The sequence below is a fragment of the Haliotis rufescens genome, unplaced genomic scaffold (genome assembly GCF_023055435.1).
Source record: "Haliotis rufescens isolate VD_foot unplaced genomic scaffold, xgHalRufe1.0.p SCAF_15, whole genome shotgun sequence".
In the NCBI taxonomy this organism is placed as follows: domain Eukaryota; kingdom Metazoa; phylum Mollusca; class Gastropoda; order Lepetellida; family Haliotidae; genus Haliotis; species Haliotis rufescens.
The window spans coordinates 18,383,953-18,528,131 of NW_025963835.1; the positions used below are offsets into that span (position 1 = coordinate 18,383,953).

A 144,179-nucleotide genomic window follows, 5' to 3' on the forward strand; every position below is an offset into this window, starting at 1 on the left:
ATTGGTAGTAAGAGGCATCTCATTTGATGTTTGGTCAGGGTCGGTGGCTTGCTTTGTTGCATGTCGCGGATCATTGCTCATAATATCAATCACTGGATTGTCTTAAGTGTGAGTTATTTTTTTAAGGCTGATGTCATATATCTGGAATAATGCTGAGTGTGGCATTAAACACAAACAAACAAAGTATCTATCTTTTGCAACACTAATTTCTCTGGTTGGACACATAAGAAGGTGTCTGATACAAACTCCTGACTTAAAGCTGCAATGTTGTGTAAAGATGAATGCAGTACATGTAATTGTGAGATATGTATATATAGATATATCAAAGGTGAGTCTGTTGTAAGGCTGACTGGAGATGTAGTGTTAACTTACCCTGGTGTATATCAATGATGTATGATTACATGGAGAGTACAATCCAGTCCAGCTCTTCACTGGGTTTCCCCGGGATACAGGGTTTAATGGAAACACGGTAACACTGACAAATCAAAACAAGCCAAATCAGTGCCAAGTTTAACAGATGATTCAGCAGTCTTCTTCCAGGATTTGTTGTGAATTACCACAGTTATTATCTGGATCAGAGGCTGATATTCCGGTGACGATATTCCATCCCTACAGCAAATGTCAGTAAAAATTACCAATTGGAATTGAGATTATTCCTAAGTCATGTTATTATATCAAACTAATGTTATGGCACTGCAGAGGTGACTTATATTTTGCTAACAAGAGGACCAAGACACTTTGATGCATAGTTTTACGTTATTCCATGGAAGGAAATGTTAAATGCTAAAAACTAAAAACAAGTCACAGTTTTCGACCAAATAACTTTTTTCAAATTGGCCAGCCAAGGAATCCTAGATAAATCCCTGGCCTAGAAATATGCTTTGTTACATGGAGATTTATTTGAACCCATTCCCATTACTGGGGTCTTGTGCCAAGCAACTTTCATATGCAGTGCATAGCCATTAGGCGATGAAAGGTTGGAAATATGTCTCATCATTGTTCAAGGAGTTTTTTACGTGAAGTGAAGTCGTATGAAGTGTTTTTTGTTTAGTTTAGTCAATAATTTTGTGGGCTGTATATAGGTGTTAAAAATCTGGTTTTGATATTAGTTTTAACTGGAGAGTCACTTGCCTCTTGTTACTCTATATTGCTATCTATAATCAAAGTTTTTAGTACCCAGAATGAGAATCCAGATTCACAGTATTGATGTACTGGGTATATGAATCAGCATTGATTTTTGAAGGTTTCTGCAGGATTGCGTGATGTGTGTGATGGTATTATACGTCAGCAATATAAGGTAATTCAGTTCTTTTATAATAATAATAATAATAATAATAATAATAATAATAGATCTGTAAAGCACCTAATCTCCAACCAGTGTGGCTAAGGTGCTGCTATATACTATTACCCCGGTCAACTGATCAGTTTGCACTCGATATTCATTCACATCTCCCTGGAGAGTATACAACCCAAGTTGCGGTGATGTGCTAGAAGGTCAAGAGTAACATATACCATCTCTGCCCACAAAGATCAAGAAAAGGAGGCTGAAAGGAAGACTCGAGAAACTGGTGACCTGGTCAATTTGAAAATAGGCTTCTGATGGGAAACATTTTGTTCATGGCCTCATTCCTGTGTTCCGTTAGTATCACAAGTATGGTGATTGACTGTGTATGTATATTGAGCTTTACAGTTATTTATTGTCATGATTCATCACCTAATTCCAGCTTGCACCCCGACATATCCAACTTACTTGTGGCCATTTTTTCGTATTTTCTAAATAGTATTATCAATGTTTGTACTCGATTGAATGTTGCTTCTTTCCATGTCATATGTCAGTTTCCCGCTACCAGGCGATATTGTGAAAAACTATTGTATTATTACCATGTTCCAGTATATACCAAGATGTTTATTATATTCAAGCCCATATGACCTATATTAGATGGAAATATATATGTAACATGCACGAGGTTACATGTCACCTCCGAGTTGGAAATGCGAAGTAAATATTTAGCAAAGGTACAGTTTGTTTCTTCATCTTTTAACATACACAGTTGGCAAGGTATGATATTTTTACCTAACAAGTCACTAAATTTATCTCATATCTTCATATAAGGGGCATGTAATATGACATGATTCTCGTCTTCAAGAATGTTACATTCTATGCAGAAAGTGTAAGCATTACGTGACGTGCATATTGCTCTGCCAACATTTGTGTTCCAAGTGAGTTAAACCTGCGAAAATTGAAATTTAAGTAAGGATGTTATCTGTAATGGAAGTTATTTGAGTTAATTAAGACTCACATTCTAAAAGAGATTTAAAAGAGGTGTAAAATAGTATGTACCATGTTCTATTTATTACATGCCCTGCTCCAAAAAGAGCCCCTATTGTTTTGAAAATTAATCTCAAGTGTCCTTTGTTGAGAATAATGTAAGATATTTCCTTACCTTTAGTTTTTAGTACTGAATAAAGAATTTGGAAGCTTAGCCTTCTTGAAATGGTGTGTAATAGGTCTGAATCAACCACTTTAAAATCTAAACGTGTTTCTTATCCTGAGTGCTTAATAAGGAAGTTGGTAGATTACTGTGACACAGAATTTTGTACTTTTGTATCCAGTGGCAGGGGCAGTAGGGAAGCCTAGTGGTTAAAGCGTTCACTTGTCACGCCGAAGATCCGGGTTCGATTCCCGACATGGGTACATTGTGTGAAGCCTATTTCTGTTGTCCCCTCCCGTGATATTGCTGGAAAATTGCTAAAAGCGGCGTAAAACCATACTCACTCACTCACTCACTCCAGTGGCACAAATGGCTCATTTGTCTAAGGCACCACAGTTTGCTGTGTAGAGTTGCATCCGTCAGCTAGAAGCCTGCGATCATGGGTTCAAGTCACAGATTCACTCGGGGGGTCACCAATGTGGTCAATGTCTGAGACTTGAACCAGTTCAAGCATTCTTCCCACATCAAGCTGACATGATGTAACAGAAAAACTTGTCAAGGGCCCAACTCGCTGACTTTTTTATTCAAGTGCTGAGTGTGTCATTTTGAAAAGATGTTAGCTGTTGTGATGAAGATAAGGGTCTTGTGCTGAGAGATGTCTTCGAATTTCACTGTAAGGCAGTGAGTTGTGCCATTATCTGCTACTGGTGGGTTTGAATCCCTGATTATGATACTGATCTGTCAACAGCTCGTTGAAAGTGGTGTGAAGCATCTATGCCCTGATACATTATGATGTAACTAAAATACTATTCAAAACAGGGGCGTAGGGTAGTGGTTAAAGCATTCACTCGTCACGCCGAAGACCCGGGTTCGAATCCCGACATGGGTACAATGTGTGAAGCCCATTTCTGGTGTCCCCCCGCCGTGATATTGCTGGAATATTGCTAAAAACGGCGTAAAACCCAACTCACTCACTCACTTACTATTCAAAACAGAATCAAACCCTATCATTTGAGACTGGGAACTGCAGTGTTCTGATCAAATGCACCTAGATACCTTGCATGTCTAAGGTGCTGCAATGCCACGTGCACTGGTGCATCCCTTGCACATGCCTGATACCAAAGATCTTGGATGCGAATCTTGGTTCTCCCTGATTTTGTTTCCAGGTTTATCAGCACCATACCCATGCTCGTGGGTTTCACTCAAGTGTAAACTGTAAACGTGCAAGACCTGCATCACTTCAGGCTTTTCTTCCCACATAATAATGGGATACTGTTAAACTTCGCGTCCAAGATTATTGCACTTATATAGCGACGTGCATGCACGTGTGTGTGTGTGTGTGTGTGTGTGTGTGTGTGGATTGTACTAGTCCGGACTGTTGCCGATTTATAGTGCTAGCCCACTGAGATAACATGCCGAAGTTTAACATGAATACCCCACTCAGACACAGTATACTGACTCCGAGCCGACCAGTACTTGTTTTAGCCCCTTCATGCCGAGCGCCAGACAGGGTAAGAACAAGTACCATCTTTTAACGTCTTTTGGTATGACGCGGCCGGGGATCGAACCCTTCCGCTCTCCGGGCGGACGCTCGACCACTAGACCACGGCGGCGGTCTCCCTCATTCGTGAGAACTTGATGTGTGTATTAATGGATTGATTATTGACAGCGTCTGGTGAGTACATGTATTGCCAACTGTCCCTTTCAGAGGTCATATTCTCAGCTGATATTAATGATTTCTATTCCCCCCCCCCCCCCCCCCCCCCCACCGAATATTAAATGGCTGATCCCTCATACACTACTCCCTAGTGGGGTATTCCGAGTGGCAAGATGGAGACTGAATGAAACAAATTACTTGGAAAAGTTGTCATGAAAATATTACTCAGGTGCCATGGGACGAGCATTTCCGCTATTTTTCAAGTTCAAATGAATGTTAGTGAACATTTTATTAATTGTTTTGTAAAATTATTACATGTCTCAATGGTTGAGTAGTATGTCATGTGATGCAAAGAAACGGGAATACGTTATTCAAATGACTGTTGTCACAAAACATGCCAGATAATAAGTGTCAGTTTCTGCTTTTCAATATGATTGTCATTTTGTAAACTAAACAAATTTGTGTGTCAGAAGATTAAAAACAGGATTTCATTTTACAAAATGGCTATTTAATTTGGAAATTAGACATTAACGGCGTATCTGCCAATATGTATCAAGTCATGTATAGAGAGCATTGGCTTCCCACGTGATGGGGCTTTTTTGTTTTGCCCCCATGGCTACAGTTTGTGTTATCAGTTCTTTGTGTTCCCTACCTTTCAATAAATAGAGCTAAACAGGCATAAAACATTCTTACTTACTTATTTGTGTGTGTCTTCTCTTTTATAACGATTTATCTGTTATTATTATAACAACCTTCACTTTTTACTTGGGATTACCATTGTGATGATATCGCAATAGTTTTGACATTTATTGCGTTAATTGGGGCACGGGTGGCGCTTACGACATCGCAATTCACTATGCGAAGTTGCATACCTTTGGACATTCCAGAAACCTTTGGTCGTGGATAGGCATCCCGGTTCACCCCGATTATGTTTCTTGGTCTGTCAGCACCATAGACATGCTCGTGGGTTTCATAGTGGTAAACGTTTGAGACCTGCTTCACTTCGTGACACGCGGTGATATAACTGGAATGCTGTCAAAACGATGTTGAACCCAACTCTCTCACTAAAGCGGCTTTACTGCAAAAGTGCCACTGTTGTATTGTGACAGTACAAAGGTACGTGGGGCGGTCGGGTAGCCTAGTGGTTAAAGCGTTCGTTCATCACGGGGTTCGATTCCCGACATGGGTACATTGTGTGAAGCCCATTTCTGGTGTCCCCCGCCGTGATATTGCTGGAATATTGCCAAAAGCGGCGTAAAACCATACTCACTCACAAATGTACGTTTACCTTCCGATGTTTCCAATTCCCTGTGTTGGTTCAGCAAGATGTCAAGGCATGAGACAATAGACATTCCTTGTTTCCTTGAAATTGACCTGCCCTTCCCATTTCGCAAATAACAAGATACGGCCCCCAATGACACGGAAAATACCTTCTAGTTATTGATGTACAAATGTATGGTGTGGACTCTCCACCCAACAGGGGCACAGGTGGCCCAGTCGTCTAAGGCGCCGCGATTCGCTGTGCAGAGTTGCGTCCCTTGGGCACTCCAGAAACCTATGATTGTGGGTTCGAATCCCGGTTCGCCCCGATTATGTTTTTAGGTTTGTCTGCACCATACCCGTACTCGTGGGTTTCACCTAAGTGGTAAACGTCTGAGACCTGCATCACTTGGGGCTTTCCTCCCACATTAAGCTGACACGCCGCGATATAACTGGAATACTGTTAAAAGCGGCGTTAAACCCAACTCACTCACTTACTCCACCCAACAGAAGGTTACAACAGAGACCATCTTATGTGGTCCCTGGTTACAATAAATAATTTTGCATTGCAGGTGGTTGAGAGAAGCGTTTTTGACATTTTGTAACGTGGCGACCGGTATGACGTGCACAAGAAGCTTGCATGACACAAGTGGATCATAGTTTGCCCAGAACAATCAAGAGTAAAATAGAAAATAACTGCATGAGTCGATATTTGGCGATATGTCTGATGTAAAGGTCAGTAAAAATCCCATATTGGAATAAAAAATACCCGATCCAGGTTAAGATAGTTATAACCAATGTTATTGCTTTTTAGAGTTATATCCCTTAGCTATACCAGGATGAGCTAGTTGTGCGTTCGACGCCAAGATTCATCCAGATTATGCCTTTCCTCCAACATCCCTAACACTTGTGATATGACTGAAATATATTTTCTTTTGTTTCCAGTACATTTCGTTTTCAATCACAATGGTGATGATATGTATTGGACGTTTCAGAACTGGTCAATTTTACATAGATCGTAGTTAACAAGAAATGGAATATAGAGAAGTTGGTGCATTTTCTCATTTGTTTGGCTAGTAACTCTTGTTTATAATGACACGCCGTGATATGACCTGAATACTGAAAAAAGCCGCGTTAAACTCGACTTACTCTTGTTTCTAATATTTAACAGGGGTCGATGCACTGACCCTCACTCATTCATCTTCCGTATTAATGACTAATTGATGACATTATTCAAAAGGATTACATTGTGCAAACTATACTGCACTTCAGATAAGAATACCGAGATCAGACCTAATGTAACCCTTCTCAGAGACGATAATTTATATATCGAAATGTGAACCTGTGTTGACATGAAGCTTAAAAATTTCATTTTCATGAAAATGTTGAACACAACTATGTCTATGACATCAGTCCGTATCATTCAGTCCCGAATCAAATGTTGAGAGGTATATGAGAGGCATTGCAGGATTCAGTTTGCAGCATTGAATGACTTTCTGTTTCTTTATATTTTCTGAAAAACCTTTTGCCTATAGTATTGCTGCCTTCCACGTCAAAGGTCAAAACGAAAGAAGCACTTTGATTACTATTGAACAACCATTATTTAATTCTTTACAAAATGTATCACACCAGGTGGTGATATTTAGTTAATAGTGAACCTGGCACTATAGTATATGAAAGAATCTGATGGTCCTTAACTTCTTTTGGGTAGTATACCTGATAAGATTGCAAATTGAAAGAGTTGGCTAGATTTAGAAATGGCCGTTTGTTGAATTCCACTTCGTCACGGGATTGAAGTACACGTTGCAGCCATTTCAGTTTCTGGAAGACTTTGGTTGTTATAAACACAACTGATGATCACGTATTCATTTCTCAAACAAAAGCCATAAATGATATGACCTTTATAATTAGGAAATGGCAGTGTGTTGTCTGAATGAGTGTTGATGGGGCATGTTCAATGAGAAATGATTTTGACTTGAACTTGAACGCTCTCATAATATGTGAATATATCTGCACTTCGGTCACCTTATTTGTTGATCTGAGTTGACTGACCGGTTCCTGGTTATTTTATGTGCCAAAGAAAAATCAAAAGATGAGGTTGAATCTACTTTTGGCTTATTAAGCTACAGATTCCTGCAAGATGCACATCATCTACAAGTTGGATCACTTAGAAACATACTGGGCGGTCGGGTAGCCAAGTGGTTAAAGCATTCGCTCGTCACGCCGGCGACCCGGGTTCGATTCCCCACATGGGTATAATTTGTGAAGCCCATTTCTGGTGTCCCAAGTCGTGATATTGCTTGAATATTGCTAAAAGCGGCGAAAAACCATACTCACTAGAAGCATACTTTTGTCAGGCGAGCTACAGTGCTTGCGTCTTACCAGACATCTGAATAATGCATGTAGTTGCAAAATTGTTCTTAATCGTAATGTTCTGTTCTTAAAGAACTGGTCAATATTAACTGCAATCATGATAGTCATTACAAAAGTATATTTTGTCCCTGTGTGTTTGTAATGCTAACGGAAGTGCTGTATTTAATTTGTTACAACATACCGTTTTTGTGCACATTGAGTAATTGTCCAATAAACATGATCCTAAGAAAATGTTCTGTCATTACTTCATTTTTAGAAGCTTGTTGATAAACAGTACAACTCGCCCTCTTCGTCCCATGCTTTTGGTCAACTGGCTCTGTACGTGCTTTTGGGAAGGGTGTAACTTTTGTCTTGAACTGGCATTATTCGTGTGGCATCTTACGTTTACTCAGGACTGAGTGGCTAGTACATAAAACGTCTGCCCGGAGAGCGGGGCTTCGATCCACACCCGGAGTTTAAGGATGATACTTCTTGTTTAACTGCCTGGCGCTCGGCATTAAAGGATTAAAACAAGGACTGGTCGACTCGGAGACAGTATACTGTGTCTGAGTGGGGTATCCATGTTAAACTGCGGCATGATATTTCAGTGTTTGCACCGACTGCTGAAGGTGTTTTGGTCTGTCCCAATATCAAAGAAAGCCGTTGAACGCTTATTTGCCTCTGCGTTATCCTGACTGTAAATTTTCAACCCTGATTTTAAGATTAAACGTAATGCTGTCTTCCTTGTTAACGATGCGATCGTAAAATATACAACTGTTTCTGTCAACGGTGCGATCGTAAAATATACAACTGTTTCTGTTCAGTCCTTGTTTTATCCCCTTAATTCCGAGATAATAGGTATTCAGCAACCCATGCTTGCCGTGACAGGCGACTATGCTTGTCGTAAGAAGTGACTAATGGGATCGGGTGGTCAGGCTCGCTGACTTGGTTGCTACATGATTTCGTATCCCAATTGCGTAGATCGATGCTCATGTCAATCACTGGATTGTCTGGTCCAGACTCGATTATTTACAGACCGCCGTAATATAGCTGGCATATTGCTGTGTGCGGCGTTAAAGAACAAACAAATCATCAGTGAATGCTTTCTGCCTCTTCCGGGGGGACTCCGCCCTGGTTAGGATCCTAGCAGCATGTCCATGGGTTTAGTGAAAGTTATCAACTTCTTCGACCTGCGCCACTTTCGGTTTTCCTTTTACAAGCTGTCACGTCGTGATAAAACTGATCCTGTTCAAAGCAGAGTCGATTATCCGATTCCGACTAGATCTTGATCATGTGTGTATGAATCACTATCAAATAGTGATGATACTAGGAGTTCGAGAAACGATAAGCGTATCCTGCCCCACCGGTGCACCCGCTACAAACACATGCAAAGGCAAATTAATTGTTCACACGAAAAAACACACGGGAATATACGGTACAAGTGAAATTAGGGAATTGCTTTTTGAATGTCTGATCATGTTCATCTTGACTAATATGAAAACAAGGCATGTCGAACTACTACCCCTTGTGTAGAAATAGAGAAAAGCTGAACATACATCCGTGGAAAAAAACCATTTATTAATTATTATCTGTCATATATGTAGTTACAATACTGACAAATTAAAACAAACATAAAAAAGCTCACTCGACATTGACATATGTATTGAGAATGTGTAGAATCAAAACAAATGAAATGTAAAATGAAATAGAACACTAACATCCATGAAGACTTTCCCTTGGTATGTATCTACCGCAGCTCTACATCACGGCTGTACACATAATATGAAAAGCTTCGTCGCAAGTATTACAATTCCATTTGAAAATGTACCAGCTGCTTTCCTAATAAAACGAATTGTCACCATCACTTGGAACCACGTTATTTCAACATTTTAAGTGTTCACATATCTTGTTAATGTCTTGAAGTTACCTGGCCACATCTCTAAGATGTGTTTTTTATTCATAGAAAATAAAGGCAACTGATGATATGGTTACATCCAGACACAAACTTTACATTAAGATCAGAAGCGCAATTGGCCGGAGTAGCGTCTTTATAACAACAGTCTTAATGCTGACGTTGATTTTACAATTGATAAATATGAAATTAGCTTCTCCGCCCTTTTTCCGATACATTTGGCAGTGATATGCAAATTGGACAAGACACTTGACACAAAATATAACGCTGGTATGATGTTTAGGTGAAACTTTGGCGTTGTCGGAACAGTCATATAGAGCCGATAATGTGTTTATTTTCAGAATAGGTATTATACCTAATTTAATTTCTAAATAGAATATGCCCTTTTGATAAGAATAGTGACAGTCAGCCCTTCATAAAGCGTATGTAATTCAGGCAACAGTCAATTTGTGTTTCTGTCAACACAATTAAAACAGGAAGTAGTGTCCCACACATTTAGCTTTTCCGTCTTTCCGAAGAAATGTTACTTTAAGTAGACGTTTTAGTGGACTCGTTCATATATAAAAAGCGTGGCAATTGACCCGTAAACTGGCTGTGCTTATTAGACTTCTTCAAGATGGATCTGGAAAGAACAAAAGGACACAAAACGCGGAGACAAAATAATGTCTTATTACTTTACATTGTGGTGAAAGCTCTGAACTTATTTTCCTCAGGCGAATGAAAACACGAGACAGACCTTTGACACCGAACACAATTGCACAAAGAATTGGTACTATAGCTGGTAAAGTTCGTTTGGTCAGATGATGTGTTCAACCAATCTTCTTGTACTTCCGGGTACACGTCACTCCATTTCCGGTCATAGTCTGAAAGGGAACAAACACATATTGACCAAGGTGTCCATGACCAAGGTGTCCATGATCAAGGTGCCCATACATTTCAGAAACGGCTAGAATACGTTTTAGTTTTAGGAACTAAATTGGTCACGCACATACCATGTTTGTGACAACATTTGACTTAAATAATTGCACTTAAATCCATCATCCCAGTTGTCCTTGACCGTGCTGTAACTGAATAATTAAACACCATTGGCAAAGACGGAACTTGTTTATCGTACTCTTAAAAAATCGAGTTTGTAAATACACGACTCTAGACACATTGATTTAGCTTGAGACAAATGGCATCACGACATTTTAATGACATTGTCATTTTGTATACGCCATTTGTTTTATTTCATGGCCAAATTTGAAAAAGATTCTATTGGATAGTTTCCTGATAAACCAATCAACTTAATCGTCAATTTCGACCAGAATGGGTTATTAGGGACCAGTTCTGAGTGAATGAGTTAAAAAGAAATGACAGCATTATTTCAGCAATATAGCGCCGACCTGTTCTGACCCCCAGGTTTGACAATATACGTTCCTTTCGAAATGCTAAGTATTAACTTACCATGACCAGCTCGTCTCCGGCTACTGTCCTCACGTTCTTGGTCTCAAACCCATCACCCTTCTGTACCTCCACCAAGGTGCCGCCTTCCTCCGTGACAACAACCTGAAACAGCAATCAAATCATCTAGTCATCCGTGACCTCAACCTGAAACAATAGTCATATCATCTAGTCATCCGTGACCTCAACCTGAAACAGCAATCAAATAATCTAGTCATCCGTGACCTCAACCTGAAACAATAGTCATATCATCTAGTCATCCGTGACAACAACCTGAAACAGCAATCAAATCATCTAGTCATCCCTGACAACAACCTGAAACAGCAATCAAATCATCTAGTCATCCGTGACCTCAACCTGAAACAGCAATCAAATCATCTAGTCATCCGTGACCTCAACCTAAAACCATAGTCATGCATTCTAGTCATCCGTGACAACAACCTCAAATATCAATTAAATCATCTAGTCATCCGTGGCAACAGCTGAAACAGCAGACAAATCATCTTGTCATCCGCGACAACAACCTGAAACAGCTATCAAATCATCTAGCAATCTTTGACCTCAGCCACAAACATCAACCTTAGCTTCAAGTCCTCCGTGACAACAACCTGAAACAGCAATCAAATCATCTAGTCATCCGTGACCTCAACCTGAAACAATAGTCATATCATCTAGTCATCCGTGACATCAACCTCAATCATCAACCTAATCTTCCAGTCCTCCTTTACAACAACCTGAAACAGGAAATAATCTTCCAGTCATTCGTAACAACAACGTCAGAAATCAGTCAGATGCATTTCTACATGGCATACCCTAGGGGATATGAACTCATTATCTAGGAAGGGGTTACACTATTCTGAAAATGTGAAAGGCAAGTTGACCTTTCACTTTCCTACATTTAAAAATACAATTTCCCTGTATCTTATAATCCAACAGTTCCATTAATGTCTACGAAATGATACGATGTAATATTTACCTTTTCATTTAAAGAATGCACAGAATACTGGGTCGCGGTCAAGTAGCAGCGATGAACTGACTTGTGCCACCTGTAAATAATGCGGCTCACGGTCGTCGTACAATGATAAGTTTTTGTCCAGACTGTCCACTTATGTCGACCTTAATATTTGTCGCTCGCTGATCTACATGTACCCGTTCCACTGACGACAGAACTAGATGTCCCATGGGATATATCTATAGCCGAATACACCAAGTGATTCGAAATGATTCTGTCCATTAGCCTCGGTAAATTAAGGAGAGTTGTGTAGATAATTAATCTGCGTCTCGGCTGATGCCCCACATCACTCTGACACAGTGACATTTATTCGTTGTGCCGCCACCTTGATACATCTTCCCATCAGTCTGAATACCAATATCCAACACGGAAATTCATCTCACAGGACTTGTACGAACACTTCCTCAATGACTGACGCTACTCTGACACAACACAAAAATCAACCCAAACTCCATATACTCTAACCAAATAGGTCTTATAAACACAGAAAAAGATTGTATACGTTTTGTAAATCATCACATGTTTATGATGTCTTTTCAACCCTACCACGCGAAACCATTGAAATTGGCATTGCTCCAGTCTTAATGTTTTCAAACACGGTCTTGGAATTATTTTCGATTGGCACGAATGAAACGTCTTTGCCTAACCATGTGGTAATGGTGGTAGAACATTACCTTTGCCTGTCCACAAGAGAGGCATCGTCAATTACCAAGTGTGTTATAATATAAATACCCTGAACCCATTCGCTTCATGTCAGTCGTCTCTCGTGTTATTAACTAAGAACAAAATGTCTTCTGCACCAGTGTGTAATTTGATTCGACAGCTTGCTAGTTTTAGCAACTTGTCGTGTCTTTCGAATCGGACCTCTAACGAAACTATGGTGGCACAGGGTATTAAAGATAATGGAGCGAAGATAATACACACTCGATAATGGAGGATGTCAGAAAAGGGCAAAGACAAATCTAATCAGTAATGACGAAAAGGGTTGTGTGGATGTGTGTCTCATGTGTTTTACTTCTATACATACCTTCACTGGCCTGCCATCAAGAGTGGCTGTTGAAAATTCTTCACCCAGATTAAACGTGATCTCCTTCTCTCCGGCGCTGGTGATGGTCTTGAGGGTCCAGGAGGTGCCACTGTTGGAGAGATCCTGCACCAGCTTCGACCCTGCCGACAGAGCACTCTTAGCCTTTTCGATGTTCTCGGGGGTCACACCTGAAATGAGTGAGTGAGTGAGTGTATTAGCACTGATGTAATGATCTTAATTGAATGAGTGAGTTGGGTTTAACGCCGCTTTTAACAGTATTCCAGTTATATCACGGCGTGTCAGCTTAATGTGGGAGGAAAGCCCGAGGTGATGCAGGTCTTAAGCGTTTACCACTTCTGTGAAACTGACAAACCTAGAAACATAAATTGGGGCGAACCGGGATTCGAACCCACAATCATAGGTTTCTGGCGTGTCCAAGGGACGCAACTCTGCACAGCGAATCGCGGCGCCCTAGACGACTGGGCCACTCGTGCCCCCTGTAATGATCTTAAACCTTACGCTAATTATATACTTCTTAGTGACTGAGTGTAGTATATAACAGTCTGACGTACTTTGTCTTAGAAGGGAACTATCATTTCGGTTTATAGGCATGCTACAAATAAATTAATTTTAATGAGCCATTCAATCATATTCTTTCACTCCCATCTGACTCATACATATGCGCCCATTCTAACCTTAATGCGCACAACACGTGATATTGCGCCCATTCTAACCTTAATGCGCACAGCACGCGATATTGTGCGTCTGGTAAATCCCAGTACATAAATAATGTATTTGTGTACCTCAACAACGAGAAGCAGAGCCTAATTATTTCATGAGAAATACGACACAGCATCACAGAACATGTTAAAAAAGCTTCAATGCAAACATACAAACCTGATGTTTATACACTGATATATCTTAAATGTCTTAATAAATTAAACAGATGCTAATATAATCATCTATTATGATGATTGCGTAAATTGTGTGGATCGATGCTCATGATATTAATCACTGGATTGTCTGGTCCAGAGTCGATTATTTACAGACTGCTGTCATTTAGCTGGAATATTGCTGAGTGCGGCGTTAAACAACAAACCAGCCAAACATACTTCAACTCAATACGCCATATCATATCTCACTGTCCTTATTACTTATATACAACTCTACTTTTGGGGGTGGTCGGGTAGCCTAGTGGTTAAAGCGTTCGCTCGACACGCCGAAGACCCGGGTTCGAATCCTGACATAGGTACAATGTGTGAAGCCCATTTCTGGTGTCCCCCGCCGTGATATTGCTGGAATATTGCTAAAAGCGCGTAAAACAATACTCACTCACTCATTTGATTGGGATATTTTTCATATTAAAAATGTTATCCATGATACACAAACATGATTTTTCACGATATTTCAAGTGCACATTTAGACAGAAGGACATATCTGATTACGCCTCACAAAAGACGAGTAGAGGTGAGGTGAAATTGGGTTTAACGTCGCGTCCAAGATTATTGCACTTATATAGCGACGTGCATGCACGTGTATGTGTGTGTGTGGCTGCTTGTACTAGTCCGGACTGATGCCGATTTATAGTGCTAGCTCACTGAGATACCATGCCGCAGTTTAACATGAATACCTCACTCAGACACAGTATACTGACTCCGAGCCGACCAGTCCTTGTTTTAGCCCCTTAATGCCGAGCGCCAGACAGGGTAACAACAAGTACAATCTTTTAACGTCTTTTTGTATGACGCGGCCCGGGATCGAACCCTGGACCTTCCGCTCTCCGGGCGGACGCTCTACCACTAGACCACGGAGGCGGTCAAAGGCGAGTAGAATATAACTTTCAGTTCGGTAGCCCCGCAATGCCACGGATGTTTACACTGAAGTAAAGAGGTAGACACGAGCGGGACGGGATCACCAAGGCTGTGTTTAACACATTAAGTATTATCATGCACAGCATACGACGTATTTACGTTACGTATTCAGTTCTCCCACTGATGGTGTAAATGGGTTTAGCGCTTGATGTACATGTATCAGCCGAGCGATGCCCGGTCACAAACACACAGAACAAAGTCACCCCACCCGTCCTGGCGTCTGTGTCAGAATTTAACATGCAACTTGTCTGGCAATAGGAATCTGAGTTATATGGGATTTCTTCATTATATCCAGTCAAAATAGCTCTGGCATTAAAAATCAATCCAACGCTTGTCTGATGTATTCCATATGTACCCACCCTTGTCTAAACATTCTTCCACGGAGAATGCCATAGAATGACGTTATTCTGCCGTACTCACAGCACGAATTTGCAGACTTGTGTAGAGCGATTGTATATTTATGCATAGGCATACAACCCTATAGAATGCCATGTTTTAATTTTATTTATTTAAATTATGTTATTTGATAAACCTAGACAAAATTGTCATTCGTTATTTAGGTAATAAGAACTAAGTATGTATTTATTGGTTGTTGAAGTTGCTAGTCAACGCCCTTAAACTAAACAGACACGGTGATAGAAAATAAGGCCACAGGATTATTAAACTGTTTCGGTTGAAACGACCTTGTTTCATTAAATAATGAGGATAAATATAATAAATTTACCTTTCACAAAATGAATGTCAGTAAGTAGATATTATATTGGACTGAGTGAGTATTGTTTTACCAAACTGTCATATATTCCGGTTCTATAACGACAGCGAGTAAACAATTGAGTCTGGATCCGGCAGACTGATGGTTGACAGCATGAGCAATGACCCAGGTCACCATAACACACAATCGGCCAGGTCACACAGTGTAACCTTTAGAATTGTATGTTTGTTGTTTAACGCGGCACCAAGCAATAATCAAACTATATGTCGGCGGTCTGTAAATAAACGAGTCTGGACCAGACAATCCAGTGATTGACATCATGAGCATCGATCAACGCAATTAGGATACGATTACATGCATCAACCAAGTCAGCAAACCTGACCACCCGATCTTTGTGGCCTCTTACGGCAAGCACGGGTTGCTGAAGACCTATTCTGGGTCGTAACCATAGGTGGAACATGTGACACACATTCAGTACTGAGGACGTATTCTACTTATGGGGTTATAATTAAAGTATTAAGAAAGGCAGAGACCCTTTAGGTAGTCATTTACAGATCACATTCCCCTCAATACATGACTAGAACATTGAAAACAATTGCAAATGAAAGCGATGGCGATTCGGACAAACAAATAAGTATTTTTTCGTATTATACATGCAAAAACATGGGCGTCATGGACAAGCGTATCTTTCATCAGTAGATAGTGCCAACGTGTCTGTATGTTGGGTTGTTTTGTTAAAGGTCTAAATACAAATGCTTGAGGTGTTATCTAGACAGAATGTTTTTGCCGACTGATCGATGTTAGAATATTGTTTTTGTATTCTCATTCGAGAACTGAGGTTTTATGTTTTTCAACCCTACTTCAAGTGCGAAGGCTTGAAGCTTTGAATTTTGTTTACAAAATATGATATCGCATCAGACAGAAAGCCTAACGGTTCTTTCCTTGTTATAAACAGAATGATATCTCAACGGAGTGGGTGTATTGCTCTTCAAAAGAGCTGGAATCTGTCTGTATCATTGCATGAAAAAACAGACACATGCATCCCGGAATTGAAGGGAAATTAAGCAATCTGAACGTGGAACAGTTCTTTGAAGTTTAGAAGACTCGGAAATTGGGACATCAGCGTACATTAGGGTAAAGCCTCGCGATGCTAGGCAGTGACGAGGGGTGAAACTAGCTACAACAGAATACAGGCAGGTCAACAGAGAGAAACCTCGCACACTCGTAGTCTTTTCTGTTTGCAGCCTTCAGGATATGCCGTGCATCTTGTAGAATCTGCGGTGTACTCTTGAAAACATGGGTCAAAATTATCTCTATCTTTTAATAAGTAAATAAATATATTTCTGAAAAAAACATGTTACTGAAACTTACATTCAAATATGTTTATATACGATGTATGAATTTATTCTAGTGACTGCGTTTCTCTGAATCTCCTGGACACTTGTAGCCACATCTGGATGTACATACTGACATCATACATTCTACATCCCGATCCCAGGGTAATTTCCTTAATGGTAGACGTGCCGAATGTAAATAGTCAGATGAACTCCTATCAGGGTGTTTACATAAGCACTTTTCTCCACTCACGGCGGCTACTATCGGTAGACCAGGGCATGTAAGGTACATTGATTTGTGGGTGAAGGTTTCAATGAAGAACGTTTCTTTCTTGTTAGAAGGGGCACAGCTTGCCCAGTCGTCTAAGACCACCACCCCCTCCCCAAATTTGCTGTGCAGAGCTGCTCTTGGGCACGCCAGAAACTAATGGTCGTGGGTTCGAATCAGGTTTGTCAGCACCATACCCGTGCTCGTAGGTTTCACCGAGGTGGTAAACGTCTGATACCTGCATCACTTCAGGCTTCCTCCCACATCAAGCTGCCCCGCCGTGATATAACAGGAATGGTGTTAATATTGTTCAGCGGCGTTAAAGTCACCCACTCACTCACTGACATATCCTTAATTTACCGTACATGTTTATATGAGAAACATACCTTCAAATAAGGGAGGACATATCGAAACCCACAGTGAATGTTAATGTCAAACACTGTTGTAATTAATCAACTGGGATTATTCCACAGCAAAGTCTCCCGTGATAAGCTGATCAGTGGTGCTTCACAATGTTGTGAGTGAGTTCTCAATCGATACAATTCATTTCCCCCACGAACCACATCATACTAAGTGGTCATAACTTCTGATGACAATCCGGGGTTATTAGATTATTGTCTAATTTACAAAATCTCATTCTAGGTCAAAAGTAGGATTTCAGTACAAATCAAATCTTTAATATGATGTGAGTGAGTCACTATGGTTTTACGCCGCATTTAGCAGCAGTCCAGAAATATAACGACGAGTGACACCAGAAATGGGCTTCACAGTTTTCTCATGAGCGGAATTATCGAACCCAAGTCTTTGGCGTGACGAGCAAACACTTTAACCAATAGGCTACACCACGGCGCGTAATGTGATACGTAAATCACTCACAGCCAAATGTCTAAAAATGATGTTATTCAGTATACAGAAGCAATGCTTACATTATCAGTTTTCGCGAACACCTGTTATGATCACTATTAGAGAGTGATTCATAAAGACGTGCTTATGAAATAGTCGGAATCGTACATTAGAGTCTGCTTTTAGCCGAGATTTCTTATGATTATGGAAAGGGCTCTGTAACACTGCTATAGATTGGCATACAATCTTAGTAATTGTCTTAATGGCTTATTATTATTGCATTTGATTGTCAGTCACTGAGAGAGGTTAAACGACCCGCTGGTGTACTGTGTAATCTTAGGCACGATGTGATGACCACCCGGGTCACAGCCGTGAGTCGTTCATACCAACACATGGATAGAGAAATCTGCATTATGTATCAACGTAATCCAACATTGATGACGCCAGGTGTTCACGAAACGGGCGCTTACAAGAATAGCAACGTTTCGTCAAACAGCCGCATGCTGTAGTGTTTGAAATTAAGGGGTGGGGGAAAGTCCTTGGGTTATGCTCCTATAATTGCCCCCCCACCCCCATTCCCTTAATTTCAAACACTGTGTTGTAACATTTGCTAACAAAGAGAATATAATGTCTGTTCGTAAGTGAAAAGTGTTTCATATTTCTAAATCTAGCATGAAATGACGTGTCATCAACTTAATGTAAACTGCATACCACATCCAGATGTAACGGGGACATCTAGGATCCATCCAATCGTAGAATTTACTGATGTTTTCGAACAAAGGACATAGTAAAGATACAAAGGGAAGTGCCTGAGCCTATTGACTTTTAAGAAACTCACCGTGTGCCCTCATGCATGCACGTGTTAATGATTTATTATTTAACGGTGATCGATGCAGGCTGCCACAGAAATAGTCCCACGGCACCAATCAAACCATTGTCAGTTCTAGCGATCTATTCCCATCGTGTCAATCAAATCATTGTCAATATCATGTTCAATTTTACTCAAGCCGTACTGATTCGGAGTTTATAACATGGCTTGGTGTGAGATAATCCCAGCGGGATAGCGTCAATATATTCAATATTAATCCAGAACCGGTCTTTACAATCAGCGAACAATGCCGAGTCTCCAGTGACTCGGAACTTTCCGAAATAAGATGCGGATTCACATCATTACCGACTTGTTTAAACTGGAATGATTTCAAACCTGAGTCACACACGTTTACAGCTAGTATGAGTAGTCAAGAAATGTAGACACGTCTTTACTTGGTTTACTAAAGAGTTAGCTGTGCAAACTGTATAGATGGCAATATATGTATTTAAGAAATAAACGAGTGGGAATGGTTTATCGTACAATAAAACACTGCAGGGAGAATAAACCGTAAGGGTGCAGTGCCCACTGCCTGCTGCGCCCCCTCATGGTTTATTCTCCCTGCAGTGTGTTATTGTACGATAAACCACTCCCACTCGTCCTGTATGTCTTATGTGAGATACCAACATTATGTACAATCTCTTTATAGGATGTTGATTAAATGTACAAGATTTAAAAATATTCACCCAAATTTTAATAATGATGACTTTCTGAACGGAATCTGACCTAAATCATGATGATAACTGAGCATGATAATTATGCTTGTGGCTATGAGCTATATATCAGTAGCATCTTAAGAAAATGTGAGAAAGAGTTCTTATTAAGTATGAAAGGTACTGGAGGATATTATGAATCTGGTTGACTAAACGAACTATAACAGTATATCATTGTTTTTCCGTCAGTATAACAATGAACAGTTTGTAAAGAATACCTACGTAACAAAATGTCTGAAATATATTTTTAAAATACATTTTTATGCAAATTCCTCATTCCAATACGAAATTTAATAGTGCATTTCAATATGCCAAGAAATCCATTTACTTTCATATCATATGGAACATTTCAAATGTGTTATCTACTTAGGAAATAACTGATACTGCAAATATGTAATTCATAAATCATGATGATAATGGGTACATGGGTACAATGTGTGAAGCCCATTTCTGGTGTCCCCCGCCGTGATATTGCTGGAATATTTCTCAAAGCGGCGTAAAACCATACCCACTCACTAAACTAAAGGGGAGGTAACTCAAGTGTATCATGCATTCCGTCTTTAGCTCGGTAAAAAAACTGCTACAACCCTGTATATTGATCAGACCACTTCACTTAACAACACCCAGGAAAAGAATTCAAAGACCATGCATTGCCTGGTACGGAACCGCACCCAATGCCACTCGTTATCAAATACCTTGTACTTGTTTCTTTGTCTGTTGTCAAATACTGCATCAACCTTCGTTATGGATCGTGCATTTGAGGACGAGTTGGACACAGGGCGATGCGTGCAAGTCAAATGGGGGAATTAATAACTACGATAAGAAGAGGAACTAAGAATTGAAGGGCTTTTTCACATCGGATTAAATTTAATGTCACACTTAACAACCTGAGGTTTATTTAAGCAGTTAATGCGCTCACACATAATAACATCTACTTAAGAAACTAAACTCAATAATCATCCAATTTCATCAGCGTGAAAAACTCTGTAGTTGTCCATATACATCAATAATCATTCCTATCACCTACAATAAACTACGGTTATTACGAACTCAAAGGGACCACTTATTTTAGTTCGTTTTAACCGTAGTTCGTTATAAGCATATATACATCATATATACACTACAAAATAAGTTCGTTATATCGGTCAGTTCGTTTTAAGCGTGTTCGTTATAACCCTAGTTTACTGTACTTATTTCTGGGTACAAAACTTGCAAGAACACACACCGCGCTTTATTTGCATTCAAGCATTTAAATATCTCATAGTCCGATAAGAAAACGTCGTTTCAATGTTAATGAAATGTAAAAGAGCCTAAACTACAAGAGTTTCGGAACAACTGATTTACAATCGACTGTCTCCATTCGATGAAAGAAGACAGAGCTAACATAATTGCCGAGTTCTATTGATCATATCCCACTACATTCATTTAGGGGCTCAAACTGAGGGCCTTGTCATATTACACAAGGCTGGTAGTGAGTGGATTACCATGTTTACACATTAGAAACCATGTTATTAGCTAATGGACCTGGGGAAGAGATGAAATTAGTATAGGAGAACGAGATAATTATTTTGACTTCTTGACCACTGAAGACAACTTGCATGTATTGTTCCCCCTAATGAACGTCATGGTCTTCAGAAGCTGGAAAAGGAGGTGATTGTTTTGAAATTGCTGAAGTTTAAGACACGTCGTTGTTGTCTAATAAAAGCGACATAACTGTTTCCATATTCATAAGAAATCTTTGCCCAAAACAGAGTCAATTGTAAACAAAACTAGAGTATAAAGGGATCGGAAAAAGAGAACAATTTAGATAAATAGTCACAATATCTAGTAGTAGTGGTGTAAAGATAAAATTTAATTTCATCCTATCAAAGTTAAACTTTAACTCACTAGTTTAGACTACATGTAGAGTAAACTGCGGTTATAACGAACTGGCGGATATAACGAACTGTTTTTGTCTCGACCATTTGCTGTATATATGCTGTAGATATGTTTATAACGAACTATGGTAATAACGAACTAAATTACTGGTCTCTCTGAGTTCGTTATAACCGTAGTTTACTGTATTTAAGTTTTCTCACAGAGAGTAGACTTCTGGCATTGAAACATGTCACTATCAGGTGTTGTTGTAGCCATGTATCAGTTCCTGCCTTTTTCAACTCATACGATTTATTGTAATACAATCTCATTGTTTGTTGAATAACTTACACAGCGCAAGACTGTAGATAGGCTAACACAAGAGGCCATATTAATGGTCTCTGCTAACACTTACATATTGAAAATATATAATTTCAATAGAAACCAGCAACATTTACATTTAAAGTGAAAAGGAGAAAAGACGACTTGCTTCATTTAGGGGCATAGCATTACATTTCATTTAGGGCTGAGGGGAAGGGGAAATAATATGGTTCAGGGAGTGTGATACAATTTTGACTGCAGACAACAGAGTTCCATTTTCAAAGCGACGTACTTTATTAAGCCAATAAGGGGCGGTGGGTTAGCATAGACTCGAAAGATTTGCTCGCCACGTTGAAAGTCAAATGTTCTGTTCCCCTCGTGGTTACGTGTGAAATCCATTCTAAGTGTCCCAAATTGTGATATGGCTGTAATATTCCTAATAGCCTCGTGTAACAATACCCACTAAATAAAACAGTAATGTTATCAGATCACCATGGCATTGTGATACTATAAATACCTATTCAGGTAGGTAAGTGAAGTTCTTATTCACGTTCAACGTCAAGAAGCACAATATCTGTCATGGACCGAGTTCGTATCATTCCGGATCAAGCCTCCTTGCGGTTTACGGAAACACGCGAACCATGAGACCAGTATACCGTAGTCGCTTTGAGCGGGTTGAGTATGTCGTAAATATGCGATATTGTGCTGCAACTGAACGGAAACTGTTTTAAATAACTAATTGGTGTTACTGTATGCCGGGATCATGTCTCAGGATGACGCAGCAACGTGAACACACTCGTAGAAAAGGACGGAGATTAATTTATACATAACTGATGAGTTAGCCCGTCTAAGCGGAACTAGATATAACCTAATAGGGTAATTGGAAACAGTGCTAAATCAGATAGGAATTCTCAAATAATGAAACTGATTCGGTAGCAGAAAAAACGGCTATCTATAAACCATGCAAATCATGTGATCTCATTCCGCAAGGGAAATCTAAACAGAAGTTATAATTCTAATTGCTTTGGTTAGTTTTCCAAATGGCTCTCCAACTAGATATATGGTGAAAAGTGTGATTAAGCCATAAACTGGTGTGAACAGATGAGCCTTGATACACGATAACGACTCTCCCAAACTGTTTCCCCGGGGCGATCGGTATCTCCCCGACCCACTTCGGAATGTGATGTCGTAAAAAGCAGAACTCTCCAAGGAGTTTTTACAATCCTGTTTTGCCTAATATGAGTAGTCACTGAATTTCACAAACGTTTGAATACGACTAAAAAACTGGACAAAACAGCTTGCATTACATATGTTTCAAAGCAATCACAACTTGGAATTAGAATTTCGAAAGATCTTTCTTGATTTTATGATAAATGATTACATATATCAAACAGACTGTCTCAAACTACCGAATCCAATGCTGTAAACCAAAGATTCCAGATCTGTGCAAGGAATTCTTTCAATTCCTGGAATTAAGGCTATTTTCGAATAGAAGGTTTTAAATGACTCGACGATTCATGTCATTACTTTGCATGTTTTGAGTGTTTTGCCCTCTCGCGGAGGTAATCAATACAGATGTGACAGGATAGTTGTTTTACTGAAAGACATGTCCACACAGCGGTTTCACTCCACCTCCTGACATAAGTAGTTACAAAATATATCAAATATTAAATGAGCAATGTGAGAAAGAGTATAGAAACAAGAACAGAATCTATCGAATATTAAATGAGCAATGTGAGAAAGAGCATAGAAACAAGAACAGAATCTCTGCAAATGGATGGTGGTCATGCATGGCGAGATATTTCAATCCATCAGCTCGACCAAGTGTTTTGGCATTCAGATTGTTTATATGACTTGACAAGCTAAAGGTTGTCATCACAATAGTTGACTGTGGCGAAAAACATGCTATTACTCACTCACTGTCCTCAGACCAATGACTAACCATTGCAGGACAACATGTTACATATATCGCAATGACAGGAGCATATTGATGCCATCTGTATGGATACATATTTACATAGATTAATGAACTTTGGTCAGTGCGTGTAAAAATAAAGTTTTTTCCTGTCGTCTTGCAGTTGTCCATCAAACATTTAAGATACAATTTGTATACTGCGGGAAGGACCGGGGAAATAAACTCCGGCGCTGTTGTTACTGTACTGGAGAAGGATACAGTTATTTGCCATTTCTGTATCTCTATAATATTTTGAATCAATATCATACAGACAAGGGTGTATCTAATATTATTAATTCTTCGTTGATTTGTGTTTTCGGCTCCTGAGAGTATATTTGTTTAACCACGTGCTGTCCCAACCACCGGAAATGACATGACTAGAAGGGGATCTCTTCTAGAATGGGGCAGCAAGCAGTAAATCGCTTTTTTTGCGGCTCAAACAAATTAATTTCGACGTGCTGCGTTAATTAGAGTTGATTGTCTTGTAACATCAGGATCAACTGTTTCACTGTTGACGCGCTGCGCTGTGTGCGGAGACCTTTTGACAATCGTAAATCCAATACTTTAGCATAGGCTTGCGACAGTCGTAGCACAAATATAGCTTTGTGGGCTAAAGTAGGTGAAACATTCCTTTTAGTTTACCAACTAACAAGTGAGACAGCCTCATAAAATACAGAATGTGTTATCATGAAGAAATAAAGTTTACCGCCCCGCAGATTAACAGCTTCTAATTTCACTCTCATCTGGCATGTACTGCTTTTTTCACAAGTAAATAGACACTCTAGTAATCTCGTAGCACGGTGTATCACTACCATTCCGCAGAGATAACATCGTGGTTGAAAATTTAACGCCTTAAAAGGTTTAGCTGATGTTACCGTACCATAAACACTTTTCAAATATCGAGTACATATTGCCAATATGTGTGCACTGATATTTCAGTTGAGCTAAATCTCGAATATAAGCTGATAGTTGTGTTTAGTTACTGAATTCATAATTGAGCTAATACAAACCGTTAAGTGGGCACCAATACTTCAGGTACTAAGGGGGGCACGAGTGGCCCAGTCGTCTAAAGCGCCGCGATTCGCTGTGCAGAGTTGTATCCCTTGGGCACGCCAGAAACCTATGATTGTGGGTTCGAATCCCGGTTCGCCCCGATTATGTTTCTAGGTTTATCAGCACCATGCCCGTGCTCGTGGGTTTCACCAAAGTGGTAAACGTCTGAAACCTGCATCACTTCGGGCTTTCCTCCCACATTAAGCTGACACGCCGCGATATAACTGGAATACTGTTAAAAGCGGTGTTAAACCCAACTCACTCCCTCACTCAGGTACTTAGAGTAATCATATGAAGGTTGGTTCACTGTTCCTTTACTCTCTACAGCAAATATGTGAACAACGATGGCTGGACTTTCAATGTTACAATGTCTACAGGTTATAAATTGTTGACCATCTCTATCCGTTCCAATCCCCATCCGACTGAGTCATCATGGCTATCTGAAGTGTAGTGTTCCTACACGCTTCTAGTGACTTCTTAATAATTTAAATCGTCCCTTTAAATCCAAAATACAGGGTGTACTACTGTTAATGAAAACTGGGCGTTGTCAAGGAACATTCTATTGAAACATCATCAGATATAATCATTAACAATCCTACAAAGTATCCATGATGCGTGACATCAGGTGTATATTAGGTAATGATTTTAGTTTTGCGCCATATCCGATCCTAGGTCTCCAACAGAAACACCATCAAGTGATAAGTGTTTGTTGTTTGACGCCGCACTCAGCAATATTCCTACTATACGACTAAGATCATAAGAAACCGATATGGACAGGCGTGTCCACCATCCTAAATGGAAGCCTAGTTTTATAATCTAGTGGGCACGGTTGCCTCGGGGAGATGTATTACTTTATGTCAATTCATGTGTTGCAAGAAATCATGACACGCATCGAATACCATTACAAAAGGATTGCTTCGCATATGGAAAAAGAAGATATAATATCTTACACACAAAACTGAGATACATGTGCAGTCAATTGAATTATGATTTATATAGAATTGGTATAAAAGATCACCCGAACTGTACATGTTTAAATACATGTGAAAATGCATATCATTATCTCATGGAATGTACATTGTTTAGTCATCAGCGTGAAATTGATTAACAGCCTTAAAAATATTGTTAATAACATACCTGTTGATGTACACCTACTGTTATACGGCAATGCAGATCACGTTGTTACAGAAAATGAAGCTATATTTAAGGCAGTACAACATTATATATGTACAACTAAACGATTTGTGTAAAGAACTGTTTATTTAACAATGTATCTCTCCCCTTCTCTCTCTCTCTCTCAACATTTTATGTCTCTTCTATAGTGTTGTATGCATATATATTGAATTTGAAATTGTGAAATTTTGTAAATACCAGGGAGAGGGCAACCTAAGTTGGAAGAACTTGTCCCCCAATCCCGTTCACTTCTTGTGAATAAATATGATTAAATCAAAGGATTTAAATAAGAGCACACTGACTTCATACTGTAGACTATATAGTACATACAGCCTACTGAACCTCATTTGGTAGACATTACAAACTAAAGCACATTTACAGATAAACTACATTATTCATTCGAATTTTCCATACTATCCATCTGAACAAAAAGCACTGTAGACTAATAAATTTAAACGGAGATCATCAAAATATCGTTTTCAATGCACACCTACATCTGGTGGGATGAATGGAGGCGTTCAAATAATACATATTCGACCCAATAAGCACCCATGCCCCAATAAGCGCCCCCCCCCCCCCCCCTTTTCCCGAATGCCCCAGTAAGATTTACTCACCTGTTTTTTACATACGGTCAAGAATCTTTTGTAGTCGGTTAATGAGGAGATGTTCACCAGTAAAATGTAAGTAACAGTTTATCTCTAGCCCCCCAGCAACAGAAGAATATCGATAGGCTTACTGATGAATTTACGCCAATTTGACTCTGAATTTGTCCCAATAAGCGGCCACCCCTTCTGTCTTTATTTTAAGCGCCCTGGGCGCTTATTGGGTCGAATACGGTAAGTGCAATAATCTTGGACACGACGTTCAACCCAAATTCACCTCACCTCACCTCACTTACAATAGCACTTGGTTGTTACCTGGAGAAGCTTCTAACACTGCACTTACATAGCACGACATGGTCTTTCCTTGTTCATGGCTTGTCAGTTATCAGAGGGGACATCATGTTACTTATTTCAGCATCCTCAGTTACTTGTGAATCACTGCTGATTTTGTAAGGTATGTCATGATGTTCATTGGCATGGATGGTCCTGTTGTCTAAAATTCTGCATTTCACTGTGCAGCGTTGCATCCCTTAGACACACCCGGAACCTACGATCATTAAAAAAAAGCACCGTAGACTAATAAATTTTGCCAAATGTAAACGGAGATAATCAAAACATCGTTTTCAATGCACACCTACATCTGGTGGGATGAATGGAGGCGTGTAAATAATACATATATATGTGTTGGGTGCAGTGTGTCTGTGGGCGGCTGTGCCTCTAACTCACTATAAGTGATTAAACTGATCACAGTGAATCACAAGTTGTTCCGCTAAACACGCGAATACGCTGCATACAGACACGACATCAACAACCTTAGGTAAAACAGGTGGCGGGAGTGTTGTTTACCAAGAAACATGATTCGTAGAGTAAAATGTCAGATTTATTTAGCTTCCGAAACACGTTTTTGATAGAAACCCACACGGACGAATCTTCCTCGGTAAATGAACCAATATTTGGCAGATATTTATCTGCCACACGTCCACAACGTAACAGAAATTGTGGATTTATTTTGGAGAAGGCTGCTGTTTCCTACTGTAACTGAGCGTTAACACTCAATCAAGTAAACATTTTAAACGGACAGACAACGAATAACTGTAATTGTAATTGTGGATTTTATTGTGAGAAGAGTGCTCTTACATTTAGACAACGAACGCTAACCCTCAAAGTTGTGAGTGAGTATGGTTTTACGCCGTTTTTAGCAATATTCCAGCAATATCACGGCGGGGGACAACAGAAATGGGCTTCACACATTGAACCCTATCGGGAATCGAACCCGGGTCTTCGGCGTGACGCGCGAACGCTTTAACCACTAGGCTTCTGTGTGATGCACGTATTCACTGGCGTAGGTGTATAGAGGGCGAGCATTAACTTTCGAATTCTCTCTGCCGTGGAAACACTTGATAATACAGTATGGAAATATTATCACATTAGGGCATATAAAATATGTTTTCCCCACAGCGTGTAATACTTCTGTTATGTATTAAATTAATTAAAAAGATAATTAAGTTATTTGTTTTAATTTAAAATAATTTTTTTTTCATATTTAATATCTCCAATCAAGGCAATGAATGTTGTCGGAGTCAAAATACATAGCTTGCAACTCCACTCTCTTCCAGAAAGTCTGGCATGTGGTTTCCATAAACGTCTTCAATTGTATAAGCCAGAAACCGAGTCACGGGTAAAAAAACTGCCAACCTTGCAAGCCAGCACATGTCAAAGGTGGAGTTCGTGCATGCAACTGCGTACAACAGCACTGTATTTGTTCTCAGGCGGACACATGGCAACACTGATTATGTTCAAACATCCATCGAGTATTAAAGTATCCATGACAATCAAACAGGTGATATTATATTGTTATCTCTTGTACGAACAGGTGCTGCGTCAGCTTATCCATGCCAGATTTTTGATACACCAGCACTAGACGAAAGCGTGTTTAACGCCACGTCATCAACTACTGGCCTTCCAGTGAAAAATAGATGAAAATGTGTTTAAAAAGATGGGAATGAGTATGCAATTTGTTGAAATTGCACAAAACGAAAAAAGGCAATATACATCGAATTCGCACAGAAAAAGACCATAACTGAAATATACATCGAGTTTAGACACAAAACTATTTGAGTGTGTCTTGGCCGTCGCATGGCAGTACAGCTGTGCGGCGTCAGGCAACAAACAAACACTTACTTTTTTATGAAAAGTGTGCGAGTGTTGGGTGCTACCAGTAGAGCAGGACATGATTACCCTTTTCGCGAACACCTGGTGTTCACTTATCCATTCATATCATTACCACTGTTATTTTGCCATTTACGCCCAATGGAATCTGTTTCGAGGTTATTTGCTCGTGTTGACGTAATAAGATAAACAAAATTGAACAAGCACACGGTTGTCTCAGAACGGACGCAAATAATAGTATACTGTGAAAACTCTTTACATACATTGTGCACATTTCTGTCATTTGCACATATCTTAGATTTGTTCATTGGTAGGTCTGGACCACAAGCTACTGATACAAGGTTGTTATGTTCGGGCGTATGTCTCAGCCATGTGATGTATTAACGACATGGGTGGACAAGGATATGCAACCACATATGATCGACAAATGATGATACTGTCTCCAGAGGCTTAGCTACAAACGTATTATGGTGACTAACAGACTCCCCTTTACAAGGCAACTACAGAATCAATGTGTATGAACCAAGACGTAAATATAGACGGGTAGAGTATCGAATTATTTGACATTTAAAAAATACAATGATGGCGCCATCATCAGCATAGCTAAATAAATAGATATTATCTTGCTAGGTTTTTTCCCGAGAACTCGGTATCTGGAAGGTTTGTTCAAGATTTGGGAAAAACTTTACTTCTAAAACACATGGGCGTTTCCAGCGGTAATTGTCAAGAGGGTGGGGTTTCCGGATTGACGAGGTCGGGACTATCGCGGTGTCACTGTATATCCGATGTGTCACAAGACAATAGTAATTAAAACATTTCTTACGTTGAACCTGCATTCAAACAACTAGATGTACACAACATATTCACAAAGTTCCGAGCTTGACACCCCTGATCCCGATAACTCAATCTTAAAACCGACACAACGGCACCGTGTCCTGCGATAAAACAAGCTATAAACGACTTCTTACACAAAAATATTAGCTCTACCCCCGACCACATGGCGTGCTGGTTGAACAGATGTTGAGTGAAGTATTGAGGGCGCAGGCTGGCGCTTTACCGTTGCATTTCTCTGTGCCGTTTGTTCAAGCCACCGGCATAAATCACTAATTACCCGGAATGACCTAATCAGCGAGATCAATGTGTTACTGGCACATAATACGACATTAAGCTGGGGGCATGTCTGAAAACCCATTAACAAACCATGAGGCTGGGGTGAACAGTTGTATCTTGGCACGATGGTATTTTTTTAATTTATAGTTACACCACATGTGTAAAAGGTCTTGATTAAATTCTGATTAGAAATCGTCTCTGAACCTTTGACACAATGATTAGAAATCGTCTCCGAGCTTTTGATGATTTGATTTTACGTTCAAAATTGTGTTGATAATCATGCATGTTTTCAATATTTGCTTTTATGCTTCGTCAGAACAGTAAACTTGCAAGGCATTTTCAGCAACGCACACCAGAATAGGCTTAAAAGACTCTACTTGCTCTTCGACCGTGACCCATTATGACCGGACGATCGAATTAGTCCCGAGTTGTACACTCAGGCATGACTTAAGCATTCTTCTGGAGAGGTTGGGCTACTGACTTGTTCTTATATACCATTATCTACAGCATTAATTATGTATTACACATTCGTGCATCGTTTTATTCTTCTGAGAGGTTTGGCGACAGAGCTGCGCTGTTCTACAATACCATTACGAACAGCATTAATTATACATTGTACTTTGAAACATCGTTTCATTGTGAAATGACTGCAACTGTCACGTCGAGATATCGATAAACGACCTAAGTATATTTTCTCTCGGTTTTAAACTAATCTGATATAGTTTGTTATATCGGAACGCATATAGAAGCAAATAAAATTGTGAATAGGAACTGTTCTGTTTCAGAATGTCTTCAAACATTGGATGTTTTGATGCGCATAACCATATTTAAAGTCAACATCCTGATAATTACATACATTCAGTCATACCTGATTGATGCGAAACATCAAACGATATAAAATATATATGATAAAAATAACTCTTTAAATCTAATAAATCCCAATAACATCACAATATCTAGTTGATATTTTCGTAAATTACATTTGAGAAAATATATATGTGTTGTATATTGTAATTGTTGAAAAGGTCCTTCGTTCGATCTGACAAGTGTTTCCCATATTTCAAACAATCTGCTGACATACCAATCCGTGCAAGTGTATGAACACATCAAACAAAGTTTAATCAAACTCACCGATGGCTTTCATATATTCAGCAAATCCATCGCTGCTAGACAGCTCCCAACGTCCAACGCATCCCGCCATGATAGCTACACACAGACACTGAAACTTGCTCGCCAATAACTTTCCACTGTGTCGTCTGCTCTTATCGGCACGTGCCAGTGATCATCAGACTCTCGTGCACTCTATATATAGTCTATCGGGTCACGTGATATCAGCTACTTCCGTTAATCGGAATCAAGAATTATGAGAAAGGTGGGGCACAGCATTGTCAATTGGATTCTAACATGAATGCTGTTTGTTGCTTGACAAAACTTGTTTGGCATTACTGGCTCAGTGCTTGTAGTGTTTTTGCGGTATTGGATTACTGCGAAATGTCACTGTTTCGTACATTGAGAAACGTGTTACTGTGAATGAAAGAATGTAGTAAATGTTATTATTTGCGTTCTCAACCAGCGATTCTGACCGCCCGATCCCGTTAGTCGCCTCTTACGACAAGCGCCTTTTAAGGCAAGCATTGGTGGCTGCAGACCAATTGTAACCTGGGGCTGTCGGGTAGCCTAGTGGTTAAAGCGTTCGCTCGACAGGCCGAAGACCCGGGTTCGATACCCGACATGGGTACAATGTGTGAAGCCCATTTCTGGTGTCCCCCGCCGTGATATTGCTGGAATATTTCTAAAAGCGGCGTAAAACCATACTCACTCTCTCACTCCAATTGTAACCTGGATCTTCACGGGTCAGTATTTTAGTTATGTTATAAAAGTATACTACTCAATTTATGACAGGTATAATCAACTATCAAAAGTGGAGTGGTATTCGTTATCTGTGAACATGGTTATAGTTGGTAGTATAAAATGAATTTTGCATAAAATGATGTCAACGTGTGCAGATAGGAACCTACTAAGCCCCCGTTCATCATTTGGGAGGGGCGGTCGGGTAGCCCAGTGGTTAAAGCGTTTGCTCGTCACGCCGAAGACCCGGGTTCGATTCCCGACATGGGTACTTGGTGTGAAGCCGATTTCTGGTGTCCCCCACCGTGATATTGCTGGAATATTGCTAAAAGCGGCGTAAAACCATACCCACTCACACATTATTGGAGATGAATTCGCCAACTCCCTTGACATGCCGTGATATTACTGGAACACAGTTCACAAGCGCTCGAAACCAAACTCACCCCCTTTCTCAATGAGACAGTATGAAGACAAAGAAATTACTCCACCATTTCATCCATATTGAGAATCGAACACTGGTTTTCTGTCGAACGACTGCGGGTACCCCTACGAATTCGAGGAAGGACACATCCAAGGTGCAACCAACAATGTGCAACCAACATATACACAGAGGAAGGCATTTCTGAGCTTGTTCTACGTCCTGCTAGCCAACCGACACTTTCACAACTGGGCTACGTCACCGTCATATATGTACTGGAGAAAATACTGAATAGTCTGTAATTTGTAGGGGGCACGGGTGGCCCTGTCGTCTAAGGCGCCACGATTCGCTGTGCAGAGTTGCGTCCCTTGGGCACGCCAGAAACCTATGATTGTGGGTTCGAATCCTGGTTCGCCCCGATTATGTTTCTAGGTTTGTCAGCACCATACCCGTGCTCGTGGGTTTCACCGAAGTGGTAAACGTCTGAGACCTGCATCACTTCGGGCTTTCCTCCCAAATTAGGCTGACACGCCGTGATATAACTGGAATACTGTTAAAAGCGGCGTTAAACCCAACTCACTCACTCACTCACTGAAATTTGTATTGTATGAGTGGCAGGTGCTATCGGTGGAACAGGGTATGCTTACCCATTTCGCGAAAAATGGTGATACTGATTTTACGTGATTCATTTATTTAATTTTCATCACTATTTTGCCTTGAATCTGTTTCGGCAGATAATCGAGACTGGTCTTTCTCTGGTGTTGACGTTTAGAATTTACAATATAACGAGGATGTGTACCTAAATTGACGTATCTACTTATTTGTGATTTCTGAAATTAAAATCAAGTCGGTTCAAGTATGAAATGTTGAAAATATATGAGGCTATAATTTTCTTTAAACATATAGTTAATCTATAGTCATGCATGCGCTATTAATATACTTAAAAGAACTATTGCCAGTTGAATCATATACTGATCATGCATTGCATGACATTAACTATCGTGATATGAAAGAATCAGGTGATACTTAACTTTTTTTAGAAGTATATACTTACACTGGCAAGAGCACTTTTAAGATCATCATTGCCTTGACTAAAGTTTTAATAATAGCTCTGACAAGGTAAAAATAAGATTCTAATGCCATTTTACAAGCAAAAGACAACTATCCTTGACGAATTAACGCATATTTCACACATAATTGAAAGCACATCTATGTCGTATCTCGTTCGAGATTCTCGTTCGTACCTATACATCAAAGAGGGATGTTCTGTACTTGATTACACACGCACCAGCGACCTTGCGGGGGGTCTGTCAAGTCCGTTTTTGCCGAAATAAACAAGTGCGTGTTTCTTTATCCACGAGGTGTATCTTATTTGTACATTAAGTGCTTTCGTTGCCACAGGTGTAAACTGATCCTTTTCCCATTCACCGTGCCGACAGGTTGAACCAGCTCTGTTCCCCAGAGGTAGAGAGTCATGTTAACTTATATTGTTCCGAGACTTAAAAGAGGCCCCTGCCCCGCGATGTGGTACCCTGGTTTTGGTATCTACGGTGAAATTAATTAAATTCGTCCTGTTTTGCAAATAAGTTTGACAAAATTGTATACAAAGTATATTATTGTATTATCTACTTTTGACGGCTTATAGGGGTGTGTGTGTTGGGGGGGGGGGGGGGGGGGGGGGGGGCGTGCGCGTGTAGGCGTGTTTGGTGTGTTTGGTGTGTGTGTGTGTGTGTGTGTGTGTGTGTATGTGGAGAGGGGAAGGGGCTGGGCTTATTGGTCTGATGCCCAGTTAATGCACTTTGTTAAATTGAGACTCCCCGTGTTTTGGCTATTCATCGGTACATTTGACATTTGACAATGAGTATGCAATTATGCAGAGTATCAAGTCATGATTGGGTCATCATCATCATCATCATCATCATCACCTAGACCTAGACTAGACATTGACTCCAGACTGCGGTGTATAGTCCTTACATCTGTTGTCGTTTATGTATGCCTTCAAAATGAGTCCTTGAGTGAATGAGTGAGTGGGTTTGGGTTGACGCCGCTTTGAACAGTGTTCCAGTTATATCGAGAAACTGAAGTACGTTTGTAACTCTGTCGAAATGTCTATATCTCAGCTTAGCGTGTATTTTTCCGTAATCGTGAATAGATGAACAGATGTCAGTTTATTCTCGCAGCAAGACGACACCATCGGCTGAAGAAACGCGTTGGCGGTGTGCAGTTGGGAGAGATTGTAATAAATTATGTTATCTGTTCAGGAGATTACTCTTGTTAGTATAACAGATTCAATTGCATATGTATGTAAATATACACTCAATGAAATAGCAACACGGTAATGTCCAGGTAAATATAGGAATATGGCTATTTACAGATCATGTTTTATCATTTACTGAACCTTACGTTCATCACTGTATATACATAGAACAGTGTTTGAATCACCAGAACCACTGTCTGTACTACTCTAAACACTGTCTGCACTACTCTAAGCACTTTCTGCACTAATCTAAACACTGTCTGCGTATGTACGGCTACGTCTGGCCTTACCTGAGATACAGAGACAAAAACTGCCAATTACTCTTCACGTTTGAATAACTACTTATAATAAAGGAGGACCCTGGAAGACCCACAAATTTAGGCTGGAGACTTAAGACTCCTGTTAGCATGCTCAACGTACATGGCGGTTGTAGAATGTTTCCAGGGCCATTTGCACAGTGACCTTGACCCGGGACGGACACTTCCGGTGAGGTACCTGATCTGATCCCAGACACTTCCGGTAAGGTACCTGAACTGACCCCCAGACACTTCCGGTAAGGTACCTGAACTGACCCAAAACTCTTCCGTTAAGGTAGGGCAGCTCATCCGTTTCACGAATACCTAGAGTCTTAATTGTTCAATGAAATTAGTTTTTTTCAAATTTACTGTTTACATTTGCAGTTCGGACGGTGGCTTAGTGCTTAATGCGGTCACACCTCACTGCGATGGCCCTGGTTCTATTCCCCACACGGATACAATTTGTGAAGACCTATTTTCTGCCCCCCCCTCCGAGCTATGGTTGAAATATTGCTAAAGGCGGTGTAAAACAACACTCACTCATTTGTTCTACCAATTATTATAAAAAGAATAACACATTTTGAAGTACGAACTGTACGAGTTATACATCAAACACTACACTTTTTGTGAAGTAAGTTCACTTTGACGCCGCCGTGGATAATCGAGACTGTGTATTCTCTAGCTTGGACGCGACGTTAAACCCAATTTCACCTCACCTCACTATTCTCTAGCGTTGACGTTTTATAATTAGAACACTATTCCAATTATATCATGGCATGTCAGCTTGATACAGGGAAAAGCCTGAAGTGATGCAGGAAAAGATGTTTACCACTTGGGCACGGGCATGGGTATAGTGCCGACAAACCAAGAATCACATTTAAGGCCAATCTGGGATTCGAACCCACGTCTGGGCCACCAGTGAAACCTCTCTCAATGAAACATAAAACCTGCTCCTGAACAGCACATCTCGTATCGATTTGTAAATTACACATTTTACACAATTGTCTCGAATCTTTGACCACAGGATTCTGGCACAACTAAGGGACGCCACTCTGCACAACAAAGTACCACTTCATCTCCAAATGCATCTGATTCTGACACAACTTGGTCTCCATCCCATACCACGAGCTCATCCGCCTCTCTTGAATTACATACATGCTTACTCATGCTCATGGCTGTAAGGTGTGGGTGTTTATAGACAAGTTGAGCTCTATTTTCACGCATACAGAGACGATAGAGAATGGCAAACGCTATGATGAAAGCATCCATGTGTTGACCACGTGTGTCTTGAAGTAAGATCCGCGTTCTCAGCTGGGAGGGCGGTCATTCACATATATTGCATTGTTTGAATTGACATTGGGAAATGCTTTCTTGTTCATCTTATAATGTCACGATACCTTTGGAGAAATAACTGGGGCATGTATATACGCACCAAGAACACAGCATGTAGACACGGGGAACTGCTAACTTGTACATCAGGATGTCACGATACCTTTGGAGAAATAACTGGGGTATTTATATACGCACCAAGAACACAGCATGTAGACACGGGGAACTGCTAACTTGTACATCATAATGTCATAATACCTTTGGAGAAATAACTGGGAAATGTATATACGCACCGAGAACATATCATGTAGACATGGGGAAGTGCTGTCTTGTACAAGTTCTTAAGGTATGTCATCTATATTTGAAATGTGACGATACAAGAGTACGTGTATGTTTCACGCATGAATGGGGATTTTTTTATCCATATGTTACAGCCATACTGTGGGATCAGTCATTTCGTGAAATGACTAAAACTTTCATTCTTTTCGTGAAATGACTAGTAGGTGTAGTCAATTAATGAGGGCGGTGGGGTAGCCTAGTGGTTAAAGCCTTTGCTCGTCACGCCGGAGTCCCGTGTTCCGTTCCCCACATGAGCACCATGTGTGAAGCCAATTTGGGGTGTCCTCCGCCATGATATTGCTGGTATTTTGCTAAAAGCGGCGTAAAGCTATACTCACTATTCACCCTTTGCATGAAATGACGTTTTAAAATTTGAATCGCCATAAAACGCCATACGCCATAAAACTTGAGTATATTTAAAGCATACACTACTCAAAAAGTTAAGGGCCACCAGATGTTTTCATATTACTAATAGTTAATTGACATTGACATCTTGCATTCATTATATTAGTGAGTGAGTATGGTTTTACGCCGCTTTTAGCAATATTCAAGAACTATCACGGCGGGGGACACCAGAAATGGGCTTCACACGTTGTACCCATGTCGGGAATCGAACCCGGGTCTTCGGCGTGACGAGCGAACGCCTTAACCACTAGGCTACCCGACAGCCCCTTCATTATATGAAGACCCTGTCCTTCTGGGGGTGTTATAATAGGCTATGTATTGTGCATATTTCCACACCACTTAGGGGCATGCTCAAAGCACCGGCCACTGGATCAACTCAAGCTTGTACATCCAAGCTGCCTGTTTGGTGCTAGAAGGTTAACAACCACATTGCCATCTCATCCTACCGGGTACCCATTCGCTGCTGGGTGAACAGAGAATAGTTTGGACATAGTCAATTGCCCAAGGAGACGCCACATGTGTTACATGTGCTTTAGTGTGGGACAGGAGCGAATCCCTAGAAACTCACAGGAGCCAAGCTGCCGAACATGGTCACCCATCCAAGGACTCTCCGCGACCGACATTGCTTAACTTTACGCTGTGCGCATGACCACGTTCCACCACGTGTTACATATAATACTACAACCGCATTAAGACACTTCCGCAATATATAACACAGAGTCATCTATCCTGTAGTTGACCCACCGATGTGAATGACACGGCGGCAAACATCACCAATATGTCAGCGTGTAACTGGAGCCAGCGAAACACTTACAAGTAGATGCGTGACCTTCACAAATGGGTATCTGGCAATTAATATCGTCTCCAATGACAAGTAAACGCTACTTGGGAGTGATTACTAGTGATTTGATACCTCTGTTATTAACATAATTTGTTCGGAGGTTCATGTATGTCTAACGGGGTAAAGTTAAACAGGCAAAGGGAGATAAGTTACTGTTAATGTGGTAAAACATTGATGACTAGCAGAACATGATATACATTACGTATTGCATAAGCAGAACATGATATACCTAAGATATTGCATGAACAGAATACGATTCACGTAACATATTGAAGATTAGCAGAATATGATAAACGTAACATATTGAAGATTAGCAGAATATGATAAACGTAACATACTGCATTAGGACAATGATATACGCAACATCTTGGAGAATAGCAGACTACGATATACGTAACATATTGAAGATTAGCAGAACATGATATACTTCACATATTGAAGATAAGCAGAATATGATAAACGTAACATACTGCATTAGGACAATGATATACGCAACATCTTGGAGAATAGCAGACTACGATATACGTAACATATTGAAGATTAGCAGAACATGATATACTTCACATATTGAAGATTAGCAGAATACGAAATACGTAACATGAAAGATAAGCAGATTATGATATACGTAACATACTGCATTCGCGGAACATGATATACATAACATATTGCATGAACAGAAAATGATAAACGTAACATATTGAGGATTAGCAGAATGTGATAAACCTAACATATTGAGGATTAGCAGAAAATGATAAACGTAAAATATTGAAGATTAGCAGAATATGATAAAAGTAGCATATTATATTAGCAGAACATACTATTAAAAGCTGACAGTAGGAGGTTTGATGTTACTTTTCTGATTTGTGTGTAATTTGTTAAATGGGGGTAATCTGTGGACATTGAAACAGATGTCCAAGGCAATGTACCACTAATTCAATTTATGGTTCACCCGATTCTTTTATATTACTATAGTTAATCTGCCATTTCGTGACAGATTAACTATGGTAATATGAAAGAGTATCGGTGCCATGACAGAATAGTGAGTGAGTAAGTTGGGTTTAACGCTGCTTTAAACAGTATTGCAGTTATATCACGGCGTGTCAGCTTAATGTGGGAGGAAAGCCCGAAGTGATGCAGGTCTCAGACGTTTACCACTTCGGTGAAACCCACAAGCATGCGTATGGTGCTGACCAACCTAGAAACATAATCGGGGCGAATCATAGGTTTCATTCGTCACCACTCGCCCCTTTCCGTAACCTGTAAGAAGACTCCTCCCCCTCTCGATGAATGTTATGTGCGAAAATACGACAAACCAATCAGAATGCACGTATGATTTCAAGTTCTTCGTCAAAGAATCCCTCAGAAATAATTTTGATTTTACATATGTCTTGCATCTAAAAATATACCAAGGACACTGTTAAATGTGTTCAATCATACTGTAAAATTCCGCACGTCCCAATGCGTTTTAAATTCATCTGAAATATATATAACATATGGGGAAAATGTGTGAACCATTACGCAACGAATTGACAATTGTTTTAGGTATGCCGTTTGCGCTAAGACGGAACCCGGTCGCAAAAATGGCCATGAGAGGGGCACGAGTCGCTATTCGGCTTGTCCCGGAATAACACGAGTTGGTCACGAATACATAGGATTCTGGCGTGCCCAAGGGACGCAACTCTGCACAGCGAATCGCGGCGCCTCAGACAACTGGGCCACCCGTGCCCCTTATTGTATATGAAGGTATTGACCCTTCACAGTCGCAATACAAGCTCCATAGTTCATTTGTGAGTTGAGTTCAATGTCGCTTTGAACAGTACTTCAGTTTTATCACGGCGTGTCAGTTTGCTTTGGTCTACGACATGGATTTCACCTGTATTAGTTTGGCAGCCGCCTCTATATGATACTCCTGCGAGAGGCAGAAATCATGCTTTCTGGGGTTCTGATAGCACCAAATAGAAAAGTAGACATGATATAAATACAAAAAAAGCTGAATATTTTCTACGTTCTGCGTTATCTAAGAATTTTGATGAAATTCATCACCAGCTTTACCAATGTCATCACGGGGGCAGTCAAAATTAGGTATTTTATCAGACATATTTTTTGTCACTGATGCGGCAGATTTGTAAATGCCATCACATGTCTACCATTAAACATTCCACAGACTTTACATGCCCTTGTGGAATATCAGAACATTGTTACAATTACCAATGGGTGGCGATGAAGGGTTAAGGATCGGAAACAATTTACATAACATAACACAACTGAAACCATTATAGATATTTCTTGCAGATACACGTCTCATTAGCGAATTGAATGATGCCCTAAAATAGAAGCACGGTAATTTGCAAGACTACTTTAGCTGAAAGCGACATGAATCATTTGGAAACAGTGCGTATTATGTCATAGACTCGTTAATAATCCTTTCCATCCCGGTTTGTATAAAACAGCATCCTATTATTTACGAATTTGGATAATTCTCAGAGTGGAAGAAGAATTAAAGTGATACTCCCATTCTGGTGGATATACCGTCTGCCCGGTGAGCGAAAGTCAGGGGGTCGGTTCCCCGCCGCGTCATACCAAAAGAGGTGAGGTGAAATGGGGTTTAACGTCGCGTCCAAGATTATTGTACTTATATAGCGACGTGCATGTACGTGTGTGTATTTGTGTGTGTGTTTGTACTAGTCCTGACTGATGTCGATTTATAGTGCTAGCTCACTGAGATACCATGCCGCAGTTTAACATGAATACCCCACTCAGACACAGTATACTCCGAGCCGACCAGTCCTTGTTTTAGCCCCTTAATGCCGAGCGCCAGACAGGGTAACAACAAGTACCATCTTTTAACGTCTTTTGGTATGACGCGGCCGGGGATCGAACCCCGGACCTTCTGCTCTCCGGGCGGACGCTCTTCCACTAGACCACGGAGCCGGTCATACCAAAAGATGGTATAAGGTGGTACTTGTTGTTTCCCAGCCATGCGCTCGGCATAAGGGGATGAAACAAGGACTGGTTGGCTCGGAGTCAGTATACTGTGTATGAGTGGGGTGTCCATGTTAAACTGCGGCATGGTATCTCAGTCCGCTGTCACTATAAAGCCGGCATCAGTGTGGACTAGTACAAGCAGACACACGCACACACAAATGCACACGCACGAACGTGCATGCACGTCGCTATATAATTGCATCAATCTCGAACGCGACGTAAAACCCGGCCGGTTTTGAACAGCGAATAATTTATGTTCCTATAATGGCCGCCACATTTGGTTACAAGCCTACATCGGGAAAGTCCCTGTTTGAATTCAGGGTCAGAAAAAATCTCCAACACAACCTGGCCGTTAGAGACGACTTAATGGACCGGGCTGTCAGATTCGTGGACTTGGTTGATTTCAGGTCATCGTACCCCCACGACTAGACCGTTGTTCATAATATCAATCACTGGTTTATCTGGTCAACTCGACTATTTACATTATCATAAAGCTGATTAAAGCGGCCTTAAACAGCAAACAGGAGAGCGTACCGGAATGTGAGTGAGTGAGTGAGTGAGTTGTGTTTAACGCCGCTTTTAACAGTATTCCAGTTATATCGCGGCGTGTCAGCTGAATATGGGAGGAAAGCCCAAAATGATTAGGCTCTCAGACGTTTACCACTTCGGTGAAACCCACGAGCACGGGTATGGTGCGTACAAACCTAGAAACATAATCGGTTCGAACCGGGATTCGAACCCACAATCATAGGTTTCTGGCGTACCCAAGGAACGCAACTCGGCACAGCGAGATTTTTACTACCAGACATATGCGTATTATACATGCTTTAGTAAAACCTGGGGGAGTAAAGTCCCTCGAGGGGAGAAAGGGTCTCCAGTGCCTCCTACTTGTCCTATGAACCGAAGAATAAGGATTTAGTGGTGACAATCTGAAGCCATAATGCCCGGACGGCCAATGTGTTGTTGGCCAGGACATGCTTGGCTTGTGTTATCACTGATTTGTACAATATTTTCACCTATGTTGCCTTTTCGCCCAAAGGAACTCGTTTCAGCAGAGATGGGTTACTCTTTGGTGACGTTTAATATTGCTGCTCATGCTATCAATTACTGGCTTTCTGAACCAAGACGCTATTGTCAACAGGATGTCGTGATAGAGCTGGATAGAGTTGCGGTTCTTGGACACGCCTTTAAAATGGTTTTCTGATCTGCAGACGTGCAGTTGATAATCTTTATTTTATCGCCAACTGGCTCACCTCAAAGTCTGGTTTATGCGGAAGTAAACATAAGCATGACACGTCAACGCTAGAGATTAACCAGTCTCGATTATCTACCGAAACAGATTCTGTTGGGTTGAACGTCAAAATACAGTAAAGTACGGTTATAACGAACACGCTTTTAACGAACTGACGGATATAACGAACTTCCTTTTTGGTCCCGACTACTTGCTGTAGTCATGCTGTATATGCATTCGTGACCAACTCGTGTTATTTAGGGACAAGCCGAATAGCGACTCGTGCCCCTCTCGTGGCCATTTTTGCGACCGGGTTCCGTCTTAGCGCAAGCAAACGGGCATACCTAAAACAATTGTCAACTCGTTGCGTTATGGTTCACATATATTTCCCCATATATTATGTATATGTCTTGGGTATATTTTTAGATGCAAGACATATGTAAAAGCAAAAAATATATCTGAGGGATTCTTTGACGAAGCACTTGGAATCATACGCGCATTCTGATTGGTTTGTCGTATTTTCGCACATAACATTCATCGAGAGGGGGGCGAGTCTTCTTGCAGGTTACGGAAAGGGGCGAGTGGTGACGAATGGCTGTATATGTAATTATAACGAACTACGGTTATAACGAACTACAATTAGTAGTCCCTTTGAGTTTGTTATAACCGTAGTTTACTGTAGTGGTGAAAATTATATAAATGGGTCACTGAAAATCAGTGATGACACCAGGTAAACACGCTTCGAATATCATCATTTCTTGATTACTTAAGTAATCGAATATTGATCAAGTGGTTCGATTACGTTGTGTACAGTGCATGTCAGTTTCATTCACTATTCAAGAAATATTTAATTATGTTGACAGAAACGTATCGTGGAAATTAAATCACACGGGCTTTAATTTTTTATATATTTTAGAATGGGAAACATAATTCTATACTCGATAAATTACTGACATCAAAAAGAGGGAAGGAAAATGGTTGACTCATATTAAATAATCGAATATTGATCGAGTAGTTCGATTAACGTTGTGAACAGTGCATGTCATTTTTATGTACTGGTTAGGAAGTGTTTAAAATATTGACACGTGGAAATTAAATCAAACGGCTTCAAAAAACATTCATTATAGATGGGAAACGTGTACTCGATGAATTTCTTACATCATAAGGAATTTAGGAATAGCGTTGACGATAACGTTAGCATGACCTTGACTTTGCGACCTTGCGACCTTGCGACCTTGCGACTTCGGTTAATTAAGAGTATCGTGTAAATGCACTGTTCTCAATTATGCATGCTTCTGTAATGCAGGGGCGTTACGTCATATCCCATCCCCAGTGGTATCGCTTGCATCGCGTGCATCCATTGGCCCCTGTTCAACATTCCCCTCTGAAGAGCATCAGTATGGCAATGACACAACGGTACCTTGGCTTACAGGTCATAATCAGTGAGGTCATAAGTATCATAGGTTGCTCTATAAATATAATATAACACAGTGGCGAGAATATTGGTAACTATGCAATAATGTGCTAATCATTAATATAGTTTTCGAAAATATACAATTATAAATATTTCATGAAAACAAAATGAAATATATCTGTAATCAATAATACTCACGAAAATGACAATCAAAATCGTCCATTTAAAAAGTGTGCTCAAAACCATGTCATGTTGATTTGGTAGGAAAATTGAAATTCAAAAGAAAACAATTCAAATGATATAATAAAAAAATCAATAAGAATGTCAACACATCAATCATAAATTGTGGGGTACCATTTAACCATCAATTTACAAATTGCAGCTTTATTGATTTCCCAGTTATCGTATATAAGGAGACGTTGCTACATCAACAATGAAACAGACAACATCTTAAACTCGAAGTCCGAGGTACCATTGGAACTTCATCGTGATACCTGTTGTTCGAGAAGATTGGGATTCTGATTCAGTCCATTGTGACAATATGAAGTCTGCCTGGCCCATAAATTTATCTCGTCTTCAACGACATTTTCAGTAAATCGAAGTTCTAGATATGGAGGTTTCACCACTTCTTTCTGTATTTTTGCCGATTGTGATGGTGATGATTGTTTTCAATATATAAATGTATATTTCTAGTATTGTTAACCCTATTGAAAACAATATATCTGTATGCGCCTGTACTTTATGATCAATGCTTTGCAGGAGAAACTGATATATTTTATTGAATCGCAGCCAACGTAAGTCCCAGGAGCAACAACGTTATCAAGCGTCAGTAATACAGCCTCCAACAACACACACATCGAGGCTACGTGTAAACCAAAGCGAGGCTTGGCACGTGCAGTCCGTGAGTATTATTGGACATGTTAACCCAAATCAATTCCCCAGCTTTAGATCTCAATAACGCATTGATTACATAGCAAGTTAATGCAATAAAGTCTGATATTGTGTGCAAATAACGAACTTGGGTGAATGATCTGCCACAGAAGTAATATTTTCTGTTGAGAGATTATCCATGTAACAGGAATTTTATTGAGTGTCGACTGGGATACTGTCTGTGTGTGAGGTATGTTCAGGCGGCAGGCTGTTGGTGGATACACCAAGTACAAAGCTGAATCTGGGAATCGGTGATAAAGCCTAGTTAATATCAAAAGCTGGCAATTAGATGTCACTGTCTTTGTCATATGATAGCTCAAGCAGATTTTCTTGTATTGATTAAGTGTAATTTCAGTGAGTGGATTCAACGCCTTTCTAAACATTATTTCAGTCAAATCACAGCCAGCTTCGATTCACTCCACACTCAAACCTAGTCGACATGCCGTCTACCTTTTTATCACCTATTTTACACAACCGACCAACATTAATAGATTCAAAGCAGAAACAATCACGTTTGACATTTAGAAGGCTGACTTTTTTTCACAATTATTCCATATACTGATTGCAGGGTGAAAACCACCACCATTTACAAATTGATGGCTCTCCGCGATCGAAACCTCAGAGGACACACGCGTTGATGTTGCCATTGACCTTCGCTCCAAATATACTACCCAAAAGAGGTCGAAGACACCCGGACGGCCTCCGTGGTCTAATGGTAGAGCGTCCGCCCGGAGAGCGGAAGGTCCGGGGTTCGATCCCCAGCCGCGCCATACCAAAAGACGTTAAAAGATGGTACTTGTTGTTAACCTGTCTGGCGCTCGGCATTAAGGGGCTAAAACAAGGACTGGTCGGCTCGGTGTCAGTATACTGTGTCTGAGTGGGGTATTCATGTTAAACTGCGGCATGGTATCTCAGTGTGCTTGCACTATAAATCGGCATCAGTCCGGTCTAGTACAAGAAGCTACACACACATACACATGCATGCACGTCGCTATATAAGTTCAATAATCTTGGACGCGACGTTAAATCCCACTTCACCGCACCTCGAAGACACCCGATATTTCAAATAGTTAATCTGCCATGGTTAGCGGGTATTGCAACATAAAGCCTTGCAAAAGTGGGTGTTTTTTAAAAAACTTGTTTTGAGTACCTCACTCATAAAATATCTTGTCTTCATTCTTTTGAGTAGTATATTTATCAGTGTGTACTATTGTTTATCTTTTGTGTAACACCACACTCGCATTATTCCAGCTATATGACAAAAGTCTGCAAATAAACGAGCCTGGGCCAGACAATCCAGTGATTGATGCCATGATCATCGAGCTACGCATTTTGGATACGATGACGTATCATCAGTGATAACAAAACTGATGGAATCTGCTGGAAAACAAAGGGTAGATCCACGAATACACATTGGCCACACTTGTGGTCTTCAGACACTTCACTGGACCCCACGTGCAACGTGAGGAGGATACGGGTATTAAGTGAAGAAAACATGAGAAAAACAAACCCACAAACTGATTTAACGCAGGCACATTAATGGATGACTATTACCGTTAAACATTGAAGCAATCGAGTCTGGATAAGACAATCCAATGATTGACAGCATGACCATCGATTCACGCAACTGGGATACGATGACATGCATCAACCAAGTCAGCGAGCCTGACCACCCAATCCCGTTAGTAACCTCTTACGACAAGCATAGTCGCTTTTTACTTGCTCAAGACCAATTTTAACGGGTCGAGTGAGTGAGTGAGTATGGTTTTACGCCGCGTGAAATGCGTTGTACCCATGTCGGGAATCGAACCCGGGTCTTCGGCGTGACGAGCGGACGCTTTAACCACTAGGCTACCCGACCGCCCCTCTAACGGGGCGAAGAAAAGGTTAATAGGATATAAAACCGGCAATTCTTTTGTGTCTAATGTGTCTGCATTTTATCAGTTGATCGTTTTGGGAGGACATCGCAGTTGGAGACATCCAAACTCTTATACAACAATTCACGGTAACGACCTTTTTACAGCTAATTCCTGGAGTAATTAACGTGTTTCTATGGTGATGTAAGATAAAAAAAAGATATCCTAGTGATACCGACGTGATGTTCAGAATGTAAATAGCTCTATTAAGACCATCATTTACATACAACTGGGAGGGATGAAAGTTACAAACCCCACCAGCTCTGGGAGACTGTGGCGCTTCAACTGTCAGACCGCCTCCGTGGTCTAGTGGTAGAGCGTCCGCCTGGAGAGCGGAAGGTCCAGGGTTCAATCCCCGGCCGCGTCACATCAGAAGGCGTTAAAAGATGGTACTTGTTGTTACCCTGTCTTGCGCTCGGCATTAAGGGGCTAAAACAAGGACTGGTCGGAGTCTGTATACTGTGTTTGAGTGGGGTATTCATGTTAAACTGCGGCATGGTATCTCAATGAGCTGGCACTATAAATCGGCATCAGTCCGGAATAATACAAGCAGCCACACACGCACACACACACGTGCATGCACGTCGCTATATAAGTGTAATAATCTTGGACGCGACGTTTAACCCAATTTCATCTCACCTCACCTTCAACTGTCAACAGGCCCTCGCATTGGCAATTAAGAACGAAATGATTGTGTTGGGCTTAACTAAAAAAAACATCAACGCCAGAAAATAACCAATCACGATTATCCCACGAAACAGATTCCATTGGGTGTAAAAGGCAAAACTGAAAGTAATGCTGAAAGTAATGTGAGTAGGACACTGGAACATAGATGATCCGGGGTAGAGTAGGTCTTCAGCAACCCATGCTTGCCGTAAAAGGCGCCTATGCTTGTCGGAAGAGGTGACTAACGGGATCGGGTGGTCAGGCTCACTGACTTGGTTCATGCATGTCATCGTATCCCAATTGCGTGGATCGATGCTCGTGATGTCACATAGACTCGATCATTTACAGACCGCCGTCATATAGCTGGAATATTGCCGAGTGCGGCGTTAAACAAACAAAGATAGATGACACCAGGTGTTCGAGAAAATGGACAGCATGTCCTGTCCTACCGGTATGACCCACCACTCACACGACTTTCAAAGAAAGAATAAACGCCGCTTTGAATTACATTTCAGTCATATTATTAGTTGTAGAAGTAGCTACGAGGGATATATGTGGATATATGCGTCCTGCATTAGGTTTATACCAGGAGCCGAAGGTATATAACCACATAAACCCCTTGTGATACCGCTACAATGAATTTATATTGCCGACATGTTTCAATTTGCAATTGTAAATGAATTAAAACAAATTGAAAATTGATAGAAAAAAGCTACGTATGCTGTGTCACGTGACATTCATTGACTCTAAAAACATGCAGGTTTTTGCTTCGTAACAGGATGCAAGAAATTTATACTCCGTTTACAATTCCGCGTGTAGCCTGGCTATGGCGGACATGTACACTTTCCCTCAAGCTATTTAACTGCCGGGCGAAGGAAGGTATACACTCATGTTTGATCGTAGCTATAATGAAACAAACAAGAAATGGTTATTTGATGGTGATGTATTTAATGCGGGTACCATATGAGTGGGTGAGTGAGTGAGTGAGTTGGGTTTTACGCCGCTTTTAACAGTATTCCAGTTATATCGCGGCGTGTCAGCTTAATGTGGGAGGAAAGCCCGAAGTGATGCAGGTCTCAGACGTTTACCACTTCGGTGAAACCCACGAGCACGGGTGTGGTGCTGACAAACCTAGAAACATAATCGGGGCGAACCGGGATTCGAACCCACAACCATAGGTTTCTGGCGTGCCCAAGGGACGCAACTCTGCGCAGCGAATCGCGACGCCTTAGACGATGTACCATATCAGATCAACCTGGTAATGTTTCCATAACGTTTGTGATATTTTGGACAAATCAAATTATCAAGTGTATACTTTCTTTTGCCCGGTTGTGTAGTTGTGCCAGAGGTTGGTCATCACATAAACACGTTCGTTTTGTTTGTTATTTATTTTTTTATTTTAATTTGCTTCTGAGTTTGAATCTGTCTATTTTCAGGATAAAAAGGGAAAGAAAAAACAAACTCCATACTTGGTAATAAGCTACAAACGTTAATTTGCCTAGCCTAGTTATTGATGGAGAGATGGAGACAATGGACCAACACAGTCTGGCGTGGAGGGTGTCTGTTATATCGCTTGATGAATCGTCAAGCATTTCAAGCAGCGTCCGCATGTTTGCTGAAGACCAGATAGTCGCATTAAGGCGATTATCATCAATAACAGTGTACACACTGCATGACAATAGCCCGGTAGGCGGATATGAGATAATAGCAATGACGAGGCTGAAGTGGGTGGCATTTTAGGATGGCTAGGACATTTTCAAACAAGAAGAATTTATGATGTAATTTGTAACGTAAGAGAATATATCATCAAGATAAATGGTGCACTTTAAGATATATTTTTAGGAAACGTGGCTGTGGTCTATGTGTTTCCAATTGTCTGATGAGAGTTGCGTCCCTTGAGTGTACCAGGATCTGCTGATTATGAGTTCTGGGTTCAAACTAATGATATTAAAGCCATAAACTCGTGGGTTTATAAAGCGACAGCAGCAACAACAGCACTCCCGGACAGTCACCATTCACTGAATATATGGGATAAGGGCTTCCATTAATGAATATATATTAGGAATCGAACCTTGGTGTCTAAAAAGAACACACGCACTGACCGGTGTGCTTACCTTGCACGTAGCGCAGCCTGTGTGTGTGTGTGGTATGTCTGATCTTCTAGTTTTCATCACATCATCGAAATACGATCAGAGACGCTTGGGAATACTCTATACTCGGATCCCCCTCGCGAGCTATTTATTTAGCTAGGGATCCCCGGTGGTTACAGGCTTCTTGGTAAAACAAGCGTTAACATATGCTGAGAGAACGTTCACATTCTGATCAAACAGGCCAGTTTACACGCCTTCGACTGTCGCGTACGATGAGAGGCTAGTGCATACCTAGCTGATATTTGATTGCGTTTTAATCGTTTGTTAGGTTTGTTAGGGAGAAATGAATCGCAAGGTGCATGTACGTGGGTGCATTATCTGAGGGGACTGAAGATCGCAGGTGCAAACTGTGTTTGTGAATACGTAAGTTGTTTTGAAAGCTATTAGGTATAATCAAGTAGGTATATTGTTTATAGCTACCAAAGAATACCACAGAAACGGAATACTGGAGAATATTTCTGTAGGCTTTTGCAGATAGTGACGCACGATATTTAACTACTGTACATCTGTAATGCTTGGTGCAAGCTCGACTGTCCCTATGGTCTAGTGTGTAGAGCGTCTGTCCTTGGTTCGATCCCCGGTATCTTTGCAAGCTCGACTGTCCCTATGGTCTAGTGTGTAGAGCGTCTGTCCTTGGTTCGATCCCCGGTATCTTTGCAAGCTCGACTGTCCCTATGGTCTAGTGTGTAGAGCGTCTGTCCTTGGTTCGATCCCCGGTATCTTTGCAAGCTCGACTGTCCCCATGGACTAGTGTGTAGAGCGTCTGTCCTTGGTTCGATCCCCGGTATCTTTGTAAGCTCGACTGTCCCTATGGTCTGGTGTGTAGAGCGTCTGTGCTTGGCTCGATCCCCGGTATCGTCACACCAAAAGACGTTAAAAGATGGTACCTGTTGTTACTGAGCCTTTCGCTCGGCGTTATGGGGATAAAACAAGGACTGGCCGACTCGGAGTTAGTATAATGTGTCTTAGTGGGATATTCATGTTAAACTGCGGCATGATATCTAAGTGAGCGAGCACTATAAATCGGCATCAGTCCGGACTAGTACAAGCAGCCAGACAAACACACACACGTTCATGCACGTCGCTATATAACTAATAATCTTGGACGCGACGTTAAACCCCATTTCACCTCACCTCATCTTAGTGGGGTGTTCATGTTAAACTGCGGCATGGTATCTCAGTGGGTTGGCACTATAAAGGCGACATTAGTCTGGACTAGTACAAACAGACCACTAAGGGGATAAAACAAGGACTGGTCAGCTCTGAGTGGGGTTTCCATGTTAAAAGTATGGTATGGGATCTCAGTGGGCTAGCACAATAAAACCGCCATTAGTCGTAAGAGCCGGCGCAATAGGGAATCGGATGGTAACCGTGAGTGACAGTGTTGAGTGTTTGTCACCTGACGGCCTAGATCGCTGCCGATGTGATCAAATAGTGAGGGCATGTTGTTTTAGGCTGCGCCAGTAATATTCCGGCTCTTGATTTACCCAAGTAAACCAAGGATTGATAGCATGAACAATATTCCACACAATGAGTACCATGGCAATGACAAGCGATTAGCTTGGTCACACAATGGAAGCATTAGATCATTACTTTAGTTCGTTGTCGTAGACAAAACACCATCACCCGACTACCATGACAGCAAACTGACACGCCGTGATAAAACAGAAGTAGTGTTCAAAGCGACATTGAACTCAACTCACTCATGCACTATGCAGCTTGTATTGCGACAGGGTCAGAACCTTCATATACAATAAGGGGTTACAGGTGGCCCAGTTGTCTGAGGCGAAGCGATTCGCTGTGCAGAGTTGCGTCCCTTGGGCAAACAGAAACCTATGATTGTGGTTTCGAATCCCGGTTCGCCCCGATTATGTTTCTAGGTTTGTCAGCACCATGCCCGTGCTCGTGGGTTTCACCGAAGTGGTAAACGTCTGAGACCTGCATTACTTCAGGCTTTCCTCCCTCATTAAGCTGACACGCCGTGATATAACTGGAAAAATGTTAAAAGCGGCGTTAAAACCAAATTCACTCACTCACTCACTCACTCATATACAATAAAGACAGAACAGTGTAATAAAATTGACGTTAACGTTAAACGTGGTATCATTCGAACGGACTCAAGACAAGATAGACGTATGGTGGCGAATGTGTCCAAGGTTTATTAATAGAATCGATGATGTATAAGAACATTTTTATCTCAAACTTTGAAACCTTTCCTCAGTAAAGCGTGCCTCACGAGTCACGTGCAACAGTGTCATTGTTTAGCATAAGTGAAAGGAACATGTGTTTGGCAGGTGTCCGACGTACAGTTAAATCACCCACCCTACAGCCCAGACTTAGCCCCCAGTGACTATTTCCTGTTCCGGAAAAGGAAATCTGCCCTACGTGGAAGACGCTTCCAGGTTGACGACGATATAAAGGCTTCCACAGAGGCGTGGTTAGAGGCCCAACCTGCGGATTTCTATAAAAGTGGTATTAAAAGATTGAAGGACAAATGGAATAAGTGTATTGAGATGTATGGAGATTATATTGAAAAGTAAAAGTGCAAAAGATATTTTGCGACTTGGTCTTATATTGAAGTTGCAAATCTTATTGAACGCCCCTCGTCTGTGCTGAATTATTGACGTAATCGCATGGACCCTGTTGCTGTTGGTCAAACATTATAGCCCATTTATGAATATTCAAGAGATGCCAAATCAGTTATAATTTCAAAATGTTTTGGCATTTTTTTCAAAGGAAACATTGCATTTAATATTTATTCAGCCTATCACATAATAAGTGGTACATTGCAGTGTAATCTGTTGTTAAACATGATTGTAACTGTACTACATTGTTTATTTTGAGATTCAGTAGAAGTTCATTGCATCGTATTTGAACAATGAGTAGTTGTCAGGAATGCGGGTACTATTTAATGTCAGCAGTGGCGAGGAAGTTATTATATTTTGATGCTCGAATTATCTTTAAGCTTCCGGAATAGTATGAATGGATGTCAAGTGTGATAGAAAAATGTTGAATATTCTGTGATGTTCTGGCGACACCGGACTGGTCTGACACTGTGTAGAAAGTGCAGGAAGCTGGTTAGATTATATAAGTGGAGCGGGCATCTCATCTCTCATTTCATCTGACATTACATCAAGACCAGCTTTCCTATGAACATCACGTTTCACCCTCGTGTTCAGCCTTGGCCTGTCTCGGAAGCTTGACCACTGTTGCGGCGAATTGATTATTATTCTTGTCATTGTCATTTCAACTCCTCTAACATTTTATACTGCCATTGAATATTGTACTACCACTCTATTGTGTACTGCCATTGTTAATGCTGTGCACTAATTTGTTTTGATTTGAAAACCTAAATAAGTTTGTAATACAATTGTTGATTGTATACCATTTGTTGGTTGTTTGTTGGTTTCACACTAAATTCCTTTACCTACATATTTCTGTGTTAACATATTGTTTCAATTTGGGAATCGACTCGTATCATAAGTCATAATCAATAATCCTCCATATTGACAGTAAGCGAATATCAAATCTAGATTTGTCCCCAAACCTTCCAGCAAGACAAACATAATTTATCAAACTGAAAGAAATTGTTCTGGTTTGTGAAACACTCGCAATTGATACAACTGTACCTGGAGTTATGGAGTTGAAATGAACTGTCTCTAGGGACATATTTGTGGTCGTCACCCGTCTGTGACTTCATTTATAAAACAAACACACAGTGGAATATCAGACAACGATATCGATATTAGTTGTCACTTTGTTTAACTAGAGAAGAAATCATTTAATGATATCGAACTCTACTGCCATTTTTTATACCTTCAGTGCTGAATAGTTTGAATCTTGTTCCAGTCAAACAATCAAACACTTAAACAGTCAAACAGAAACGGCTTAGCCGGAACAAAGCACGGCGAAAATCGAACATTCATTGTCGGAGCTGCATCGCCTGTCCAATTGATGGCGATGGAGAGATAAAAAGGTATTTCTATTCTGTACATGTTTGTGTCATTGCGTTGTGTGTTCCCATTTCAGATTAAGAAGGGGGCACAGGTGGCCCACTCGTCTAAGGCGCCGTGATTCGATGTGTAGAGTCGCGTCTCTTTGGCACGCCAGAAACCTATGATTGTGGGTTCGAATCCCGGTTCATACCCGTGCTCGTGGGTTTCACCGAAGTGGTAAACGTCTGAGACCTGTATCACTTCGGACTTTCCTCCCACATTAAGCTGACACGCCGTGATATAACTGTAATACTGTTAAAAGCGGCGTTAAACCAAACTCACTCACTCACTTCACCCCGTCTCGTCTTTCCCTTTTACACCATGAGGGTCAACTGCGAAATGAACTCTTCCACATCTTTTTCAATGAAACGCATCAACATCTTTCTGTAGGAACTAGGCAATCGCAATAAAGTGCTCAAAATATTTATTAGAAATTATGTATTGTGGATTTACGAAGTCCCCTGCCCCCCCCCCCCCCCCCCCCCCCTCTCTCTCTCTCTCTCTCTCTCTCCATCTCTCTCTCAAATCAGAGACCACGGTGCCTGTGCCTACGTCCTCAGTGCTCAGTGTGTGTCACAAGTTCCACCTAATGGCTACGACCCGTGAAGATCCGGGAGAGAATAGTTCTTCAACCCATGCCTCCCCTAAAAGATGACTATGCCTGTAGTAAGAGGCGTTTGGGATCGGGTGGTCAGGCCTGCTGATTTGGTTTATGCATGTCATCGTATCCCAATTGCGTAGATGGATGCTAATGATGTCAATCACTGGATTGTGTGGTCCAGACTCGATTATTTACAAACCGCCGTCATATAGCTGGAATATTGCTGAATGCGGCATTAAACAAACAAACACATACCAAAGGGACCAGAATAACGGTGTTTCGATGAAGCAGAATTTAGTCACTAGGAAGTCGCTGTACATTAAGGGGAATTAGCAACAGCTTGAATTGTTTCACTAACCCGTTAACCCTCCTGCTGCCATCGTCAGATGAGAACCATTCCAAGTCCAAGTCAATGAGGTCATAAACTTAGAACGCACTAAACCAATCATCCTAATGAGATCACGATTAGTATCATTGATTAGACACAGTAGGGTTGGACCAGGACAGCAGGTTTGGAAGTTACTGTTTATTTATGTCTGGATCGATGACTCATTAATTCTATTGAAATGACATTGTCAGAATTGACAGTCAGTTGAAGGCCACGTATATTCCTAATAAGAAGTTAAAGAACACTCCATTCTTTCATATTGCTTTTATTGATCTGTCATGGCATGACAGACTTACTACAGTAATGAAAGAATCAGGTGTTCTTTAACTTCTTTTCATGGCTTCACAGGTGGACAATAGTCATATGAACAAGTGCGGTGTTCTTTAACTTATTTTCATGGCTTCACAGGTGGACAATAGTAATTTGAACAAGTGCGGTGTCCTTTAACTTATTTTCATGGCTTCACAGGTGGACAATAGTAATTTGAACAAGTGCGGCGTTCTTTAACTTCTTTTCATGGCTTCACAGGTGGACAATAGTCATATGAACAAGTGCGGCGTTCTTTAACTTCTTTTCATGGCTTCACAGGTGGACAATAGTCATATGAACAAGTGCGGTGTTCTTTAACTTCTTTTCATGGCTTCACAGGTGGACAATAGTAATATGAACAAGTGCGGTGTTCTTTAACTTCTTTTCATGGCTTCACAGGTGGACAATAGTAATTTGAACAAGTGCGGTGTTCTTTAACTTCTTTTCATGGCTTCACAGGTGGACAATAGTCATATGAACAAGTGCGGTGTTCTTTAACTTCTTTTCATGGCTTCACAGGTGGACAATAGTAATTTGAACAAGTGCGGTGTTCTTTAACTTCTTTTCATGGCTTCACAGGTGGACAATAGTCATATGAACAAGTGCGGTGTTCTTTAACTTATTTTCATGGCTTCACAGATGGACAATAGTCATATGAACAAGTGCGGTGTTCTTTAACTTCTTTTCATGGCTTCACAGGTGGACAATAGTAATTTGAACAAGTGCGGTGTTCTCTAACTTCTTTTCATGGCTTCACAGGTGGACAATAGTCATATGAACAAGTGCGGTGTTCTTTAACTTCTTTTCATGGCTTCACAGGTGGACAATAGTAATTTGAACAAGTGCGGCGTTCTTTAACTTCTTTTCATGGCTTCACAGATGGACAATAGTAATATGAACAAGTGCGGTGTTCTTTAACTTCTTTTCATGGCTTCACAGGTGGACAATAGTAATTTGAACAAGTGCGGCGTTCTTTAACTTCTTTTCATGGCTTCACAGGTGGACAATAGTCATATGAACAAGTGCGGTGTTCTTTAACTTCTTTTCATGGCTTCACAGGTGGACAATAGTCATATGAACAAGTGCGGTGTTCTTTAACTTCTTTTCATGGCTTCACAGGTGGACAATAGTAATTTGAACAAGTGCGGTGTTCTTTAACTTATTTTCATGGCTTCACAGGTGGACAATAGTCATATGAACAAGTGCGGTGTTCTTTAACTTCTTTTCATGGCTTCACAGGTGGACAATAGTAATTTGAACAAGTGCGGTGTTCTTTAACTTATTTTCATGGCTTCACAGGTGGACAATAGTGATTTGAACAAGTGCGGTGTTCTTTAACTTCTTTTCATGGCTTCACAGATGGACAATAGTAATATGAAAGAGGCCTCATAGGCTTCTGGCGTGCCCAAGGGACGCAACTCTGCACGGAGAATTCCGGCGCCTTAGACGGCTCGGCCGGCCGTGCCCCCGATGAGAGAAAGACCCAGCAAGGTGCCTGTTGTCAGGAAGACATGTTGAGTAAATCGTCAACTGGACGCAATCCTGACGGATGATGTTAAAGTCTAGGGATAATTCTTAACCAGCAAATGGGAACACACAACGCAGTGACACAAACATGTATAGAATAGAATTACCTTTTTTAATCTCTCCTTCATCATCAATTGGACAGGCGATGCAGCTCCGACACTTTCGTCGTTTCTGTTTGACTGTTTGATTGTTCGACTGTTTGAGCGTTTGATTGTTTGACTGTTTGAACGTTTGACTGTTTGAGCGTTTGATTGTTTGACTGCAGTGTATGCTCTTCTTACTATCTATACTCGTCTTGCCCGGACAGTTTTTCATCCTGTATATTCCACCGACCTGAACTTGAATTTGTTACAAGAACTCGCAGCTAGCTACGTAATACACAGTAAATGTGATTATGTTTCTGTGATTCAATTAGCTGCAGTGTAGCAAATGCCATGCGACACACTTATAAAATATTTTCTTATCTGATATTATCTGTAAACGGAAAATCCGGAATTATGAGGGTCGTAGACTTTTAGCCTGTACAGCTTGTGCGTGGGTGAGAGGGTTGGGTTTTAACGCCGCTTTCAACAGTATTCCAGTTATATCACGGCTGTGTCATTCATTGACTCTAAAAACATGCAGGTTTTTGCTTCGTAACAGGATGCAAGAAATGTATACTCCGTTTACAATTCCGCGTGCAGCCTGGCTATGGCGGACATGTACACTTTCCCTCAAGCTATTTAACTGCTGGGCGAAGGAAGGTATACACTCATGTTTGATGGTAGCTATAATTAAACAAACAAGAAATGGTTATTTGATGGTGATGTATTTAATACGGGTACCATATGAATGAGTGAGCGAGTGAGTGAGTGAGTGAGTGAGTGAGTGAGTGAGTGAGTGAGTTGGGTTTTACGCCGCTTTTAACAGTATTCCAGTTATATCGCGGCGTGTCAGCTTAATGTGGGAGGAATTCCCCAAGTGATGCATGTCTCAGACGTTTACCACTTCGGTGAAACCCACGAGCACGGGTATGGTGCTGACAAACCTCGAAACATAATCGGGGCGAACCGGGATTCGAACCCACAACCATAGGTTTCTGGCGTGCCCAAGGGACGCAACTCTGCACACCTAGAAACATAACCAGGATGAGTCTGACAACTGAGGGCCGGACGCCGTGAGACTTTTAAGTCAACGTATCTTCTAATAACGACCTACACATGTTGGTCAGTGCCTGATATGGTTCCCTGGACCAGATTGAGAGAACAAGACTGGGAAGACTACCAAGACGTATCATTAATAGGTTGTCTTTAAAAGGTTGTGTCTAGTTTCGGAATCACGTTGCATAGAATTATCGTGGGGTGATTGAAAGGTCACCATTGATCTTTCATGAATGCCTGGTAAATTAGCCATAGGAGATCGGCGTATTAGAGGAGATAATAAATATGTGTGGTTTGATGACTATTGGGATTTTTCCTTATTAAGGATACGCTTGATCGACAGTTCACATCAATACGTCAATACGTGGAAATGAAATGCCTTTGACTTGTCTCAAACATTTCATTTCATTTTGTAATTATTTTACCCGATTGACAATTCTATATGTAAAGTATATAACTGTTATTCTATTGTCTTCGAGTTTGTCATTTTTTAAATCATAAATCATCAACGCCAGACAATAACCAGTCTCGATTATCCACTGTAACAGATTCTTTTGGCGTAAAAGGCAAAATAGCGGTGAAACTTAAATTAATGGATCACTGAAAATCGGTGATGACATTATGTGTTCTCGAAAAACATTTTATATAACTTTGATGGGTATCGGTCACACATTCACCAATGAATTTAGGAATGCTACCTTTAAATATAAATGACAAATAGTCGTCGATAAAACGATCGAACGATACCAAACATAAATCATTAACATGTGTTTATGAATCACCATCAAATAGGTGTTCGTGAAAACCGGCGGCGATAACAAGTGTTCGCGTCATCGGTGGCCCCAAACACAAACACATGCAAAGGCAAGTTAGTTGTTCCTTCAAACAGCTCCTTCAATTTGCTCCTTCGCCGAATAATAGGAAAGCACGTAATTGAATTTCAACACTTTCATCCTATCTTTGATAGGGTTATTATCGTCCGTTTTATGTGACATATGATGAAGTTACGTTCACTCGAACTCTATTGTCTCGACATGCCGTTTAAGACGCTGACCGGTATGACAATTATCATCACTTTTGTCTGATACCGATATGTCGAACGTCGGATAACACGAATAAAGTCTATATCCCACGGGACCTAAATTAAACCTCCTGTTTTTCACCCTTGGATAATTAAATGATGATTAAACACCCCTTGATGTCTGAGCAATGAAATCGACGAAACACATTGAGTGTAGGCCAGACTAAATTAATTATTTGATTTTAAACTCCACACTTTTCACAAGCAATTAGCCCACCTTACACCATTGTATTGTCCCTCTGCATGAATTTTACATGTATTCTCTTCTAGCTGTAGTACACTGCCGGGCAAAAGAAAGTATACACTCATGTTTGATATTGACTAAAATAAACCAAACAATAAATGCCTATTCGATAGGGATGTTTTTGATAAGGATATCATAGCAGTGTTTTCGACCTTAAGTTTGTAGTGTTTCGGCGACTGTTTTCAGCCTAGTAATGTTTTGCTCTTTGGTCACATACATTTTTATGTGTATTCTATACAGTAAACTACGGTTATAACGAACTCAAAGGGACTACTAATTTTAGTTCGTTACAACCGTAGTTCGTTATAAGCATATATACATCATAACTACAGCAAATAGTCGGGACCAAAAAGTAAGTTCGTTATATCCGTCAGTTCGTTATAAGCGTGTTCGTTATAACCGTAGTTTACTGTACTTTGCCCGGTAGTTTAGATATAATACTCCGTGTATCTGTTCCTATCAAACATTCGTGCTTTATGTGAACCGCATCCGTCGTTATTATACAAAGATGCCTTTGAAACAGTTTGATTGATAAATTCCTCCCTCATCCCATTTGGAAATCCATAAAAATCCATCTGTGATGATGCAGTGTGGCCTTTGTTGAGATGTGTCACCAATAGTGCCGTTAAAAGCATCTCTTTCAGAGCCAACCGTAATGAATAATGCGCGCAACTGAAAGTGACACTCTCATTATGTGGCTCATAACCAACATAAAACCTTTCACAATGTTCATCATCAGCAACATGTGAGTCATTTAAGCCATAATGTGGGAACGCTTAATGTTTATGTGCGATCAATAGTTTTTGGTTTTGCCCGGTAAAACATTATGTAATTGTAAATGCTTTAAATCAAGATTGTTCAGATTTTAACGGAAGATCTTCCCTTGCATAAACATAAACTGGATCCACTGTTGGTACACGACACAAGCTTTCCGCTTTAATGGAATCTATACTAGATTTGGTTTTAGCTGCGCATGCGTAACGTCCTTATTATGGATACCGAGTTATCGTTGGATGCATTTTTACAAGTTCTGAAAAGTGAACGTTCCTACGCTAACAGAGTTGTGTCCCTTAGTCGTGCCAGGATCCACTGATCTCAGTTGCAAATCCAAGGTTCGTTCTTGTAAGGATCCTTTGTCAACACCGCACCCGTGTGTCGGGGGTTTCACCAAAGTCGTAAACGTCAAAGATCTCTATCACCTCCGACCTTCCTCCCAGATGAAGCTGACACGCCATGATGTAACTAAAATACTGTTCCACGCGGCGTTAAAACCAACTCGCACTCTTTCCTGCAATGAGCTGCCTCGTATATACGTGGCTGACATGCATGGGGAAATATACATTGTATAGATGTTATAGTCCTTATATTTAAGTCTCACGACTGCCTCCGTGGTCTAGAGGATAGAGCGTCTACCTCGGGAGCGAAAGAGAAGTGGTTCGTTAAATGATTGTATTAATTGTTACCCTGCCTGGAACTCGGCATTAAGGGGATAAAACAAGGACTGGTCGGTTCGTAGTCAGTATACTGTGTGGGGAATACAATGTTAAACTGCGTATCCCAGTGGGTTGGCACTAGTCAAGACTAGTACAAGTACACACACACACACACACACACACACACACGCACGCACGCACGCACGCACGCACGCACGCACGCACGCACGCACGCACACGCAAGCACACGCAAGCAGACACTCACGCAAGCACACACACAAACGCACGCGCACACACACACACACACACAAACACTCATGCACGCACGCACACACACACGCGGATGCACACACACGCGCACACCTCGCTATTAAAAAGGCAATAATATTGCACGCGACTATAAACCCCATTTTTATCTCACCTCACCTCATTCTATTTGAAAAAATACGCAGAACCAACTATTAATTAGATGTTCGGCTTCTCCCCAGACCCCCGTCAGAGCTATATTTCTCTCTGAGTAAACGCGCTCGTAAAATCAATCTAACTGTCTTTGAGACGAGAGCTAATGTGTTCGTGCGCCGCTGAAACACAGGGGTGCAGGTTTCTGTTAATTTCATTTCACAAAATGTTGTTATGGGAACTACGTTCAGCTATTAACACCACGCCTAACACCAGATAGGCGTATGGATTACAGATTGGCGTGTTGACGATTTCAGACCTCGCGTGGTTCATTGTGGTTATTTTTGCATCATTCTTAATGTCATTGCACTTCTTCATCACCTCGTTATGAGTGAGTGAGTATAGTTTTATGCCGCTTTTAGCCGTATTCCAGCAATATCACGACGGGGGACACTAGCAATTGGCTTCACACATTGTACCCATGTGGTGAATTCCTCGAGACGATCGAACGCTTTAACCACTTGGCTACCCAAGCGTCCCTCACCTCACTGTAGGAAGGTGGGGTAGCCTGGTGTTAACCGTAGACCCAAGTTCGATTCTCCGCGGCTATATATATACTGTGTTGAAAACCCAATCGTGATGCCTTTCGCCGTCAACTGATCAAATAATTGTAAGAATGGGTAAAACATGTCATCTCTTCCCGGAAATGCCAAAAATGATTGTTCTCAGGTTTTGCCCAAATCCTCCATTGGACATGATGGATCTTCCGGGGCCCAAAAATTTTGCCTGGCGTCTTCTCTTTGAAGAAATATATTGTATAGCTTGATGCGCTGACAAAAAAGAAGTCAAAGTCGGGGGTCGATGACTGTCGGCAAGGCGATTCATTGTAATCATCTCACCCCCATTTGATAATTAGTCGTCTCTTTGTAAATATATTTTTAGAATAGGTCGCCTTTTACGACAAATATAGGTAGGTAGCCATGTGGACCATGTGTGTGTGTGTGTGTGTGTGTGTGTGTGAGAGAGAGAGTGTGAGTGTGTTAGTGTGAGTGAGAGAGAGAGAGAGTGTGAGTGTGTTAGTGTGAGTGTGTGTGTGTGTGTGTATGTGTGACTGTGTGTGTGTGAGAGGTGAGAGTTAGTGAGTGTGTGTGCGAGTGTGTGTGTGCGAGTGTGTGTGTGTGTGTGTGTGTGTGAGAGTAAGTGTGTGCGTGTGTGTATGTTTTTGTATGTGTACGTCGTTAAAAATGTGTTAAGATCCAAAACACAAACCGAAACACGTTCCTTGTCCAATAATTTTGACATGTTGAGGTCTAAACATGTCAACAATTGTGTTTAACTGTGTTTAAAATGTAAATGTTTACGCGTGTTTAAATCCTTGAAAGTCTGTTTAAATTCTAAACATGTTTAAACGTTTTTAAATTCTGAACATGTTTACGTGATGGGGATGCTTTGTTAAGTTGCGTTTTTAGCTAGTATGTGTTTTGGTCCTAAACGTGTTTAGATAGAACACACCCAATGTGTATTCTGTATAGGATTTAAACTCATTCCTAAACATGTTTAGATCTAAACATGCCTTGAATGTGTTTTACATTCTAAACACAGTTTTACAGTGTCAGTGCATGCGTACGTGTAGCTCAAACATTCGAATTAGACTGCAGGTTTATCAAGACACATGATGGCTTATCTCAAATTTCCAAAAGATCTGTAGATCTGGAAACCGTGTTGCTAGATTGTATTAACTCTCGAAAGAACGCTTGGTGCTTACGATAATATGCGATTTTTCTTATCACGTGCAGCGTGCAAACATGAAAGTAGCACTGACTGATTAACCTTTATCTTGACATATGTCTCTATACACATGTACTTACCTACCTTTTCGGAGTGAACTCAGAAGAAACTCATAATACATTAACGATAGAGAGAACTATTTACTGTAAATCTTGAAATTAAAGCGGGCGTGAAGAGACTGCGAGTGGTCTTTGCTCGCATTAACTAAACGTCGCATTTACGAGTGAACTAATTACCCTTTCTTAAATCTTTCACATGCATATGTACAACGCATCATGACGCGGGGGCACGGGTGGCCCAGTCGTCTAATGCGCCGCGATTCGCTGTGCAGAGTTGCGTCCCTTGGGCACGCATGAAACCTATGATTGTGGGTTCGAATCCCGGTTCGCCCCGATTATGTTTCTAGGTTTTTCAGCACCATACCCGTGCTCGTGGGTTTCACCGAAGTGGTAAACGTCTGAGACCTGCATCACTTCGGGCTTTCCTCTCACATTAAGCTGACACGCCGTGATATAACTGGAATACTGTTAAAAGCGGCGTTAAACTCAACTCACTCACTCACTCGCATCATGACGCATAGCTAGTGTTTTGTTTGCTTGTTGTTTATCACCGCACTCACCAGTATGGCGGAGGTCGGTAAATAATCGAGTCTGGACCAGACACTCCAGTGGTTGACATCATGAGCATCGACCCACACAATGTGGATACGATTACAAGCATCCAAGTTGCGTAGATCGATGCTCATGTTGTCAATCACTGATGTGCCTGTTCCAGACGCGATTATTTACAGACCACCGCCATATAGCATGAATACTGTGCCCCGTTAAACAACGAGAAAACCCCAAGAAAAACCACTCTCTCACTACGTTAGAGCACAGGATTAACAAAAGGCGGATAAGGATAAGGATAAGGACCTAGCCTATTGCCTACTGCCTATGTACATCCACGGTCTCGACGTTATAACGTCATATTTGTAACTGAGATACGACAATCAGTGTATTCGTGGACTAAAAAACTGCAGGGCAAAATAAAGTATACACTTTACCTAAACGTTATTAAAAACGACCCCAGGCTGAAAACAGTCGTCGAAACACTCCAAACTTAAGGTCCAAAACACAACTATGATACCCGTGTCAAATACATCACCATCGAATAACCATTTCTTGTTTGTGTCATTTTTGTGTCATGGATGCATACTTTCTTTTGCCCGGTAGTTTAGATTGAGAAGTATTGATATAAAAAAACGTCAACGTCTGAGAATACATCAGTCTCGAATATCTGCCGAAACACGTCAACGTCAACAAAAACGTCTTGAATATCTGCCGAAACACGTCAACGTCAACAAAAACGTCTTGAATATCTGCCGAAACACATCAACGTCAACAAAAACGTCTTGAATATCTGCCGAAACAGATTCCAGTAGGCGTAAGGGCAAGAAAGGGGTGGAAATAATATAAATAGAATATTGAAACTCAGTGTTGAATGTTGATGAAACACATGGAATTCTAGATGGAATGAGCGTTTAAGGATTTATGATACTGTAGTCATCTATATCAAGGTAGAGTCACAACGGATAGATGTCACTGTGTCAGAGTGATGTGGGGAATCATCCGAGATGCAGATTAATTATCTGCACAACTCTCCTTAATTTCCCCGAGGCTGATGAATACAATCACAGACGTACGTCATCGGATATATAGATGTCAATGTTTCGACTATTAGGCTTTCCCAACATCATCACATCAAATGACCATTCCTTGAGCTAGACTTAAGCATATGGTGGATCTAGAAGCTTTCTATTTCATATTAAGAATCATATGTAACCGATATAATGATACAAGCCACTTGTCATCCTAAAATATGTAGATATGCCAATATGTATATGTAAGTGTGAAGAAGATAATAAATGAAACCACAAACATTATTTTGATCACCTGTAGTGGTATAGATTGGGATTTAATCCCACATTAATCTGACAGGTAATCAGCTTTTCAAAACAGCATTAGGTAAGGTGAGGTGAAATGGGGTTTAACGTCGCGTCCAAGATTATTGCACTTATATAGCGACGTGCATGTACGTGTGTGTGTTTGTGTGGCTTCTTGTACTAGTCCGGACTGATGCCGATTTACAGTGCTAGCTCACTGAGATACCATGCCGCAGTTTAACATGAATACTCCACTCAGACACAGTATACTGACTCCGAGCCGACCAGTCCTTGTTTTAGCCCCTTCATGCCGAGCGCCGGACAGGGTAACAACAAGTACCATCTTTTAACGTCTTTTGGTATGACGCGGCCGGGGATCGAACCCCGGACCTTCCGCTCTCCGGGCGGACGCTCTACCACTAGACCACGGAGGCGGTCCAAAACAGCATTAACTGAACTCACTCACACCTTAAAGAACTTTAACGTGTCTGCTTGCCCCGACAGAATGATGTTGATGCGAGTTCTTGAAAAAGAAGCAGAAAATGTAAATTGAGTGCTCTAGCAGTTGAACCTCATCATTTATAAATATATAGATAGTACTTTGCTTAATTTCTAGATAATGACATTGATGCATGTTCTTGTGGGAAATCTAAATTGAGTGCATTTTGCAGTGGAACCTTATGATACATAGATGTTCAGTTGTGGAAATTGCCCCGTAGTGGTCAGCGTGGTCCTGCACCATGACTGTGGATTATGTTTATTTTATGAAAATAAATCCTCTAGAAACTCATACAAAAGCAAGTCTAGCCAGCTCTAGCTAGCTCTATTACACAGTCTATGAAATCAGCATAGGGAAATTTATATATATATTTTTAGAGTCACGAAGGATATTGTGTAATATAACATTTCATAGACTAAATGTTAACGATGGTCTGCGATACTGGGCCGTGTTTTCGTAAATAATGGCACCAATAGATTAATTACATGGTGAGACCTAAACTACAGTAAACTACGGTTATAACGAACACGCTTATAACGAACTAACGGATATAACGAACTAACTTTTTAGTCCCGACTATATGCTGTAGTTATGCTGTATATATGCTTATAACGAATTACGGTTATAACGAACTAAAATAAGTAGTCCCTTTGAGTTCGTTATAGCCGTAGTTTACTGTATTTCACAATGTTCAGTGCAACCCTTTCAACTGCACAGTTAATTATGAGCTCAGTATCCGGGATAAGAGACAGCAAACCCAGCCAATGTATCAGAGTATCAGACACCCCGACACTGAGAAGGTCCGGGATCTGCATCAACCAGGCGTGTGTGACCTCATCTTGTACTCCACACCGATGAAGTGATAAGGTTTTACCGGATCAAAGTGCATGACCCTCAATGAACGCTGGAACAGTTCTCGCGTTATCAGCCAATGAATACACGGGAGATACAGGTGCAAACTGTACCAGCCCGTTTAGGGAAGTGTGGTATGTTAAACCAGTTAAAAGATAAAAGATACTTTTAACAGTATTCGGCCAGTTATACCATGACATGTGAGAGGAAAGCCCGAAGTGATGCAGGTCTCAGACGCTGAACACTTTGTTGAAACACATAAGGACGGGCATGCTGCTGAAAAACCTAGAAACATAATCCGGGCGAACCGGGATTCGAACCAACAGTCATAGATATCTGACGTCCCGAACTGACGCAGCTCTGCACAGCGAATATGTATGCCCCCTCAATACATGAAACATCTTGAAACAAGAACAACAGTTTTGGAGTTTATGGCAAAATCAGCTTGGTAAAACACTTCTTACGTTTGCGATCAGAAGAAATCCTTTTCAGTAAATTATTACTCACAGAACAAACATTAATTAAAGCACGTCTTATTTAATTTCTAAATAATAAATATAACCTAATCATTTTGTAGGCTGTCGTGTGTGGTCTTTCATTTCTCATACTCTGTGAACAATTTTTCTAAAGAAAGCTGTCAAACGTTTTTGTACGGATTGCACGTGCATGGGTGATAAGGTGATCACACCTGGAATACAGTCTGTTGACATCTGCTTGAGCTTCTTGTAATCATGTCATTATGTGTTATAAATTGCAGCCCTTCTGTCACGTGACGTGCTGTCAATTTACCGATTTCAGTGAAAATTATCATTTTATCAACTGTGTGGTTAATAAATGCGAGACCATTATATTTCATATCATATGCTGAACAGGTACACACAAGAGGGATATGGTTTGAAGAGAAACCATACAGACACACATACACACAGACACACACACACAGAGACACATACCGAGACACACCCACCCATATATATACGTATACGAGGGGCGTGGTTAGAGGGCCAATCTGGGCCAATCTGCGGATTTCTATAAAAGTGGAATTAAAAGCTTGAAGGACAAATGGAATAAGTGTATTGAGGTGAATGGAGAATATATTGAAAAATAAAAGTGCAAAAGATCCATCAGTTCGTTTTAAGCGTGTTCGTTATAAACGTAGTTTACTGTTTATATACATAAAATCAATGTTATTATTATCATATATATAGTTTATGAATTATACATTCTGGACGATTTCACTGTTGTAGAGTCTTCAGTTACATATCGTCAAGAGGCTGGTGTGTAGCCTTGTGGTTAAAGCGTTCGCCCGTCACGACGTAGACTCGGGTTCGATTTCCTACATTTGTACAATGTATAAAACCCATTTCTGGTGTCCCCCGTCGTGATGTTGCTTGATTATTGCTAAAAGCGGCGTAAAACCACGTTCTCTCACTCCCTCACATATCCTTAGACTATTACACATGCGGTAATCTATGCGTCTAACAGCGGTTAATTGTGCCATTGTCCATCACGTCAATTACGTAGAAGTATGACATTTATAACCTTAATCAACTATCCCCTGGGTCGTGTAGGTATCTCATCCATATGTCCAAGGCAACGCCCGTGTCTCTTCGCCTGTCCATTGTTGTTCATTACTATTTATATGTTTGCATCTATACTGTTAGTCAGTCTGGTATTCCAATTGCATCTGTATGTACAGCCGCGAGTAGGATTTTATTGAGTTGGAATCTCCGCTCGACATATTTCTATAAGCAATTGTATTTGTATGTTTAACAACCGACTCACCTTATTCTTCGTCTTCAATCTGACCTGATTCCCCCGCCGACATTCACGTTGACAAAACACCCAAAGCTAAGACCTCAAACGTGCCGACTAATATGCTTACAAGAACTTATACATACTTTGCCTGTTTAGATTATCAACTAAATTGTTGCCAAATACAAATGCGGCCTTTATGAAATACAATGTACACAAGATTATTCCAATATTTAATAGTGCCATAGTATTGTTCGTTTCATTGTTATGTTTTAAATTGTTATCAAAGTAATAAGTTTACTCACCGACAGCAACCATGTACTCCTCGAACTTATCACTGTAGAATATTTCCCATTTCCCGGCACAATTCGCCATTGTAAAGAAGATCCAGCGTGCACTGTTCAATCCTGATCTGTGATGCCAACGGTTTTATTGGGAGATGGAGACTGAATATATTTATAGTAACCTCATCTGGAGGCAGGTTGCACGTGACACGTGCTGAGATCGTCTGGGAGTCAAATTATAGGGCGTTAGAGAGATCGTCCCACATCGCCCATAGCGGCGTTCACTCAGCACTCAAGGTCAGGTGTATTAACCATTGGATTTAATCAGCGCATCTCGTGGTATGAATGTTCAACATTGGAGATCTAGACAAATGTGTCTTCAAATAGTGTGTGTGTGTGTGTGTGTGTGTGCGTGCGCGTGCGTGCGTGCGTGTATGTGTGTGTGTGTGTGCGCGTGCGTGCGTGCGTGCGTGTATGTGTGTGTGTGTGAGTGTGTGTGAGTGTGTGTGTGAGTGAGAGAGTGTGTGTGTGTGTGTGTGTGAGTGTGTGTGTGCGTGCGTGCGTGTGTGTGTGTGTGTGTGTGTGTGCGCGCGCGTGCGTGTGTGTGTGTATGTGTGTGTGTGTGTGTGTGTGTGTGTGTGTGTGTGTGTGAGAGAGACAAGACATAAATGGCAAGGATGAACGCAAGAGTTATTGTTTTGTCATATATCGGCGAGGGTATCAATAATGTACGACACGGGACACATGGTGTCAGTGTATCGAATCTGACATCCTGTTCGAACATTTCCTGTCCATCCTTAAATAGACTGAGGGGCAAAAGAAAGTATACCGAGTTTTTGTAATGGAAAAAGGAACTGTCTCTATGTTTGATTACGTCTATTTGACCATCACTCATTCCTGCAACAGTTTGTAGAAAGTAATATGTGGCTGGGTAATTTTGTGTAAAAATAATTTGGTTCATTGAAGCCTGGAGTAAGAAATGAATTTGCAACTACATGACCCATAACATGTTTGAAACGTTTTAAATTTGTGCCGAAAAAATATGTAAAGTGAGTGAGTGCGTGAGTATGGTTTTACGCCGCTTTTAGCAATATTCCAGCAATATCACGGCGGGGGACACCAGAAATGGGCTTCACACATTGTACCCATGTCGGGAATCGAACCCGGGTCTTCGGCGTGACGTGCGAACGCTTTAACCACTAGGCTACCCGACCGCCCCTTATATGTAAACATACCCATCAGCAGTTGTGTATTATGCGATTTATTTTTTGAAAATAATTTAAAATAAATCCCCATAGCGCTCCCCTTGGTGTGTCTGCGACAAAATGACGTTTTGTCTGACTGTCTATTGTGAATTGGCACCCAGCTAGTATATAGTGAGACATAAACAACGTACAGTACATCCCATTTCGGCCGCACAGTTAACTTTAACAGCCAGCCAGTATAACAATATTTGAATAAATGAGTCTTCAAACAAAGAGGGGCGGTCGGGTAGCCTAGTGGTTAAAGCGTTCGCTCGTCACGCCGAAGACCCGGGTTCGATTCCCGACATGGGTACAATGTGTGAAGCACATTTCTGGTGTCCCCCGCCGTGATATTGCTGGAATATTGCTAAAAGCGGCGTAAAACCATAATCACTCACTTCAAACAAAGAGGGTGATATTATAAAATAACAGATGAATACAAACATACAATGAGGTATTTAGTTATGGTAATGAATAAACAAGTTTTTTGTTTTTGTTTGTTGTTCAACTCCGCACTCAGCAATATTCAAGCTATTTGACGGCAGTAAATAATCAAGTCTGGACGAGACAATCCAGTGATTGACAGCATGCGTATCGATCCACGCAATAGGGATACGGTGACATGTATCAACCAAGTCAGCGAGCACCCGATCCCGTTAGTCGCCTCCTACGATAAGCATAGTCGCTCTTTACGGCAAGCAAAGGTTGCTGAAGGCCTATTCTACCCCGGATCTTCGCGTGGCAATGGATAGAAAGTAAAAGGAGGACGAGGTGTAACATGACAATCAACTGAACATAATGGCGGTGTATAGTGCACAAAAAGAAGAAAGACGACAAGGGCGTCTAGTAAAAAATAAACGTCAATATATGGATCATGTCCCCCATGATCGGCCAAACATTCGCTTTTGCGGCGTGACATGGTCCTAATCAGTCTCCCAATGACACTCAGTCTTGTCTTGACACTCCCAATGAGGTTGTCTTGTCAACCCCTCTTGCAGAGCTTTGCCTACTTCGCTTGGCCCATTTCACCGAAAGAAGCGGCTGACCTTTGACGTCGGTGTATACGTTTTCCGATCACGCCCCAGACGTGCACTATGGGGTAAGGTCAGGGCTCGTGGCTGTTCCATTGCATTCTAGTGGTGTTTGCAGCTGGAGGTACTCGGTTACCTGCGAGCGGTTGGCCCGAGCGGTATTGTCTTAAAAGACAAAACGTGGACCAGCATGACGCACAAACGGCATATTGGTGCCGGTATATTGTCTCGGTAGTACTGTCCATGGTCAATATGCAGTTGCGTTCTGTGATCTCGCCTCATATCATTACAGCCCCACCCTCCAAAATCTGTCATGTTGGGTTACGTTGACGTTCGCATGACGTTCATTAGGCGTGAATCTGGTCATATCTGAGTGAGTGAGTTGGGTTTAACGCCGCTTTTAACAGTATTCCGGTTATATCGCGGCGTGTCAGCTTAATGTGGGAGGAATGCCTGAAGTGATGCAGGTCTCCGACGTTTACCACATCGGTGAAACCCACTAGCACGGGTATGGTGCTGACAAACCTAGAAACATAATTGGGGCGAATCGGGATTCGAACCCACAATCATAAGTTTCCGGCGTGCCCAAGGGACGCAACTCTGCACAGCGAATCGCGGCGCCTTAGACGAGTGGGCCAACCGTGCCCCGTGGTCATATCTGAAAACATTGTACGAGACCATCTGTCATTCCCCTAGGTCTACAACAACCTATGCTTGACGTAACATACGCATATGCTTGACGTAAGAGCCGACTAACAGGATTGGGTGGTCAGACTCGCTGACTTGGTTGATGTATGTCATCGTATCTCAATTACGTAGATGGATGCTCATGATGTCAATTACTGATCTGTCTTGTCTAGACTCGATTATTTACAGACCGACGTCATATAGCTGGAATATTGCTTAGTGCTGCGTGAAACAACATCAAACAAACAAAACGCTCCAGACATCGTTGGCTGTAGTGCGTCGACTTGTTAACGGTGGTACAAGACGTGGACGCCGATCACGTTGTAGACGACGCATTCCCAATATAGAGAGCTTAACTGTTACTGCGGACACTGAAAATCATTCGTCTCAGAGCCATTTGACAACCTCTTACAGAAGTGTCAAAATCAAGAATGACCCCCTGTTCACATGCACGGAGGAATTTCATGGCCCACGTGCAATGTGGGGCGTTATGTTTTAATTGTAAAACCGTTCTCTGGCAGTCATTTTTCAAACCTGATCTTTTTTCGGATAAATGATCATAACATCTTTATTTCATGATTCCCTACTTTGTTGGGGGAGTATACATAAATACATATAGAGAGCAGACGGAGCGAATGACGCTCTGCAAAGTCTTATCTCCTATCTGCACCATCTTATTATCGTCATGCTTCTCCATCGACATATGTTCCCCAGTATTTCCCTATGCAAATTACAGAACCTGCTTCCAGATCTCGACCCATGCCGGTTATGGGAGGACGCGAACAGTGCACTGATAGACAGCGGGGCCCGAGGGAGAATAGATAGCAGTATCAATGGTTGTCTAGACGTGTCACATGTGTTCTCCCCACGTATGAGAAGAGAAGACCGAATTTCATGGACTATTATCATTTCCTGATAAATAGCATCATAGTTCGCATAACGAAGGATAACGAGAGCAACACGATTCCACCTTTGATGTGTTCGCGATCGTTATGTTCTGAAAGTTTTTATGCACCAGGTGACATAAGTCATCATTGTGTACACAGACAGACGAACGTCGAAATATCCAACTGAACGAATGATGGAAAAAGGAGTGACTGAGGGATGATTGTTTTATGAAGCTATGAATTTAGGGAGAGGGTATGATGGTTAATGAGAAGATGTGATAATCCAATAGAAGGAGGAAAGATCTGAGGGAACAGTGCATGAAGGGCCGGGATGAGGGGTTGAGACAGGGCGTGATGGTCAGGATTTGAAGGCAGAAGTACTGTACAAGGGGGAGGGGTGCGTGTTTAAAGGAGGGAGTGATGGTCAAGAGAAGGAATTATGGTTTAAGGGAAGGTGTGATGGTCCAGGGGAGAGATGATGGCTTAAGGGTAAGGTGTGATGGTCAAGAGGGAGAGATGATGATTTATGGGAACATGTGATGGTCCTCGGGTGGGATGATGGTTTAAGGGAAGGTGTGATGGTCCTCGGGTGGGATGATGGTTTAAGGGAAGGTGTGATGGTTCTCGGGTGGGATGATGGTTTAAGTGAAGGTGTGATGGTCCAGGGGAGAGATGATGGTTTAAGGGAAGGTGTGTTTGTCCTGGGGTGGGATGATGATTTATGGGAACATGTGATGGTTCTCGGGTGGGATGATGGTTTAAGGGAAGGTATGATGGTCCTCGGGTGGGTCATACATAATAAATACATTTAGACTAGATACAAACCTGCCAAGAAAGGAAGTTAAATAACTAGGCTTATCACAGAAATAGATATAAAACAAGTATTTGACCATAAAAAGGATTACACTATACACAACAATACATAATGAAAACGGGTTACAGATCGCCAGAAACTGAAGGTAGATCACCACACTAGGGACCATAGGGACGTACAGTATCTTTGCTACCTGCATCGGCCCCAGCAGGATTTACACCATCCCTTCAAGTGTTTGCGATTATTGAAAACAAATAGCCTAACATTGAAACAACATATATTCTACGATTGAAAACGTGATAGTTTTAAATTCACTTTAAAAGATATGGAACTTATGTAACCTCTCAGGGGCACAACATTTTTACAGTATCTTAACCTCCTTCGAGGATACAGCCACAAACAATCTCAGTTTGTAATCTACCAAATTTAAAACGACATACTTTTACTAAACATATTAATAAAAAAATCAAACAATTCTATACCCTTTACAAAAATCAATAATTAAACGAGAATTAATCCTATTAAAAATATCCTTAATAGATGATGATTTGAAATACTGATCCCTTTTAATGGAAAAATTAACACAGTCAAGTAGGACATGCTTGACGGTGATTCTTTCATCACTGAATGGAGGATCTTCACCTTTCAATAAATACTGTAGCGGGAATGGCCAATACGACATCGTCGCATTATGACCTCCCTAACCTGGACTGACAAGCCAAGTAGGTGTAACCGATAGTTGGTTTAATTTCATGTAACCTATTGAACCTGCTTGGGCGTCCAACTTCTTTTGCACAAGATCTTTGATGTAACATCTAATTACACGTTTATGATTACTGTATGGGACAAGAGGTGGTGTCACAGACTTGTTGAGTGCTGCCTTTTGCAGCAGTATCGACCATTTTGTTAGCAATGATTCCAACATGGTAAATAACAAAAAAAGATGTCTTATTGACCAGTAGCAAGATCATTAAAACGTCATTAATTTCGAGGAAAAGAGGATGCTTACATGACATATTTTTGATAGCCTGAAGGCACGAAAGAGAATCTGAACAAATTATGAACTGATTATGTCTAGACTGGTTATTGATATATTTTGGACTGGCATTTGCTTCGACTGTGAAAATGGAACATTTACCTGGTAATCTTGAAGATATTGTTCTGGATCCAATGACAGTAACACCAGCAACTGCACCACCATCTTTGGATCTATCTGAAAATATAGATTTTGTAAGTGTCATATTTGTTTCTTAATTGATTGTATTCTAATAGGTAAATTGATTGGTTTGTTTCTGATTTCTTTAATTTAGTTGATGTAAGGTCAGCCTCTGACTTTAACATTTGCCTAGAAGGTGGTGACAAAAACTGGATTGTAGCTATATCTTGAAGGTTAATTTTAGCAGCGGAAATGACAGCTTTGATTCTTATTCCAAGTGGCGGAAAAAGAGATGATTTCTAATTGTGAATATATTCGTAAAGAGTCAAAAGCTGGATTTGATTAATCAGAATATAATTTAGTGATGTATTGTAAGGACAATTCCATACGGCGTTGTTTAAGGGAAGCTCATCCGCCTCCACATCCAGACACTGAATTTCGAAAGGCTCCAAACCAAGGCCTTAGGCCTTGATAATGTAGAGAATTTAATTTTAGTAAATTACTTTTACATGCTCCACAGACGATGGAGCCATAATCAAGTTTTGAACGGATCGGGGATCTGTACAAGTTGTCTGATCACCTCCCCACTTCGCATTAGATACTTTTCTCAACAAATCGAGTGCCTTCTGGCAATTGGCTTTAAGGTACTTAATTTGCGGTAAGAAAGACAAATGGCTATCGAAAATAAGTCCCAAGAACTTGGCATCCTTTACAACTTTGTTAGGGGTGCCATTCAAAAATAGTTCAGGGTCATTAGTGGCTTATACTTTCTGCAGAAATGTATATAATTTGTTTTTGATTTAGAAACTGTTGAAACCGTCCACGAAACGTGATGCATCAACTGAATCACTTAAAATCAATTATATATTTAGTAATGTGACAGACAAAATACTGCCTTGTTGGACACCCCGATCCTGATTATAATGGTCAGACAGGGTGAAACCCACTCGGACTTGAAATTGTCTGTCTGTTTAAAACGGTGATATAAAATGAGGTAAACGACCCTCAAACCAAAATCATGTTAATCTCTTTAGATGCCATGCTTCCAGGTAGTATCACAGGCTTTCTCAAGATCAAAGATATTTCATACTTCGTGTTATTTGTTCACTATAGCATTTTTAACAAAGGAATTTAGTCGTACTAAATGATCAATAGTTCTTTTCGTTTTATGAAAACTACATTGGATATTTGTAATAAGATTATTGGTTTCCAAATACCACACTCATCTATTATTTACCATTCGTTTCATGGTTTTGCGCACGCAACTGATTAACGAGATAGGTTGGTAATTTGAGGAATCTGTATGATCCTGCCACGGTTTTGGAATGGGGACTACAATGGCATTATGCCACGAAGGATGAATATTCCCTGGCGTCCGTATTATTCATATACTTATCTAAAAGTGTCTCAACACACGATTCAGGCAAATGCTTCGATACCTGATAATGGATATTACCCTCGCTTGCTGCAGTATCACACCAGCTTGCTCAGGAGCAGTATGAAGCTCATATAATGAAAGTACTTCGTTGTAATCTTCACCATCATCAAATAATTTTTTTTCTTTCCCTTTTGTTTCCGATAGTTTTGAAACTCAGGAACATATTTGACAATGAAGAATGTTTGGCTTGAGTTTCGCTAGTAATTTTAACATTACTCAGGTTATGAACTGTAGGATGTCGGCGAAAATATTTTCCTGCATTCTTCCTACACTCTCTTGCTTGTTTGCATTCGGTATTAAACCCTCGTTTACGAATATAAGGATTTGCAGAGGACTTAGGAATTGTTTGGTCAGCAATACCATTAAGTTGACTCGAAAACAACTGGATGGGATCTGGTACATTCCTGAAATTAGGGACAGTAGGGAAGCGGTCACTTCCACAAAGGCCACCATGTACAGAGCGTTCAAATTTCTTGTAAACGTTTGACTATGTGAGGGACAGATCTAGGGAAAAATATGCTCCAGTAGTAGGATGTAACTTGGTGCTTGAATCGTCGTGGAATACACATAAAGTATTATCAGAAATAAAATCTTCAATAACTTTCCCCTTATTGTTTGTACTTGCACTTCCCAATAGAGAGTTATGCCCATTGAAATCGCCCATGATGATCTATGTGGATTCATACAGTTTGCACACCGGTTTTTCGATTCATACGTCAATAAACCGAAGAAAATACACTCAGTCCTTAAAGGTAATTCGGATAGCAACAGCTTGAAGATAAGTATTTAGATGAGCAGCACTTGGAAGGACGTCCTCTCTAAAACAATATCGTACAGCCTTCTGTCCCTTTGGTGAGGTGAGGTGAAATGGGGTTTAACGTCGCGTCTAAGATTATTGCACTTATATAGCGACGTGCATGCACGTGTGTGTGTGTCTGCTTGTACTAGTCCGGACTGATGCCAATTTATAGTGCTAGCTCACTGAGATACCATGCCTCAGTTTAACATGAATACCCCACTCAGACACAGTAAACTGACTCCGAGCCGACCAGTCCTTGTTTTACTCCCTTAATGCCGAGCGCCAGACAGGGTAACAACAAGTACCATCTTTTAACGTCTTTTGGTATGGCGCGGCCGGGGATCGAACCCCAGACCTTCCGCTCTCCGGGCGAACGCTCTACCACTAGACCACGGAGGCGGTCTCGGTCCCTTTACCACACGGAGGAGAAAATGAATGGAAGGAACTGTACCGACGCAAATCATAGTTGTCGGTCTGTTTCAGATATCTCTCCCGCAGACATATTTCTGACGGCTTAAAATCTTGTGTTAATAAATGTAATTCATTAAACTTGATTTCGAGACATCTGCAATTCTTTGAATTAATGGATTACTAATGTTCAGGTTGTAGGTGCACGAACATGAGATCTATTTCTCCCATTGCGCTGCGTTTAGCTTCTGTTCCGCCCATGGGGATTAGGAGAGACATCCGTGTCCTTCAGAGTTTGAAATCGATTGTATATCTGTAGGGTCAGGGTGGGCATTTTGTACACTATTTGAAGTTTTTGAACAATCAAATTACCTTTCGTTGGCAACTATCAAATCAGGGGATAGTTTAGGTTCCGGTTCTGGCGCCGATGCTAATGTTGGCGACATGCTGATGCAATTTGAGTTGACACAGCTTCTGATGTTGATATATCATCTGTTTGTGAAGATGGACTGTACTGTACAAAGGAATAGCATTCAACAGACATGGCTGGTTTAGAAGGTATGAGTGTCACAGCTGCTGAGTAGGACACAGATGTGGTTGGAGAGACAGAAGCCATGACCAAACGCTTTGCTTCTGGGAAGGTGAAGTTTCATGTTTCATTTGTACAATCTGAAGTTGACGTTTAAACTTTGGACATGACTTCGTGGGAGCAACATGGCCACCAGTGCAGTTTGCAAAATGAGGACTTTTTGTACATTTAGAATGTGTATTGTGGCCATCTTCTCCACTTTGATGACATATCTTGCGATGGTTGTATGAATGTGCACCGTGTCCGAACAACTGAGTGATTGAGTGAGTGAGTATTGTTTTACGCCGCTTTTTGCAATATTCCAGCAATATCACGGCGGGGGACACCAGAAATGGGCTTCACACATTGTACCCATGTCGGGAATCGAACCCGGGTCTTCGGCGTGACGAGCGATCGCTTTAACCACTAGGCTACCCGACCGCCCCTCCGAACTACTGACGTTTGTAACATGGAAGTGTTTGGAATGTACATGAATCCACTTGGATGTTAAAATATCGTCCTTTTATATTTGTTGGACGAGTTGGCGTTGAAAATGTCATGAGATAAGTGTTTAAATTTTGTGCGGCGAAATCAAACTGAAAATGAGTAGAAAATAAATGTTTGGTAGGTTGTAAGGCTGCAGATTGTTTTGCAGTTGTACATTCACCAGCAGAATCCCGATCTATTTCTTTGGACACCCTGGACATATAAAGTACCCTACAGATGGCAAATGGTTTCAGTTTCAAAGGTACACCATCAGTGGAGGAAACCATTGAAAATCTAGACCAACTGATAGAAAACATTTTTGGTATTCTGAGGAATCATCTGATGCACGCTTTTGCTTTTGTTTTTGTTTGTGCCATTTTGAAGTTTCTAAATGGTTCACCATCCCAGCTCCCCACCCACCAGAGAGTGTCATAGGGACAATGCTTATAAGCCAGTGGATCTCCAACTGGCACCACCAAGGATACTGGAATGGTATACTCAAGCAGACGAAATGGTTAACCATCCCACCTCCCTATCCACCAGGGTGTGTAATAGGGACAATGCTATAAGCAGGTGGATCTCCAACTGGCACCACCAAGGATACTGGAATGGTATACTCAGTCAGACGAAATGGTTAACCATCCCACCTCCCTATCCACCAGGGTGTGTAATAGGGACAATGCTATAAGCAGGTGGATCTCCAACTGGCACCACCAAGGATACTGAAATGGTATACTCAAGCAGACGAAATGGTTAACCATCCCAGCTCCCTATCCACCAGGGTGTGTAATAGGGACAATGCTATACGCCAGTGGATCTCCAACTGGCACCACCAAGGATACTGGAATGGTATACTCAAGCAGACGAATTCAGTAGATATTAATTAGTCCACCAGACTGGCCCATGAGCCACCGCCTTCTGGGTTTACGACCTGAGGCATGTGAAACGTTTCACAATCAAAATTCAAGATTTTTTACATACAAAATAGGGCCAAGACCTAAAAGTAAAAGTCAAATTAGAATTCATACAATTAATGCACAGTGCTCGACATGACCAGCCGATTGATAGGATCGGGCCCATCCTACTACACGTGTAGCCGAAGTAAGGGTCTATTGGGCAAAGGAATGGAACTCCTGGAACCAGTGCCCTCAACCACCATTCCCCGCCGACACAGGGACACAACCCACGGCAAACAGATTGCCCAATTTAGGCGACCAACAATGGGGTTCTGGGGACTCATTCTACACCGGGTCCTCGTGGGGTCAAGAGAGAAGTCATGATTCAAGAGAGAAGTGAGGATTCAGGAGGGAAGTGAGGATTCAAAGGAGAGGGGGGGGGGGGGGGTGATACAAGATGGAAGTGATGATTCAGGAGGGAAGTGATGATTCAAAGGGGGGGGGGGGGGGGAGGTGATACAAGAGGGAAGTGAGGATTAAGGAGGGGAGTGAGGATTCAAAGGGGGGGGGGGGGGTGATACAAGAGGGAAGTGATGATTAAGGAGGGGAGTGAGGATTCAAAGGGGGGGGGGGGGGGGTGATACAAGAGGGAAGTGAGGATTAAGGAGGGGAGTGAGGATTCAAAGGGGGGTGATACAAGAGGGAAGTGATGATTCAGGGGGAAGTGAGGATTCAAAGGTGGGGGAGGTGATACAAGAGGGAAGTGAGGATTCAGGGGGAAGTGAGGATTCAAAGGTGGGGGAGGTGATACAAGAGGGAAGTGAGGATTCAGGGGGAAGTGAGGATTCAAAGGTGGGGGAGGTGATACAAGAGGGAAGTGAGGATTCAAAGGGTGGGTTGATGATTCAAGGTCAGAAGTGATGATTCATTTCATGTGGGATGTGACAATGTTACTCCACATGGAGGAGTCAAAGCCCATGCGGGCGTTATAACGTAGGTTTAGTACATAATGAGAAGGAAGGAATTTGTTGTATCTACAATAATTAAAATACACTTTGTCCTCAAAGGTTTTATTATTTACATGTCAATGAATTCATGACGAATGGTATACAGTTGAAATATACATACAAAACAAGATTGTAGTGTGTCATAAAGCAGCAACGAAACAAACAAAAATATATTTTTCTACAACATTTCAATTTGAGGTTAAATGAAACATGCTATGAAAGAAAGACGACTAAGCATGTTATTTTTATTTCTAAAACGGCTCCAATATAGACCATGTCTTCAATGTGAGGTAGGGCGGTCGGGTAGCCTAGTGGTTAAAGCGTTCGCTCGTCAGGCCGTAGACCCGGGTTCGATTCCCGATATGGGTACAATATGTGAAGCCCATTTCTGGTTTCCCTCGCCGTGATATTGCTGGAATATTGCGTAAAGCGGCGTAAAACCATACCCACACACTCACTCCATGTGAGGTGACGACCAGTTCAAGACATATGATTACACATTTTGAATATGGGAACACAAAAACAGGAACACCCAAAACACGTTTTAGCACCGTATGATCAGGAAAAGGTTACCAAGATTACAACTTGGAATTGAGCTGTTCACGTGTTCATCATTATACCAACATTTACTAAATATAATACCCTCAGTGAAGTGATCGTTTAATGTTTCAGGATTCTTTAACTTGGGTTCGTGTCTGCTACAAACGCATTCACGCATCACGTCAAATAAATTATCTACGTGTTGTCTGAATGAGTGTTGATGAGGCATGTTCAATGAGAAATGGTTTTGACTTGAACTGTCTTTACGCTTTTATAATATGTGAATATATCTGCACTTCGGCCACCTTATTTGTTGACCTGAGTTGACTGAACGGTTCCTGGTTATGTGCCAAAGAAAAATCAAAGATTAGGTTGAATCTACTTTTGGCTTATTAAGCTACAGATTCCTGCAAGATGCACATCATCTACAAGTTGGATCACTTAGAAGCATACTTGGCGGTCGGGCAGCCTCGTGGTTAAAGCGTTCGCTCGTCACGCCGTACATGGGTACACTGTGTATCTCCAACGTGATATCGCTGGAATATTGCCAAGAGCGGCGTAAAATGTTTAAACATAACCACTCACACACTCACTCAGTCTCCGTTGTCTATCTAGTGTAAGCAAGTAAATGACATAGAAAAAGCGATTAAATTTCACATATGGCGATAAACACAATCTATGAACACAATATTGAAAAAGGCACCTGGCCGTGATTTTTTCTCTCTATTTATGCCTGTTGTAACCAGCTTCAGCGGAAGCCCCATATAGCAACAGTCACCATAACAACCGTTGCTAGGAAAGATGACATGTGACCGGGAGAGGAACTCTGGCTCAGGAATGCTGCGCATTCGTCTGAAAACAAAGGACATATCTTTCTTATTTCTGTCTTCATTTCTATCACTATGAATGCTTTGTTTTATGATTTCGTTTAAACAAGGAAATAATGAGACTTTATCACACCATTTCTACTGAAATGTATGGTATTTTTTTTGAGGCTGTATCACGTATAACCGTTTGCAATGTCACGGTTTTAGGGAAATGCCTTATTGCCATACGATGATGAGTTATTCGTGTGATATCTGCTGACAAACCTAGAAACATAATAGGCGAATCTGGGATTTGGTCCCATGACCATTGGTTTCTGGCACATCAAAGGGACGCAACTCTGCACACCAAATTACGACGCCTCAGACGGCTTGGCCACCTATGCTCAAGACACAGCTGTTACGCAAAGCCAATCAAACATCTGATCAGTTGTTCACAGCCAGGAAGATCCCCCCAGGCGTGGTACGATCTCACTTAGGCAGCGGCCATTTTATTGTCGATCACCTCCCAAAACTAGTGGTAGAGCGTCTTACTGGAGAGTGGAAGGTCGAGGGTTCGATCCCTGACCACGTCATACCAAAGACGTTAAAAACGTTTCGCTGCTTGGCTTGGGGTATTCGTGCTCAACTGCGGCATGGTATCTCAGTGGACTAGCACTATAAAATCGCAATTAGTCCGGACCAGCGCGCGCGCACGCACGCACGCACGCACACACACACACACACACACTCTCGGATGGAAGGTCAATGCAATTCGATTCTGTCGCACAGGGACATGATAGTAACGATGCTGACGACATTTGCGCTTAAAGGTTATGTTAAGTGTGAGTTTCTCACCAACTGGCGTGCAGACTTTACACGACAGGGGACATTCATCTCTGAAGAAAACACCAAGTCCGTCCCTCTCACAGTAGCCATTGGCGGCGAACAGAGGACAGCCTTCGTCGTAATCCATACACGATCCCGAGGGGGCTAAAACATAGTCATTGACGTCAGTCGGGAAAGTGGAAGGTCACTTTTCTGTTTGTTGTTTAACGCCTTACTCAGCAATATTCCAGCTATGTGACGGTGGTCTGTAAATATTAGAGTCTGGACCAAACAATCCAGTGATTGACTTCACGAGCATCGATCCACGCATGTTGGATACGATGATATGCATCAACCAGGTCAGCGAACCTGACCACCGACCCCGTTAATCGCTTGATACGACAAGCTATGGTTTGCTAAAGACCAATTCTAACCCGGATTTTCACGGGTGGAAGGTCAATGCAATTTGATTCTGTCCGCGTTGAAATATTGTTGTGCTGTTCTGTGGTTTGTTGTGTGTGGTATGGACGTGGTATGTGGTATGTGGTACAGTATCTGGTTCACAGTATCGTATGTGCATATGGTGTAGAATATGGTATTATTTGTGGTATATAGTATAGTTTATGAAATAGTATGTGGTGTAATATTTGGTTTGTGGTAGATAGCACATGTATTGTATGTGGTATGTAACATGTGATATACTCTGTAATGTGTGGTACATACTGTGTCATTGACGTGGTATTGCATGACGTTTGGCAACGTGCTTTACGTTACGTTGATTGGCGTTGCCTTGCGTGGAGTATTGTGGTGTGGTGTGGTGTGGTGTGGTGTGGTGTGGTGTGGTATGGTGTGGTGTGGTGTGGTGTGGTGTGGTGTGGTGTGGTTTGGTTTGGTTTGGTTTGGTGCGGCATGATTGAGTTTGTGTCTTCACTAGATTTATGACCTAAGCTATTCTTATTTTGTGCATTGACTAAGTATCCATGAACATAGCACTTACTATATGGGAGACTGATCAACAACAAAAATAAATATCACAATTACTTGAGAATTACTCACTTGTACTGCAGAGGTCACACGTTTTCCTGCAGAAGACGCTCATTCTAGCCGTGTCGTTCTTACACAAACCGTTGGCCTTGTGTTCAGCGCATCCGCTACGCACATCCATGCAGTCAGGCCCTGAAACATACACACGGACATCTGTGAACGCGACCAGTGGAACATCGCATCGTATTTAGACGAGCCATTCTGCTCATCATCTGTTAATTTAACACGGATATAACCTGTTTTAGTTAATTATATAACACTACGGCATAATTGGTATCATGTGAATTTGATGAGTGTTTGTCATAGGCCTATTTCAGGGACACAATAAAGATTGAAGGTGAAGTGAAGTGGGGTGGAGTGTATGGGGTTAAACGTCATTCCAAGATTACTGCATGTGTATAACTACGTGCACGGCATGTGTGTGTCTGCTTGTACTAGTCCAGGCTAAAGCCGGTTTTATAGTGTCACCCCACTGAGATACCATGCTGCAGTTTAACATGGATGCCCCACTTAGACACAGGGGGCACGGGTGGCCCAGTCGTCTAAGGCGCCGCGATTCGCTGTGCAGAGTTGCGTCCCTTGAGCACGCCAGAAACCTAGGATTGTGGGTTCGAATCCCGGTTCGCCCCGATTATGTTTCTAGGTTTGTCAGCACCATACCCCTGCTCGTGGGTTTCACCTAACTGGTCAACGTCTGAGACCTGTATCACTTCGGCCTTTCCTCCCAGATTAAGCTAACACGCCGTGATAAACTCAACTCACTCACTTAGACACAGTATACCAGTCCTTGTTTTATCCCCTTACTGCCGAGCGCTAGACAGGGTAACAAGTACAATATTTCAATGTCTTTTGGGATGACGCGGCCGGGGATCGAACAACCGACCCTTCATTCTATCCATAAGGCCATGTATGTGGTCCAAAGGATTTAATTTGAAAATGTATTTGCATATTTCTATGACCCTGTGTAATCAAATCTATTTCTTGTGTAGAACCCCAGTCCCAGTGTATCGCTGTTTTATAATTTATCCCTATATACCTGACAATAACACTTTATTAGGATCATGTATTCACCTGGTGGAACACCTTCTGTTGTGGATGTTGCGGACGTTGTTGTTGGTGTTGTTGGAGTTGTTGGCCTGGTGGTAGCTATCGGTGAATTCCCACATGGGACAACAGGACTCGTCCTGACCGGCCCTGGACAATAACACTTGCAGTCCTTGCCCTGGAACCCCTCGCCAGGACAAGTCTTTCTTCCGCAGCCCACTAGAAAAATAAACATTATTTACTCCTTATTGTACAACTTCCCTTAATAAAAGCGACAAGCGATTCCGTCCATATCAAGAGCATGTGTTAATGAATCGTTATCAATAGCGATGATACTAGATGTTCGTCAAAAGGTGTATCCTGCCCCACCTGTCCCGCAACAAACCCCGTGAAGATCCGGGTTAGAACAGGTCTTCAGCAACCTATGTTTGTCGTAAGAGCCGACTATGCTTGTCGTAAGAGGTGACTAACGGGAACGGGCGGACAGGCTCGCTGACTTGGTTGATGCATGTCATCGTATCCCAATTGCATGGATCGATTCTCATGATATCAATCACTTGATTGTCTGGTCCAGACTCGATTATTTACAGACAGCCATCGTGTAGCTGGAATATTGCCTTCTACGACAAGCATGACTTGCTGAAGACCCTGTTAAACTGAAGCATGGTAGTCCGAACTAGAACGCACGCACGCACGCACGCACACACGCAAGCACGCACGCACGCGATATATACTAGAAAAAAACGCACGCACGCACGCACGCGATATATACTAGAAAAAAACGCACGCACGCACGCACGAACGCGATATATAATAGAAAAAAACGCACGCACGCACGCACACACACACACACACGCACACGCACACACACACACACACACTGACATCTACACAGAGAGACACACATGCATACATAGACACACACATGTGAGGGATTGAACAATGTTCTATTTAGCCACACAAAACCAAAAACTCACTTATGCCTGAACAGTTGTACATGAGATTCGCCAGCTTGATGTCGCGGAAACTCAAACCAACCCGCTGCCCTAGTCGGCTTTGATCTTCGGGGTTACGCGTTACAATGGTGCCGGGTCCGAAAGTCTGAAATACATATGACGGTTCATGATTGAACAATATACAAATGCATAAACAAGTCCCGACCCCTGTAAACAAAAATCCAAACGTGTTCCCCTGATGTGATGGTTTAAGCCACCTTGAGCAATATCACGTGAAGGAACCTGGGAATAGGCTCGACACGCTATACCCTTATAGGCAATCGAACCCAGGTCTACAGCGTGACGAGCAAACGCTTTAATCACAAGCCATAAGGACCTTATTTCGAGATCACAGTCACGGTAAGACCTCACACAATAGGGCCACGCATACCCTTGGGCATTTTTTACCAAGTTTACGTTATGATTAAAAAAACATTTATTCATTTTAAAAAATGAACTTTGCTGACCCCATTTTTGTGTTGTGTATCAATTAACTGATGCCCTGAGGAAGTATATTTAAAACAACAATCGGTAATTCCACTTTACTTACAGACTCAAAAAACAAATTAACTGTGATCATGTTTAAAATGGACCCCACATAATTTTCTAATTTGAAAATATCACTGGATAAAAATAATTTACAATCTTTGCTTTCGATTTCACAAGTCATAATTTAAATTCTGGTGATTTTCTTTTTCCATCACAGGCAACAGCAATGATGTGTTCACGGTTTATTGCATGATTTATCAAAATGTAAAGTGATTTCGAGAAAACAATTTATAAAACCAGAAACTGATCGAAACAACGGAACAAAACTCAAAGTAGCGAGAAAATAATTGAAAATACGAAAATATAATCGAAGTATCGAGAATAAATTCGAAATGTAGAACAAAATAAACAAAAAATTGAAATAAAAGAAATTACATGTATGCTACCACAGTGGCACCGTGTAAAGGCTTTCGTGGGACCCGACTCTTATAAAGATCGTGGTATTGTCATCGTAAGTTGATACCTACGTTTCCAGAGTAGTGCATGATGCTGTCGTAATCATACTCGACACCGCGGTCGTTGACGAGCGCCTGTGCCACTTTTCCAAACTGTGACCTCCAGTTGACGGGGATTTGGTCGAAATTGATGGTAACGAAATCATCCCTGTCGGGTCTCGCCTGCTCGTGGAACCATCCAATCGCATGGCCGAATTCGTGCACGACTATACCTTTCTGAATAAAAAAACAAGACAGATGAGACAAGTACGACTACACGTGGTGCAAATTAACTGGACCAGGCAAGCCAGTGGTTGATAGAGTGAGCATCCGTTAAAGTGACGAAGAAAGCAGGCGATAGCTGAGAGTGAAAATGGGTGATTGGTAGATTATGTGTCATCGTACCCAGACGGAGGAATAGTTGCTCATATTATTAAACTCTGGATTGCCTTGTCCATATTCGATTTAAATACAGGCCTCTATGGTACAGTTATACCCGGATATAAGCTTGCTATGGTATAATAGTGAGCCCCCGTCTTCCTCCTCCCCACACACACCCTCAGACAGACTGGCAGACAGACAGACACAGACACACACCCTCAGACAGACAGGCAGACACACACACACACAGAGACAGACACACACAGACAGGCAGACAGACTGACAGACAGACACAGACCCTCAGACAGACAGGCAGACAGACAGACACAGACACACACCCTCAGACAGACTGGCAGACAGACAGACACAGACACACACCCTCAGACAGACAGGCAGACAGACACACACACAGAGACAGACACACACAGACCCTCAGACAGGCAGGAAGACAGACAGATAGACACACACAGAGAGACAGACACACTTATACAAACAGACACACACAAACACAGACACACACAGGCACACAGACACACACCCTCAGACAGACAGGAAGACAGACAGACACACACTTAGACAGACAGACAGACAAACAGACAGACAGACACACAGATAGACAGACACACTTATACATACAGATACACACACAAACACAGACACACATACAGACACAGACATAGACATACACATACACACACACAGCAACACTTATGCATACAGACACACACACACAAACACACAGACTGACATACACACAGACAGAGAGACGCACATACACACATAGACGCACATATACACACAGACACAGAAACAAAAAAACACACATACACACACACACACACACACACACAGAGACTCACAGACACAGACATGCACAGACGCACATATACACAGAGACAGAGAGAGACACGCACACACACAGACACACGCTTACCCTACGACAGTTGGGTGCCAAGGCCAGGTCTTGAATTCCTCCCGTTCTCCCTAGCCTGGAGTAGCATCTGTGTTCAGAAAAAGAAAAAGATTATGTTTTCACTGTTTTTCAGTGACTCTTTTATTAGACTGTATTGACACTAGGAAGACGATAAATACTCCAGCGCCTTAGCAGACGCTCAGAACAGTCGCACCATCACCTGGACCTTGTATTACTGAACTCGACTTACCCCCCGCCGTTGCGGACACGAATACGACTAGGTTGTGTACTGCTTCTCTTGAACTTAAGACAAGTATAGTTCTCCCATTCCGCTAGAGCTTCAGCTATTACCGCACGGTCCGCGTCAGCTGAAAACGAAAGCGTAACTAGAACTGACAGTGTGCGTTGGAATATCATCCAACAAAACACAATAAAATAAACGCTCAGTTCCGTTCTATTTTCAACATGTTTTGTGACACACCACTGACAAAAATGATGCCCGATGCTATTCCCTATTTTGACTTTTACCATATGTTCCTGGTTTTTTTTCAGGTGAACAATTGACTTGCATTTGCAAGTGTGTGTGACGGGTGCCACCGGTGGGACAGGATACGGCCACTTAATCGCAAACACATTGTAGTCCCGAGCCTAATATATAACACTCAGTCTCTCAATGAGGTAAGAAAAGTGTAAGTAAGGGTCTGATTTCAGTCCAACTGATAGTTTGTTGCAAAATTACGACATCAATTATTCGCTGTTTGATGTTTGATGACCTCACGGTTTGATGACGTCACAAGTGACGCCATTGAAATTTATAAATATTTTCAATATCTGACATTCTCTTGCTGTAGAGTTACAAGTTGGTTGGTTGGTTGGTTGGTTTGTTGTTTAACGCCGCACAGCAATATTCCAGCTATATGACGGCGGTCTGTAAATAATCGAGTCTGGACCAGACAATCCAGTGATTGATATCATGAGCATCAATCCACGCAATTGGGATCGATGACATGCATCAACCAAGTCAGCGAGCCTGACCACCCGATCCCGTTAGTCGCCTTTTACGACAAGCATAGTCACCTTTTGAGTTACAAGTATATCCCCTAGCAGAGCATTAATTGGCTCTACTGATAGATTAGACTACTTCAAGGCTAGGTAGATACCGAAAAGCGGACTATTGAGGAATATCGGGTTATATAACTCACAGAAATCAGCATCTTCGATGTCATAGTAGACGTTACAGTTTTCCCAGAGCTGTCGGTCACTGGAGGTAGCTTTCCTCCTGACTCGGGATCTTTTATTCCTGAAATAACAATACGCGAAAAAAAGAAATATGAATCATATTTCCTTCGTTAATGTCAGCGTCTAGTTTCACAGATAAAAGAAAACTATATATTACACCATCTGGACCCAATGTGTGCTTTCTGAACAATACAGGTAGAAGTTTGATGATCCGTGCAAAAATGTTATATTTGCTAAAATGATCTTGGGAATCACAAGTATCAGTGTTTCTTAATAAGGTGTACTACTACTACTACTACTACTACTACTACTACTACTACTACTACTACTGCTTCTACTGATACTACTACTACTACTACTACTACTACTAGTAGTAATTGTGAACTCATGTAGGAAAATATACGCCGGTCTAGTGAATAGAGCGTCTGCCCGAGGAGCGGAATATCGGGGTTTAATTCCCGGTCGCGTCATACCAAAATAAGGTATAAGAGGGTACTTGTTGTTACCCTGCCTGTCGTTAGGCATAAATGAGATTAAAGAGGACTGGTCGGCACTTAGTCAGTGAACTCCCTTAGGAAAGTAGACCGCCTCCCTAATCTAGTGAATAGAGCGTCTGTCCGGAGAGCGGAAGGTTGGGGGTTCGATTTCCGGTCGCGTCATACCAAAATACCAAAAGAGGGTACTTGTTGTTACCCTGCCTTGCCTGTCGCTCGGTATTAAGGAGATAAAAGAGGAATGGTCAATACACTGTGTCTGAAAGGGGTATCAATTTTAAACTTCGGTATGGTACACTCAGACACAGTGTACTGACTCCGAGCTGACGCGTACTTGTTTTAGCCCTTAATGCCGAACGCAGGGTAACAACAAGTACCATCTTTTAACTTCTTTTGGTAGAACGCGGGCGGGCATCGAACCCCGACCTTCCGCTCTCCGGGAAGATGCTCTACCACTAGACCACTGAGGCGGCCCCACTCCTATCATATATTGGAAAGACGAGTGATCACAATTGTTTATAACACAATCAACCACTGCACTTTATGTAACAATCAGGCCATTGGTGATGTATTTCATTTTGTATTTTAATTAATTTTAATTCCATCTGACAGCTGTTGGTACTATTAAATTCCCCTGTCCTTCCATCAATGTATAAACGTATCCCTTTTTATCCTAGCTTTTACAATCGAAATATCACATCTTAATGAAGAAACATTTAAAAAATAAAATAAATATGCTGTTCTGTTCTGTTCTGTTCTGAAAATATGTACTTGTCGACCGCCTCCGTGGTCTAGTGGTAGAGCGTCCGCCCGGAGAGCGGAAGGTCCGGGGTTCGATGCCCGGCCGCGTCATACCATAGGACGTTAAAAGATGGTACTTGTTGTTACCCTGTCTGGCGCTCGGAGTCAGTATACTGTGTCTGAGTGGGGTATTCATGTTAAACATGGTATCAGTGGGCTAGCACTATAAATCGGTATCAGTCCTGACTAGTACAAGCAGCCACACACACACACACACACACACACACACACACGCTATAGAAGTGCAATAATCTTAAACGCGACGTTAAACCCCACTTCACCTCACCTATGAACTTGTCGCTTTGCGAAATATTTCGTTCAGTTGATAGTGTGGAGTAAAATCTAACAAAATCTTGAGCAGTGAATTACTCTGTGCGTTCAGGCTCGCTTTCCGCGTCATGTTGCCCGACCCAGCGTACTGCCTGTGCTCCCTGTTGTAGATATCCCTATGCGTAATGTGCCATTATTTCAGTTTCGGCCATTTCCTGGCTCAATATACCAGCTTTTCGCCAGCTCATGGCACATTCGTCTCTACTCTCCAATTCCGGTAAACAGCAAGAGCGAGTGAGTGAGTTGGGTTTAACGCCGCTTTTAACAGTATTCCAGTTATATCACGGCGTGTCAGCTTAATGTGGGAGGAAAGCCCGAGGTGATACAGGTCTCAGGCGTTTACCATTTTGGTGAAACCCACGAGCACGGGTATGGTGCTGACAAACCTAGAAACATAATCCGGATGAACTGGGATTCGAATCCACAATCATAGGTTTCTGTCGAGTGGGCCACCCGTGCTCCCGTAAACAGCAAGAAGACTCGCCCCACATCAGAAAGCGCGTATACCAACCTATATATACACGTACGTGTACTTTATCAACTAATCCCTCCTAGATATATCAGTATCTATAAATATAGCACAGTGACAGTCTCAATTGCGTCTCTGTACTTAATAACAAGTGGTTGTGAATGAGCTATATTACGAAACGACTGATGTAACCTCACAAAGCAAAGGCGGATGCAGCATATCAAGATTCCTATTTATTAGCAATGTCTCCATGTGAGAAGGCGGAAGCAAGTTGATAAAATGGCTCGGCAGGGGCAGGAGTCACCGTTCGGCTTGTCCCGGAATGACACGAGGGATCACGAATCATAACGACAGATACTGACGCCATCATTCGTGATACGGCTATCTCGGAACACCCTAGCAACCCTCTGGACGGTGGGGTAGCCTAGTGGTTAAAGAGTGCGCTTGTTATGCCAAATACCTAGGTTCCATTCTCCACATGGGTACAGTGTGTGAATCCCGCCGTGATATTGCTGGAATAGTTCTAAAAGCGGTATAAAACCGCACTCATTCACTCACAAATGTGGCCTCGTGCCTCCCTAAGCTTTACCCGGAAGGAAAGGGGAGAATATAGTGCCCTTTATGTCAGATAGTGCCAAATTGTCTGGAGTGAATATTTGTATTCACAATCTGTACATAACATTGACATCAGCTCCCCAGAATTTAATTTCAAGTGGAAGTTTAAGGACGATGGGTGTGTTTAGGCGTAATTCTTCCGATGAGCATTGTTGACAGTGGTTCGATGAATCTAGACTGGCTCCAGGCTCATAGTTTGCTGTTTAAGTGACAAGACCGGCAGGTTAGCCACCATGCACGAGAACAGCCTGTGGCCGGTATTACTTTGTGTGAACTGCCATGTCACTGAAGACGGCAAACAAGGAAAATAGATGGTTGGTTGGTTTGTTGTTTAATGCCGCACTCAGCAATATTCCAGCAATATGACGGCGGTCTGTAGACAATCCAGTGATTGATATCATGAGCATCACGCAATTGGGATCGATGACATGCATCAACCAAGTCCGCGAGCCTGACCACCTAGTCGCCTCTTACGACAAGCATAGTCATGGGTTGCTGAAGACCTATTCTACCCCGGTTCTTCACGAGTCCGTCCATCCTTGGTATACCTACCCGTATTTTGCCAGTTCCTTCAGTGTTAGGAGAATATCCAACTCCACCATCACCATCATCTCCCCGTCGCCCATGTCGTGAATCAGATCAAACATTTCATCTAAAAGGGAATTTGTTTTTTTATTAAATGTTATCACGGCAAACAGCGGGCATACCAATTTACCCTACATTTCCATCGGAAGATGTTTATTTGTGTCATAGGCTTGTCACATACCAGTGATTTAAGGACAACAGTTTGAAGTAATTCATTGTATGTTAAATGTTAAGTTTCTGAACAAATTAATGACAAAAGTAAGTGTTCCTTTAATATGACACAAGTCAAATTATATTTACATTTAAATTTGTTGTTGCAAAAAGTTGCATTAAAAGCCAAACGATAAGCACGTTCAGACGCCATAACCAACGGATCTCCAGTATCACAGATACACACACATACATACACATACACATACATACACACACATACACACAGACACACAAACACACACACATATACACACACATACATACAAACACATACACATACATACATATACACACACATACACATACATACACACACATACGCATACACACACATACATACACATACACACATGCAAACACACATACACATACACACATACATACACATGCATACACACATACACATACATACACATACACATGCACAAACATACATACATACATACATACATACATACATACATACATACATACATACATACATACATACATACATATACACGCACATACACAGACACATACTCACACATACACATACATACACACATACACACATAGACACACACACACACACACACACACACACACACACACACACACACACACACACACACACACACACACACACACACACACACACACACACACACACACACACACCCTTGTTGGTTGTGATAACCGGAAGAAGAGAGGCTTGTGGCGTTGCCTCCTCCACAAGTCCGTGCCTCCTCTAACGCTACAATGTTTCCGGTTTACTTCCGACGGACGAGGATCAAAGGTCAGCCCAGCTGTCCGCATTGACACTAAACGCTCTCCTAAGGTCATGCCGTCACAATGACTTAAATGCACACTCATGTACGTCCAACTCATTGTGCACAATGACAAACTACTACAATGACACAGCCAGAAAGGATACATGTGAAACTACCAACGATTTCAGGATATGCAGGATATTTCGTGAACACCCGACGTCATCACTGATTTGCATTTATTTCTTTATTTCTTCATATCTTTCCCCCCACTATTTTGTCTCTTACGCCTAATGGATCAGTTTCAGTGGATAATCGAGACCGGTTATTCTTTGGCGTTGACGTTAAATATTTATATCACACTTTGCTTACAGTGCTACGGTGTGTGTGTGTGTGTGTGTGTGTGTGTGTGTGTGTGTGTGTGTGTGTATGTGTCTCTGTCTGTGTGTGTCTGTGTGTCTGTGTATGTGTGTGTATGTGTCTGTGTATGTGCGTGTATATGTATGTATGTATGTATGTATGTATGTATGTATGTATGTATGTATGTATGTATGTATGTATGTATGTATGTATGTACGTACGTACGTACGTACGTACGTATGTATGTATGTATGTATGTATGTATGTATGTATGTATGTATGTATGTATGTATGTGTGTTTGTATGTGTGAGTGTATGTTTGTGCATGTGTATGTGTATGTATGTGTATGTGTGTATGCATGTGTATGTATGTGTGTATGCATATGTGTATGTGTGTGTATGTGTATGTGTATGTATGTGTATGTGTGTGTATGTATGTGTATGTATGTTTATGTGTATATGTGTGTATGTGTATGTATGCGTGTGTATGTGTATGTGTGTGTATGTGTGTGTATTTGTATGTGTATGTATGTGTGTGTAAGTATGTGTGTATGTGTATATGTGTATATGAATAGGTCCATAGGTTTTACTATTATGAAGCACAGTGGACTGTGAGGTCAATGAGAGAATCCTGTGTAAGCTGTGTGTAGCGGGACGTGGAGTCATCCCACAGATGACATCCTCACCTTGTCAGCTTGCTGACGGGGTTAACCTCTTTGGTCATGTGGACAAGGCGTCCGACCTCTGATCAGAAGGTCCGTGGTTCGAATCCCATCACGGGACTCGGAAATGTCATTGCCGCTACATGTGGTTAACTATTTAAGGATTGAATGCTGTCATCGAGCTGACTTTCCAAGTGCCGTGGAATTACAGAAAGAGGCTTACATTACTGTCATTACATTATTCACGTCAAGGGATTTTACTCGTACATGTATTAGTTAAAACATGTGCTGAAAGAGAATTACAGAGATGTTTTTACGTCACATGGGTGTAGGTGTTCCAGTCGTCGGTATCGATCGATGGCTTCCTTTGATTTGAAAGTTTCCTTTGATTTGAACATTGAGATAAAGCAGTGAGAATGTCTCAACCTTTGACTAAAGAAAAGTCGTTTATGGCTGTTGAACCTATCAATTTTAATCACATGTGATATACAAGTAGTAACTAGGATTTAATTTTTTGGCTTCAGTATTTTTGATTGTTGTTTAACGCCGTACTCAGCAATATTCCAGCTATGTGACGACGCCCTAAAAATAATCGAGTGGGTTGCTGAAGATCAATTCTCACCCGGATATTGACGAGTTTTTGTGCTTATGTTTTGGCTTCAGAATGGAACAACATTATATGTTAAATTCTTTCCCTCTTTTCACGTGTGAAATGCATTAAACAGTCATCAGTCGGTAGCTGCATGGTAATAGCTATTGTTTTCATCTCTGTCAAACACAGAGTGATGTTAGCAAAGTTGGTTGGTTGGTTGCTTTGTTGTTTAACGCCGCACTCAGCAATATTCCAGCTATATGACGGCGGTCTGTAAATAATCGAGTCTGGACCAGACAGTCCAGTGATTGACATCATGAGCATCGATCCACGCAATTTGGATCAATGGCATGCATCAACCAAGTCAGCGAGCCTGACCACCCAATCCCGTTAGTCGCCTTTTACGACAAGCATAGTCGCCTTTTATGGCAAGGATGGGTTGCTGAAGACCTATTCTACCCCGGATCTTCACGGGTCTGTTAGCAAAGACTCTACTCACGTGAAACAGCTGACTCCATGATGATTTCGTCGATAGTCTTGCCATCGTTATCAGCTGGTGCTGCATCACATGCCTGAAGACGAAGCGGAAATACAAATTAAGTCTAGCAAACGAAAAAAATATGTTGTCGTTAATCCATTTGAGAAACATACCGACCTGTTGTATAACTTGACACCACACATATGTATTCAGTACACATGGATCGTTAAATGATGTATGATACACATATGATATACATATGCCCCCACCACATACACACACACGCACACACACGGACACATACACACAACCCCTCTGTCTCACACACACGGACACACACGGACACATACACACAACCCCTCTGTCTCACACACAAGGACACACACACAAAACCCCTCTGTCTCACACACACGGACACATACACACAACCCCTCTGTCTCACACACACGGACACATACACAAAACCCCTCTGTCTCACACACACGTAAACATACACACAACCCCTCTGTCTCACACACACGGACACATACACACAACCCCTCTGTCTCACACACACGGACACATACACAAAACCCCTCTGTCTCACACACACGTACACATACACACAACCACTGTCTCCCACACACGTACACATTCACACAACCACTCTGTCTCACACACACGGACACACACGGACACATACACACAACCCTTCTGTCGCACACACACACGGACACACACACACGTTCACATACACACAATCCCTCTGTCTCACACACACACGGACACACACATACACATACACACAACCCCTCTCTCACACACACACGGACACACACGTACACATACACACAACCCCTCTCTCACACACACACGGACACACACGTACATATACACACAACCCCTCTGTCTCACACACACGGACACACACGTACACATACACACAGCCCCTCTCTCGCACACACGGACACACACGTACACATACACACAACCCATCTGTCTCTCTCACACACACGTACACACACGTACACATACACACAACCCATCTGTCTCTCTCACACACACGTACACACGCGTACACATACACACAACCCCTCTGTCTCACACACGGACACACACGTACACATACACACAACCCCTCTGTCACACACACAGACACACACGTACACATACACACAACCCCTCTGTCACACACACGGACACATGAAATATATTGTTAAATGATACCGTATTGTCCAAACTGTAACTAACACGTCCCCCTATTCCGTTGTTTGGGGGTAAATATGAGATACGCCCTCAATATACTTTCATTTCAATGAATCAATAGACATAACTGTTTTCTCTTTTTCTGTTTGAGGTGTGCATTCACAACTCAAACATTGCACATGTTTATTCGTCATCCAGCTCTATCAGTGCAGGTTTCAACACAATACAAACAAAGAATGTATACTATTTACAATTAGTTTACTAATCCAATGTAAATAATGCAGCAATGCAGTCTTCTCTCTCTCTCTCTCTCTCTCTCTCTCTCTCTCTCTCTCTCTCTCTCTCTCTCTCTCTCTCTGTGTATGTGTGTGTATGTATGTGTATGTGTGTATATATGTATATGTGTGTATGTGTGTGTGTTGAATATGCTACCTGTGTATTTGTATTTTGTTAATCTGGGTATGGACCCAATATTATGTGTACTTAGAAACCAACCATTTCATACTCCACGGGTGGGTGGGGAGGTGGATTTTATCGGAAAAGGTCATTTGTCCCAGAAAAAGTCTTGAAAAAATGTGTGCTACAAGCTGTTTTAAATAAAAGACATTGTCTGCCACAAAATCACATTGTTGCAACATGTTTTCTTAACAAAATCAAGTTCAATTCACAAAATATCGGTTTTTTGCAGCTGTAGCTGAGAAATATCTAATATCCAGACAAAATACCAGCCCTCCACACACACACCCCCCCCCTCCTTACTCCAGACACACACACACACACAACCCCCGCACCCCGCACCCAGAATATCCAATGGTCGGTCATTTAAGGGAATGAACACACAATATTTCTAAATGACATTGTGTGTTCATAGCTTTCGGCCATGGGAGCCGTGCCATTTTACGCTTGTCATAGGGGTACACAAAGTACGTGATCTAGACTACCAGATGTCGGACTTTCATTTTGTTGAAGCCTCGGTGGCTGTGTGGGTGTTAGATCGCTGACTTTGTGAGCTGGCAATTTGGTGCCTCACTCTGGCAGTGTGCGTCCGAATCCCGGACGGGACTCAACCCCCCAAAAGTACGAGAATCTGCACTTTACTCAGAAAGTGTTATCCAAAATATCGCATGTGTTACACTTACGGGAAGTTGAGGAGTTGTTTAACCAAGTCGCCACGTGGTTTGGTGTGTTCACAATCAGCAAATGGATGATGTCCATGTGATCATAATTATAAATAATTTAACAATTTCTGTTATCAATAAATGCGTTTGATCACTTTTATCTTCACCATTAGGTACAACACTTAAACATCTGGCGCTACAGTAAGATAAAAATACATTCAGAAATACATATAGTTTAATGGTGTTTCTGAGCCCAGTTTTCATATGTTGAAACTGAAATCCAATACGCCGAAGCATCGAGTCAGTTCATTTGTCATAAATAAATCATGATTGTGCACAAAAGTGTAGCTCACCTTTCTAATCCTAAAGGAACGAAAAAGGAAATAGTCTTACCCGATACGATACAAGCACCAGCAGAATAGCCACAATCTTCATTTATCACTACATGCGTATGATCACACTTACTTTTGCCTTGGGTACGATATACTTAAACATCTGACGCTACGGTCATGTCCCATTAGTCATACGCCCATTTGTCATACTCCCAATAGTTATACAGCAAATGAGGGGTTAGTTAAAACAACAATAGGCATATACCCTTTGGTCAAAATGGATTAGTCCACTAATTAGAAAGCTTGGGATTAGTTTAAATAAATACCTATGATATTTTAGGAACAAGTAAAGGATTCATCTCAAACTATTTACTGTTCTTAACTGAGTTAAAAAAACACAAACTAGTACATAAAAGTGTCTATGTTTTAGACTCTAGCATATCACTCTTGTTATCATGGCAGGATTGATTGAAGTGGAATGTGTTGCTTCTAGGCGATGTACAGCATCATCCCTGGCTCTGTTACCGGAAGCTGACGTCCAAGATGCCTGGGTCGACGCCATGGACGATACGCCAGAACTAGAGAGTTCAGAGAGTTAATGATTATATTGTTACAACTTGGGTTGATGATGATGCTAGATTCCCTATCCCTCTATGGAATCACTACCGAAACATTGGACCTCGCACGAACAATAATCTGGAAGGCTTCCACTGCCGACTAAACAAGTCTCTGCCACATCATCATCCAGACATTTATCGTTTTGTTGAACTTATCAAGCAGATTGAGAAGTCTGAATCTGCCAAGATGCGTCAAATTGACTTTGGTGCTGCTCCCCAAGGCAGAAAGCGTTTCAGTTTCTGGATGCTGCTGATTACCTGTATCCAACTGACCACTTAATGTGAAACTGCAAACTCAAAATGTTAACTTACAGTGATTACTTAACGTGATTATTTATGTATATATGTCATATAAGATTATAGGTCATTGATGATGATATGTGCTATCTTGAATATATATGCTATGCTGAGGAGCATTTAAAGACTATTAAAAGTATTAAAAGTTGTAATTTTGTGTTTCTTGGATCATTCCGCTTTAATTGTGGGTATTTACCACTCTAATTCTTTATTCATGTACATGTGTAGGCCAGCGGCCCATGGTACAATATTTGGTCCATCATAAACATTTATAGGCTTAGTGTTTGGAGTCTAACATTCATAGCATGGTATATAAAAGTTGCAACATTTCTAATTACAGTTTCATTGTTTACCGCCATAAGCATATTGAATTTAGCAAGAGTAGGATGTACAAAATACTTCTGTGGTAAATACTGAAGACGAAGTTCATCATAAGAGTTACAAATTAATAAAAAATGATATTCATTCTCGACATATCTTTGGTTGCAACTATTGCACAATCTCTGCTCTCGTGGAGTATTAACGTATCTACCAGTCTCAATATGGAGAGTATGGGAGCTACAGCGAAACTGGGCTAGTGCAACACGAAATTTGTTGATAGTGATAGCAGACAAATACAACTCTAGACTGAATGAATTTTTGAAAAGTGTATAATGGAACATTTTAGAACTATTTGCTAAAGACCAATGCCAGTCCTGTTCGTAAGCAAATTTTAACCGATCTTCACATTCGGAAATAAATGATTCGGGGCAAATAACATATTGGTTCTCCCATATATATCCAAATCCAAGGCTGTATAAAAGAGTTTTGACTTTTGTAGCCCAATTAGTTTTACCATGTGTGGCTAGCTGAAATAACATATCATAACTTTTCTTAGGATATCGTGAATTTGGTAGGGACATAAGTTTACACCAATATTTTATACAGCGTTTATACGCAGAAATGTACAGTGGGTATCTTCCACACTCTCCTCGCACAACATGATTGGGAGTAGACGTTTTAACACCTAGCAGACGTTTACAAGCAAGTACATGGATACTTTCTATTTCTTTGCAGTTTTCAAAACTCCATATTTCAGCCCCATATAACATAATTGGAGCAATTTTAGTATCGAATATTTTAAAAAATAGTTTCAGTGGAATAGGTTTAAGTGATGAAAGGGATTTTAGAACCGAGAACAATACCCGTTTAGCCTGTAATGAAGCATTGTAAGTATGTTTCGACCATGATAAATTCTTTGAAAATACAACTCCCAAATATTTGTACGATGATACACATTCCAACTGACAACCAGTGAAATACCATTTCTCAGATCTAGAAAGTACACCACCATTCTTAAAAACTACTATTTTCGACTTATCAAGATTTACATTTAGGGAATAATTCTGGCAATAGTGTTCGAGTACATCGATGCGTTTTTGGAGGCCATATACAGTATCTGATATAAGAATTACATCATCAGCAAAGAGTAGCAGGAATAGTTGAATTATGTCTGGATGGAGCTGGATTCCGGGTTCACAGTTAGCCTCAATTTCAACAGCTAGATCATTGATAAACAATGAAAACAAAAACGGGCTCAGTACACAGCCTTGACGGACACCCAAGTCACAATCGAATACATCTGAGAAGTTATTGTTAAACTTTACACAGGAACGTACAGTCGTATATATGGATTGTATACATTTAAACATTTTAGGTGACACACCACTGTTATTCAAAACTATCCATAGTAGCATGCGATGTGTTAGTTCCCTATATTACCTGTCTGTTTAACGTTATATTTGATTCCGCTTATTTTCCGATTTCCTGGTCGACTGGCCAAATTGTACCATTACACAAGAAAGGGGATACTAATACACCCGATAACTACCGAGGGATTACAGTATTAAGTATTTTTAGCAAGTTATATATTTCTGTTCTAAATAGAAGGTTGCAGTCTTGGTGTGATGCCTATGATAAAGTTGTGGAGTCGCAAGCAGGATTTCGTTGTGGCTATTCCACAATTGATAATATGTTTATTTTACAGTCAGTTATACAGCGTTATCTGGGGAAGAAGCGAGGTAAACTATATGCTTTATTTGTAGACTTCTCCAAAGCGTTCGACTCTATAAACAGATCAATTGTGGGTATTACAAAGGTAGTTGTTGGTGCAGTCAACCATACCATATGTTGTTTTAACCCGTATGACTAATGGGCCGTATGACTAATGGGAGGACACCGACGCTACAGTAAGACAACAGCTAGGAGGTGCGAGGTCACCACATCCTTAATGACTATCTCTGTACCTGGTACATCCTGGGGTTCCGGTGTAGCGTTTAACACTTGGCGGTCATTTTGTTAAAGATGGATAATATAGCGAAGAAAACACGATGTTCCTTGAGATTTAGGATGCTTGTAAATGTTTTCACAAACGGACTGATATTCAGTATTAGCAAATACAGATATATTCTTGTCATATAGCCGTCAACGAAATTAATCCTTCAATAGAAAAGGCATTTCTTATGACCGGTGTTGATGAAATAAGACTGAACGTTGCATGCAGATGGATGAATATCAGATACACCTACAATCAACTGTAAGGTTGGATGAAAAAGTTATATACTAAAGCCAAGACATATAGACGTATCAAAACTTGAAACACTAACGACCAGACATCTGGACGTACCAAAACCTGACATACTGACGCTCAATAATACAGATGTGTCAAAACCTGATATATTAACTTTCAACCCCAAAAACGAACCAAACCTCGGTATATGAGGACTACCAACCATATGGATGTATGAAAACCTGATACACTGACGCCCAACAACATGGGTGTATCTGATGTATCGAAACCAGTTATGTGAACATCTGATACGTAAATGTATATGATAACGTAAAACCATGCATACGGGTGTTTCAAAGCCTGTTGCCAAATAATGTGACATTGTATCCGCACCAACTTCATATACTTGATTACAAAAAGAGACACAGCAGATATACTTGATTACAAACGGAGACACAACATATATACATGATTACAAACGGAGACACAACAGATATACTTGATTACAAACGGAGACACAGCAGATATACTTGATTACAAACGGAGACACAACAGATATACTTGATTACAAACGGAGACACAGCAGATATACTTGATTACAAACGGAGACACAACAGACATACTTGATTACAAACGGAGACACAAGAGACATACTTGATTACAAACGGAGACACAACAGACATACTTGATAACAAACGGAGACACAACAGACATACTTGATTACAAACGGAGACACAACAGACATACTTGATTACAAACGGAGACACAACAGACATACTTGATAACAAACGGAGACACAACATATATACTTGATTACAAACGGAGACACAACAGATATACTTGATTACAAACGGAGACACAACAGACATACTTGATAACAAACGGAGACACAACAGATATACTTGATTACAAACGGAGACACAACAGACATACTTGATAACAAACGGAGACACAACGGATATACTTGATTACAAACGAAGAACAGATGTATTTGATTACAAAATGAGACACAACGTATATACTTGATTACAAACGGAGACACAACAGATATACTTAATTACAAACGGAGACACAACAGACATACTTGATTACAAACGGAGACACAACAGACATACTTGATTACAAACGGAAACAACAGATATACTTGATTACAAACGGAGACACAACAGATATACTTGATTACAAACGGAGACACAACAGACATACTTGATTACAAACGGATACACAACAGATATACTTGATTACAAACGGAGACACAACAGACATACTTGTTAAAAAACGGAGACACAACAGACATACTTGATAACAAACGGAGACACAACAGATATACTTGATTACAAACGGAGACACAACAGATATACTTGATAACAAACGGAGACACAACAGATATACTTGATAACAAACGGAGACACAACAGATATACTTGATTACAAACGGAGACACAACAGATATACTTGATTACAAACGGAGACACAACAGACATACTTGATAACAAACGGAGACACAACAGATATACTTGATTACAAACGGAGACACAACAGATATACTTGATTACAAACGGAGACACAACAGATATACTTGATTACAAACGGAGACACAACATATATGCTTGATTACAAACGGAGACACAACAGACATACTTGATTACAAACGGAGACACAACGGACATACTTGATTACAAACGGAGACACAACGGATATACTTGATTACAAACGGAGACACAACAGATATACTTGATTACAAACGGAGACACAACAGATATACTTGATTACAAACGGAGACACAACAGACATACTTGATTACAAACGGAGACACAACAGATATACTTGATTACAAACGGAGACACAACAGACATACTTGATAACAAACGGAGACACAACAGACATACTTGATAACAAACGGAGACACAACAGATATACTTGATTACAAACGGAGACACAACAGACATACTTGATAACAAACGGAGACACAACAGATATACTTGATAACAAACGGAGACACAACAGATATACTTGATTACAAACGGAGACACAACAGATATACTTGATTACAAACGGAGACACAACAGACAAACTTGATTACAAACGGAGACACAAGAGACATACTTGATTACAAACGGAGACACAACAGACATACTTGATTACAAACGGAGACACAACAAATATACTTGATAACAAACGGAGACACAACAGATATACTTGATTACAAACGGAGACACAACAGATATACTTGATAACAAACGGAGACACAACATATATACTTGATTACAAACGGAGACACAACAGATATACTTGATTACAAACGGAGACACAACAGATATACTTGATTACAAACGGAGACACGTTCTTATCTATGCCACAACAGAACATAAGACGCGAACAGAGCCCAGGCAAGGGAGAAACAACTAAATTAAGATTCACAAGTCATATTTGGATGTATTCAACCCGGCCCTTATAAACACACGACCCTGTCATATGCAAACTTTATACCAGTGCACACAGATTGGTGAATATTTAAATATATAGTGTAACGAATAATTTATCTCACAAGAACAGTCGATTATATCTTCCAAGTATAAATCAAAATACATAAAAAAGGCATCAGAAATATATAGTTTAATAATGTTTGTGTGCCCAGTTTTCAAATGTTGCAACTTAAATCCATTACGCTGAAACAACGAGTCAATTTAATTGTCATAAATAATGAATGATTTTACACAACAGTGTAGCTCACTTTTCTAATCCCAAAGGAGCCGAAAAGGAAATATTCTTACCCGATAAGATAAAAACACAAGAAGAATAGCCACAATCTTCATTTTCAATCCTTCCTTGCAATCGCTGTACATGTGCGTCTGAACCCTGGCTCAGACTAACTGCTGTCAGTTTATATGTATCGTTAATAACTACTCCGTGTATCTTCTCATGGAAATTACTTCCCTGTACTAAATATGTTATGGTGAAACATTTCCTGTGAAGTATGAGTGCGTATAGTTGTCACACTTATTACTCTATATAGGCAGATGTGTGATTCACAATCACTGTTGATATTGCGTTCGATTGATATGTGTCACATGTTCCTCCGGATAGACGATGACGCACTGTAGCGACTGGGTAGTGTTATATGCAATCCTCGACATTCATTCCAGTTAAATCACGTTTACATAAAAAACGACGTTAATATTTTTTACTTGATTACAAACGGAGACACAACAGACATACTTACATACATACAACAGAACATAAGACGCGAACAGAGCCCAGGCAAGGGAGAAACAACTAAAAATTAAGATTCACAAGTCATATTTGGATGTATTCAACCCGGCCCTTATATACACACGACCCTGTCATATGCAAACTTTATACCAGTGCACACAAATTAGTGAATGTGTAAATATATAGTGTAACGAATAATTTATCTCATAAGAACAATCGATTATATCTTCCAAGTATAAATAAAAATCAATAAAAAAATCATCAGAAATATATAGTTTAATAATGTTTGTGTGCCCAGTTTTCAAATGTTGCAACTGAAATCCAATACGCTGAAACAACGAGTCAATTTAATTGTCATAAATAATGAATGATTTTACACAACAGTGTAGCTCACTTTTCTAATCCCAAAGGAGCCGAAAAGGAAATATTTTTACCCGATAAGATAAAAACACAAGAAGTATAGCCACAATCTTCATTTTCAATCCTTCCTTGCAATCGCTGTACATGTGCGTCTTAACCCTGGCTCAGACTAACTGCTGTCAGTTTATATGTATCGTGAATAACTACTCCGTGTATCTTCTCATGGAAATTACTTCCCTGTACTAAATATGTTATGGTGAAACATTTCCTGTGAAGTATGAGTGCGTATAGTTGTCCCATTTATTACTCTATATAGGCAGATGTGTGATTCACAATCACTGTTGATATTGCGTTCGATTGATATGTGTCACATGTTCCTCCGGATAGACGATGACGCACTGTAGCGACTGGGTAGTGTTATATGCAATCCTCGACATTCATTCCAGTTAAATCACGTTTACATAAAAAACGACGTTAATATTTTTTGCGTCATGGAGATATAAAGATAAAACTCGGTGAGCACACAGCGCCAATGCTGGTACGTTAACGTTATTTACGTTTATGCATGTGTCTCTATACACCCAAGTCAGTTCCTATAAATAAATAAGTCATCTTTAAATACTTCACAGTGAGCTTAATTAATCGGTATCACACACGCACGCACGCACGCACGCACAAAAGAAAAAGAAGGGAAATCAGTGACATCGTTCAGTGCAATAATGAAACCCAATCGCGCCTATTCTATTATCTGTGAATCACGAATCAGTAGTCCGCTACTGGGTTAGGCCGAACATTTTCCTGCTTTTGAGGACGGAAGGTTATGGTTAGTAAAGCCATGGAAAAATCTCTTGCAATTCATGTCACTGATAGAACTAAGGGAGCTGGGTATGGTGAATGTTTGTTTGTTTATGTGATTTTGATTTGGTAGATTATTGTGTTTTTAGATGCGTTTTATTAGTTCCGTTTTGATTATGAATACGCCTAAGGCCTTGAAGTTTTCTAGTTTATTTTGTGGGTTTAGTATTGCTTCTAGAGTGAGAGCTTTGTTCAGATTGAGGGTGGTTTGTAATGCGGTTCGATGTGTTAGGTAGTGTGTGCAGTTGATGAGTGCGTGTTCTGGGGTTTCTAGTTGTTTGCAGTTAGGGCAGTTACCTGTAGTGTGTTTTTTTTAAAAAAAATTAGGTGGTTATTTAGGTTGGTGTGTCCTGTTTGGAGTTTAGTGATTACTCTGTCGATTTTTTTTGATATTTTTGGTTTGGTTAGTGGTTTGCTGAGTACTTTTTTGATTTGGCTATTTGAGTTTAGATATAGGTAATGCCATTTTTTGGTGATTTTTAGCTTGTTTACGCTTTTAATTTCTGATTTTGAGATGGGTAAGTTTAAGCTTATTTGTGGGATTTTGAGGGATAGTTTAGCTGCTTTATCGGCATTTTCATTACCGTATATTCCTACGTGGGCGGGTATCCACAAAAAGGTTATTTGTTTGCCTGCCTTAGTTAGGTCGTTGGAGCTTTTAAGTATTTGATTTATTAATTTAGGTCGGTTTTTGGTATTTTTGTTTTGGAGGGCTTGCAGTCCACTTAGGGAGTCGGTAAGTATTAGGATTTTTTTTGTGGTTTTTGGATTCTTGATTATAGAGGGCTGAGGCAATGCGTGAACCCGTAACACGTATCTATACCTACGGAAAAGTAACCGTGCTTCATAAAAGTTGCGTTCGTGTAAATGTAATGCTATTGAAAATAACAACATACGGTTTGATCATTTGTCAGATCAATGTGTTATCAAAACAGATTCATTGACAAAAACTTAGCTGGACGAAGGGGCCAGAAGCCACAATACTCCTTTCCACCAATAACAACTGGCGACAAAGAAAACTACAAGAAGCCATTGACATCAGGAGACACCAGCCAGCCATGAACCGTGACCAGGGAACCTTTTGCGTTGTGCTTGGGACTTATGGCTTTCATTTAATTGTCTGTGCTAATTATTCAGCTGGCTTCCATTTGTCCATTGCTATTTTACATTGCTGTTGGCTTTCTTTGATCAAATGTAGTATCTGATATTATCAGTAGTCATTGCTGAAGGAAACATTAGAAAAATGTCAAGGCAAGAACCAATATAGGATGGTTTGATAAGGAAGGCCAAGGACAAAGACGAAACAGTGTGTAATTGTAAGTTGCTATTTTACATTGCTTTTGGCTATCAGTTCTAATTACCCCCTGCCTTCCTTTTGCCGTGAAGATTCCGGGGTAGAATAGGTCTTCAGCAACCCATGCTTGCTGTAAAAGGCGACTATGCTTGTCGTAAAAGGCGACTAACGGGATTGGGTGGTCAGGCTCGCTGACTTGGTTGATGCATGTCATCGGTCCAAATTTTGTGGATAGATGCTCATGATATTAATCACTGGATTGTCTGGTCCAAACTCGATTATTTACAGACCGCTGTCATATAGCTGGAATATTGCTGAGTGCGGCGTTAAACAACAAACCAACCAAACCTTTTGCCCATTGCTTTTTACAATCAGTGATAATTTGACTCCTGGCTAATCCATTGCTAATCACCTATCAGCGCTAATTAACTGTTGGCTTTCCACCTTTGTTATCTCTTTACTTTTGTTGTTCTAACAGGTACATAAATATGCTCTCGGCTTCCTAGCATTCATTCACTTGACGAAGTATTTACTCCGAAACGTGGTGTTCCTCATAAGAAAGAAGTTGACATGCATAAACTCTCGTCCTTACCTGGTGTTGTTATAAGTCTCAAACAGGCAATTATGAAAACAAACAAAGTCTCATTCTTATTCATATGAACATATCTGATAACGTATTTTTAAGGTTAACTTCTTAAATTATGCATATTCTGTGGGACAAAGATTTGAGCAAATTATTAAGAATGACTGTCATACATTAGCCCATTATTATCATTGCTGAGAGGGGCTGTCGGGTAGCCTAGTGGTTAAAGCGTTCGCTCGTCACGCCGAAGACCCGGGTTCGATTACCGACATGGGTACAATGTGTGAAGCCCGTTTCTGGTGACCCCCGCCGTGATATTGCTGGAATATTGCTAAAAACGTCGTAAAACCATACTCACTCACTCATTGCTGAGATGTTATTAAGGGTTGCGTGAAAACGTTTTTTTAGAAATGGTTTCACTTGATTTGACTGGTCAGTGTAGAGGTTTGAGTGACGAAATACGGTCATTTAGACTGAGATGACATTTTGAAGAAAATTGTAGGCGGTATTGGGTAATACTATCAAATATCAGAAAATCGTTACTTTCAAACCAGGATGTTAGATATATGCACACAAAGTCATATCCTCGTGCATGCTATCTAGCTAGTCATGTATGACGCATCTCTTTGGGGGACATTGCAATATATATCTTAAATGTATTCCCATGATCTCCCATTTTCACACGGAACGGGGATAAATACGTGCTATCAGTGAAAGGTAATACACATATCCTAGTCCGTGGCAACACATCAGTCTACCATACACCAATCATGTATGTGAACATATCGTGATGCAGTTGAAACATACGTCTCTTCAAGAAAGTGTAGACACAAGGTAGTCCTCGCTGAGAGTAAGTGACAGAACAGAAACTCGAAACATTTGTATCAAAATTTTAATAAAACTGTTAATTCTGAACTGTTTGACTATTCTAGTTTCAATACCGCTCATCAGCTTATTATCGCCGTTTATTGCAATGTTTTTAAAAAAAGAAAGAAATCAGCTTATCTGCAATGCCACTCAAAGAGGAAAATTACCCGGTTAAATGTTATCATGATGAGGTGTATGCTTATGGTATCTCATTAAACAGGTAAATATTTCTGCATCTACGTTGATTTGTCCTCATGTTTAATTATATCCAGGGCGGCGACAGGGTGGCTTGCTGGCCGGACGTTAAATTACACTTTATTCTAGCACAGCGACTTAAAAAATGACTTCAATATATTATGCGTTTATGGAGGTAAAACGTAAAAAACCAATGTGCAAACTTTAAATGTTCAAAGTGCGCACACCAGGTTTTTTTTCTATTCAAACTCCATAAACGCCAAAAAAAGACAATAATCACTTCACAGACTGTTGATTTAATGATTAACACAAAGAATAACTAAAGACAAGAGAATACGAAATCAATGACACCGTTCAGCGGAAAAACGCAAGCCCCGCCCATTATATTTTTAGCCAATCAAGAAACAACAATCCGTTAGCGGACGTGGCCTAGAAACATAAATGAAAACTAAATTGCTTTTTTAGTTACTCAAATGCCCCTGAATCACTAAGTCTTGCAATTCATTTATATCCAGTTAATTAGAAGTTTCATTACTATCTAGCCGAGAACTTCGACATTCGAAGAACAAATGACAATAAATACAATATGAAATGGCGCATACAAGATTAACCGAGAAGATTTAACATTCACCATTTCACGATGTGCAGAGTTGAGCCCCTTGGGCACGCCAGAAACCAAGTTCCTTCCCAGCGCGTGACACCTTCGTTACACTCTCGGTAACATCGCTGCCACCTGCAGTGTGGGCGCGGCCATTACAAGAATCTTGAAATTTGCCCTCTAACCCCATTTGTAGTCACGTTTGTACTTTTGTTTATGTCTTTGGGAATGCCATTATATTTCATTTTGAAAAGGTTTACGACTGACCATGTTTTCCAGATGAATATACTTTGTTGTTTTAATAATCAGATTTGTTCGAGATTGCAGACAAACCGAAAATCAACCAACTTCTCCCTTACATTCTTACTATATCAATTAAAGATGATAGTTTTAATAAAATAGAAATTCAAATTGACAAAGAAAGAAAGTAATATATCATCGGTTAGTGTAATTGGCATCACGGCAGTCGTCACTTGTTTGTAAACATAACGGTCATTCGATTGCGAGTTTAACTCCAAGCATGGTTGGGGCCACCTATCACAGTGGGGAATTTTGACTGGTGGCAGCGATAGTATATAGAGCACCGCGAAAAGACTATCGCTGTGAGGAGCTTGCATTACACGCTGTGCAGAATTGCGCCCCTTGGGAACGCCAGAAACCTGTGACTGTGGGTTGTAAACCAGGTTCTCCCCGATCATCTTTCCAGGTCCCTAATTTGCGGTGATATTATGATGGGCCATGTTGATCACCGTCTGTTTGGCTATAGAGGGTGTAGCGGTCTAGACCGGATCATCGTCTCATCAGATGCTTTAATACGCTTCATGCCATGTGTCGAAATCGTGCATGCCACGGTAGGGTTACGTGCGCTTCGTTTAAATGTAAACTGATGATGATACTGGTAGGAAGTCAAGAAAATGTATTAATGCGATGTTCAACTTCACACAATATTCAGCAGTATTCAAGCCCTCCGACGGCGGTCTGTAAATGATCGAGTGTTGACCAGACAACGCTATGATGAATATTTTAGCAAAAACCGAGAACGAGAACTGTCGGTTGGCTAGCAGGACGTTGAACAAGCTCGGAAATGCCTTCCTCTGTGTATATGTTGGTTGCACCTTGGATGTGTCCTCCCTCGAATTCGTAGGGGTACCTGCAGTCAACGATCTGATACTCGCTAATCTCTGGAAAGTGGCCTTTCATAAGCTGTTGAACCTGAAAATATACAAGAAGACAAACCATAAGAAACATACATAACATGTTTTTCACCCTAATTTATCATGAAGTTATTAAACTGTGCATACAAGAAAGTTCCATATTTTTGTATATTCTGATTGTTGTTTCCAGATAAATGCAATATTGTCATACATACCGTTAAAGGAGTAACAGTCTTCAAATCTCTGTGGTTTCTCGTCTCCACAGTGGGAAGGGAATGTACTCTTGAGCCATCACCAACCAGGTTTTTCTCAACAGCTTGTAACCTTTCTACGGCGGATCGAGTTCTCTCTTCTTCATCATCAGAATCCCCATCCCGGGATATCAGCCCCTGTCGTGAACGCTTGAGGGGTGAATCTTCATGGTCATCCACATCCCCGCGCTGCCTTTTGGAAGAGAATAGTGAACGTCTGGCAAGGGATCCACACAGAGAAACGGGGCTACCATCCGTGGAAATCTGAAATAGAATAATAAATTCATCAAACTCACAATTTACATATCAAGATGAAACGAATGCTGTATCGAAATGACCTCCAGATCATTAGGTCAAACGTGTCAGTAACTCACTAGAGTATTACATTCAAATATTTACTAAGTATTACATTCAAATATTAAAGACCAAGAATACCCACCTATGATAACGAGTCGGGTGACCCAAAACCACTGTCACTTGATTCGGAGTCACTGTTTCTCCAGGCACATGGGCTGTCAAAGAGTAAGGTCTTCAGGTCGGTGAAGCTGATGTCAGCCTCGGAAGTAACATTCAAAGAGAAACTAGGGGAAGACATTCTTCTTGTATTGGAGGACTAGGAAGAAAATGCAATGCAACTGGTAGACGCTGGATATAATGGTCAGTCTCCCGAGGGCGCTTGCTTATAAGCTGTTTCCTAATGAAGCCAGAGGTGTTCTCTTGATTGGATTAGTGTGAGCTCATTTCACAGTGAGGTGACTGGTTGAGTGACAGAGACCAAGTCAACGTTGATTCAATTACAGCTTAAAGCAACACGCGTTTGTAGGCTTGACTGTACACACTGATCTGGAGGTCAGATTTAATGACGACGTTGAAATACAAAATAAGCTTTATTGTAATCCCTTTGATGTTAATTGAATACAATGCCCCCATACCAAGTAACTTGGAGCTGCATTGATGTAAGTGGCTTCACATACAATAACATAAACAAACTGTAACCGAGTTACTCTGAAGATCAGATGTATACATATATGCATTCAAACGCTTGTCTAAATGATAACTCTTTGTGTGTGAAAAAAAATCATATATCTTAAAAATATATATACGTCTGTTTTGGATAGAAAGTATTGTTACTTGGGTAGAAAAAACATCTGTGGGTATGTGTTCTGTCTTGAACTCTGCCAGCAGCTAGTTATCAAAATAATGACTTGTCACATATACGTCAGGGTAATAACAGAATCGATGTAATGTTGAAATTCGTTTTATTGAAAACAGGACATAAATCGGCGTCATACACAAAGTAACATTATTGTAAAATATATTACAACAGTAACAATCGTTAACAACCACTTCAAACACATGATATACAATTGCATGCGCATAAGGATAATAATTTCCATTTGCAATTTCTTTACAAAAAAAACAATGCATGAACCATCATGGACATAGTAACATGCTAACATTGTAACAATATTACAACAGTAACAATCAACAACAAAACATATTAATTGCCTCAATCGTGGAAGAATATAAAAAAGGCCAAATAGCACACCAACTAGGTTCAAAACTGCAAACAGGCCATTAGATGAGACTCTGGTAGACACGGCTGACCGAAAGAGGGAGAAGACATGCTTCGAGCACTCATCCTTTGCCTACTTCTTCCCATCTTTTTCTGGCCTGCGGTCCCTGACTTGGATCGTGCCCGAAACTTCTTCAAATCGTCAACGTGGTCAGCGTGCAGCATGGGAACGTAGGTCTGGGGTTCACACATATCCTGCAAAGAAACAAAGAAGAGACATTAAAATCTACCTTTAGCGAATTCAGTCACGTGCAGTCTCCGTACAAGATACAAAGTATATGCCAGAGTGGGCTATAAAGGTTGTCCATATGAATGTGGAATAAACTGATATGCAGCCAACCTACCTTGTGCTCACCAAAGAAGGTCTTGTATCCTGAATGTAGGAGGTAGACCTCGGGATAATGCAACTCTGGGTAACGGTGACTGTTGGCTTTCCTGTCTTCGCTTCTCAAATGGCGCATCCTGTATAAAGATAATAAAGATATAAAATACAATTTATGACGACAAAGGGACGACATCATACATCCAAGAATACATACACAAATATTAAAAAAATGATACACAACTTCTTACAAATTATAGTGTTTAAGATAATACATTAAGTTAGCAAAAGTACGATGTCTCATAGACATAATGCAATATGAGATTGCTAAACAACCTACATTTTGGGACCTCTTTCAGATGAGAATTCACAGTGGAAAATGAGAACTGTCGGTTGGCTAGCAGGACGTTGAACAACCTCGGAAATGCCTTCCTCTGTGTATATGTTGGTTGCACCTTGGATGTGTCCTCCCTCGAATTCGTAGGGGTACCTGCAGTCAACGATCTGATACTCGCTAATCTCTGGAAAGTGGCCTTTCATAAGCTGTTGAACCTGAAAATATACAAGAAGACAAACCATAAGAAACATGCATAACATGTTTTTCACCCTAATTTATCATGAAGTTATTAAACTGTGCATACAAGAAAGTTCCATATTTTTGTATATTCTGATTGTTGTTTCCAGATAAATGCAATATTGTCATACATACCGTTAAAGGAGTAACAGTCTTCAAATCTCTGTGGTTTCTCGTCTCCACAGTGGGAAGGGAATGTACTCTTGAGCCATCACCAACCAGGTTTTTCTCAACAGCTTGTAACCTTTCTACGGCGGATCGAGTTCTCTCTTCTTCATCATCAGAATCCCCATCCCAGGATATCAGCCCCTGTCGTGAACGCTTGAGGGGTGAATCTTCATGGTCATCCACATCCCCGCGCTGCCTTTTGGAAGAGAATAGTGAACGTCTGGCAAGGGATCCACACAGAGAAACGGGGCTACCATCCGTGGAAATCTGAAATAGAATAATAAATTCATCAAACTCACAATTTACCAATCAAGATGAAACGAATGCTGTATCGAAATGACCTCCAGATCATTAGGTCAAACGTGTCAGTAACTCACTAGAGTATTACATTCAAATATTTACTAAGTATTACATTCAAATATTAAAGACCAAGAATACCCACCTCTGATAACGAGTCGGGTGACCCAAAACCACTGTCACTTGATTCGGAGTCGCTGTTTCTCCAGGCACATGGGCTGTCAAAGAGTAAGGTCTTCAGGTCGGTGAAGCTGATGTCAGCCTCGGAAGTAACATTCAAAGAGAAACTAGGGGAAGACATTCTTCTTGTATTGGAGGACTAGGAAGAAAATGCAATGCAACTGGTAGACGCTGGATATAATGGTCAGTCACCCGAGGGCGCTTGCTTATAAGCTGTTTCCTAATGAAGCCAGAGGTGTTCTCTTGATTGGATTAGTGTGAGCTCATTTCACAGTGAGGTGACTGGTTGAGTGACAGAGACCAAGTCAACGTTGATTCAATTACAACTTAAAACAACACGCGTTTGTAGGCTTGACTGTACACACTGATCTGGAGGTCAGATTTAATGACGACGTTGAAATACAAAATAAGCTTTATTGTAATCCCTTTGATGTTAATTGAATACAATGCCCCCATACCAAGTAACTTGGAGCTGCATTGATGTAAGTGGCTTCACATACAATAACATAAACAAACTGTAACCGAGTTACTCTGAAGATCAGATGTATACATATATGCATTCAAACGCTTGTCTAAATGATAACTCTTTGTGTGTGAAAAAAAATCATATATCTTAAAAATATATATCCGTCTGTTTTGGATAGAAAGTATTGTTACTTGGGTAGAAAAAACATCTGTGGGTATGTGTTCTGTCTTGAACTCTGCCAGCAGCTAGTTCTCAAAATAATGACTTGTCACATATACGTCAGGGTAATAACAGAATCGATGTAGTGTTGAAATTCGTTTTATTGAAAACAGGACATAAATCGGCGTCATACACAAAGTAACATTATTGTAAAATATATTACAACAGTAACAATCGTTAACAACCACTTCAAACACATGATATACAATTGCATGCGCATAAGGATAATAATTTCCATTTGCAATTTCTTTACCAAAAAAACAATGCATGAACCATCATGGACATAGTAACATGCTAACATTGTAACAATATTACAACAGTAACAATCAACAACAAAACATATTAATTGCCTCAATCGTGGAAGAATATAAAAAAGGCCAAATAGCACACCAACTAGGTTCAAAACTGCAAACAGGCCATTAGATGAGACTCTGGTAGACACGGCTGACCGAAAGAGAGAGAAGACATGCTTCGAGCACTCATCCTTTGCCTACTTCTTCCCATCTTTTTCTGGCCTGCGGTCCCTGACTTGGATCGTGCCCGAAACTTCTTCAAATCGTCAACGTGGTCAGCGTGCAGCATGGGAACGTAGGTCTGGGGTTCACACATATCCTGCAAAGAAACAAAGAAGAGACATTAAAATCTACCTTTAGCGAATTCAGTCACGTGCAGTCTCCGTACAAGATACAAAGTATATGCCAGAGTGGGCTATTAAGGTTGTCCATATGAATGTGGAATAAACTGATATGCAGCCAACCTACCTTGTGCTCACCAAAGAAGGTCTTGTATCCTGAATGTAGGAGGTAGACCTCGGGATAATGCAACTCTGGGTAACGGTGACTGTTGGCTTTCCTGTCTTCGCTTCTCAAATGGCGCATCCTGTATAAAGATAATAAAGATATAAAATACAATTTATGACGACAAAGGGACGACATCATACATCCAAGAATACATACACAAATATTAAAAAAATGATACACAACTTCTTACAAATTATAGTGTTTAAGATAATACATTAAGTTAGCAAAAGTACGATGTCTCATAGACATAATGCAATATGAGATTGCTAAACAACCTACATTTTGGGACCTCTTTCAGATGAGAATTCACAGTGGAAAATGAGAACTGTCGGTTGGCTAGCAGGACGTTGAACAAGCTCGGAAATGCCTTCCTCTGTGTATATGTTGGTTGCACCTTGGATGTGTCCTCCCTCGAATTCGTAGGGGTACCTGCAGTCAACGATCTGATACTCGCTAATCTCTGGAAAGTGGCCTTTCATAAGCTGTTGAACCTGAAAATATACAAGAAGACAAACCATAAGAAACATGCATAACATGTTTTTCACCCTAATTTATCATGAAGTTATTAAACTGTGCATACAAGAAAGTTCCATATTTTTGTATATTCTGATTGTTGTTTCCAGATAAATGCAATATTGTCATACATACCGTTAAAGGAGTAACAGTCTTCAAATCTCTGTGGTTTCTCGTCTCCACAGTGGGAAGGGAATGTACTCTTGAGCCATCACCAACCAGGTTTTTCTCAACAGCTTGTAACCTTTCTACGGCGGATCGAGTTCTCTCTTCTTCATCATCAGAATCCCCATCCCAGGATATCAGCCCCTGTCGTGAACGCTTGAGGGGTGAATCTTCATGGTCATCCACATCCCCGCGCTGCCTTTTGGAAGAGAATAGTGAACGTCTGGCAAGGGATCCACACAGAGAAACGGGGCTACCATCCGTGGAAATCTGAAATAGAATAATAAATTCATCAAACTCACAATTTACCAATCAAGATGAAACGAATGCTGTATCGAAATGACCTCCAGATCATTAGGTCAAACGTGTCAGTAACTCACTAGAGTATTACATTCAAATATTTACTAAGTATTACATTCAAATATTAAAGACCAAGAATACCCACCTCTGATAACGAGTCGGGTGACCCAAAACCACTGTCACTTGATTCGGAGTCGCTGTTTCTCCAGGCACATGGGCTGTCAAAGAGTAAGGTCTTCAGGTCGGTGAAGCTGATGTCAGCCTCGGAAGTAACATTCAAAGAGAAACTAGGGGAAGACATTCTTCTTGTATTGGAGGACTAGGAAGAAAATGCAATGCAACTGGTAGACGCTGGATATAATGGTCAGTCACCCGAGGGCGCTTGCTTATTAGCTGTTTCCTAATGAAGCCAGAGATGTTCTCTTGATTGGATTAGTGTGAGCTCATTTCACAGTGAGGTGACTGGTTGAGTGACAGAGACCAAGTCAACGTTGATTCAATTACAACTTAAAACAACACGCGTTTGTAGGCTTGACTGTACACACTGATCTGGAGGTCAGATTTAATGACGACGTTGAAATACAAAATAAGCTTTATTGTAATCCCTTTGATGTTAATTGAATACAATGCCCCCATACCAAGTAACTTGGAGCTGCATTGATGTAAGTGGCTTCACATACAATAACATAAACAAACTGTAACCGAGTTACTCTGAAGATCAGATGTATACATATATGCATTCAAACGCTTGTCTAAATGATAACTCTTTGTGTGTGAAAAAAAATCATATATCTTAAAAATATATATCCGTCTGTTTTGGATAGAAAGTATTGTTACTTGGGTAGAAAAAACATCTGTGGGTATGTGTTCTGTCTTGAACTCTGCCAGCAGCTAGTTCTCAAAATAATGACTTGTCACATATACGTCAGGGTAATAACAGAATCGATGTAGTGTTGAAATTCGTTTTATTGAAAACAGGACATAAATCGGCGTCATACACAAAGTAACATTATTGTAAAATATATTACAACAGTAACAATCGTTAACAACCACTTCAAACACATGATATACAATTGCATGCGCATAAGGATAATAATTTCCATTTGCAATTTCTTTACAAAAAAACAATGCATGAACCATCATGGACATAGTAACATGCTAACATTGTAACAATATTACAACAGTAACAATCAACAAGAAAACATATTAATTGCCTCAATCGTGGAAGAATATAAAAAAGGCCAAATAGCACACCAACTAGGTTCAAAACTGCAAACAGGCCATTAGATGAGACTCTGGTAGACACGGCTGACCGAAAGAGGGAGAAGACATGCTTCGAGCACTCATCCTTTGCCTACTTCTTCCCATCTTTTTCTGGCCTGCGGTCCCTGACTTGGATCGTGCCCGAAACTTCTTCAAATCGTCAACGTGGTCAGCGTGCAGCATGGGAACGTAGGTCTGGGGTTCACACATATCCTGCAAAGAAACAAAGAAGAGACATTAAAATCTACCTTTAGCGAATTCAGTCACGTGCAGTCTCCGTACAAAGTATATGCCAGAGTGGGCTATTAAGGTTGTCCATATGAATGTGGAATAAACTGATATGCAGCCAACCTACCTTGTGCTCACCAAAGAAGGTCTTGTATCCTGAATGTAGGAGGTAGACCTCGGGATAATGCAACTCTGGGTAACGGTGACTGTTGGCTTTCCTGTCTTCGCTTCTCAAATGGCGCATCCTGTATAAAGATAATAAAGATATAAAATACAATTTATGACGACAAAGGGACGACATCATACATCCAAGAATACATACACAAATATTAAAAAAATGATACACAACTTCTTACAAATTATAGTGTTTAAGATAATACATTAAGTTAGCAAAAGTACGATGTCTCATAGACATAATGCAATATGAGATTGCTAAACAACCTACATTTTGGGACCTCTTTCAGATGAGAATTCACAGCGGACAATGAGAACTGTCGGTTGGCTAGCAGGACGTTGAACAAGCTCGGAAATGCCTTCCTCTGTGTATATGTTGGTTGCACCTTGGATGTGTCCTCCCTCGAATTCGTAGGGGTACCTGCAGTCAACGATCTGATACTCGCTAATCTCTGGAAAGTGGCCTTTCATAAGCTGTTGAACCTGAAAATATACAAGAAGACAAACCATAAGAAACATGCATAACATGTGTTTCACCCTAATTTATCATGAAGTTATTAAACTGTGCATGCAAGAAAGTTCCATATTTTTGTATATTCTGATTGTTGTTTCCAGATAAATGCAATATTGTCATACATACCGTTAAAGGAGTAACAGTCTTCAAATCTCTGTGGTTTCTCGTCTCCACAGTGGGAAGGGAATGTACTCTTGAGCCATCACCAACCAGGTTTTTCTCAACAGCTTGTAACCTTTCTACGGCGGATCGAGTTCTCTCTTCTTCATCATCAGAATCCCCATCCCAGGATATCAGCCCCTGTCGTGAACGCTTGAGGGGTGAATCTTCATGGTCATCCACATCCCCGCGCTGCCTTTTGGAAGAGAATAGTGAACGTCTGGCAAGGGATCCACACAGAGAAACGGGGCTACCATCCGTGGAAATCTGAAATAGAATAATAAATTCATCAAACTCACAATTTACCAATCAATATGAAACGAATGCTGTATCGAAATGACCTCCAGATCATTAGGTCAAACGTGTCAGTAACTCACTAGAGTATTACATTCAAATATTTACTAAGTATTACATTCAAATATTAAAGACCAAGAATACCCACCTCTGATAACGAGTCGGGTGACCCAAAACCACTGTCACTTGATTCGGAGTCGCTGTTTCTCCAGGCACATGGGCTGTCAAAGAGTAAGGTCTTCAGGTCGGTGAAGCTGATGTCAGCCTCGGAAGTAACATTCAAAGAGAAACTAGGGGAAGACATTCTTCTTGTATTGGAGGACTAGGAAGAAAATGCAATGCAACTGGTAGACGCTGGATATAATGGTCAGTCTCCCGAGGGCGCTTGCTTATAAGCTGTTTCCTAATGAAGCCAGAGATGTTCTCTTGATTGGATTAGTGTGAGCTCATTTCACAGTGAGGTGACTGGTTGAGTGACAGAGACCAAGTCAACGTTGATTCAATTACAACTTAAAACAACACGCGTTTGTAGGCTTGACTGTACACACTGATCTGGAGGTCAGATTTAATGACGACGTTGAAATACAAAATAAGCTTTATTGTAATCCCTTTGATGTTAATTGAATACAATGCCCCCATACCAAGTAACTTGGAGCTGCATTGATGTAAGTGGCTTCACATACAATAACATAAACAAACTGTAACCGAGTTACTCTGAAGATCAGATGTGTACATATATGCATTCAAACGCTTGTCTAAATGATAACTCTTTGTGTGTGAAAAAAATCATATATCTTAAAAATATATATACGTCTGTTTTGGATAGAAAGTATTGTTACTTGGGTAGAAAAAACATCTGTGGGTATGTGTTCTGTCTTGAACTCTGCCAGCAGCTAGTTCTCAAAATAATGACTTGTCACATATACGTCAGGGTAATAACAGAATCGATGTAATGTTGAAATTCGTTTTATTGAAAACAGGACATAAATCGGCGTCATACACAAAGTAACATTATTGTAAAATATATTACAACAGTAACAATCGTTAACAACCACTTCAAACACATGATATACAATTGCATGCGCATAAGGATAATAATTTCCATTTGCAATTTCTTTACAAAAAAAACAATGCATGAACCATCATGGACATAGTAACATGCTAACATTGTAACAATATTACAACAGTAACAATCAACAACAAAACATATTAATTGCCTCAATCGTGGAAGAATATAAAAAAGGCCAAATAGCACACCAACTAGGTTCAAAACTGCAAACAGGCCATTAGATGAGACTCTGGTAGACACGGCTGACCGAAAGAGAGAGAAGACATGCTTCGAGCACTCATCCTTTGCCTACTTCTTCCCATCTTTTTCTGGCCTGCGGTCCATGACTTTGGTCGTGCCCGAAACTTCTTCAAATCGTCAACGTGGTCAGCGTGCAGCATGGGAACGTAGGTCTGGGGTTCACACATATCCTGCAAAGAAACAAAGAAGAGACATTAAAATCTACCTTTAGCGAATTCAGTCACGTGCAGTCTCCGAACAAGATACAAAGTATATGCCAGAGTGGGCTATTAAGGTTGTCCATATGAATGTGGAATAAACTGATATGCAGCCAACCTACCTTGTGCTCACCAAAGAAGGTCTTGTATCCTGAATGTAGGAGGTAGACCTCGGGATAATGCAACTCTGGGTAACGGTGACTGTTGGCTTTCCTGTCTTCGCTTCTCAAATGGCGCATCCTGTATAAAGATAATAAAGATATAAAATACAATTTATGACGACAAAGGGACGACATCATACATCCAAGAATACATACACAAATATTAAAAAAATGATACACAACTTCTTACAAATTATAGTGTTTAAGATAATACATTAAGTTAGCAAAAGTACGATGTCTCATAGACATAATGCAATATGAGATTGCTAAACAACCTACATTTTGGGACCTCTTTCAGATGAGAATTCACAGTGGAAAATGAGAACTGTCGGTTGGCTAGCAGGACGTTGAACAAGCTCGGAAATGCCTTCCTCTGTGTATATGTTGGTTGCACCTTGGATGTGTCCTCCCTCGAATTCGTAGGGGTACCTGCAGTCAACGATCTGATACTCGCTAATCTCTGGAAAGTGGCCTTTCATAAGCTGTTGAACCTGAAAATATACAAGAAAACAAACCATAAGAAACATGCATAACATGTTTTTCACCCTAATTTATCATGAAGTTATTAAACTGTGCATACAAGAAAGTTCCATATTTTTGTATATTCTGATTGTTGTTTCCAGATAAATGCAATATTGTCATACATACCGTTAAAGGAGTAACAGTCTTCAAATCTCTGTGGTTTTTCGTCTCCACAGTGGGAAGGGAATGTACTCTTGAGCCATCACCAACCAGGTTTTTCTCAACAGCTTGTAACCTTTCTACGGCGGATCGAGTTCTCTCTTCTTCATCATCAGAATCCCCATCCCAGGATATCAGCCCCTGTCGTGAACGCTTGAGGGGTGAATCTTCATGGTCATCCACATCCTCGCGCTGCCTTTTGGAAGAGAATAGTGAACGTCTGGCAAGGGATCCACACAGAGAAACGGGGCTACCATCCGTGGAAATCTGAAATAGAATAATAAATTCATCAAACTCACAATTTACCAATCAAGATGAAACGAATGCTGTATCGAAATGACCTCCTGATCATTAGGTCAAACGTGTCAGTAACTCACTAGAGTATTACATTCAAATATTTACTAAGTATTACATTCAAATATTAAAGACCAAGAATACCCACCTCTGATAACGAGTCGGGTGACCCAAAACCACTGTCACTTGATTCGGAGTCGCTGTTTCTCCAGGCACATGGGCTGTCAAAGAGTAAGGTCTTCAGGTCGGTGAAGCTGATGTCAGCCTCGGAAGTAACATTCAAAGAGAAACTAGGGGAAGACATTCTTCTTGTATTGGAGGACTAGGAAGAAAATGCAATGCAACTGGTAGACGCTGGATATAATGATCAGTCTCACTTACTTACTTACTTACTTTGGAGATTTAACGTGCGCTTTCCGACTGATGCGTATTTCGCACACGGGCCCGGCCAGGCCATTTAATGTGTTTCCGAAAGGGGCGAAGGTGGTCTGTGCAACCCAAGAGGGGGGTTTTAGGGGTTGCTTATATAGAATTTGGGAATTTTGAGATTTGGAATAGATGCCGATGGGATTGGGGAGGAGAACTAAGGGAGCTGGGTATGGTGGATGTTTGTTTGTTTATGTGATTTTGATTTGGTGAGTTATTGTGTTTTTAGATGCGTTTTATTAGTTCCGTTTTGATTAAGAATACGCCTAAGGCCTTGAAGTTTTCTAGTTTATTTTGTGGGTTTAGTATTGCTTCTAGAGTTAGAGCCTTGTTTAGATTGAGGGTGGTTTGTAATGCGGTTCGATGTGTTAGGTAGTGTGTGCAGTGGATGAGTGCGTGTTCTGGGGTTTCTGGTTGTTTGCAGTGCGGGCAGTTACCTGTAGTGTGTTTTTTAAATTTTTTTAGGTGGTTATTTAGGTTGGTGTGTCCTGTTTGGAGTTTAGTGATTACTCTGTCGATTTTTTTGGATGGATGGAGAATTTTTGGTTTGGTTAGTGGTTTGCTGAGCACTTTTTTGATTTGGCTATTTGAGTTGAGATATAGGTTATGCCATTTTTTGGTGATTTTTTGCTTGTTTACACTTTTAATTTCTGATTTTGAGATGGGTAAGTTTAAGCTTATTTCTGGGATTTTGAGGGATAGTTTAGCTGCTTTATCTGCGTTTTCATTACCGTATATTCCTACGTGGGCGGGTATCCACAAGAAGGTTATTTGTTTGCCTGCCTTAGTTAGGTCGTTGGAGCTTTTAAGTATTTGATTTATTAATTTAGGTCGGTTTTTGGTATTTTTGTTTTGGAGGGCTTGCAGTCCACTTAGGGAGTCGGTAAGTATTAGGATTTTTTGGTGGTTTTTGGATTCTTGATTATGGAGGGCTGAGGCCATGCCCATTAGTTCTGCCGTGAATATTGATTGGTTGTTTGGGAGTCGGAAGGATTGTGTGGTTTTAGTTGGTTGTGTGGTATGGACTCCGAAACCTGTGTGTTTGGAGGTCGGATCTGAGGATCCGTCCGTGTAAATGTGACACCAATTTGGCCAATTTTCGTGTATGTATGCTAGTGTGGTAGTTTTAGCTATGTTTGGGTCGGTTTGTTTATTTATTTGGCTAGCTAGTGTTGTGTCTATTTTGGGTATTTTAAGTTTAGGGGTGAAGATATTTGATTGTTTGCAGTTTTGTTTAAGATTTTTAATTTGGTGTTCATTTAGGTAGTTTGTTATTCTTTGGGATATTGGGGTAAGTACGGGGTGTTTACGAGCTAGAGCTTGGTTTTTGGGGCTGATGTTTTGGTTTATTAAGTTTTGGATGAGAGGGTTTGATTGGGACGCGGCCCAGAAATTTAAGCTTAGCTGTTCCCTGCGTAGACTTAGTGGCATTTCTCCTGTTAAGGCCTGAAGTGAGGTGTAGGAGGTGCCATGTTGGGTGCGTGTAATTAGTTTGAGAGCCTGATATTGTATTGAGTCAAGTTTTTTAGATAGAGAGTTGTTAAGGGTGTTGTATATGGCGCAGCCGTAGTCTAGTTTTGATCTAATTAGTGATATGTAGAGAGAGAGGAGGGTATCTTTGGATGCTCCCCAGTTAGAACCAGTTAGGCATCTTAGGGTGTTTAGGTCTTTACTGCATTTAGTTGTTAGGTTTTGGATGTGAGCATCCCAGGTGAGATGTTCATCGAAAATAAGTCCTAAGAATTTGGTTTGTTTTTGAAATTTGATTGTTTGATTGTTTAGCTGGAGGATTGGGGAGGCGGGTTTCATGTTTTTATGTTTGAATACTATTCCTGTTGTTTTTTCTGAGTTAAGGGAGAAGCCCCATTTGTCAGCCCACTGTTGTATTTTATTAAGAGATTTTTGGAGTAAATTTTGGACCATGTTCATGCTTTTAGTGCGGATCCAGATGGCTCCATCATCCGCGAATTTTGATGTGTTTACTTTAGGGGATAGGCCCTCGAATAGATCGTTTATCATTATATTGAAGAGGGTGGGGCTGAGGATACTGCCCTGTGGAGTACCATTTTCTAGGGGACATTGGTCCGATAGAGTTTGGTCTATACCCACGGTTATTTTACGATTGTTTAGGAAGTCCTGGATGTAGTTTATTATCTGACCTTTGAGTCCTATTTTTTTAAGTTTTTGTATTAGCCCATCGTGCCATACCATGTCGAAAGCTTTAGAGAAGTCTAAGAAGATGCCTGTGGTATATTGTTTATTTAGCTGTCCTGTCTTAATATCTTGTTCTAGTCGGGTGAGGTTATCTAGGGTTGAGCGGCCAGGAGTGAAACCGCTTTGATCTGGGTTTATGATGTTATTTTGGGTTAAGTAATGTTGTAATCTATTTTTAGCCATTGATTCCATTACTTTACATAAGTTTGAAGTTAGGGATATTGGTCTATATGAGTTAGCTTGATTAGCTGGTTTATTAGGTTTAGGGATTGGTATGACTAGGGCCTGTTTCCAGGGAGTAGGAACCTGTCCGTTTAGGTAGATGAGATTGTATAGTTTGAGTAGTGCCTGGAGTAGTTTTAGGGGGAGTTTTTTAATTATTTGGTAAGAAGTTAGGTCTAATCCTGGGGCTGTGCCCTTTTTCCTGTTTTGGATTACGTAGAGGAGCTCCTCCATTGTGTAGGGTTGATTTATTTCTAGATTGTTATTGTTTGGTTCTTTTGTGGGTTTGTTTTCTGTTTTAAGTTTATCTTGGAATTTTTTACTGAAGTTGGAGGGAGCTTGCTTATAAGCTGTTTCCTAATGATTGGATTAGTGTGAGCTCATTTCACAGTGAGGTAACTGGTTGAGTGACAGAGACCAAGTCAACGTTGATTCAATTACAACTTAAAACAACACGCGTTTGTAGGCTTGACTGTACACACTGATCTGGAGGTCAGATTTAATGACGACGTTGAAATACAAAATAAGCTTTATTGTAATCCCTTTGATGTTAATTGAATACAATGCCCCCATACCAAGTAACTTGGAGCTGCATTGATGTAAGTGGCTTCACATACAATAACATAAACAAACTGTAACCGAGTTACTCTGAAGATCAGATGTATACATATATGCATTCAAACGCTTGTCTAAATGATAACTCTTTGTGTGTGAAAAAAATCATATATCCTGAAAATATATATACGTCTGTTTTGGATAGAAAGTATTGTTACTTTGGTAGAAAAAACATCTGTGGGTATGTGTTCTGTCTTGAACTCTGCCAGCAGCTAGTTCTCAAAATAATGACTTGTCACATATACGTCAGGGTAATAACAGAATCGATGTAATGTTGAAATTCGTTTTATTGAAAACAGGACATAAATCGGCGTCATACACAAAGTAACATTATTGTAAAATATATTACAACAGTAACAATCGTTAACAACCACTTCAAACACATGATATACAATTGCATGCGCATAAGGATAATAATTTCCATTTGCAATTTCTTTACAAAAAAACAATGCATGAACCATCATGGACATAGTAACATGCTAACATTGTAACAATATTACAACAGTAACAATCAACAAGAAAACATATTAAAAATTGCCTCAATCGTGGAAGAATATAAAAAAGGCCAAATAGCACACCAACTAGGTTCAAAACTGCAAACAGGCCATTAGATGAGACTCTGGTAGACACGGCTGACCGAAAGAGGGAGAAGACATGCTTCGAGCACTCATCCTTTGCCTACTTCTTCCCATCTTTTTCTGGCCTGCGGTCCCTGACTTGGATCGTGCCCGAAACTTCTTCAAATCGTCAACGTGGCCAGCGTGCAGCATGGGAACGTAGGTCTGGGGTTCACACATATCCTGCAAAGAAACAAAGAAGAGACATTAAAATCTACCTTTAGCGAATTCAGTCACGTGCAGTCTCCGTACAAGATACAAAGTATATGCCAGAGTGGGCTATTAAGGTTGTCCATATGAATGTGGAATAAACTGATATGCAGCCAACCTACCTTGTGCTCACCAAAGAAGGTCTTGTATCCTGAATGTAGGAGGTAGACCTCGGGATAATGCAACTCTGGGTAACGGTGACTGTTGGCTTTCCTGTCTTCGCTTCTCAAATGGCGCATCCTGTATAAAGATAATAAAGATATAAAATACAATTTATGACGACAAAGGGACGACATCATACATCCAAGAATACATACACAAATATTAAAAAAATGATACACAACTTCTTACAAATTATAGTGTTTAAGATAATACATTAAGTTAGCAAAAGTACGATGTCTCATAGACATAATGCAATATGAGATTGCTAAACAACCTACATTTTGGGACCTCTTTCAGATGAGAATTCACAGTGGAAAATGAGAACTGTCGGTTGGCTAGCAGGACGTTGAACAAGCTCGGAAATGCCTTCCTCTGTGTATATGTTGGTTGCACCTTGGATGTGTCCTCCCTCGAATTCGTAGGGGTACCTGCAGTCAACGATCTGATACTCGCTAATCTCTGGAAAGTGGCCTTTCATAAGCTGTTGAACCTGAAAATATACAAGAAGACAAACCATAAGAAACATACATAACATGTTTTTCACCCTAATTTATCATGAAGTTATTAAACTGTGCATACAAGAAAGTTCCATATTTTTGTATATTCTGATTGTTGTTTCCAGATAAATGCAATATTGTCATACATACCGTTAAAGGAGTAACAGTCTTCAAATCTCTGTGGTTTCTCGTCTCCACAGTGGGAAGGGAATGTACTCTTGAGCCATCACCAACCAGGTTTTTCTCAACAGCTTGTAACCTTTCTACGGCGGATCGAGTTCTCTCTTCTTCATCATCAGAATCCCCATCCCAGGATATCAGCCCCTGTCGTGAACGCTTGAGGGGTGAATCTTCATGGTCATCCACATCCTCGCGCTGCCTTTTGGAAGAGAATAGTGAACGTCTGGCAAGGGATCCACACAGAGAAACGGGGCTACCATCCGTGGAAATCTGAAATAGAATAATAAATTCATCAAACTCACAATTTACCAATCAAGATGAAACGAATGCTGTATCGAAATGACCTCCTGATCATTAGGTCAAACGTGTCAGTAACTCACTAGAGTATTACATTCAAATATTTACTAAGTATTACATTCAAATATTAAAAACCAAGAATACCCACCTCTGATAACGAGTCGGGTGACCCAAAACCACTGTCACTTGATTCGGAGTCGCTGTTTCTCCAGGCACATGGGCTGTCAAAGAGTAAGGTCTTCAGGTCGGTGAAGCTGATGTCAGCCTCGGAAGTAACATTCAAAGAGAAACTAGGGGAAGACATTCTTCTTGTATTGGAGGACTAGGAAGAAAATGCAATGCAACTAGTAGACGCTGGATATAATGGTCATTCTCCCGAGGGCGCTTGCTTATAAGCTGTTTCCTAATGAAGCCAGAGGTGTTCTCTTGATTGGATTAGTGTGAGCTCATTTCACAGTGAGGTGACTGGTTGAGTGACAGAGACCAAGTCAACGTTGATTCAATTACAGCTTAAAACAACACGCGTTTGTAGGCTTGACTGTACACACTGATCTGGAGGTCAGATTTAATGACGACGTTGAAATACAAAATAAGCTTTATTGTAATCCCTTTGATGTTAATTGAATACAATGCCCCCATACCAAGTAACTCTGAAGATCAGATGTATACATATATGCATTCAAACGCTTGTCTAAATGATAACTCTTTGTGTGTGAAAAAAATCATATATCTTAAAAATATATATACGTCTGTTTTGGATAGAAAGTATTGTTACTTTGGTAGAAAAAACATCTGTGGGTATGTGTTCTGTCTTGAACTCTGCCAGCAGCTAGTTCTCAAAATAATGACTTGTCACATATACGTCAGGGTAATAACAGAATCGATGTAATGTTGAAATTCGTTTTATTGAAAACAGGACATAAATCGGCGTCATACACAAAGTAACATTATTGTAAAATATATTACAACAGTAACAATCGTTAACAACCACTTCAAACACATGATATACAATTGCATGCGCATAAGGATAATAATTTCCATTTGCAATTTCTTTACAAAAAAACAATGCATGAACCATCATGGACATAGTAACATGCTAACATTGTAACAATATTACAACAGTAACAATCAACAAGAAAACATATTAATTGCCTCAATCGTGGAAGAATATAAAAAAGGCCAAATAGCACACCAACTAGGTTCAAAACTGCAAACAGGCCATTAGATGAGACTCTGGTAGACACGGCTGACCGAAAGAGGGAGAAGACATGCTTCGAGCACTCATCCTTTGCCTACTTCTTCCCATCTTTTTCTGGCCTGCGGTCCCTGACTTGGATCGTGCCCGAAACTTCTTCAAATCGTCAACGTGGTCAGCGTGCAGCATGGGAACGTAGGTCTGGGGTTCACACATATCCTGCAAAGAAACAAAGAAGAGACATTAAAATCTACCTTTAGCGAATTCAGTCACGTGCAGTCTCCGTACAAGATACAAAGTATATGCCAGAGTGGGCTATTAAGGTTGTCCATATGAATGTGGAATAAACTGATATGCAGCCAACCTACCTTGTGCTCACCAAAGAAGGTCTTGTATCCTGAATGTAGGAGGTAGACCTCGGGATAATGCAACTCTGGGTAACGGTGACTGTTGGCTTTCCTGTCTTCGCTTCTCAAATGGCGCATCCTGTATAAAGATAATAAAGATATAAAATACAATTTATGACGACAAAGGGACGACATCATACATCCAAGAATACATACACAAATATTAAAAAAATGATACACAACTTCTTACAAATTATAGTGTTTAAGATAATACATTAAGTTAGCAAAAGTACGATGTCTCATAGACATAATGCAATATGAGATTGCTAAACAACCTACATTTTGGGACCTCTTTCAGATGAGAATTCACAGCGGACAATGAGAACTGTCGGTTGGCTAGCAGGACGTTGAACAAGCTCGGAAATGCCTTCCTCTGTGTATATGTTGGTTGCACCTTGGATGTGTCCTCCCTCGAATTCGTAGGGGTACCTGCAGTCAACGATCTGATACTCGCTAATCTCTGGAAAGTGGCCTTTCATAAGCTGTTGAACCTGAAAATATACAAGAAGACAAACCATAAGAAACATGCATAACATGTGTTTCACCCTAATTTATCATGAAGTTATTAAACTGTGCATACAAGAAAGTTCCATATTTTTGTATATTCTGATTGTTGTTTCCAGATAAATGCAATATTGTCATACATACCGTTAAAGGAGTAACAGTCTTCAAATCTCTGTGGTTTCTCGTCTCCACAGTGGGAAGGGAATGTACTCTTGAGCCATCACCAACCAGGTTTTTCTCAACAGCTTGTAACCTTTCTACGGCGGATCGAGTTCTCTCTTCTTCATCATCAGAATCCCCATCCCAGGATATCAGCCCCTGTCGTGAACGCTTGAGGGGTGAATCTTCATGGTCATCCACATCCCCGCGCTGCCTTTTGGAAGAGAATAGTGAACGTCTGGCAAGGGATCCACACAGAGAAACGGGGCTACCATCCGTGGAAATCTGAAATAGAATAATAAATTCATCAAACTCACAATTTACCAATCAATATGAAACGAATGCTGTATCGAAATGACCTCCAGATCATTAGGTCAAACGTGTCAGTAACTCACTAGAGTATTACATTCAAATATTTACTAAGTATTACATTCAAATATTAAAGACCAAGAATACCCACCTCTGATAACGAGTCGGGTGACCCAAAACCACTGTCACTTGATTCGGAGTCGCTGTTTCTCCAGGCACATGGGCTGTCAAAGAGTAAGGTCTTCAGGTCGGTGAAGCTGATGTCAGCCTCGGAAGTAACATTCAAAGAGAAACTAGGGGAAGACATTCTTCTTGTATTGGAGGACTAGGAAGAAAATGCAATGCAACTGGTAGACGCTGGATATAATGGTCAGTCTCCCGAGGGCGCTTGCTTATAAGCTGTTTCCTAATGAAGCCAGAGGTGTTCTCTTGATTGGATTAGTGTGAGCTCATTTCACAGTGAGGTGACTGGTTGAGTGACAGAGACCAAGTCAACGTTGATTCAATTACAACTTAAAACAACACGCGTTTGTAGGCTTGACTGTACACACTGATCTGGAGGTCAGATTTAATGACGACGTTGAAATACAAAATAAGCTTTATTGTAATCCCTTTGATGTTAATTGAATACAATGCCCCCATACCAAGTAACTTGGAGCTGCATTGATGTAAGTGGCTTCACATACAATAACATAAACAAACTGTAACCGAGTTACTCTGAAGATCAGATGTATACATATATGCATTCAAACGCTTGTCTAAATGATAACTCTTTGTGTGTGAAAAAAATCATATATCTTAAAAATATATATACGTCTGTTTTATATAGAAAGTATTGTTACTTGGGTAGAAAAAACATCTGTGGGTATGTGTTCTGTCTTGAACTCTGCCAGCAGCTAGTTCTCAAAATAATGACTTGTCACATATACGTCAGGGTAATAACAGAATCGATGTAATGTTGAAATTCGTTTTATTGAAAACAGGACATAAATCGGCGTCATACACAAAGTAACATTATTGTAAAATATATTACAACAGTAACAATCGTTAACAACCACTTCAAACACATGATATACAATTGCATGCGCATAAGGATAATAATTTCCATTTGCAATTTCTTTACAAAAAAAACAATGCATGAACCATCATGGACATAGTAACATGCTAACATTGTAACAATATTACAACAGTAACAATCAACAAGAAAACATATTAATTGCCTCAATCGTGGAAGAATATAAAAAAGGCCAAATAGCACACCAACTAGGTTCAAAACTGCAAACAGGCCATTAGATGAGACTCTGGTAGACACGGCTGACCGAAAGAGAGAGAAGACATGCTTCGAGCACTCATCCTTTGCCTACTTCTTCCCATCTTTTTCTGGCCTGCGGTCCATGACTTTGGTCGTGCCCGAAACTTCTTCAAATCGTCAACGTGGTCAGCGTGCAGCATGGGAACGTAGGTCTGGGGTTCACACATATCCTGCAAAGAAACAAAGAAGAGACATTAAAATCTACCTTTAGCGAATTCAGTCACGTGCAGTCTCCGTACAAGATACAAAGTATATGCCAGAGTGGGCTATTAAGGTTGTCCATATGAATGTGGAATAAACTGATATGCAGCCAACCTACCTTGTGCTCACCAAAGAAGGTCTTGTATCCTGAATGTAGGAGGTAGACCTCGGGATAATGCAACTCTGGGTAACGGTGACTGTTGGCTTTCCTGTCTTCGCTTCTCAAATGGCGCATCCTGTATAAAGATAATAAAGATATAAAATACAATTTATGACGACAAAGGGACGACATCATACATCCAAGAATACATACACAAATATTAAAAAAATGATACACAACTTCTTACAAATTATAGTGTTTAAGATAATACATTAAGTTAGCAAAAGTACGATGTCTCATAGACATAATGCAATATGAGATTGCTAAACAACCTACATTTTGGGACCTCTTTCAGATGAGAATTCACAGTGGAAAATGAGAACTGTCGGTTGGCTAGCAGGACGTTGAACAAGCTCGGAAATGCCTTCCTCTGTGTATATGTTGGTTGCACCTTGGATGTGTCCTCCCTCGAATTCGTAGGGGTACCTGCAGTCAACGATCTGATACTCGCTAATCTCTGGAAAGTGGCCTTTCATAAGCTGTTGAACCTGAAAATATACAAGAAAACAAACCATAAGAAACATGCATAACATGTTTTTCACCCTAATTTATCATGAAGTTATTAAACTGTGCATACAAGAAAGTTCCATATTTTTGTATATTCTGATTGTTGTTTCCAGATAAATGCAATATTGTCATACATACCGTTAAAGGAGTAACAGTCTTCAAATCTCTGTGGTTTCTCGTCTCCACAGTGGGAAGGGAATGTACTCTTGAGCCATCACCAACCAGGTTTTTCTCAACAGCTTGTAACCTTTCTACGGCGGATCGAGTTCTCTCTTCTTCATCATCAGAATCCCCATCCCAGGATATCAGCCCCTGTCGTGAACGCTTGAGGGGTGAATCTTCATGGTCATCCACATCCTCGCGCTGCCTTTTGGAAGAGAATAGTGAACGTCTGGCAAGGGATCCACACATAGAAACGGGGCTACCATCCGTGGAAATCTGAAATAGAATAATAAATTCATCAAACTCACAATTTACCAATCAAGATGAAACGAATGCTGTATCGAAATGACCTCCTGATCATTAGGTCAAACGTGTCAGTAACTCACTAGAGTATTACATTCAAATATTTACTAAGTATTACATTCAAATATTAAAGACCAAGAATACCCACCTCTGATAACGAGTCGGGTGACCCAAAACCACTGTCACTTGATTCGGAGTCGCTGTTTCTCCAGGCACATGGGCTGTCAAAGAGTAAGGTCTTCAGGTCGGTGAAGCTGATGTCAGCCTCGGAAGTAACATTCAAAGAGAAACTAGGGGAAGACATTCTTCTTGTATTGGAGGACTAGGAAGAAAATGCAATGCAACTGGTAGACGCTGGATATAATGGTCAGTCTCCCGAGGGCGCTTGCTTATAAGCTGTTTCCTAATGAAGCCAGAGATGTTCTCTTGATTGGATTAGTGTGAGCTCATTTCACAGTGAGGTGACTGGTTGAGTGACAGAGACCAAGTCAACGTTGATTCAATTACAGCTTAAAGCAACACGCGTTTGTAGGCTTGACTGTACACACTGATCTGGAGGTCAGATTTAATGACGACGTTGAAATACAAAATAAGCTTTATTGTAATCCCGTTGATGTTAATTGAATACAATACCCCCATACCAAGTAACTTGGAGCTGCATTGATGTAAGTGGCTTCACATACAATAACATCAACTGTAACCGAGTTACTCTGAAGATCAGATGTGTACATATATGCATTCAAACGCTTGTCTAAATGATAACTCTTTGTGTGTGAAAAAAATCATATATCTTAAAAATATATATACGTCTGTTTTATATAGAAAGTATTGTTACTTGGGTAGCAAACATCTGTGGGTATGTGTTCTGTCTTGAACTCTGCCAGCAGCTAGTTCTAAAAAATGACTTGTCACATATACGTCAGGGTAATAACAGAATCGATGTAATGTTGAAATTCGTTTTATTGAAAACAGGACATAAATCGGCGTCATACACAAAGTAACATTATTGTAAAATATATTACAACAGTAACAATCGTTAACAACCACTTCAAACACATGATATACGATTGCATGCGCATAAGGATAATAATTTCCATTTGCAATTTCTTTACAAAAAAAAACAATGCATGAACCATCATGGACATAGTAACATGCTAACATTGTAACAATATTACAACAGTAACAATCAACAACAAAACATATTAATTGCCTCAATCGTGGAAGAATATAACAAAGGCCAAATAGCACACCAACTAGGTTCAAAACTGCAAACAGGCCATTAGATGAGACTCTGGTAGACACGGCTGACCGAAAGAGGGAGAAGACATGCTTCGAGCACTCATCCTTTGCCTACTTCTTCCCATCTTTTTCTGGCCTGCGGTCCCTGACTTGGATCGTGCCCGAAACTTCTTCAAATCGTCAACGTGGTCAGCGTGCAGCATGGGAACGTAGGTCTGGGGTTCACACATATCCTGCAAAGAAACAAAGAAGAGACATTAAAATCTACCTTTAGCGAATTCAGTCACGTGCAGTCTCCGTACAAGATACAAAGTATATGCCAGAGTGGGCTATTAAGGTTGTCCATATGAATGTGGAATAAACTGATATGCAGCCAACCTACCTTGTGCTCACCAAAGAAGGTCTTGTATCCTGAATGTAGGAGGTAGACCTCGGGATAATGCAACTCTGGGTAACGGTGACTGTTGGCTTTCCTGTCTTCGCTTCTCAAATGGCGCATCCTGTATAAAGATAATAAAGATATAAAATACAATTTATGACGACAAAGGGACGACATCATACATCCAAGAATACATACACAAATATTAAAAAAATGATACACAACTTCTTACAAATTATAGTGTTTAAGATAATACATTAAGTTAGCAAAAGTACGATGTCCCATAGACATAATGCAATATGAGATTGCTAAACAACCTACATTTTGGGACCTCTTTCAGATGAGAATTCACAGTGGAAAATGAGAACTGTCGGTTGGCTAGCAGGACGTTGAACAAGCTCGGAAATGCCTTCCTCTGTGTATATGTTGGTTGCACCTTGGATGTGTCCTCCCTCGAATTCGTAGGGGTACCTGCAGTCAACGATCTGATACTCGCTAATCTCTGGAAAGTGGCCTTTCATAAGCTGTTGAACCTGAAAATATACACCATAAGAAACATGCATAACATGTTTTTCACCCTAATTTATCATGAAGTTATTAAACTGTGCATACAAGAAAGTTCCATATTTTTGTATATTCTGATTGTTGTTTCCAGATAAATGCAATATTGTCATACATACCGTTAAAGGAGTAACAGTCTTCAAATCTCTGTGGTTTCTCGTCTCCACAGTGGGAAGGGAATGTACTCTTGAGCCATCACCAACCAGGTTTTTCTCAACAGCTTGTAACCTTTCTACGGCGGATCGAGTTCTCTCTTCTTCATCATCAGAATCCCCATCCCAGGATATCAGCCCCTGTCGTGAACGCTTGAGGGGTGAATCTTCATGGTCATCCACATCCTCGCGCTGCCTTTTGGAAGAGAATAGTGAACGTCTGGCAAGGGATCCACACATAGAAACGGGGCTACCATCCGTGGAAATCTGAAATAGAATAATAAATTCATCAAACTCACAATTTACCAATCAAGATGAAACGAATGCTGTATCGAAATGACCTCCTGATCATTAGGTCAAACGTGTCAGTAACTCACTAGAGTATTACATTCAAATATTTACTAAGTATTACATTCAAATATTAAAGACCAAGAATACCCACCTCTGATAACGAGTCGGGTGACCCAAAACCACTGTCACTTGATTCGGAGTCGCTGTTTCTCCAGGCACATGGGCTGTCAAAGAGTAAGGTCTTCAGGTCGGTGAAGCTGATGTCAGCCTCGGAAGTAACATTCAAAGAGAAACTAGGGGAAGACATTCTTCTTGTATTGGAGGACTAGGAAGAAAATGCAATGCAACTGGTAGACGCTGGATATAATGGTCAGTCTCCCGAGGGCGCTTGCTTATAAGCTGTTTCCTAATGAAGCCAGAGATGTTCTCTTGATTGGATTAGTGTGAGCTCATTTCACAGTGAGGTGACTGGTTGAGTGACAGAGACCAAGTCAACGTTGATTCAATTACAGCTTAAAGCAACACGCGTTTGTAGGCTTGACTGTACACACTGATCTGGATGTCAGATTTAATGACGACGTTGAAATACAAAATAAGCTTTATTGTAATCCCGTTGATGTTAATTGAATACAATACCCCCATACCAAGTAACTTGGAGCTGCATTGATGTAAGTGGCTTCACATACAATAACATCAACTGTAACCGAGTTACTCTGAAGATCAGATGTGTACATATATGCATTCAAACGCTTGTCTAAATGATAACTCTTTGTGTGTGAAAAAAATCATATATCTTAAAAATATATATACGTCTGTTTTATATAGAAAGTATTGTTACTTGGGTAGCAAACATCTGTGGGTATGTGTTCTGTCTTGAACTCTGCCAGCAGCTAGTTCTAAAAAATGACTTGTCACATATACGTCAGGGTAATAACAGAATCGATGTAATGTTGAAATTCGTTTTATTGAAAACAGGACATAAATCGGCGTCATACACAAAGTAACATTATTGTAAAATATATTACAACAGTAACAATCGTTAACAACCACTTCAAACACATGATATACGATTGCATGCGCATAAGGATAATAATTTCCATTTGCAATTTCTTTACAAAAAAAACAATGCATGAACCATCATGGACATAGTAACATGCTAACATTGTAACAATATTACAACAGTAACAATCAACAACAAAACATATTAATTGCCTCAATCGTGGAAGAATATAACAAAGGCCAAATAGCACACCAACTAGGTTCAAAACTGCAAACAGGCCATTAGATGAGACTCTGGTAGACACGGCTGACCGAAAGAGGGAGAAGACATGCTTCGAGCACTCATCCTTTGCCTACTTCTTCCCATCTTTTTCTGGCCTGCGGTCCCTGACTTGGATCGTGCCCGAAACTTCTTCAAATCGTCAACGTGGTCAGCGTGCAGCATGGGAACGTAGGTCTGGGGTTCACACATATCCTGCAAAGAAACAAAGAAGAGACATTAAAATCTACCTTTAGCGAATTCAGTCACGTGCAGTCTCCGTACAAGATACAAAGTATATGCCAGAGTGGGCTATTAAGGTTGTCCATATGAATGTGGAATAAACTGATATGCAGCCAACCTACCTTGTGCTCACCAAAGAAGGTCTTGTATCCTGAATGTAGGAGGTAGACCTCGGGATAATGCAACTCTGGGTAACGGTGACTGTTGGCTTTCCTGTCTTCGCTTCTCAAATGGCGCATCCTGTATAAAGATAATAAAGATATAAAATACAATTTATGACGACAAAGGGACGACATCATACATCCAAGAATACATACACAAATATTAAAAAAATGATACACAACTTCTTACAAATTATAGTGTTTAAGATAATACATTAAGTTAGCAAAAGTACGATGTCCCATAGACATAATGCAATATGAGATTGCTAAACAACCTACATTTTGGGACCTCTTTCAGATGAGAATTCACAGTGGAAAATGAGAACTGTCGGTTGGCTAGCAGGACGTTGAACAAGCTCGGAAATGCCTTCCTCTGTGTATATGTTGGTTGCACCTTGGATGTGTCCTCCCTCGAATTCGTAGGGGTACCTGCAGTCAACGATCTGATACTCGCTAATCTCTGGAAAGTGGCCTTTCATAAGCTGTTGAACCTGAAAATATACACCATAAGAAACATGCATAACATGTTTTTCACCCTAATTTATCATGAAGTTATTAAACTGTGCATACAAGAAAGTTCCATATTTTTGTATATTCTGATTGTTGTTTCCAGATAAATGCAATATTGTCATACATACCGTTAAAGGAGTAACAGTCTTCAAATCTCTGTGGTTTCTCGTCTCCACAGTGGGAAGGGAATGTACTCTTGAGCCATCACCAACCAGGTTTTTCTCAACAGCTTGTAACCTTTCTACGGCGGATCGAGTTCTCTCTTCTTCATCATCAGAATCCCCATCCCAGGATATCAGCCCCTGTCGTGAACGCTTGAGGGGTGAATCTTCATGGTCATCCACATCCTCGCGCTGCCTTTTGGAAGAGAATAGTGAACGTCTGGCAAGGGATCCACACATAGAAACGGGGCTACCATCCGTGGAAATCTGAAATAGAATAATAAATTCATCAAACTCACAATTTACCAATCAAGATGAAACGAATGCTGTATCGAAATGACCTCCTGATCATTAGGTCAAACGTGTCAGTAACTCACTAGAGTATTACATTCAAATATTTACTAAGTATTACATTCAAATATTAAAGACCAAGAATACCCACCTCTGATAACGAGTCGGGTGACCCAAAACCACTGTCACTTGATTCGGAGTCGCTGTTTCTCCAGGCACATGGGCTGTCAAAGAGTAAGGTCTTCAGGTCGGTGAAGCTGATGTCAGCCTCGGAAGTAACATTCAAAGAGAAACTAGGGGAAGACATTCTTCTTGTATTGGAGGACTAGGAAGAAAATGCAATGCAACTGGTAGACGCTGGATATAATGGTCAGTCTCCCGAGGGCGCTTGCTTATAAGCTGTTTCCTAATGAAGCCAGAGATGTTCTCTTGATTGGATTAGTGTGAGCTCATTTCACAGTGAGGTGACTGGTTGAGTGACAGAGACCAAGTCAACGTTGATTCAATTACAGCTTAAAGCAACACGCGTTTGTAGGCTTGACTGTACACACTGATCTGGAGGTCAGATTTAATGACGACGTTGAAATACAAAATAAGCTTTATTGTAATCCCGTTGATGTTAATTGAATACAATACCCCCATACCAAGTAACTTGGAGCTGCATTGATGTAAGTGGCTTCACATACAATAACATCAACTGTAACCGAGTTACTCTGAAGATCAGATGTGTACATATATGCATTCAAACGCTTGTCTAAATGATAACTCTTTGTGTGTGAAAAAAATCATATATCTTAAAAATATATATACGTCTGTTTTATATAGAAAGTATTGTTACTTGGGTAGCAAACATCTGTGGGTATGTGTTCTGTCTTGAACTCTGCCAGCAGCTAGTTCTAAAAAATGACTTGTCACATATACGTCAGGGTAATAACAGAATCGATGTAATGTAGAAATTCGTTTTATTGAAAACAGGACATAAATCGGCGTCATACACAAAGTAACATTATTGTAAAATATATTACAACAGTAACAATCGTTAACAACCACTTCAAACACATGATATACGATTGCATGCGCATAAGGATAATAATTTCCATTTGCAATTTCTTTACAAAAAAAAACAATGCATGAACCATCATGGACATAGTAACATGCTAACATTGTAACAATATTACAACAGTAACAATCAACAAGAAAACATATTAATTGCCTCAATCGTGGAAGAATATAACAAAGGCCAAATAGCACACCAACTAGGTTCAAAACTGCAAACAGGCCATTAGATGAGACTCTGGTAGACACGGCTGACCGAAAGAGGGAGAAGACATGCTTCGAGCACTCATCCTTTGCCTACTTCTTCCCATCTTTTTCTGGCCTGCGGTCCCTGACTTGGATCGTGCCCGAAACTTCTTCAAATCGTCAACGTGGTCAGCGTGCAGCATGGGAACGTAGGTCTGGGGTTCACACATATCCTGCAAAGAAACAAAGAAGAGACATTAAAATCTACCTTTAGCGAATTCAGTCACGTGCAGTCTCCGTACAAGATACAAAGTATATGCCAGAGTGGGCTATTAAGGTTGTCCATATGAATGTGGAATAAACTGATATGCAGCCAACCTACCTTGTGCTCACCAAAGAAGGTCTTGTATCCTGAATGTAGGAGGTAGACCTCGGGATAATGCAACTCTGGGTAACGGTGACTGTTGGCTTTCCTGTCTTCGCTTCTCAAATGGCGCATCCTGTATAAAGATAATAAAGATATAAAATACAATTTATGACGACAAAGGGACGACATCATACATCCAAGAATACATACACAAATATTAAAAAAATGATACACAACTTCTTACAAATTATAGTGTTTAAGATAATACATTAAGTTAGCAAAAGTACGATGTCTCATAGACATAATGCAATATGAGATTGCTAAACAACCTACATTTTGGGACCTCTTTCAGATGAGAATTCACAGTGGAAAATGAGAACTGTCGGTTGGCTAGCAGGACGTTGAACAAGCTCGGAAATGCCTTCCTCTGTGTATATGTTGGTTGCACCTTGGATGTGTCCTCCCTCGAATTCGTAGGGGTACCTGCAGTCAACGATCTGATACTCGCTAATCTCTGGAAAGTGGCCTTTCATAAGCTGTTGAACCTGAAAATATACACCATAAGAAACATGCATAACATGTTTTTCACCCTAATTTATCATGAAGTTATTAAACTGTGCATACAAGAAAGTTCCATATTTTTGTATATTCTGATTGTTGTTTCCAGATAAATGCAATATTGTCATACATACCGTTAAAGGAGTAACAGTCTTCAAATCTCTGTGGTTTCTCGTCTCCACAGTGGGAAGGGAATGTACTCTTGAGCCATCACCAACCAGGTTTTTCTCAACAGCTTGTAACCTTTCTACGGCGGATCGAGTTCTCTCTTCTTCATCATCAGAATCCCCATCCCAGGATATCAGCCCCTGTCGTGAACGCTTGAGGGGTGAATCTTCATGGTCATCCACATCCTCGCGCTGCCTTTTGGAAGAGAATAGTGAACGTCTGGCAAGGGATCCACACATAGAAACGGGGCTACCATCCGTGGAAATCTGAAATAGAATAATAAATTCATCAAACTCACAATTTACCAATCAAGATGAAACGAATGCTGTATCGAAATGACCTCCTGATCATTAGGTCAAACGTGTCAGTAACTCACTAGAGTATTACATTCAAATATTTACTAAGTATTACATTCAAATATTAAAGACCAAGAATACCCACCTCTGATAACGAGTCGGGTGACCCAAAACCACTGTCACTTGATTCGGAGTCGCTGTTTCTCCAGGCACATGGGCTGTCAAAGAGTATGGTCTTCAGGTCGGTGAAGCTGATGTCAGCCTCGGAAGTAACATTCAAAGAGAAACTAGGGGAAGACATTCTTCTTGTATTGGAGGACTAGGAAGAAAATGCAATGCAACTGGTAGACGCTGGATATAATGGTCAGTCTCCCGAGGGCGCTTGCTTATAAGCTGTTTCCTAATGAAGCCAGAGATGTTCTCTTGATTGGATTAGTGTGAGCTCATTTCACAGTGAGGTGACTGGTTGAGTGACAGAGACCAAGTCAACGTTGATTCAATTACAGCTTAAAGCAACACGCGTTTGTAGGCTTGACTGTACACACTGATCTGGAGGTCAGATTTAATGACGACGTTGAAATACAAAATAAGCTTTATTGTAATCCCGTTGATGTTAATTGAATACAATACCCCCATACCAAGTAACTTGGAGCTGCATCGATGTAAGTGGCTTCACATACAATAACATCAACTGTAACCGAGTTACTCTGAAGATCAGATGTGTACATATATGCATTCAAACGCTTGTCTAAATGATAACTCTTTGTGTGTGAAAAAAATCATATATCTTAAAAATATATATACGTCTGTTTTATATAGAAAGTATTGTTACTTGGGTAGCAAACATCTGTGGGTATGTGTTCTGTCTTGAACTCTGCCAGCAGCTAGTTCTAAAAAATGACTTGTCACATATACGTCAGGGTAATAACAGAATCGATGTAATGTTGAAATTCGTTTTATTGAAAACAGGACATAAATCGGCGTCATACACAAAGTAACATTATTGTAAAATATATTACAACAGTAACAATCGTTAACAACCACTTCAAACACATGATATACGATTGCATGCGCATAAGGATAATAATTTCCATTTGCAATTTCTTTACCAAAAAAACAATGCATGAACCATCATGGACATAGTAACATGCTAACATTGTAACAATATTACAACAGTAACAATCAACAAGAAAACATATTAATTGCCTCAATCGTGGAAGAATATAAAAAAGGCCAAATAGCACACCAACTAGGTTCAAAACTGCAAACAGGCCATTAGATGAGACTCTGGTAGACACGGCTGACCGAAAGAGGGAGAAGACATGCTTCGAGCACTCATCCTTTGCCTACTTCTTCCCATCTTTTTCTGGCCTGCGGTCCCTGACTTGGATCGTGCCCGAAACTTCTTCAAATCGTCAACGTGGCCAGCGTGCAGCATGGGAACGTAGGTCTGGGGTTCACACATATCCTGCAAAGAAACAAAGAAGAGACATTAAAATCTACCTTTAGCGAATTCAGTCACGTGCAGTCTCCGTACAAGATACAAAGTATATGCCAGAGTGGGCTATTAAGGTTGTCCATATGAATGTGGAATAAACTGATATGCAGCCAACCTACCTTGTGCTCACCAAAGAAGGTCTTGTATCCTGAATGTAGGAGGTAGACCTCGGGATAATGCAACTCTGGGTAACGGTGACTGTTGGCTTTCCTGTCTTCGCTTCTCAAATGGCGCATCCTGTATAAAGATAATAAAGATATAAAATACAATTTATGACGACAAAGGGACGACATCATACATCCAAGAATACATACACAAATATTAAAAAAATGATACACAACTTCTTACAAATTATGGTGTTTAAGATAATACATTAAGTTAGCAAAAGTACGATGTCTCATAGACATAATGCAATATGAGATTGCTAAACAACCTACATTTTGGGACCTCTTTCAGATGAGAATTCACAGTGGAAAATGAGAACTGTTGGTTGGCTAGCAGGACGTTGAACAAGCTCGGAAATGCCTTCCTCTGTGTATATGTTGGTTGCACCTTGGATGTGTCCTCCCTCGAATTCGTAGGGGTACCTGCAGTCAACGATCTGATACTCGCTAATCTCTGGAAAGTGGCCTTTCATAAGCTGTTGAACCTGAAAATATACAAGAAAACAAACCATAAGAAACATGCATAACATGTGTTTCACCCTAATTTATCATGAAGTTATTAAACTGTGCATACAAGAAAGTTCCATATTTTTGTATATTCTGATTGTTGTTTCCAGATAAATGCAATATTGTCATACATACCGTTAAAGGAGTAACAGTCTTCAAATCTCTGTGGTTTCTCGTCTCCACAGTGGGAAGGGAATGTACTCTTGAGCCATCACCAACCAGGTTTTTCTCAACAGCTTGTAACCTTTCTACGGCGGATCGAGTTCTCTCTTCTTCATCATCAGAATCCCCATCCCAGGATATCAGCCCCTGTCGTGAACGCTTGAGGGGTGAATCTTCATGGTCATCCACATCCTCGCGCTGCCTTTTGGAAGAGAATAGTGAACGTCTGGCAAGGGATCCACACATAGAAACGGGGCTACCATCCGTGGAAATCTGAAATAGAATAATAAATTCATCAAACTCACAATTTACCAATCAAGATGAAACGAATGCTGTATCGAAATGACCTCCTGATCATTAGGTCAAACGTGTCAGTAACTCACTAGAGTATTACATTCAAATATTTACTAAGTATTACATTCAAATATTAAAGACCAAGAATACCCACCTCTGATAACGAGTCGGGTGACCCAAAACCACTGTCACTTGATTCGGAGTCGCTGTTTCTCCAGGCACATGGGCTGTCAAAGAGTAAGGTCTTCAGGTCGGTGAAGCTGATGTCAGCCTCGGAAGTAACATTCAAAGAGAAACTAGGGGAAGACATTCTTCTTGTATTGGAGGACTAGGAAGAAAATGCAATGCAACTGGTAGACGCTGGATATAATGGTCAGTCTCCCGAGGGCGCTTGCTTATAAGCTGTTTCCTAATGAAGCCAGAGATGTTCTCTTGATTGGATTAGTGTGAGCTCATTTCACAGTGAGGTGACTGGTTGAGTGACAGAGACCAAGTCAACGTTGATTCAATTACAGCTTAAAGCAACACGCGTTTGTAGGCTTGACTGTACACACTGATCTGGAGGTCAGATTTAATGACGACGTTGAAATACAAAATAAGCTTTATTGTAATCCCGTTGATGTTAATTGAATACAATACCCCCATACCAAGTAACTTGGAGCTGCATTGATGTAAGTGGCTTCACATACAATAACATCAACTGTAACCGAGTTACTCTGAAGATCAGATGTGTACATATATGCATTCAAACGCTTGTCTAAATGATAACTCTTTGTGTGTGAAAAAAATCATATATCTTAAAAATATATATACGTCTGTTTTATATAGAAAGTATTGTTACTTGGGTAGCAAACATCTGTGGGTATGTGTTCTGTCTTGAACTCTGCCAGCAGCTAGTTCTAAAAAATGACTTGTCACATATACGTCAGGGTAATAACAGAATCGATGTAATGTTGAAATTCGTTTTATTGAAAACAGGACATAAATCGGCGTCATACACAAAGTAACATTATTGTAAAATATATTACAACAGTAACAATCGTTAACAACCACTTCAAACACATGATATACGATTGCATGCGCATAAGGATAATAATTTCCATTTGCAATTTCTTTACAAAAAAACAATGCATGAACCATCATGGACATAGTAACATGCTAACATTGTAACAATATTACAACAGTAACAATCAACAAGAAAACATATTAATTGCCTCAATCGTGGAAGAATATAACAAAGGCCAAATAGCACACCAACTAGGTTCAAAACTGCAAACAGGCCATTAGATGAGACTCTGGTAGACACGGCTGACCGAAAGAGGGAGAAGACATGCTTCGAGCACTCATCCTTTGCCTACTTCTTCCCATCTTTTTCTGGCCTGCGGTCCCTGACTTGGATCGTGCCCGAAACTTCTTCAAATCGTCAACGTGGTCAGCGTGCAGCATGGGAACGTAGGTCTGGGGTTCACACATATCCTGCAAAGAAACAAAGAAGAGACATTAAAATCTACCTTTAGCGAATTCAGTCACGTGCAGTCTCCGTACAAGATACAAAGTATATGCCAGAGTGGGCTATTAAGGTTGTCCATATGAATGTGGAATAAACTGATATGCAGCCAACCTACCTTGTGCTCACCAAAGAAGGTCTTGTATCCTGAATGTAGGAGGTAGACCTCGGGATAATGCAACTCTGGGTAACGGTGACTGTTGGCTTTCCTGTCTTCGCTTCTCAAATGGCGCATCCTGTATAAAGATAATAAAGATATAAAATACAATTTATGACGACAAAGGGACGACATCATACATCCAAGAATACATACACAAATATTAAAAAAATGATACACAACTTCTTACAAATTATAGTGTTTAAGATAATACATTAAGTTAGCAAAAGTACGATGTCCCATAGACATAATGCAATATGAGATTGCTAAACAACCTACATTTTGGGACCTCTTTCAGATGAGAATTCACAGTGGAAAATGAGAACTGTCGGTTGGCTAGCAGGACGTTGAACAAGCTCGGAAATGCCTTCCTCTGTGTATATGTTGGTTGCACCTTGGATGTGTCCTCCCTCGAATTCGTAGGGGTACCTGCAGTCAACGATCTGATACTCGCTAATCTCTGGAAAGTGGCCTTTCATAAGCTGTTGAACCTGAAAATATACAAGAAGACAAACCATAAGAAACATGCATAACATGTTTTTCACCCTAATTTATCATGAAGTTATTAAACTGTGCATACAAGAAAGTTCCATATTTTTGTATATTCTGATTGTTGTTTCCAGATAAATGCAATATTGTCATACATACCGTTAAAGGAGTAACAGTCTTCAAATCTCTGTGGTTTCTCGTCTCCACAGTGGGAAGGGAATGTACTCTTGAGCCATCACCAACCAGGTTTTTCTCAACAGCTTGTAACCTTTCTACGGCGGATCGAGTTCTCTCTTCTTCATCATCAGAATCCCCATCCCAGGATATCAGCCCCTGTCGTGAACGCTTGAGGGGTGAATCTTCATGGTCATCCACATCCTCGCGCTGCCTTTTGGAAGAGAATAGTGAACGTCTGGCAAGGTATCCACACATAGAAACGGGGCTACCATCCGTGGAAATCTGAAATAGAATAATAAATTCATCAAACTCACAATTTACCAATCAAGATGAAACGAATGCTGTATCGAAATGACCTCCTGATCATTAGGTCAAACGTGTCAGTAACTCACTAGAGTATTACATTCAAATATTTACTAAGTATTACATTCAAATATTAAAGACCAAGAATACCCACCTCTGATAACGAGTCGGGTGACCCAAAACCACTGTCACTTGATTCGGAGTCGCTGTTTCTCCAGGCACATGGGCTGTCAAAGAGTAAGGTCTTCAGGTCGGTGAAGCTGATGTCAGCCTCGGAAGTAACATTCAAAGAGAAACTAGGGGAAGACATTCTTCTTGTATTGGAGGACTAGGAAGAAAATGC

At 40.7% G+C, this 144,179-nt stretch overlaps 2 protein-coding genes across 3 annotated transcripts; both read right to left on the minus strand.

The window, feature by feature from the left end:
* Nucleotides 1-9,260: 9,260 nt before the first annotated feature.
* LOC124138651 (fatty acid-binding protein, heart-like) lies at nt 9,261-67,352 on the minus strand. 2 transcript variants are annotated; one of them, XM_046505391.2, is made up of 4 exons: nt 67,205-67,352; nt 13,096-13,283; nt 11,060-11,161; nt 9,261-10,476 (listed from the first exon to the last, which is right to left on the minus strand). In XM_046505391.2, the coding sequence occupies exons 1-4, from the start codon at nt 67,272-67,274 to the stop codon at nt 10,423-10,425; spliced, it is 414 nt and encodes a 137-aa protein (XP_046361347.1). In that variant the 5' UTR covers nt 67,275-67,352; the 3' UTR covers nt 9,261-10,422. The 2 variants fall into 2 exon arrangements, with proteins under 2 accessions (XP_046361347.1, XP_046361346.1); XM_046505390.2 differs by lacking the exon at nt 67,205-67,352 and adding an exon at nt 31,072-31,270.
* An 11,435-nt stretch (nt 67,353-78,787) lies between these two features.
* LOC124138650 (zinc metalloproteinase nas-4-like) lies at nt 78,788-102,748 on the minus strand. The gene is made up of 12 exons (XM_046505389.2): nt 102,593-102,748; nt 93,744-93,816; nt 90,636-90,735; nt 87,338-87,435; nt 86,386-86,503; nt 86,157-86,223; nt 84,875-85,078; nt 83,841-83,964; nt 82,891-83,082; nt 81,832-81,951; nt 80,806-80,940; nt 78,788-79,996 (listed from the first exon to the last, which is right to left on the minus strand). The coding sequence occupies exons 1-12, from the start codon at nt 102,662-102,664 to the stop codon at nt 79,893-79,895; spliced, it is 1,407 nt and encodes a 468-aa protein (XP_046361345.2). The 5' UTR covers nt 102,665-102,748; the 3' UTR covers nt 78,788-79,892.
* Between the last annotated feature and the right edge of the window lie 41,431 nt (nt 102,749-144,179).

Coding starts and splice junctions, on each gene's coding strand:
- LOC124138651 (XM_046505391.2), bottom strand. CDS start 67,274: ATGGCGAATTGTGCCGGGAAATGGGAAATATTCTACAGTGATAAGTTC. Junction 11,162..13,095: donor TTGATGGCAGGCCAGTGAAG/GTATGTATAGAA, acceptor TTGCTGTTTCAG/GTTGTTGTCACGGAGGAAGG. Junction 10,477..11,059: donor CCGGAGACGAGCTGGTCATG/GTAAGTTAATAC, acceptor GTTCCCTTTCAG/ACTATGACCGGAAATGGAGT.
- LOC124138650 (XM_046505389.2), bottom strand. CDS start 102,664: ATGTACAGCGATTGCAAGGAAGGATTGAAAATGAAGATTGTGGCTATT. Junction 86,224..86,385: donor CGTGTCCGCAACGGCGGGGG/GTAAGTCGAGTT, acceptor TTCTGAACACAG/ATGCTACTCCAGGCTAGGGA. Junction 81,952..82,890: donor AACAGAAGGTGTTCCACCAG/GTGAATACATGA, acceptor TGTATGTTTCAG/GGCCTGACTGCATGGATGTG.